A 115,666-nucleotide genomic window follows, 5' to 3' on the forward strand; every position below is an offset into this window, starting at 1 on the left:
GTGGGTCATTTGAGGTCAGGAGTTCGATACCAGCCTGGCCAACATGGTGAAACCCCATCTCTACTAAAAATACAAAAATTAACCAGGCGTGGTGGTGTGCACCTGTGGTCCCAGCTACTCAGGAGATTGAGGCAGGAGAATCACTTGAACCCGGAAGGCAGAGGCTGCACTGAGCCGAGATTGCGCCACTGCACTCCAGCCTGTGCAACAGAGCAAGACTCTGTCAAATAAATAACTAAAACCCTGGCAGAACAAGCAAAACATGTCTACTAACCAAATTCTGACCAGAGGTTAGCAGTTTATAACCTCTGGTCTAAATCCAAATAGTGATAAAGAAATGTACTCTTAGCCATCCCCTAGTCCGCAAGGTCACCGCTAGCTCCATGCAGTTAGTACATAATTATAAAGAACAGCTTGGGCCGGGCACGGGTGCTCACTCCTATAATCTCAACACTTTGGGAGGCTGAGGCAGGTGGATCACGAGGTCAGGAGTTCGAGACTAGCCTGGCCAGCATGGTGAAACTCCATCTCTACAAAAAATACAAAAAATTAGCCAGGCATGGTGGCAGGCACCTGTAATCCCAGCTACTAGGGAAGCTGAGGCAGGAGAATTGCTTGAACCCGGGAGGCGGAGGTTGCAGTGAGCCGAGATTGTGCCACTGTACTCCAGCCTGGGCAACAGAGCAAGACTCTCTTAAAAAAAAAAAAAAAAAAAAGGGCCGGGCGCGGTGGCTCAAGCCTGTAATCCCAGCACTTTGGGAGGCCGAGACGGGTGGATCACAAGGTCAGGAGATCGAGACCATCCTGGCTAACCCGGTGAAACCCCGTCTCTACTAAAAAATACAAAAAACTAGCCGGGCGAGGTGGCGGGCGCCTGTAGTCCCAGCTACTTGGGAGGCTGAGGCAGGAGAATGGCGTGAACCCGGGAGGCGGAGCTTGCAGTGAGCTGAGATCTGGCCACTGCACTCCAGCCTGGGTGACAGAGCGAGACCCCGTCTCAAAAAAAAAAAAAAAAAAAAAAAAAAGAAGAAGAAGAAGAAGAACAGCTTGGGCCAGGTACAGTGGCTCTTGTCTGTGATCCCTTTACTTTGAGAGGCCAATACCAGTGAATCTCTTGAGCCCGGGAATTCAAGAGCAGCCTGGGCAGCATGGTGAAACCCTATCACTACAAAAATTACAAGAATTAGCCAGGTGTGGTGGCCACACCTGTAGTTCCAGCGACTTGGGAGGCTGAGGCGGGAGGATCCCCTGAGCCCTCGAGCTCAAGGCTGCAGTGAGCCGTGATCGCACCACTGCACTCCAGCCTGGGCAACAGAGGAAGACCCTGTCTCCAAAAAAAATAAAATAAAATAAAAGGGAAAAGTTCAGAAATAGGTTTTATTTTTATCAAGGAGGAAATTGTTCTACCAGAAGTTTTCCTTTGCCTCTTGCTACCCCAAACAAGATGGCTTCTATGAATGAGGGAGAAGTGGGTGAAGGATGTAAGACAGACAACTTTGGTATTTGCCACAGAACTCCGTCCATCCTCCTCCCAGTCCCACTGCGCTCCCTGGAGGTACTCACCATTAACAGTTTGGGATATATCCTTCTGGATATTTTTCATTCCACTTATATACACGTTGTAGAAGATAATTGGCCACTTTTCTTTCTTCCACACAATCAGAATTGCAATTTTGCTCTGTTGTTCTCCTCTTATCTATGGAATCAAGAATAAATCCTGATTGCTATAAGCCAGAGATTAAAGGGGGACCTACAGTCCAGCTATGGCCAATGAAGTGTGATGAAAAGTTAGCTGGAGGTTTGTAGGAAAAGCTTCTTTGCTCTTAGAAAAGAGCTTAATAAATAAATAAATAAAAGAGCTGCAGCAGGAAGAGACCAGTCCCTTTCCTTTGACTGTCCCTGGAGTGTATGAATGTAATACCTGGAACTGTGGACACCATCTTGCAATTAGGATGAGATCTAGTCAGAGGATGGCAAGGCAGAAGGATGGGGAGTACCTGAACCCTTGCTGATGAAGTCAAGCCTCTGAACACCAATCTTGGTGCTTCCCCATTTCTAGACTTACTGTTTTCTTGGGGGATTTCTGGACTGGGCACGGTGACTCACGCCTGTAATCCCAGCACTTTGGGAGACTGAGGTGGGTGGATCACCTGAGGTCAGGAGTTTGAGACCAGCCTGACCAACATGGTGAAACCCCGTCTCAACTAAAAATACAAAAATTAGCCAGGCATGGTGTCGCGCCTCTGTAGTCCCAGCTATTTGGGAGGCTGAGACAAAGTGCTTGAACCCAGGAGGTGGAGATTGCAGTGAGCCAAGATCGCACCATTGCACTCCAACCTAGGCAACAGAACGAGACTCTGTCTCAAAATAAAATAAAAAAAAAATTATCGTGGGGATTTCTGTGCCGAAGTCTAAATCATCAATCTGATATGCATGTATAAGTTTGTTTCCTTTTTCACATAAGTAGGATTATAGCCATATGCATTAAGACTGAATTCCGTTGCAAATCCAAAATAGCAGTGATAGAAACAGACAGAAGGGCACTTCTCTCTCAACTAAATGAAGTCCGCAAACAGGCAGTCCAAGGCAGGCATGGCATTCCACGAGGCAGGAACTGTGCCTGCTTCTCTAGCTTGTGGTTCCCTCATCTTCAACACAATATGTTGCTCAAGCAGCAGCCATCGTATTCACATTCCAGCCAGCAGGAAGTGGTAAGGAGTCAAAAAAGGCACAGCCTTTCAGAAGACGCACACCTCTGCTTATATCACATTGGCCAGAGCATAGTCAAATGGCCTCACTTAATTACATGGGAGTTTAGGAAATGTTTTTGTGATTTGTTTGTTTGTTTTGTTTTGTTTTTGAGATGGGGGTTCAATCTGTCACCCAGGTTGGAGTGCAGTGGCATGATCTCTGCTCACTGTGACCTCTGCCTCCCAGGTTCAAGTGATTCTCCTGCCTCAGCCTCCCGAGTAACTGGGACTACAAGCAGGCACCACCACGCCCAGCTAATTTTTGTATTTTTAGTAGAGATGGGGTTTCACCGTGTTAGCCAGGCTGGTCTCAAACTCGTGGCCTCAATGATCCACCCGCCTCAGCCTCGCAAAGTGCTGGGATTATAGGCGTGAGCCACTGTGCCCGGCCAGGAAATGTATTGTATTCTAAATAGCCACATACCAGCTTGAAATCAGGGATTCTGTGTTTATGGAAGGAGGAAATAGACATTGAGGGACAAGGCAGAAAAAAAAAAAAAGAAGGAAAGACGTTGAGAGACAACCAGCAATCAAGGGACAACCAGTAATCTCTGCTACAATGCCATACGTATTGGTTAATGTGCTTTTTTCACTCAATGTATACTGGCTTTCTATCCATGCCTTATTCTTATACATTTCCCTTGTTATTTTGGGGGTTATATTGTCCTTATTTTTCTATCTTCTTCAGATAGAAAACCCAATCATTTATTTGAGGACTTTCTTATTTTCCAATTAAGCATTGAAAGCTATAAATTGCCTTCCAAGCACTGTTCTAGATGCATCCCACAAATTTTGGTATGTTGTGCTTTTCATTATCATTCAGTTCAAATCATTTTCTAATTTCCCCTGTGATTTTTTCTTATGCCCATAGGTTATTCCGAAATATGTTAATTTCAAAATATTTGGGGGTTCTCTGTTTATTTCCGTTGCAAATTTGAGACTTGTTTACTAATTCAACATACGGTCTATCTCAATGCATGTTTCATGTGCACCTGAAAATACTATGTATTCTGCCATTGTTGGGCATAATGTTCTAAATACCAGTTAGGTCAAAGAGGTTGATAATGCTGTTCAAGTCTTCTCTATACTTAGTGATTTTATGCCTACTTGTTTTATCAATTACTGAGAAAGGAGTGTTGTATGTGTCTGTTTCTCCTTCCAGTCGGTCAATTTTTCCTTTACCTTTTTGCTTTTCATGGCTGTAACACTTTTCTACAGTATGGATGTACCATAACATATTTCACCCATTGAAGGGCATTTAAGGTTTGTGCAAATGTTTTGCCCTTCATAACAGTGTGACATTGAATATTTTTACATGTATAGAAGAGATTACCAAATTCAAATTTACTAGTCAAAGGGCACATACATTCTACATTTTGACAGACCCTGCCAAATTACCTTCCAAAGGGGCTGTTTTGTTTATATTCAGATGGATCTTGCCAAATTCCCTGCTTTGTGACCCACATGAAATATTACCAGTCTCTTCTCATTTGACCTTCTACCGGGGACAAGATGAGAGAAAGTAGGAAGGAAGGTGTCTCGTTGCTTATTTTGCATTTCCCTAATTATAACAAAGTTAAGCTGTATTGTGCTCAATGACTGTGCCCTTTAGCTGCCCAAAACCACAGTGAAGCTTTGAAATTACAGCTTTTAAGGGCTGCATTAAATTCTGAGCCTAGACTATTTCATTCTTTATTCTCTGCCGGGGGTAGAGGAGTGTGCTTTATTCCATTACCAGAGCCATTACCAGAGCCTTGGTATCCAGTTACTGATACTCTTGGTATCAGCCCAGAGTCCTGATTCCAGAACAGGAAATCTGGCATCAGCCAGGTCTGAATTTGAATCCCTCTGGCTCAGCCATTTGCCAGCTCTGTGACCTTGGGCAAGTAACTTGGCCTCTCTGAACCTTTGGACAGTCAGTTTTACAAAGGAGGATGACAAGCACTTTGCACAGGTGTTATATAGATTAGAAACTGGGTGTGTAAAGCACCTCTCACAGCACCTAGCACCTAGCAGGCATTAATAACAATTAAATTTTTTAATAGCCATTCACTGGGCACTTGACATGAGCAGAGCACTGAGTTTTAAGCCCTTTTCCCAGGTTATTTCATTAATCCTCACAACAGTAAGCGATAACACTATGCTACAGATAAAAGATAACTAAGACTCAAAGATGTTAAGTAGGTTGTCCAAAGTCACAGAGTTAGTAAAAAACAGCGCTAAGGATTAAATCAGAAATGTCCAACTTCTAACTAAGCCTGCTTCCCAGGGTAGCTGGCTTATTTGACAGATCAGGAAGCTGAGGCCCAGGGAGATGAAACGACACATGGAATGAAGTGGTGAGTGAGAAGCAGCCATTTGAAGAAATACCCCCCTTCCTTCTGCGTCTGGGTGACCAGCTGGAGAAGAGACTGGAGAGAGTGGAGGCAGGGACAGCCACCCAGCAGAGGAGGCAAGAGCATGGAAAATGTCTCTTTCAGCCAATTTTCCTGAGGAACCCTGGCCGAGGCTCAGGGCTGGGAATGGAAAGTGTGCAGGGAGGAGGCGCAGCCGCGTCCATCCGGAGAAACTGTCTGCAATGTCCTGCCGGGAGAGGCCAGGGGGAGGGGACTGCTGGGACTGTGGTGGGTGAAGGAGCAGGAAGGGCAGATCCGGGAGGATGAGGATCTGGCATCTGTCCAGGGCCAGGTCTCCTGGGAGAGGAGGGGCAGGCATTCCCCGAGCTCCCTGCTTCCTCCTTGGGCTCCCCGGCTCTGCCAACTCCTGCTGTGCCCTGCCCATGTATCTGGGCATCAGTCACTCCTGGAATGGAGATGCTGGCAAACTCAACTCTCTGGGGATGTGCACAGCTGACTCAGGGAGGGTGCGGTGGCCAGGAAGAAGGATTGATCCTATTCTCAGAGAACTTCACCAGGACTGGTCAAAATCTGAGAGCCATCAGCCACATCAAATGCATCCTGATCTCTATGACATCAGTGTGGTCCCTCTGCCTGGTAAATCTCCTCTCGCTACTCACAATGCCCATAATTCCACCATTATGGATATAACCAAGGCTCTTACTCAGTATGCAAAGGTATGGGCATACTAATTGTTAAAATATTTAAATGCTTTCCTAATAGTTGGTAATAACCCCTGCCCTGAGTGTCCTCCAAGTACCAGGTATAACACACCATCCAGGCCTTCCTCTGAACCCTCCAGGGCCCCTTCCCTTAACAGCCATTAAAGGGGTAGTACCCCTTCCACGGCAGGGCCACCCAGGGCTGTGTGGATCATCAGTAAGTGATGGTCACAATCATTATTAATACTTTTCATATCACTCCTGGAAACAACCCTTTGGATCACAACTTCGTCTCCTGTTTAAAGGCAAATGGTAGAAATTTAGAGGTGAAGAGGCCCTGTGCAGTCTCTTCATCTTTCAGATGAGGAAACTAATGCCCAAGGAAAAGCAGAGACTTGCCCAAGGTCACACAGCCTGGCAGTGTAAAACAAGGCATTAGAACACAGGTCCCTGACTCCTGACACTTCCTTTAGGTGCCAGTTTATCTGGCCCCTACACACTGACCTTGAGCAGGTAATGGAAGGAAGTGATGGGGAGGAACCTGTCTCAAGGAAGAACCAAGAGCCAATCATTTGGCTCTTTACCTGGTCACCATAGTCATGGCAACAGTCTCCTTGGTCACTGTCTCCTTAGAGATAGTTGCCATGGCAACCACCACCCCAGGGCACCAACTTTTTGACATTCAAGAGCCTTAAGATAAACCCAGAAGCAAGTCTGTTCCATAGCACCGACCCAGATCAGAGCTCCGAGTAGGAAAGAGACTTGCCCAACATCACACAGCAAGCTGGCAGTGAAACCAAGCTTCCTGAGTCCCTCACCCAAGGCTCTCACAGCAGCCCCACCCTCTCTACAGCTGACACTGCCCCCTCCCCCATCCATCCCCATTTTTCTGCCTGCTTTGGTGCTTCCCACATTCCTACAGCCCTCAGTCAGGATCTCCTTCCCACGGCATCTCACCCTTGGCTGCCTGTCAGCCAGTCAATCCTCCTGGGAACAGGCTGACATGAGCTTTGTGTAGGATTCATCACAGGGGTTTGCAACATTGGCTGAGGCTCCCTGAAGACCAAAGAGCCTTCAACATCCTTTGCCCTCCAAAGGAAATAATCTCCAATGGTGGAATTTCAAGCTCTATGCTCAGAACTGAGTATCTCTTTTTGAGTGGTCGGGCCCATCCACTGTGTAAGGCAGAAGTTGCTGCCCTGCTCTGAGTCTGATCCCCTGGTTTGTTTTTATCAAGTCCCTTTTCCTCTCTTGGACTCAGTATCCCCACAGAAGACAAGGGGATGAGGATACTGTTCTACAATCACCATCACCACCACAATCAGAAGACTGCCAGAGACCAGACGCAATCTAGTGTTTCAGTATAACCAAACAAGGAATGGCCATGGTTTAAAGAACTGGCCTACCTTCCTGCTATCTCCTTTGGGAAAAATGGAATCTCAGGATTGGAAGGATGTCCCAGGCACAGGGAAGATCTTGAGCAAAAACAGGGAGGCTGAAAAGAATCTAGGGAACCTGTGAGTACTTAGTGTGTTGAAGTGTAAGGATAAAGAGAAAGTAGGGCCTATAATCCCAGCACTTTGGGAGGCCAAGGCAGAAGGATCACTTGAGCTCAGGAGTTCGAGACCAGCCTGGGCAACATAGTGAGACCCCCCCCATATCTAAAAGAATATAAATAAATAAACAAACACAGAGAAAGTAGCCTAGCAGGACAAGCCAGAGAAGATTAAAAGGGATCAGTCACGAGTCCCAGGGCTAAGGACATTGCCCTGTGGGCCTCAGGGACTCACCAAAGGTGCTGAGGCACTCCCCTGCCTGGGTCTAACCTGTGCAATTCTGATACCGTGGGATGGAGGGTTTGGAGCTGCATAGGTTGACGGGCAAAAGAGAGCAAGGAGCACTGCAGGAAATCATCCACTCATCCATTCATTTGATGAATATTTATTAAATGCAACCCAAGCTGTGTGACCTTGGGCAAGTTATTTAGCCTGTCTGTACCTCAGAGTCCTCACGTGTATAATGAGAATGATGGAGATGTCTGCCCCATATGATGGTGTGAGGATCAAGTGAGTTTGTAAATGTTTAGTGCAGTGCATGGGAGGCAAATCAGTACCCCATGGATGTGTGTTATAATTATAATGATTACTGAAAATCTACTATGTGCTGGGCACTCTCTAGACAGTAGAAGTACTGGGTGAAGCTCAGTGTGAAGACAGCATGCATAATTTCTGCCCTCAAGTTCACAGTCTAATAGAAGAGACAAACCAAAAAAGACAACGTTATTAAAATAATAAAAAGAGGCTGGGTGCAGTGGCTCACACCTGTAATCCCAGCACTTTGGGAGGCCGAGGTGGGTGGATCACCTGAGGTCAGGAGGTCGAGACCAGCCTGGCCAACATGGTGAAACCCCATCTCTACTAAAAATACAAAAATTAGCTGACTGTGGTGGCACACACCTGTAATCCCAGCAACTCAGGGGGCTGAGGCAGGAGAATCGCTTGAACCTGGGAGGCAGAGGTTGCAGTGAGCCAAGATCACACCACTGCACTCCAGCCTGGGCAACAGAGCAAGACTCCATCTCAAAATAGTAACAATAATAATAATAATAAAAAGAATTACAGATTATTGTATCAGATCTAAATCTTAACCTCCAAATTCAAGTGTGCAATAAATATTCATTTTTTATTTTCTTAAAAAGCAAATTCTACTCCTATCCTCTACTCCCATCCTTCTGAACTGCAGAGAAATTCGATCTCCATCCTTACTGAAGCCACTCCATGACAAGAAACAAGGAGGGAAGACAGGGACTTCCCCTGGAAGTCACTGGACCACGTGAGGCCTCTGACCACAGTGCCCAAGCCCTCAATAGCCCCTGAAGTCCAGCAGTCCCTGCAAGCCAAGCCAAGCGAGGGGCCTAGAAGTCTTGCTAGAGGCTGGAATCACCAGGCCTGAATCCAGCCTCTCCAAGCACACCACCTGGCCATCCCCACGGTCTAGCCACCTCTTGGGGTAGGAGAGCTCCCTGATCCTGGACTCCACCAACTTTCATGGCCTCTGACACCTCCTTTCTGTCCTTCTGTTCCTGCCCTCAAAAGCAATGAGCACCAAGCATTTGCACACTCCAAGTCTCCAGGGGCCAAGCAGGTAGCAACAGAAAAAAGTATGAGACTTAGTGACCTAGAGCACATGCCTTGCCTAAAAAGGCCAGCATAGGCCAGGTATAATAGCTCACATCTATAATCACAGGGCTTTGGAGCAGGAAGATGACATTATCTCTACACCCAGAAAGGTTTTTTTTTTTTCCCAATAAAAAAAGGTCAGCACAACTTAGCTTACCAAACTTATCAGGTAACGTAGCCTAGTGGTTAGGGGGCTGCATTCTAGAGCTATGCTGCCCAGGTTCAAATTCTGGTGCGACTCTTTGCTGTCTGTGAGTCCTTAGGCAAGTCACTTAACCTCTCTGTACCTGTTTCCTAAACTATGAAAAAGAATACTTGTGGCCGGGCACAATGGCTCATGCCTGTAATCCCAGCACTTTGGGAGGCCAAGGCAGGCAGATCACCTCAGGTCAGGGGTTCGAGACCAGACTGGCCAACGTGGTGAAACCCTATCTCTACTGAAAATACAAAAATTACGCTGGGCGTAGTGGCTCACGCCTGCAATCCCAGCACTTTGGGAGGCCGAGGCGGGCAGATCACAAGGTCAGGAGATCAAGACCATCCTGGCTAACACAGTGAAACCCCATCTCTACTGAAAATACAAAAATACTAACCGGGTGTGGTGGCGTGTGCCTGTAGTCCCAGCTGCTGGGGAGGCTGAGGCAGGAGAATGACGTGAACCCAGGAGGCGGAGCTTGCAGTGAGCCAAGATCGTGCCACTGCACTCCAGCCTGGATGACAAAGCAAGACTCCGTCTCAAAAAAAAAAAAAAAAAAAAAATTAGCCAGGCGTGGTGGCACATGCCTGTAATCCCAGCTACTCTGGAGGCTGAAGCAGGAGAATCGCTTGAACCCAGGAGGCAGAAGTTCCAGTGACCCGAAATCATGCCACTGCACTCCAGCCTGGGTGACAGAGTGAGACTCCATACCCCCAAAAAAAAAACAAAACTTGTACCGGTAGTTACGGCAGCTTCACATGAGAAAGCACTTAGGACAGTGACTGACATTAGTAGTTACTCAGTAAACATTAGCACCCATCACAGGAAAACACAGGGCCAAGACTGCCAGACCTACTAAATGTTCAAAAGAAGGCAACTATCCACATTTTTATTCTGAAACTGCTCCATTTTTTAACCGTAGTAACTAAGTAAACCCAGATTTTTGTTTTTATTTTGCTTTGTTTTGTTTTTTAGAGACGATATCTCATTCTGTTGCACAGGCTGGAATTTAGTGGCATGATCATAGTTCACCACAGCCTCAAACTCCCAGGCTCAAGCGATGCTCCTTCCTCAGTCTCCTGAGTAGCTGGTAATACAGGTACATGCCGCCAAGCCTGGGTTTTTGGGGGTTTTTTTGTTTTTTTTTTTGGTTTTTTTAATGTTTTGTAGAGAAACAAGGTCTTGCTACGTTGCCCAGGCTGGTCTCAAACTCCTGGGTTCAAGCGATTCTCTCACTTCAGCCTCCCAAGTAGCTGGAACTATAGGCACACACCACCATGCCCAACTAAAGCCAGTTTTTAAACCTTGGCAAAAGTCATACAAAACACATCCGTGAGCAGGACTGGGCCCATAAAACTGACGATTTATGGTATCTGCTCCACAATGTTTAAGCTTATAGAAAGCGGAGTCCAGAAAGAAAAGAGTCTTGGAAGCAGCTTTTGCTTTGGGCCCTAGAACCAAAGCTCCCCTAGGCAAGAGAGCACAGAAAGGGGAGACACCAACAGAGAGAGAAAGATGCAAAGTATTAATAATACATCCAGTCACCCTGTCACGTAAATGCTATGTGCTGCGAGGGTTTGTTTGTCTTTTAAGTAACTCAGATAAAGACAGAAAAGTGGTCAGGGGCTGGGTATGGCGGCTCATGCCTATAATCCCAGCACGTTGGGAGGCTGAGGCGGGAGGATCGCTTGAGCCTAGAAGTTTGAGACCAGCCCGTGCAACATAGTGAGACCCCATCTCTACCAAGAATACAAAAATTAGGTGAATGTGATGGTGGGTGCCTGTAGTCCCCGCTACTCGAGAGGCTGGAGCAGGAGAATCGCTTGAACCTGGTAGGTGGAGGTTACAATGAGCGAGATCGTGCCACCGCACTCCAGCCTGGGTGGAAGATGAGTTTGAAGCTAGGACCCATAAGAAAGAGCTATCTTAATAATAATAATAATTTTAAAAATAAATAAATAAAAGCAGGGAGAGAGAAGACCAGGCAGGCGACACCTATACAAAGGGTCTAAGGCAGAAAAGAGCTTGGATTGCAAAAGGAGATGTGCAATGAATGAGCGGACGACAAGGCCATGGTGAGGAGCATGAAGTTATCTTGAGGGCAGGGGCACCGGGGAGTCATTGAAGGGTTTCAAGCAAAGAGATGCGATGTGCAGGGGACTCCAGGAGACAAATCAAGAAGCTGATGAGCCCAGGAGAGATGGGCTGGCTTGGATTGACCAGCTGCCTTAGATATGAACAGCCCCAAATTTCTGTGACTGGAATTGGCCTTAAAGTCAAAGACTGCATTTGAGCCTCAGAGCAGGCCTGCTGCCTCCCCATAAGCCAGGTGGTGGCCGTCCATCCCAGTGTCCTCCCTCCAGAACCCAGCCACTTTGCGGGGGCTCTGTGTTAACTGGCTTATGCTGCCCTCTGCTGGCAGGAGAGGGCACTTGAGCAAGGGGAGCTGCAGCCTCCCAAAGAACTCCGCGGTGGCTTAACAGCGTGGTGGCTCACATCTGTAATCCCAGCACTTTGGGAGGCTGAGATGGGTGGATCATTTGAGGTCAGGAGTTCGAGACCAGCCTGGTGAACATGGTGAAACCCTGTCTCTGCCAAAAACAAACAAAAAAAATTAGCCGGGCATGGTGGCACGCGTTTATAGTCCCAGCTAGGGAGGCTGAGGCAGGAGAATCGCTTGAGCCCAGGAGGCAGAGGTTGCAATGAGCCGAGATTGCGCCACTGCAGTCCAGCCTGGGTGACAGAGCAAGACACCATCTCAAAAAAAAAGAAAGAAAGAAAGAAAAAAAGAAAAAAAGAAACAACTCCAGGTGGAAACAGGGACGGGTGCCTCCACCCCACCCATCTTCGCCATTTCAGGTCCTGGCACGTCCATCATGCAGTAGGTCAGCTCAGAAACCCAGGACACAGTCTTCACACTTCCTCCTCCCTCACGTCCCATCAGGGAGTCCTTTTCATCCTATTTCCTAAACACAGTCCTAAATGGAAATATCCTAGATCTATCTTAATCCTGTCCACCTCTCTTTGTCTCCATTGCCCCCCACCCCCAGTCAAAGCCACCAGCATCACTTCTTTAGTCTATTTATTCACTTTTACTCTTATCCTGGCCAATCCATTTCCCACTCAGCAGCCGGAGTTCCCGTGGTGTCTTCTGATTCCAAGATCCTTTCTCCTCAGTGTTTGAGCAGGATGGGGAAATCCCTGAGAAATACATAGCACCACCCACCAGAGCACCCTGTCCATATAGAAAACTGTCCTGAAGATGCAGAACAACAGAGGTGCTCACATCAGAGCCCCACAAACAAGGTGCTTGGCCACCCTCCTACTGGGAATGTTTCCCCCTGTCTCTACCAGTGTCCCAGCCTCATGCCATCCATCTCACTGGCTCCTCTCCTTCCACATCCTCCCCTCCATTTCTTTTCTTTTCTTTATGTTATTTTATTTAATTTTTTCTTTTTTGAGACAGGGTCTCCCTCTGTCCGACTGGGAGTGCAGTGATACAATCACATCTCACTGCAGCCTCAACCTCCTGGGCTCAATGATCCTCCCACCTCAGCCTCTTGAGTAGCTACAGACATGTGCCACCACACTCGGTTAATTTTTGTTTTTTTTTTTTTTTGAGGTTTTGTTTTTTTTGGTAGAGACAGAGTCTGTGTTGCCCAGGCTGGTCTTGAAGTCCTGGCCTCAAGTGATCCTCCCTCCTCAGCTTCCCAAAGTGCTGAGATTACAGGTATGGGCCACTGCACCCAGCTGCTGCTCCCTTATATTTCTGCCTGCCACTTCTCTGCCTCCCACAGATTCCTGCTCACTTCTAATGCAAAGCAGATTTGCCATTTCAGCCCTGCCAGCCAGGGTGCTTAGGGCTCACATTTTCCTCAAGCAGGTTGCCGTGGTATCTTCCTGTAATGTACATATATATATATATATTCTATGACCCTGAGGTTGGTTCATCTCATGACATTCGACGTCTTTTTTTTTTTTCAGACAGAGTTTCACTCTTGTTGCCCAGGCTGGAGTGCAGTGGTGCAATCTCAGCTCACTGCAACCTCTGCCTCCTGGGTTCAAATGATTCTCCTGCCTCAGCCTCCTGAGTAGCTGGGATTATAGGCATGTACCACCACACCCGGCTAATTTTTTGTATTTTTAGTCGCCAGGTTGGCCAGGCTGGTCTTGAACTCCTGACCTCAGGTGATCCATCCGCCTTGGCCTCCCAGAGTGCTGGGATTACAGGTGTGAGCCACCGCACCCGGCCTGACATTCAACATCTTATGGTTTGGTCTGAGATTATGGAAATCCTCACTGACCTCAGATTCAGCCTGTGTAACAGAAGCCTCACCACCCACCCCAGAGGACTTTGAGAGTAGAATTAGACACCCTTCAAGACTCCCCTGACCAACTTGAGCCAAGGAAGTTCACAGATCTGGGAGCTTCTAGGTTCCTGCAGCAGGCCATAACATGTTAACCCAGTTCCTGAGGACCGCTGTTTGTAGAAAGCCTGGTTTTCTGTGAAAGAGAATGAAGACTAAGCAAATAAAAGCAGAAAGGAGATGCAGAGAGAGGATCCTGGCAGCATGGACATCCTGGCTTCCAGGGGTTAGTGAGGCCCAATTCCATCCCTACCTGTCCTTGCAGGGGTTTGGTTATTCCCCTCTTCCTTGGAGTTCAAGAGGCCAATGCATTCCAGCCTTTGCCTAAAGAGCTTCAAACTGTGCTTCCAGCCCTTGCAAACCACAGAACCCTGATTCTGTCAGAGGTTCTCCCTCTGACACTTCCCATTCCCTTTGGAAATCCAGCCTCCATCCCCAACTCAACAAAGAACAAAGGGAACTCTGAAATGACAATTTTCGCTTAAAGTCTTCTATTTTCCCTTTTGTTTTCTATTTTGAAAGCAGCAGAGTGACGAGTTCATTATACTCCTTCCTTCCTCGTAGCCTATCATCACCATTTTCCACAAGGCCCCTGTTTTATTTTACTTCTCTACCTATTTTTTGTTGTTGTTTTAATCTCAGTTGCCACTCTCATTCCCATCCCTCTATAGGCAACCATTCCAATGTGCTTGACATGCATTCTTTAATATGTAAACGACCTTGTTAGATTTGCTATGTGGCCTTCTGATATATACATTTGTCAGAGGTGCTTGAACTTTGTCAGAGGTGCTTGAACCAGAGCAACTCCATCCTTAATAGGGGCTGGGTAAAGTAAGGCTGAGACCTACTGGGCTGCATTCCCAGGCCATTAGGCATTCTTAGTCACAGGATGAGATAGGAGGTCAGCACAAGATACAGGTCACAAAAACCTTACTGATAAAACAGGATGCAGTAAAAAAAAGCTGGTCAAAACCCACCAAAACCAAGATGGCGACAAAAGTGACCGCTGGTCGTCCTCACTGTTCGTTAAATGCTAATTGTAATGCATTAGCATGCTAAAAGACACTCCCACTCACACCATGATAGTTTACAAACGCCATGGCAATGTCCAGAAGTTACCCTTTATGGTCTAAAAAGGGGAGGAACCCTCAGCTCCAAGAATTGCCCACCTCTTTCCCAGAACACTCATGGATAATGCACTCCTTGTTTAATATATAATCCAGAAATAACTATACTCAGTCAACCAGCCCATGCCACTATTCTGCCTATGGAGTAACCATTCTTTCATTCCTTTGCTTTTTTTTTTTTGTTTTTTTTGGATACAGTCTTACTCCGTCGCCCAGGCTGGAGTGCAGTGGCACGATCTCGGCTCACTGCAACCTCTGCGTCCCAGGTTCAACTGATTCTCATGTCTCAGCCTCCTGAGTAGCTGGAATTACAGGCGTGTGCCACCACGCCTGGCTAATTTTTATTACAGATGGGGTTTCGCCATGTTGGCCAGGCTGGTCTCAAACTCCTGACTTCGTGATCTGCCCGCCTCAGCCTCCCAAAGTACTGGGATTACAGGCGTGAGCCACCGCGCCTGGCCATACATTAGCTATTTAAAAAAATAAAACATAGAAAATAGAATCTCCTTTACCCTTCCAGACTTGGTTCAAATGTCCACTCCACTGGGAGCCCTTCAATGGCAGAGATTGCTGTTGCCTCCTAACTTCCATTCTCCTCCTCTTTCATTGTAAGAATACTCCTGCACTCTGCAGCTTGGCATATTTAAAAAAAAAAAAAAAAAAAAGAGGCCAGGCGCGGTGGCTCAAGCCTGTAATCCCAGCACTTTGGGAGGCCGAGACGGGCGGATCACGAGGCCAGGAGATCGAGACCATCCTGGCTAACGTGGTGAAACCCCGTCTCTACTAAAAAATACAAAAAACTAGCCGGGCGCGGTGGCAGGCGCCTGTAGTCCCAACTACTCGGGAGGCTGAGGCAGGAGAATGGCGTAAACCCGGGAGGCGGAGCTTGCAGTGAGCTGAGATCCGGCCACTGCACTCCAGCCTGGGCGGCAGAGCGAGACTCCGTCTCAAAAAAAAAAAAAGAAAAAAAAAGAAAAAAAAGAATACTCCATTTTTATCTAGGCAATTGCAAGATTTCCAATAACTAGCTTAATGCTGTCCCACTAATAGAGTGCACACAGCCTCCCTTGTGGCTAAACATGGCCAGGTAATTATGGTCTGGCCAATTAAATGTAAGTAGAAGCATTATATAGAACTCCTGGAGTGATTGTCAAAGGGGAGAGGATGAAAGCTCTTTTGCCCTTTCCTCCTCTTTCCAGACTACAATTTGAAAAAGGTGTCCAGAGCTATAGCATCCTTCTTAGAGTGCTAGGTGAGCACCCTTCTTAGATCATGAGGTGACCTTGAGGATGGAAGTTCTATGCTAGGATGATGAATACAATAGACGGAAGGAGCTGGATCCCCAATGGCTGTGGAGCTGCTGTACTGGCCTTGATCTGCCTGACTCCACATTTCTTTCAGTTCATCTGTTTTAATTTCTTTTCTTTTTTTTTTTTTTTTTTTTTTTTTGAGACAGAGTCTCACTCTGTCACCCAGGCTAGAGTGCAATGGCATGATCTCGGTTCACTACAGCCTCCTCCTCCTGGGTTCAAACAATTCTCATGGCTCAGCTTCCAGAGTAGCTGAGACTACAGGTACACACCATCACGCCTGGCTAGCTTTTGTATTTTTAGTAGAGACAGGGTTTCACCATTTTGGCCAGGCTGCTCTTGAACTCCTGACCTCAGGTGATCCGCCCACTTGGCCTCCCAAAGCGTTGGGATTACAGGCGTGAGCCACTGCGCCCGGCCTCTTTAAGTTCATCTGTTTTAAATCGCTGTTACTTGGGGGTTTTCTGTTGCATGCAACCAGCCAAACCCAATCATAACTGACATGTTGTTCTGGTTATCTATTGCTGCATAAAGAGGAACTCACAAAACAACTATTTTGTCATACTGCCTAATTCTGGGGATCAGGAGTTTTGACAGGACTTTGTGGGCATGGCTTGACTCTGCTCCATGTTCTCCGGAGCCCCAGCTGGGAAGACTTGATGGCTTAGTGTGACTCGAGCAGCTGGGGACTGGGATCATCTGGAGGACTCTTCACTCACATGTCTGGCACCTGGGCTGAGATAACAAAAAGACTGGCTGGACTCAGCTGGCATTGCCAACTGAAGCATCTACACACGGCTTCTCCACGTGACTTGGGCTTCCTTACAACATGGCAGTCTCTGGGCAGTCAGACTTGTTAAAAGTGGCTCAGAGGTCCTTGAGCAAGTATTCCACTGAACAAGGTGGAAGATGTTTGGCTTCTTCCTTATTTCCTTTTTCTTTAATTTCCTCTACAGTATTTTACCTTCATGTTTGGCCTCTTCTGACCTCACCTCCGAAGTCATGCAGCATCAACCTTGCCTGCACCTGCCCTGAGCCAGCAGTTCTCTACGCACCCAGCATCAGCATCAAGCAAGATGCACCCAGCAGGGTTGGAGCAGGCATGGGCAGAGCCATGGTGGCCAGGTTTCAGCAGGGGTTGCTGCTTCTGGCACTGCTCCTACCAATGCAGACTTATACAGCTCAAACAACTGTTGTAACTTTTAAGTAACTTCTTCCAGAATAACGGCTGCCCCCAAGTCTAGCTAATGCTACCAATAAGGCATTGATAGTGTCCTGCAGTAAACAGCCAGTCTCCTCCCTCACTCCTCAGGGTCTCACTCTCTTCCTCTTCTCTGCTGTTAAAAACTCAGGCCAGGCCAGGCAAGATGGCTCATGCCTGTAATTCCAGCACTCTGGGAGGGCGGGGCAGGTGGATCCCCTGAGGTCAGAGTTTAAGACCAACCTCACCAACATGGAGAAACCCCGTCTCTACTAAAAATACAAAACTAGCCAGACCTGGTGGTGCATGCCTGTAATCCCAGCTACTGGGGAGGCTGAGGCAGGAGAATCACTTGAACCAGGGATCTGGAGGTTGCAGTGGGCCAAGATCATGCCACTGCACTCCAGCCTGGTGACAGAGCTAGACTCTGTCTCAAAAAAAAAAAAAAAAAAAAGTGAAACTCCATCCCAAAAAAAAAAAAAAAAAAAGGCCGGGCACGGTGGCTCACACCTGTAATCCCAGCACTTTGGGAGACCGAGGTGGGCGGATCACAAGGTCAGGAGTTCAAGACCAGCCTGACCAACATGGTGAAACCCCGTCTCTACTAAAGATACAAAAATTAGCCGGGTGTGGTGAGCGCCTGTAATCCCAGCTACTGGGGAGGCTGAGGCAGGAGAATCATTTAAAACCTGGAGGCGGGCTTTGCAGACGCTGCCGCCGAGGCTTTGCAGACGCTGCCGCCGAGGAAAGTCCTGTACTACTAGCCATGGTCAACCCTACCGTGTTCTTCGACATTGCCGTCGACGGCGAGCCTTTGGGCCGCGTCTCCTTCGAGCTGTTTGCAGACAAGTTTCCAAAGACAGCAGAAAATTTTCGTGCTCTGAGCACTGGAGAGAAAGGATTTGGTTATAAGGGTTCCTGCTTTCACAGAATTATTCCAGGGTTTATGTGTCAGGGTGGTGACTTCACACGCCATAATGGCACTGGTGGCAAGTCCATCTATGGGGAGAAATTTGAAGATGAGAACTTCATCCTAAAGCATACAGGTCCTGGCATCTTGTCCATGGCAAATGCTGGACCCGACACAAATGGTTCCCAGTTTTTCATCTGCACTGCCAAGACTGAGTGGTTGGATGGCAAGCATGTGGTCTTTGGCAAAGTGAAAGAAGGCATGAATATTGTGGAGGTCATGGAGCGCTTTGGGTCCAGGAATGGCAAGACCAGCAAGAAGATCACCATTGCTGACTGTGGACAACTCGAATAAGTTTGACTTGTGTTTTTTTTTTTTTTTTTTTTTTTTTTGAGACAGAGTCTCACTCTGTCGCCCGGGCTGGAGTGCAGTGGCCGGATCTCAGCTCACTGCAAGCTCCGCCTCCCAGGTTCACGCCATTCTCCTGCCTCAGCCTCCCGAGTAGCTGGGACTACAGTCGCCAACCACCGCGCCCGGCTAATTTTTTGTATTTTTTAGTAGAGACGGGGTTTCACCGTGTTAACCAGGATGGTCTCGATCTCCTGACCTCGTGATCCGCCCGTCTCGGCCTCCCAAAGTGCTGGGATTACAGGCTTGAGCCACCGCGCCCGGCCGACTTGTGTTTTATCTTAACCACCAGACCATTCCTTCTGTAGCTCAGGAGAGCACCCCTCCACCCCATTTGCTCGCAGTATCCTAGAATCTTTGTGCTCTCGCTGCAGTTCCCTTTGGGTTCCATGTTTTCCTTGTTCTCTCCCATGCCTAGCTGGATTGCAGAGTTAAGTTTATGATTATGAAATAAAAACTAAGTAACAAAAAAAAAAAAAAAAAAAACCTGGAGGCGGAGATTTCGGTGAGCCGAGATCGTGCCACTGCATTCCAGCCTGGGTAACAGGGCAAGACTCCGTCTCAAAAAATAAAAATAAAAATAAAAAAAAAACTTAGGCCAAGACAGGTCTACACTTCCCCATCTTCTAAATTCAATTCAAAGGTCATTTAGAAGGCCAGTATGGCAAGGAAAAAACAAGTCTTCATCAAATCTAGTAGATCTACATAAAATAAGATCCAGGCCAGGCGCGGTGACTCACACCTGTAATCCCAGCACTTTGGGGGACAAGGCGGGTGAATCACGAGGTCAGGAGATGGAGACCATCCTGGCTAATACGGTGAAACCTCATCTCTACTAAAAATACAAAAAAAAAATTAGCCGGGCATGGTGGCGGGCACCTGTAGTCCCAGCTACTCAAGAGGCTGAGGCAGGAGAATGGCGTGAACCTGGGAGGTGGAGCTTGCAGTGAGCCGAGATAGCGCCACTGCACTCCAGCCTGGGCGACAGAGCAAGACTCTGTCTCAAAAAATAAATAATTAAATAAGATCCGCATCTTGGCTGTGCATGGGGCTCACGCCTGTAATCCCAGCACTTTGGGAAGCCGAGACGGGCAGATAATGAGGTCAGGAGTTTGAGACCAGCCTGACCAACATGGTGAAACCCCGCCTCTACTAAAACCACAAAAATTAGCTGGGCATGATGGCGGGTGCCTGCAGTCCCAACTACTCAGGAGGCTGAGGCAGGAGAATGACTTGAGCCCGGGACATGGAGGTTGCAGTGAGCCAAGATCACGCCACTGCATTCCAGCCTGGGTAACAAAGCGAAACACCATCTCAAAAAAAAAAGATAAGATCCACATCTTATTTTATTGACACAGAAAATGTCAAGAACCCCAAATTTGGTTGGCTTGAAGAACATGCGAAGGGTTTGACTAGATGATGAATGTCAATATTAAATCAGCTGAAGTTTCATATACAAAACGAAGAGGAACAACATTCAAACTTAGTTAAGGCATAATTTCTCTGATGGCCAGGCATGGTGGCTCACGCCTGTAATCCCAGCACTTTGGGAGGCCAAGGTGAGCAGATCGCTTTGAGCCTAGGAATTCAAGACCAGCCTGGGCAACATGGTAAAACCCCATCTCTACAAAAAATGGAAAAATTAGCTGGGCATGGTGGTGTACGTCTGTAGTTCCAGCTACTTGAGAGGCTGAAGTGGGAGGGTTGCTTGAGCCTGAGAGGTCAAGGCTGCAGTGAGCTGTGATCATGCCACTGCATTCCAGCCTGGGTAACGGAGTGAAAGTGTCTTGAAATAAAACTTTCCCTTAAATGTGGCTTAAGAAATATGGTCACTTAAAACTCTACTTTGAAAATAAATATAGATTTTATCTTATGTAGAGGTAGAGTGGGAAGTTTTCATTTGGTATATTAAATCTATAAGGCCATAAAACAGGTAATATAAAAAGCTTTCATAATTCAATGTATACATGACATTAGAAGGAACTTCCAGGTGTTACTATGAATGTTCTATGTATAGTTACAGTCAATATACTTTATGTAAGAGATAAATTTAATGCCAATATAATCTAGATAACATTTTACTTTGTTATGTTATCATTGTTCTCTTGGGAAATAATTTTTTTCCTCTGGGGCTCTAGATTTGACATTGAATTTTGTATGTACTAATTGACATGTACCAGGGCAATGATGGACTGGAATACACCCCCAAATCAAAGCATCATGGTAAATCTTGCTTCTCCTTATAAAGTCAAATGATAGGCATTTTCCATCACCTATTTCTATTCAATAAGAGCACCAGATTCAGTTAGCTAATCTGCTTCCAAAGAGTAGAACTGCATTGAGCTCAACTAATTTCAAAATGCTGACTTTTATTTCCGGATATGATCCTTTTTTTTTTTTTTTTTTTTTTTTTAAAGATGCGATCTTGCTATGTTGCCCAGGCTGGTCTCACACGATCTGCCCACCTCGGCCTCCCAACGTGCTGGGATCACAGGCGTGAACCACCACACCCGGCCTATTTCTGCATATGTTAAACATGTTTTACAATTTTAAAAATGAACTGTTTTGAAGGTAAAATTATAAATCTTGAAATTAAAAAAGCAAATGTATAAAGAAGCAAAAACTATAAATCAAGCATTTGAGAAGAGAAAACTGGAGGCTAACTTGTATTAAATTCACAAAAACTTCTATACTTTCTGTAAATATTTTTTTAAAAAACTATAGATCAGAGGCCGGGCGCAGTGGCTTATGCCTGTAACCCTAGCACTTTGGGAGGCCGAAGCAGGTGGATCACCTGAGGTCGGGGGTTTGAGACCACCTGACCACATGGAGAAACCCCATCTCTACTAAAAATACAAAATTAGCTGGGTGTGGTGGCACATGCCTGTAATCCCAACTATTCGGGAGGTTGAGACAGGAGAATCGCTTGAACCAGGGAGGCAGAGGTTGCGGTGAGCCGAGATTGCACCATTACACTCCTGCCTGGGCAACAAGAGCGAAACTCCATCTCAAAACAAACAGATAAACAAACAAAACTATAGATCAGAATAACCACCTTTAGAACACTTTCGGTTATCGGTCAATATTTTTATTTATTTATTTATTTTTTTTTTTTTTTTTTTTTTTTTTTTTTTGAGATGGAGTCTCGCTCTGTCACCCAGGCTGGAGTGCAGTGGCCCGATCTCAGCTCACTGCAAGCTCTGCCTCCCGGGTTTACGCCATTCTCCGGCCTCAGCCTCCCGAGTAGCTGGGACTACAGGCGCCCGCCACCTCGCCCGGCTAGTTTTTTGTATTTCTTAATAGAGATGGGGTTTCACCGTGTTAGCCAGGATGGTCTCGATCTCCTGACCTCGTGATCCGCCCGTCTCGGCCTCCCAAAGTGCTGGGATTACAGGCTTGAGCCACCGCGCCCAGCCCCGATCAATATTTTTAGATAGAAGCTGGTAGTAAGCCTAAAGTGGGCTTGATTCTGCAGTAAAGAACTGCCTCAATACATAGAAACCTTTTTTAAAATAGGCACTCTTGTGGGACATGGCAGTTCATGCCTATAATCCCAGTACTTTGGGAGGCTGAAGTGGGCAGATTGCTTGAGCCCAGGAATTTGAGACCAGCCAGGGCAACATGCCGAAACCCCATCTCTACTAAAAACATGAAAAGTTAGCCAGGCATTGTGGCACAGACCTATAGCCCCAGCTACTCAGGAGGCTGAGGTGGGAGAATCACCCAAGCCCAGGAGGTAGAGGCTGCAGTGAGCTGTGATTGCACCACTGCACTCTAGCCTGGGCGACAGAGTGAGACCCTGTCTCAAAATAATAATAATAATAATAGGCACTCTTTGAAGTTTTTTGTTTGCACAGTCACACACTGATGCTTAGATGTTCCAGTATATAACATAGCCATGGTAGGCTGTGAGCAGTGGCTCATACCGGCAATCCCAACACTTTAGGACGCTGAGGCAGGAGGATCACTTGAGCCCAGGAGTTTGAGACCAGCCTGGCCAACATGGCAAAACGCCATGTCTAAGAAAATATATTTTTTAACTTTTTAAACAATATAAAAAATAAGAATCACATAAATAAACAGAGTCTTCCAATTCTGAAAAGAGCCACAAAGCTTTATAAATTGTACAGGGGCATGAACTGGTGAGGTATTATAATTGCCTGGCACATAGTAGGCACTCAATACATTTGCAAACTCCACACACACCCTACTTTCTTTTGCTTTTTCTCTATCTGCATTAACATGCTATGTAACACATAACTATACATTAACATTTTACAAACTTTTCCTTTTTTTTCTGTTTTTCTTTTTCTTTCTTTTTTCTTTTTTTTTTTTTTTTTTTTTTTGAGATGGAGTTTCACTCTTGTTGCCCAAGCTGGAGTGCAATGGTTCGATCTTGGCTCACTGCAACCTCCGCCTCCCGGGTTCAAGCGATTCTTCTGCCTCAGCCTCCCGAGTAACTGGGATTATAGGTGCGCGCCACCACGCCCGGCTAATTGTTTGTATTTTCAGTAGAGACGGGGTTTTACCATATTGGCCAGGCTAGTCTCGAACTCCTGACGTCAGGTGATCCACCCGCCTCAGCCTCCTAGAGTGCTGGGATTACAGGCGTGAGTCACTGTTCCTGGCCCATTTTACAGCCTTTTATTTTGTTCAGTTTCTTTATTGTCTTCCCAACGTCCCCCCACACACACTGCACTAAAATGCAAGCTTCACGAAGGCAAGGACGAACTTTTGCCTGTATTGTTCACCTCAGTGTCCCCAGAGCCTAGGACAGGCGTTGGCATATTGAGGGACACTCAATAAATATTTAAGGAGTGAATAAACAACTGAATACCCGATAAATGCATGTATGAATAAACACATTATTAGTTATTCGGAATATGAAGATTTGCGGAGAGTGGACAGCCTGGGATTGAGGAGACCGGCTGGGACTGGGAAATGGGCATTCCGGCCCACCGCAGTGGTCCAGAGCCCCTGTCTGGGCCACTAACAAGTTGCTTAGCAACTCGCCGCCCGGCCCTCGGCCACCACTAGAGGGCGAGCGGGCGGGGAGACGTGCACGCGCGCGCGCGTGCAAGCGTGTGTGCACGCGTGCGCGGCGCGGGCTTGGGAGGGAGCACGTCACTTCCTGTTGCCTTAGGGGAACGTGGCTTTCCCTGCAGAGCCGGTGTCTCCGTCAGCGTCCCTGCTGCATCAACCGGAGCTGGAGTCGGATCCCGAACGCACCCTCGCCATGGACTCGGCCCTCAGCGACCCGCATAACGGCAGCGCCGAGGCAGGCGGCCCCACCAACAGCACGACGCGGCCGCCTTCCACTCCCGAGGGCATCGCGCTGGCCTACGGCAGCCTCCTGCTCATGGCGCTGCTGCCCATCTTCTTCGGCGCCCTGCGCTCCGTACGCTGCGCCCGCGGCAAGGTAGGGTCAGCGGGAAAACCGGGCACTTTCCACCCCCATACCGAACACGGCCGACATGGGCCCTTCCTAGGCGGGACAGACACCTCCTCTCCCCGGACACTGAATCTTCCCAGCCCTAATCATCGCCGTTCCCTCTATCTCGGGCCCACATTCCGGGGCTGGCATTTCCTGCCCCGGGATCTGGGCACCGACCCCCGACCAGAGTATGACACCTTCCCCAATAGGAACTTGCTTCTGCTCCTGACTCGGACCCTGACCTTTCCCTCCCTGTGCATCATGCCGCGGCTGGGAACGCTGTCAGCCGGTCCCCCACTGCGACTCGGGCACTGATTGTTCTGAGCCTGTTGGGCCCAGGCAGACCAGCCCCATCTATACCTGATGGATACTGGTCCTCACAACTTACTGAATGGTAGAATTTCCTGTCATCTCCGGTTAGGAACTCTGCCTCGGCCCACCCCAGGGCCCTTTCTACCATTCAGACCCATCCCTAGAGTCTGACTCCTGTCTCACTGGAATCTATGGCACCTTATGTGCTCTTAGTGCCCCCACACCTGGCCCTTGCCCCTGCCTCTAAAACAATGCTCTCTCAGTCCCCAGTTTTTCACATCACTTTCTGGAACCATCCCAGTCAGCTAGCTCCTCAGAACCTGGCATCTTGATGCCTCTACTTTCCAAGTAGGCATGGACGTCTTATTTTCCTGGTTTCCTCTCTCTAAACTACCATCCAACCTTGGACATGGCCTAGTCAAAACCCAGACCTTGTTCCTAACCTGTAACCCTTTTCCTACCCAGCCTTTGACCCTACCTTAAAATAGCTTTTCTCCCCATACCTCCAAGACAATCCCCCCACCAAACTGGGCCTGCCTGCTGGGCCACTGTTGGCCCCTCTTGTGAGACTGGGCCAGACTCCATCCCTGGCCTTCCTCAACATCTGTCCCATTGGATACCTAGGAGGACTCCAGCACATTTCACCTTCTGCTTCCCCCTCCCCCTTCCCTGCCCCACGTCTTCCCTATATTAAGCCCTCTGTAGCCTGTTGTACCAATGGCTTCTCACTTCCTGGCATCCTCTCCCTTCCTCCACAACCTCTTAATCTGCACCTCCCAGATGCTCCTCCCCCACCCAGACCTGAAGATGGACCTAAGTGGAAACTGTCTTGCCCAAAGAGGGCAGGCCCACAAAGCAGCTGCCACTTTTGAAACTGCTGAAGCTGAGGTTCTCAAAACACTACCCAACTTGAGCAGTAGCTGAGGCCTGCCACCTTCCTTCCCCAAAAGCAGAGAACTCACTACTGGCTCTGTATGTGATCAGATGCAAAGGAAAGTAGTTAGGTAGGGCTTAGGCTGAGAGACTCAAACATGACTCCATTTTCCTTTTTATTTGGCTTTTTCTAAGCAGAGTTCAGGTGATATTAAGCCTCTCTACTATGCCTGTCGGGTAGACACTTAGTGTAGAGAGAAGTTCTGAGATAAACCAGGACAGAGGAGGCGAAGGACAGCTGGCATAAGGCTAGGCAGCTTGATCTGAGCTGCTCTCCAAACTGAGTAATTTTCCCTGGCACCTCCTGTAGGTGGATCACTAATCTCTGCAGAAAACACCTTCCAGGCATCAGTATTTCCTGAACTTCCACCACTGTCAGGGGTAAGGGAGGATTGCTGCAAAGACGAGTAGGTCAGAGCCCTGTCACCAAGGAATTCGGGAGCCTGGGTGAAAGAATAATAACTAGATCTGTGATTGTAATACAAACAATGCTACAAGGTTTAGGGAGAAAGATTGAGCACATCTGGGACAGTGCAGGGAGGCTTTGTGCTAGAGGTAGGCCTGAGCCTTGACATAGAGATAGAATTTCAGCCAGGAGAAGGCATCCTAAGCAGAAGAAACCAGGTAAGCAGAGAGGCATGGAGGCAGGAGGCTACGAGGCAGTTCAGGAAATAGTGGAAGGTATGGTGTGGCTGGAACAGAGGGTATGGAGAGGAGAAAGCCTTAGCCTCTGAATACCTCTCCCAAGCATCTCCTGCAGGGCAGCAGGGTGTGGAGGACTGTATGAATTTACAAACAGGACCTGACCATTAAGAGCCTGCCACCACCAATGACCCAGATGCTGTAAAACTTGCAAAACCTTTATTCCCTTTGATGCTCACAGCAACTGAGGTGGCAGGCAGAGCCAGTTTCATTATCCTCGTTGTACAGAAAAAGAAACTGAGAGTCAAAGAAATGACTTCTGAAGATCACTCTGCCATTTAGGGGCAGAACCAGATATGCCTAGTCCTAGTCCAGGGCTCTCTCCTAATACAGGCACCTTTAAAGACAAGCAGCATTGACCTAAGGAAAGGACAGGCCAAATGACTTCCTTTCCACCCTGAGTCGTTTCCCTGGTCATGTGAAAAGGAGAGAGAAGAGTTAGTGTGGGGACCCAGTTTTGATTTCCCACCAGTGTTAGACCCCAAAACCAGTTGGGAGAGAGGGAATGTGAGGACAGAATTCTCCCCAGGGGTCAAGGTGTCCATAACAGGCAGGGAAAATTGTGAAATCATGGAGAGAAGAAGGTAGAGCCTCCAGGAGTATGTTGTCAAGAAGTAGCCTTGGGAGGAGCAGTCTCAGAGCAGCACGCATCACTGTCAGAGGCCTACATCCCAGACAGAAGCGAATCTGGCCCAGGCAGTAGCTGCACATTGGTTTAGTAGCTGCACAGTAAACATTGGTTTAAAGGGCCCTCAGTGAACAGGACTGGGTGCCCGCTCTGGGCCAGGCTCTGGGCTGGGTACCAGGAGTTCCGGGGCAAAGAAGGCCAAGCCCTCCCCTCACTGAGCCCAGTCACCCAGGAGAAACAAGACATGTGACTAGCCAAGTAAATAGAGTTCTCATAGGCCTCCTGGAGGGGGCAGCAGTTGTCTTTGCATGGATGGGAAGAGTCCAACAGGCAGAACAGGTGAAGGTGGGGTGGGGGACCACAAGATGTATTCAGGGAGGCAGTGAGGAGTATGGTGTGAGCCCAGGAGAGGGACTTGGATGTAGTGACAAGATGTTCAGGAAGCCTGTGGCCTTTCTGGGGAAGAGAATCCTGAAAGCAACGCAGCGGTTAATCGTTATTGTTACAAAAATACTATACACTTGTTAAAAAAAAAATCAAGCAGTGCAGAAGTATAAAGGAAAAGCCTCCTGGGCACTATTCCTTGGAAGCAACCCAATTGGCTGTTGGGTATATAACCTTCAAGAATTTTTTCTGTGTATACACAAACATTGTATATGTGTTTGTGTATATAGACATATGTAAATTTATTTTTATAAAAATTGGATTGTATAATACATATTTCCCTGCAACTTGATTTTTTTTTTTTTTTTTTTTTTGGACGGAGTTTCACTCTTGTTGCCCAGGCTGGAGTGCAATGGCGTGATCTTGGCTCATTGCAACCTCCCCCTCCCAGGTTCAAACGATTCTCCTGCCCCAGCCTCCCGAGTAGCTGGGATTACAGGTATGCACCACCACGCCTGGCTAATTTTGTATTTTTGGTAGAGACAGGATTTCTCCATATTGGTCAGGCTGGTCTCGAACTCCCAACCTCGGGTGATCTACCCTCCTTGGCCTCCCAAAGTGCTGGGATTACAGGCATGAGCCACTGCACCCAGCAATTTTGTTTCTTTGACAATATGTTGGCCAGGCACGGTGGCTCATGCCTGTAATCCCAGCACTTTGGGAGGCAGAGGCAGGTGGATCACTTGAAGTCAGAAGTTCAAGACCAGCCTGACCAACATGGTGAAGCCCTGTCTCCACTAAAAATACAAAAATTAGCTTTGCATGGTGGGGCACGCCTGTAATCCCAGCTACTCAGGAGGCTGAGGCACGAGGGGGTCTCGCTCTGTCACCCAGGCTGGAGTGCAATGGCACAATCTCAGCTCACTGCACCCTTCACCTCCTGGGTTCAAGCAGTTCGTCCGTCCGCCTCAGCCTCCTGAGTATCTGGGATTAAAGGCACCTGCCATCATGCCCGGCTAATTTTTGTATTTTTGCAGAGATGGGGTTTCACCAGGTTGGCCAGGCTGGTCCTGAACTCCTGGCCTCAGGTGATCCACCCGCCTCGGCCTCCAAAGTGCTGGGATTACAGGCGTGAGCCACCACACCCAGCCAGTACACTCTTCTTTGCACTTTGCTTTTTTCACCTAATATGTGTTACAGATCCAATCATGCCAGTACATAGGGTGTGGGTGTGTTCTTTAACAGATGTATGGTGTCCCACCTGTACCCCAGTTTGCTTAGAATGCTGGTTCTCTAGTATCTGGTCCCTGGGCCAGCAGTGTCAGCATCACCCCAGAACTTGTTAGAAATGCACATTCTGAATCAGAAGCTCAAGGTGGGCCCAGCAATGTGTGTTTTAGCAAGCCCACCTGGTGATTCTGATGCATGCTCAAATTTGAGAATTTGAGTCCTGTCCCCTACTGGTCATTTAGGTGGTTTCAGTCTTTTGCTATTACAAACCATGCTGAAATTAATATCTTTACACATTTTTATTTCACACTTGTCTGTGTATTTGTAGGATAAATTTCTCAAAATTGGTGGGTCGAAGGCTATGCACACTTTTTTTTTTTTTTTTTTTGAGACAGTCTCACTCTGTCGCCCAGGCTGGAGTGTGAGTGCGGTGGCACCATCTCAGCTCACTGCAACCTCTGCCTCCTGGGTTCAAGCAATTCTCCCACCTCAGCTTCTCGAGTAGCTGGGATTACAGGCGCGCACCCACCACACCCAGCTAATTTTCATATTTTTAGTACAGATGGGGTTTTACCATGTTGGCCAGGCTGGTCTCAAACTCCTGACCTCAGGTGATCTGCCAGCCTCGGCCTCCCGAAGTGCTGGGATTACAGGTGTGAGCCACTGTGCCCAGCCCACACTTTTTATTTAGATAGATTTTACCATATGGTCCACTACAGAGGTTGTATCAGTTTACTTTCCCACAGCAATGACCTCAATTCTTGTTTAATGACTGTGGAGTAGTCTGTTCTCTAGAGGTTTTTGTTTTTGTTTTTGTTTTTTTTTGGTTTTTTGAGACAGAGTCTCACTCTTTGGCCAGGCTGGGGTGCAGTGGTGTGATCTTGGCTCATTGCAACCTCCGCCTTCCGGGTACAAACAATTCTCGTGCCTCAGCCTCCCAAGTAGCTGGAATTACAGGCGCGTGCCACTACACCCAGCTAATTTTTATATTTTTAGTAGTGACAGGGTTTCACCATGTTGGCCAGGCTGGTCTCAAACCCTTGACCTCAAGTGATCTGCCCGCCTTGGCCTCCCATAGTGCTGGGATTGCAGGCATGAGCCACTGTGCCTGGCCTCTCCAGAGGTTTGTAAGCAGGTACATTATACAATCAGGTATGGGCTTTAGAAAGAGCTCATGGCAGGGTGGGTGATAGGCAGGAGGGAAAAGTGTAATGTTGGTGCAGGGGTTGTGAAGACAGCAGTGGGGGTCAAAGGATTGGGGTAGGAAGTTAGGTCAAGAAAGGTAACCTTGGAGAGCTGAGTGACTGGATGTTGTGGTAAGGAGTGGAGACCCTGGAGTTTCCAGCTGGGGCAACAGTAACAGAATGGCCCATGAATTCCGGATCATTTCCAGGGCATGGCATAGACGCAGTGCTCCGAGAGCTTGAGCCGTGCCACTGGCTTGAAGCAGGCATCTGTCCTCTCTTACAGCTTTTGTTTCCGCTCTGATAACAACATGCAGAATGTCACTGGAAGCTACATTTACTTCTGCTGTTTGTGTCAGGTTTTTCCCCCACTCTCTAATTGTGTTTCGTGTTGCAGGAGCTATTGTATTTACATATACACATCTGGTTAAAAAATCCCAATTGGATTGGTAAAGAATCCTAACAACTTTTTAGTATTTTTGTAACTACAAAGATTAACTGTTCAGTTACCTTCAGGATTCTGTTCCTCAGAAAGGTTGCAGGCTTCCCAAGTATCTTCCTGTTACAACTTTCCAACAGAAATTTCCGGATAAGAAAGATAGAGGTCTTCTAGAAAACAGCTGCCAAGAGTTTAGGGTCTGGAACTGGACTGCCTCAGTTTGAATCCTAGCTCTGGCACTCACCAGCTGTGTGACACTAAGCAAGTTACTTCACCTCTCTAGGCCTCTGCTTCCTCATCTGTAAAAGAACTATTAAAAGTACCTTTCCGGCTGGCTGCAGTAGCTCACACCTGTAATCCCAGCACTTTAGGAGTCCGAGGCAAGCGGATCACGAGGTCAGGAGATCAAGACCATCCTGGCTAACACGGTGAAACCCCGTCTCTACTAAAAATACAAAAAATTAACTGGGCGTGGAGGCACATGCCTGTAGTCCCAGCTACTCGGGAGGCTGAGACAGGAGAATTGCTTGAACCCAGGAGGCAGAAGTTGCAGTGAGCCGAGATTGCGCCACTGCATTCCAGCCTGGGCAACAGAGCGAGACTGTCTCAAAAAAAAAAACAAAAAAAAACACACACACACACACAAAAAGTACCTGCTTTGTGGGGTTTTTGTGAGGATGAAAACATGTAAAGTACCTAGAACAGTGAAGTAATGTTATTGTTATTACTATTATCGTCAGATTTCAGGTCTTCCCTTCTTTTTGTTTGTTTGTTTGTTTAATAGAGGCAGAGTTTCTTCATGTTGCCCATGCAGGTCTCAAACTCCTGGGCTCAACCGATCTTCCCACCTTGACCTCCCAAAGTGCTGGGATTCCTGTCCGGTCTCCCATTCTGACTCAACATTGCAGCATGGGATATTTATAAGTCACCCACAAAGGAGACCAGAGTCCTCTGTGTGATGGACAGGATCTGTCCAACCTTGGTTTGTCACTGAATAAGATTAGGCCTTTTCCCACCCAGAGTGCTGAGCTGAATTCAAAGGAATATGTGGAAATGAGCCATAATACTGGTTTGTAGGTGAAGCCACAGAGTCCTGTGTATCCTTTGACAGCCCTGAGCCTCTGCATGTGCACATCTTTCCGCTTGATAAGTACTTCCTTTCCTTGTACACAAAGCAGACTCCTCCACCTGGGAGTGGTGGCTCACGCCTGTAATCCCAGCACTTTGGGAGGCCAAGGCGGGCAGATCATCTGAGGTCAGGAGTTTGAGACCAGCCTGGCCAACATGGTGAAACCCTGTCTCTACTAAAAATACAAAATTAGCCGTGTGTGGTGGTGCGTACCTGTAATCCCAGCTATTTGGGAGGCTGAGGCAGGAGAATCACTTGATTTGTAGTGAACTGAGATTGTGCCATTGCACTCCAGCCTGGGCAAAAGGAGCAAAACTGGGCAAAAGGAGTAAAACTCCACTAAAAAAAAAAAAAAAAAAAAGCAGACTCCTCAACCCAGTCAGCATTTATCTGGCTCCAAACTACCAGACCCTGTGCTTGACCATCAGGGCCTTGCTTAAGTGGTACCTGCTCTTGCCACCTCTGACTCCTTTACTTCTCTGCAGAAATAGTGTCTTGTTGGCCTTCTCGTGATTCCCTTGTGCTTAATAATGATACAAATGGTGTATACAGTTTACATGATGACTCAAGGCACAATGCTGAGTACTTCCAAAGCAGAAATCAGAATCCTCACAACTTATTTTACAGCTGAGGAAACCAAGGCTTAGGGGGAAAAAAAAAATCACTTTCCCAAGGTCCCACAGCTGGGAAGAAGTAGAGCTGGGAGTCCAAATGGGCTTCCTGACCTCAGAGTCCCTTCATAACTGCTGATGTTCATACTGTGTGTCACATTGATAAACGTGTCTGTTGCATCATGTGTCACACTGCGTTATAATAGCCTGTTTGGGGTTTTGTTTTGGGGGAGGCTTTGTGTGTGTGTGTGTGAGCCAGAGTCTCACTCTGTTGCTGAGGCTGGAGTTCAGTCACACGATCCCCACTCACTACAGCCTCCACCTCCCGGGTTCAAGCAATTCTCCTGCCTCAGCCTCCTGAGTAGCTGGGACCACAGGCGCACAACATCACACCTGGCTAATTTTTGTATTTTTAGTAGAGACGGGGTTTCACCATGTTGGCCAGGCTGGTTTTTTTTTTTTTTTTTTTTTTTTTGAGACAGAGTCTCGCTCTGTCACCTAGGCTGGAGTGCAGTGGCTCAGTCTCGGCTCACTGTAACCTCTGCCTCCCAGGTTCAAGCTATTCTCCCGCCTCGCCTCCCGAGTAGTTGGGATTACAGGTGCGCACCACCATGCCCAGCTAATTTTTGTATTTTCAGTAGAGACGAGGTTTCACCATGTTGGCCAGGCTGGTCTCAAACTCCTGACCTCAGGTGATCTGCCCGCCTCCGTCTCCCAAAGTGCTGAGATTACAGGCATGAGTCACCATGCCCAGCCAGTTTTGCTTTGCATTCCATAAAATAGAATATATGTTCTCTGTGATACGTATCATGTCACAGTATTAACCTACCTGCCTGTGAGTGCGTCAAGATCAGGAACTCATTTTTGTATCCATACTACTGCTACACAGGAAATGTATTGAATGTGTGGAGGTGCTCAGAGGGGATGAGGAACTTGCTCAAGTCCAACAGCACACTACTGGCAAAAGCAGAAGCCAAGGGTTGGGAGAGAATAGGGAAGGAAGGAAACCGGGCCTCTCATGTGGGTATTGCTCACCCACCCCGCTCCCACCTCCTGGCAAAGCCATCCAAGTGACTCACATGTAGCTGCCTCCAGTGGCTCCAGAGGGGATAGTCTACCTTCCAGCCCAGTGCCTGGGCTGCCTCAGCCATGCATAGGCAAGGGTGTGGTTAGGGGCCTCCTCACTCACCTCTCCCTGATAGTCACAACCCCCAATACAAGCACAGTACTTTACAGTTTGCCAGGCTGTTTCGCATCCCATATCTCATTTGGTTTAAGACTCTTATGGGACTGGGTGTGGTAGGTCACACCTATAATCTCAGCATTTTGGGAGGCCAAGGCAGGAGGATCACTTGATGCCAGGAGTTCAAGGCTGCAGTGAGCTGTGCACTCCAGCTTGGGCAATAGAGCAAGACCCTGTCGCTTTTTTTCTTTTTTTTTTTTTTTTAAAAGCCTTTTTTTAAAAGAAGGCTTTTAGACCTTTTTTGAAGTGAGGCTAGAGATTATCCTCCTGTTTGACAGAGAAGTAAACACAGTCACTCAGCATGCCATTAACAGAGCAAGGAATACCTTGGATACAGTTTATGTGTAGCATTTTACTTATGTATGAACTATATCTGTAGGGAGAATTCCCACAGGTGGAATTGCTTGGTCAAAGGGTATGTGCATTTGTGATTTTTTATGTATTGCCTAGTTGCTTTCTACAGGAAGACAGATTGACTCCCATAGGCAGTGTGGGAGACTACCTCTTTCCCCCATAGCCCCACCGACTCAGTATGTTACCCAGTGTGTGGATTCTTACCTTTCTGATAGACAAAAAACAGAATCTCGGTGTGCTTTAGTTTGAGCTCATTAAGAGTGAGAATAAACACTCTTTTTTTACTATTAAGAGCCATTTGTAGTTCTTGTTCTGTGGCTCTTCTTTTTGTATCTTTGGGCATGTGGAAATTTCAATTTAATGCATCCTGCCAAATTGCCCTCCCCAAAAGGCTGGACAGGTTTATACTCTAGGCCAGTGCCGTCTATGTACTTCCTTTAGCCGGGCACAGTGGCAAATGCCTGTAATCCCAGCTACTTGGGAGGCTGAGGCATGAGGATTACTTAAGCCCAGGATTTCGAATCTAGCCCACACCTCCCTCTCCTAGTAGTCATTTTGTGGCCTTACTGCCCTCTGCCCCATCTCCTTCCCTCTTTGCAACCTTCCACCTGGGACACTAGGGCCTCTCTGAGCCAGCCTTACCTTCTCCAGACACCCTCTCTCTTAGCAGGTTTTTTATTGTTGGTTTTTGTGAGCCAAAATATTTGTGAGTCTCCGTAACTGAATGTGATCCCGTCTTCTAGGGATGCTGGTGTTTTACTCGCAGGATGGACATGGTGATGGTAGAATCTCAGGCACTGTAATGAGTCTGTGGCTACTATGGAAAGGACTTCAGCATGAGCAGAAGTCTAATCTGGCATTGTTAGGACTTTCGGTAGCCATGATACAAAACAGTTGCAGAGTAGGCTTGTCCCAGTGGGAAAATCTGGAAGGGCTTCATGGCAGTGACATTTACTAGGCCCTTGAGGACTGTGAGGATTTTGCCTAGCAGAGAGAGGGCAGGTAGAGAACACTGTGATCCTGAAAGCTTTTGACCCTGTTTGGAATACAAATTTATACCAAAAAAAAAAAGAAAAGAAAGAAAATAAATTTATACCAGTACTATATTATCATTGATAAATTTTCATTAGAAACTTCTGGCTGGGTACAATGGCTCACGCCTGTAGTCCAGCACTTTGTGAGGCTAAGGCCAAGAGTTTGAGACCAGCCTGGCCAGCATGGTGAAACCCCCTCTCTACAAAAAATAACAAAAATTAGCCAGGTATGGTGGCATGTACCTGTGTCCCAACTACTCAAGAGGCTGAGGCAGGAGAATTGATTAAATCAGGAGGCAGAGGTTGCAGTGAGCCAAGATTGTGCCACTGCACTCTAGCCTAGGTGACAGAGTGAAACTCTATCTCAAAAAAAAAGGAAAGTTCTTCACCATAAATTCTCTTTCCCCTCCTCCCCCCAGACAGAGTCTCACTCTGTCGCCCAGGCTGGAATGCAGTGGTATGATCTTGGCTCACTGCAACCTCTGCCTCCTGGGTTCAAGTGATTCTCCTGCCTCAGCCTCCCATAGCTGGGATTACAGGCGTGTGCCAGCACACCCGGCTAATTTTTGTATTTTTAGTAGAGACGGGGTTTCACCATGTTGGCCAAAGCTGGTCTTGAACTCCTGACCTCGTGATCCACCCACCTCGGCCTCCCAAAGTGCTGGGACTACAGGCTTGAGCCACTGTGCCCAGCCTTCTTTGGCATAAATTCTGTGAAGCTAATTTATTCCTATGTTGGTCTGTTACTCCATTTTTAATTCTTTTCATTTTTATAACACTGAAATTGTTTTTATTGCATTTAGTTCTTTTTCATGTAAATATTTATCCTTCATCAGTTCTTTACCCACATCACATTCTTGCCAACTGTAGCATCTGCCATTATAAATTTAATTGTGGCTTTTATTTTTACCATTTTCAAGTCTGCCAGTCAAATTTCTTAAATTTAAGTTTTGTCAAGATTTGCTTCTCCTCACAGTTGGTGTCTCCCTATGTGCAGTTTCAGCCATTGTCTGTCTTGTTTGTTGTTAATTTCAACTCATAATATTAATTACCTACTGGATGACAGAATAGTCATTTTTCCCTCTTAGCTGATCCATTAGAAAATTGAAAACAATTGTCTTCGAGAGGTCTGAAACTGCTGTGGCATCACTCGTGTCCAAGTTTTCTTCTTTCAGTTATTCCATACTGGAATGGCCTCTGCCATAGCCCCTCTCCCCAGATGTGTCACACATGCCCTGGGTTCTCCTTGGTCTCTTGATCAGGGTCCAGATCTCCTTATGGCAGAATGGCAGGATCGGCCAGTCGTGGTGGCTCACACCTGTAATCCCAGCACTTTGGGAGGCCAAGGCAGGTGGATCACTTGAGGTCAGTTCAAGACTGCCTAGCCAACATGGTGAAACTCCATCTCTACTAAAAATACAAAAATTAGCTGTGCATGGTGGCACATGCCTATAGTCCCAGCTACTCGGGAGGCTGAGGCAGAAGAATCACTTGAACCCAGGAGGTGGAGGCTGCAGTGAGCCAAGATTGTACCACTTCATTCCAGCCTGGGTGATAGAGCAAGACTCGGTCTCAAAAAAAAAAAAAAAAGTGGCAGGATCAGAGCATCCTGCCCCAGAATGAGGCAGGCAGCATCCCTAGCCCAGGAAACAGCATTTGCAGAGCCTTGCAGGAACACATGGGAACCAGCCGTGCTGAGCTATTGCCATTCTTCTCTCCCCTAGAATGCTTCGGACATGCCTGAAACGATCACCAGCCGGGATGCCGCCCGCTTCCCCATCATCGCCAGCTGCACACTCTTGGGGCTCTACCTCTTTTTCAAAGTAAGTCTTTTGCCACCTGTTGTGTCATTTGATCTAAATGATTTTATCTTATTTTATTTTATTTTTCCCATCACAAGAGCCATGCATGTTCATTTATAGAAAATAAAGAAGAGAGAAAAATTAATAATTCACCCTTAGACCTACCCAAAGACAACAACTGTTAGTGTTTGGGGCCCTTTCTCACTAGTCTGTATTTCTTTTCTCCATGTAGCTTTTTGTTTTGTTTGTGTGATATCAGTTTGGTTTCATTGTGCTGTTTATGTTGGGATGGGGTATAGCTTGTGCCCAGACATACCTCTACCATACTAATGGCCTTTTTTTTTTTTTTTTTTTTAATTTATCGAGGTTTATTTTCCCAATAAAAGTTATACAGGCTCAGTGTTGAAAACCTGGAAAACACAGAAAAGTAAAAAGGGAAAAACAGCAGTCATCCAAAACCCCACTACCAGAGACAGTCACAGTTGCCCTTCGGAGGTGTGTCCTTCCACTGTTTCTCCCTGTGCATGGTTTCTCCGTAGCTGTGACCACATGGTGTATTCAGTTTGTGGCTGCTTTTTTCACTTCACATTAATAACATCATAAACATTTTCTCATGTTACTGCAAACTCTCTTTAGTTGTACTATTTTCTGGATTATAAAAGTAATATATTCAGAAAAACTAAAGAAAGTATATCAATAGAGGAAAAAATAAATTCCACAACACAGAAGTAGTCATTAACAATTTGGCGTATCTCCTTTTGGGCTTTTTATTTATTTATTTTAGGACAGGGTCTCACTCTGTCCCCCAGGCTGGAGTGTAATGGCGCCATCACAGTTTACTGCAGCCTCAACCTCTTATGCTCAAGAGATCCTCCTGCCTCAGCCTCCCAAGTAGCTGGGACTACAGGCACGCGCCACCACACCCGGCTAATTTTTTCTTTTTTGAGACAGAGTCTTGCTCTGTCGCCCAGGCTAGAGTGCAGTGGCGCAATCTCGGCTCACTACCACATCCACCTCCTGGGTTCAAGTGATTCTCCTGCCTCAGCCGGCTGAGTAGCTGGGAGTAGATACACACCACCACACCCAGCTAATTTTTGTATTTTTAGTAGAGACAGGGTTTCACCGTGTTGGTCAGGCTGGTCTTGAACTCCTGACCTCATGATCTGCCCGCCTCGGCCTTCCAAAGTGCTGGGATTATAGGTGTGAGCCACTGCACCCAGCCAATTTTTTCTTTTACTAGAAATAAGATTTCGCTTTGTTGCCCAGTCTGGTTTCAAACTCCTGGGCTCAAGTAATCCTCCCACTTCTGCCTCCCAAAGTGCTGGGATTACAGGCGTAAGCCACTGCATCCATCCACTGGATCTAACCCCCATCCCCCACGGATGGATGGGGGACTCCAGCCTGGGGGACAGTACGCCTTTTAAAAAGTGTATGTTTAGCTTTTTTTTTTTTTTTTTGAGATGGAGTCTCACTCTGTTGCCAGGCTGGGGTGCAGTGGCACAATCTCGGCTCACTGCAACCTCCGCCTCCCAGGTTCAAGTGATTCTCCTGCCTCAGCCTACCGAGTAGCTGGGACTACAGGCACGTGCCACCATGCCCAGCTAATTTTTGTATTTTTTAGTAGAGATGGGGTTTCACCATGTTGGCCAGGATGGTCTCGATCTCTTGACCTTGTGATCCACCCACCTTGGCCTCCCAAAGTGCTGGGATTACAGGCGTGAGCCACCGTGCCCGGCCTGTTTAGCATTATTATAATCATAACTGTAGTGTTAGATCTTCTTTTTTTTGTTTATGTTAGTTTTTTCTTTGTTGATTGGTTTTTTTAGAGACAGGGTCTCACTGTTGCGCAGCCTGGAGTTCTCTGGCACAATCATGGCTCACTGCAACCTCAACTCCTGGACTCAAGCGGAAAAAACTGGCTGATTTTATTTATTTATTTATTTTTAGAGACAGGGTTTCACTGTGTTGCCCAGGCTGGTTACCAATTCCTTGGCCTGCTAAAGCACTGAGATTACAGATGTAAGCCACCATGCCAGGCCCTTGTTTTGTTTATTTTGTTTTGTTTTTGAGAAAGGGTCTTGCTCTGTCACCCAGGCTGGAGTGCAGTGGTGCAATCATGGCTCACTACATCCTCGACCTCGTGGGCTCAAGCGATCCTCCCACCTCTGCCTCCAGAGTAGCTGGGACTACAAGGCGTGCACCACCACGCCTAGCTAATTTTCGTGTTTTTAGTGGAGATGGGGTTTTGCATGTTGCTCAGGCTGGTCTCGAACTCTTGGGCTCAAGCTATCCACCTGCCTTGGCCTTGTAAAGTGCTGGTATTACAGGCATGAGCCACCACACCTGGCCCCTTCTTGTTCTTTTAATAGTACATCAACTTTTTTCCTGGTCATTGAAAATTCCTCAAGGATGACTTTAATTTACATCTTAAAATGTAGGCTGGGCGCAGTGGCCCATACCTGTAATCCCAGCACTTTGGGAAGCCGAAGTGGGTGGTCAGGAATTCATCTGAGGTCAGGAATTCGAGACCAGCCTAGCTAACACGGTGAAACCCCATCTCTACAAAAACTACAAAAAAATCCATCCTGGCCAACATGGTGAAACCCAGTCTCTACTAAAAATAACAAAAATTAGCTGGGCATGGTGGCGTGTGCCTATAGTCCCAGCTACTTGGGAGGCTGAGGCAGGAGAATCACTTGAACCCAGGAGGCAGAGGTTGCAGTGAGCTGAGATCACACCACTGCACTCCAGCCTGGCGACAGAGCAAGACTCTGTCTCAATTAAAAACAAAAAAAGGCTCAATTAAAAAAAAAAATACATGTAGGCCTGGTGCAGTGGCTCACCTGTTAACCCAGCACTTTGGGAGGCTAAGGTGGGAGGATCACTTGAGCTCAGGAGTTACAGACCAGTGTGGGCAACACAGTGAGCCCCCATCTCATTCATAAGTAAATAAATAAATCAATTCATCAATAATGTATATCATTTAAAAAATTTGTTGCCAGCCTAGGCAACAGAGCAAGACTTCGTCTCAAAATTTAAAAAAATTTTTTTCAACCTAAAGTACAAATGAACCATAATCCTCTCCCCAGTAGTTTCCTGTGATTCTGTCATGCATAAAATCTATACTTATGTTAAATTATATATATTTATATATGTATCAAATACATGATTCTTACCACAGAGGTATTTTTATATCAACAAAGTCAAATTACCCCATTCTTTCATTCTTTTTTTTTTTTTTTTTTTTTGAGATAGAGTCTCGCTCTGTCACCAGGCTGGAGTGCAATGGAGCGATCTCAGCTCAGTGCAACCTCCGCCTCCGTGGTTCAAGCGATTCTTCTGCCTCAGCCTCCCGAGTAGCTGGGACTACAGGTGCGTGCCACCATGCCCAGCTGATTTTTGTATTTTTAGTAGAGATGGGGTTTCACCATGTTGGCCAGGATGGTCAAGAGACCTTGTGATCCGCCCGCCTCCCAAAGTGCTGGAATTACAGGCATGAGCCACCATGCCCAGCCTCTCTCATTCTTTTTAACAGCTGTTCATGGTTCTGTTTTACAGTGTACCCTGAGGGTGTTTAAAATCTGTCCCATGTTGGGGGTATCATAGCAGTATTGTCGTGAACACTTCATACACCTAATTTGTGCACTTATTTTCTTCAAGTTTATCTGCAGTAGGTCTACCAAGTCCAATGCATCTCCATTTGTAATTAGATAGTGCCAAATCACCCTCCAAAAAGATTGTATCATTTTACATTCCCACTGACAGTTACAAGCGTGCTGGCCTACCCAGGCGCTCACCTGCATTGGATAGCACCAAAATTTTTAGTTTTTTCCAGTCTGTGAGTGAATAAAAAAACTTTTTTTTTTTTTTTTTGAGATGGAGTCTCACTCTTGCCCAGGCTGGGGTGCAGTGGCACGTTCTCGGCTCACTGCAACCTCCACCTCCCAGGTTCAAACAATTCTCCTGCCTCAGCCTCCCAAGGAGCTAGGATTACAGGTGCCTGCCACCATGCCCGGCTAATTTTTGTATTTTTAGTAGAGACAGGGTTTCACCTTGCTATAATCCTGGCCTCAGGTAATCCACCTGCCTTGGCCTCCCAAAGTGCTGGGATTACAGGTGTGAGCCACTGCGCCTGGCCAAAAACATAATTTTTTAACACCTATTTCCTATTTCATAGCTCCCTCATTTTTTTTTTTTTTTTTTTTTAGAGATGAGTTCTTGCTCTGTTGCCCAGGCTGGAGTGCAGTCACATAATCATAGCTTACTGAAGCCTTGTTCTCCCAGGCTCAGGTGATCCTCCCGTCTCAGCCTCCTGAGTATTTGGGACTCTAGACGTATGTCATTACACCCAGCTATAAATCCTCTTTTTTTGTTGTTTTTTGTTGTTGTTGTTTTGTTTTCTTTTGTTTTTTGAGACAGAGTCTCTCTCTATCACCCAGGCTGGAGTGCAGTGGCATGATCTCGGTTCACTGCAATGTCTGCCTCCCAGGTTCAAGTGATTCTCCTGCCTCAGCCTCCTGAGAAATGCTCTTTTTAATGGTTACAGGGTATCCCCACGAGCAACCAGCCTGGGCAACATAGCAAGACCGCATCTCTACAAAACATTTAAAAATTAGCCAGACATGGTGGTGCAGGGTTATATTCCCAGCTACTCAGGAGGTTGAGGCTGAAGGATGACTTGAGCCCAGGAGTTCAAGGCTGTGGTGAGCTATGATCATGCCGCTGCACTCCAGCCTGGACACGAATGTTACCCTGACAATAAAAGAAAAATATCCCAGGCCGGGCGCGGTGGCTCAAGCCTGTAATCCCAGCACTTTGGGAGGCCGAGACGGGCGGATCACAAGGTCAGGAGATCGAGACCATCCTGGTTAATACGATGAAACCCTGTCTCTACTAAAAAGTACAAAAAAACTAGCCGGGCGAGGTGGCGGGCGCCTGTAGTCCCAGCTACTTGGGAGGCTGAGGCAGGAGAATGGCGTGAACCCGGGAGGCGGAGCTTGCAGTGAGCTAAGATCTGGCCACTGCACTCCAGCCTGGGCGACAGAGCGAGACTCCGTCTCCAAAAAAAAAAAAAAAAAAAAGAAAAATATCCCTATAAGCAGATACAGCACAGTTGACTTAAAGCATCCCCCTCACTTTAAACAGAAAATGTCATTCTGATTTTTACTCTAAGAAATAAGAGTGCACTAAATAACATTGACTGTTCACAGATTTATTTTTCTTTTTTCCTGGACCTCAGGTAAAGAGCTGAATTTAGGCCAGGCACAGTGGCTCACTCCTGTAATCCCAGCACTTTGGGAGGCCAAGGCAGGTGTATCATGAGGTCAGGAGATCGAGATCATCCTGGCCAACATGGTGAAATCCCATCTCTACTAAAAATACAAAAACTAGCGGGGCATGGTGGCGCACTCCTGCAATCCCAGCTACTTGGGGGGCTGGGGCAGGAGAATAGCTTGAACCAGCGAGTTGGAGGTTGCAGTGAGCCGAGATTGCGGCACTGCACTCCAGCCTGGTGACAGAGACTCCATCTCAGAACAAAACAAACAAAAAAACAGCTGAATTTATCAAGTGCCTTGGTTCATAGCATACCATCCTTGATCTATGCCAGGCCCCCGTACTTTGTTTTTTTTTCTCCCACTTCACTCCAATATCCACCTCCATTTCCCACCTTCATTTCTCTCTCTGCCAGAGGCAGCTGCTTTAATGCATTTGACTTCTGTCCTTAGATGTATATGTTTGTTATAAAATATATAGTGTTGGTGTATCTGTGTGTATGAGTAGGAATTGCATTTCCATAAATAGAACTGTGCATTGCATCTCCCTCTGTTTCCTTTTCCACTCTCTGTACCTTAAAATCTCTCTGTGGATCTGTGTACATCCAGCCCATTGCTTCTGCCTTTGCTTTTGGCAGATATTTCTGAAGTCTTGAGAGACCTTCTAACATTTTTAGTATTTAGGATTCTTTCCTTAGACCAGATGCTCCCAAAAGGAATTTCTGGCAGCAGTGGGTGTGAGCATTTTTATTTAAGGCACTGGCTTCCTAATGCTCAGCCTTTCCTCCTCTCTAGGCAGGTAAGCCTCAGTCTGCCTCGTGCCAGAAGCACAGAGTATACCTCTTCCCCATGCCTTTAAAGTGTCCCCAGTAAGATTTCTGAAAGGCAGCTGCCTGGACAGCACAGCCACTGGGCTCCTCCTGGACTCCCCCCTGACGTCTGGCTGGTTGGTTTGCTTAACAGAAAAACAGCCCACCACAGCGGCTCTGCCTCAGCCCTTTTCCTCCCCTCCTCCTGGTTGGGGCACTGGAGGTTGTAACTGCATTGTACCTTTTTAAAACTTCAGGGCCGGGTGCAGTGGCTCACGCCTGTAATCCCAACACTGGGAGGCCGAGGCGGGCAGATCACCTGAGGTCAGGAGTTCGAGACCAGCCTGGCCAACATGGTAAAACCCCATCTCTACTAAAAATACAAAAAAGTTGATTAATCAAGCGCGGTGGCCCATGCCTGTAATCCCAGCTACTGGGAAGCTGAGGCAGGAGAATCGCTTGAACCCAGGAGGCAGAGGTTGTGGTGAGCCGAGAACATGCCACTGCACTGCAGCCTGGGTGACAGAGTGAGACTTCGTCTCAAAAAAAGCAACAAAAAAACTTCGTATTTTCCTGTTGCCTCAACATCCCACCAACAGGCCATGAACACTTTGCCCAGGTGAACAGGTACCTGTGATAAGGCTGGTCCCTGCCACAATTTCCCTTCTCGCCCTCCTCTACTGTGACCTAGTGACATTCAGACATATCAGTGAGATCCCCTTTTGCTTGTGTGTTTCACCCTGAGCCCCAAGAAAGGCACTTGGCCATGGGTCTCCTTCTGTAGGACCTATGAGTATAATAAATCCTTTCATTTCATATACCTCTCTCTCAAGGACTTTCACCTTGAGTTTAGAATGATCCCATCCTCATCACCAATTGTGTTGTAAAAAGGAAGTTCCCCTTGTGAGGTTTTTTTTTTCTTGTTTTTAGAGACAGAGTCTTACTCTTTCACCCAGGCTGGAGTGTAGTGGTGCGATCATAGTTCACAATAACTTTAAACTCCCAGGCTCAGGTAATCCTCCCATCTCAGCCCCCTGAGTGGCTGGAACTACAGGCATGCACCACCATGCCCGCCTAATTTTTTTTTTTTTATTTTTTGTAGAGTTGGGGTCTTGCCACGTTGCCCATGCTGATCTTGAATTCCTGGCGTCATGCAATCCTCCCGCCTTGGCCTCCTAAAGTGCTGGGATTACAGGCACAAGCCACTGCACTCAGCCCCCTTTATGAAGTCGTTAAGGATCACTCGCACACAGCCACAGAAACTATGCTCAGAGAGGCTTATGAAATTACAGGATTTACTATACTCACATGTTCTAGAGAAGGAGGCATGCATGCCACACAGGGGGCCATATGGGAGGAGCTCCGAGGAAGCCACTTAACCAAGCAGGTGAAGAGAAAGGGGAGAGGACAGAGAGAAGGAAGGAGAGGGGAGGACCCCTGGGCAAGTGCCTTTGTTGGGGCTCAGGGTGGTACAAGCAAAGAGCATGAGGGGATTTACCAGTATGTTTGTATGGTATTAGGTCATAGAAGAGGAGGACCAGAGGCTAGGTGCCATGGCTCACGCCTGTAATCCCAGCACTTTGGGAGGCCAAGGCGGCAGATCATTTGAGCCCAGGAGTTCAAGATCAGCCTGGTCAACATGGTGAAACCCTGTCTCTACAAAAAATACAAAAATTAACCAGTGTGGTGGCACACACCTGTGTCCCCAACTACTTAGGGGCTGAGGCAGGAGGATCACTTGAACCCTGGAGGTCGAGGCTGCAATGAGCCAAGATGGGGCCACTGCACTCCAGCCTGGGCAACAAAGTGAGACCCTGTTTCGAAAGAAAAAAAAGAAGAAGAAGAAATGGGCCGGGTGCAGTGGCTCACGCCTGTAATCCCAGCACTTTGGGAGGCCGAGGCAGGCGGATCACGAGGTCAGGAGATCGAGACCATCTTGGTTAACACGGTGAAACCCTATCTCTACTAAACAAAATACAAAAATTAGCTGGGCATGGTGGCAGACGCCTATAGTCCCAGCTACTCGGGAGGCTGAGACAGGAGAATGGCATGAACCCAGGAGGCAGAGCTTGCAGGAAGCCAAGATCGCACCACTGTACTCCAGCCTGGGCGACAGAGCAAGACTCCGTCTCAAAAAAAAAAGAGGAGAGCCAGAAGGAGAACCTGGGCAGAATGTTCATAGTCTATTTGTGGGGATGTTGAGGCATCATCTGTAAAATAGGTTTTTAAAGTAAGTTTTAAATTTTTACAATACGGTAACATTTCACAAAATCATAGCATTTACTTTATCCCACCTTATTTAAAATTGATTCCCTTGAGGCAACTCAAAAAATTAAACCCAACAGCATAAGAAAAACAAAAGAAATAGAGTTAAAGGAGAAAATTAAAATAAGATAAAACAACCCTTGGTTGAGGACTACACCCATACCCCATGCTCTAAAGCCTGTCCTCTTGCTAGAAATGGGCTTAGTTGTGGCTCTGGCTTTTTAGCAGCCAAAGCACAAAGGAAAGTGAGACCTGGTGCCCAATCCGCATGGGTCACAGTGAAACCACCCAGAAGCTCAGAGGTGTGGCCTGAGAGCAGTTTGCCCCAAGGGCTCAGATTGAAAGAATGCAATGTGAGAGGTATGCCACATCTTCATAAATAAAGCACAATTCATATGCCTACAAAGTCTGCTCATAGGTCTTTTTCTTGTAGCACTAACATTATGGACCACCGATTTGCCCTTCCATTCAGTCATTCTGCATTTATTGAGAGCCTGCTACATCAGGCCCTGGCTGGGTACTGGGGATACTGAAGTGAAAAACACAGCTGACCATCCCTGCCCTCAAGAAGCATCTTGTTAAGCGCTAGAGACAGACACCAATCACATAGATAGATGTGAAGTTACACCTGTACAAAGTGCTGTCAAGGCGAGGTCCATAGCACTAGGAAAGCATGGAAGAACCAGCTTCAGGGTGAAGCTTCTGCCCAAGCCCCTTATCCACAACAGCACCTGCATTGACCTAGCTCAGCCGAAACCCCAGGAGTCATCCTCCCTGCCCCACCAAGCCCTCATATCCAGCCCCTTCACACATCTTGCAGCTCCAATTCCAGAACAGATCTGGAGGTTGGGTGCAGTGGGTCACACCTGTAATCCCAGCACCTTTGGGAGGCCAAGGCAGGTGGATCACCTGAGGTCAGGAGTTCAAGACCAGCCTGACCAACATGGTGAAACCCCATCTCTACTGAAAATACAAAATTAGGCGGGCGTGGTTGTGCATGCTTGTAATCCCAGCCACTTGGGAGGCTAAGGCAGGAGAATCACTTGGACCCAGGAGGTGGAGGTTGCAGTGAGCCAAGATTGCACCATTTCACTCCAGCCTGGGCAACAAGAGTGAAACTCCATCTCGGGGAGGGCAGGAGTAGGGGGAGCAGAACAGATCTGGAATCCTTACACTGCTTATCACTTCCCCTCCATCCCCCTAAGCCAGGGCGCCATCCCCCTCCTGCTCCCGCTTCCTCTCTTGCCCTGCAGGGTCTTCTATACAGCAGCAGAGGGGTCCTCTCATGCTGTCTGATCATGTCAAACCCTGCCCTCAGCACTCCAGTACCAGCCTGTCTCATGCAGGTGAATCTAAAGACTTTCCCATGGCACTGCAGGGTCTGGCTCCCTCTTCCCACCCAGCCTCCTTTCCTGACACTGTGCCCATGCTCCCTTAGCTCTAGGCTCACAGGCCCTCTGTAGTCCCTGCACACATGAACATGCACCCACCTCAGGACCTTTGCACCTGCTCCCTTCATTTATGACTCTCGTCCTATGTCCTCTCTTCCAGAGCGTTCCCTGACCACCTGTCTAAAATAGCAGCTCTGCCCTTTCATTTTCTATCTCCCTGCCCTGGTTTGTTTTTCTTAGTGCCCATTACCACCTAACAATATATGTAACTGTTTCTTTCGAGATTCTTTCTCCCTCACTGGCCCATGAACTCTAGGAGAGCAGCAGCTTTGCCTGATTCCTTGCTGAATCACTGATGTCTAGCACAATGCCCTGCACATAGTAGGCAATCAATCAATATGGGCTGAATTACTGAGGGGTTGATTGTGTCATGGAAACTATGTGAGCAAAGCTTCTCTGATCTGGGAGCTAAAGAAGGTTGAGTAGGGGTGGCCTCGGTGAAGACAGACGAGAGGAGAACATCTCAGGCAGCAGGAGAGCTTGTCCACGGCTGCCTGTGGGTGGGCATGTAGCACACACATCACACTGCAAAAAGGCCAGTGTGGCTGCAGTGTGTAGAGCAAGAGCATGTGTGAGCCAAGGCTCAGGAGACCTGTGGTGGCCACCACGAGGGCAAGAGGCCAACAGGTGGATGTGAGCTTTCAGCTTATGAGAGCAGAAGTTAGCTGCAGAAAGGCTTCCAGCAAAGGAGTGATATGATCTGACAGGTGTTCAGCAGATTCCAAAACAGCCCTGCTTGAGAGTGGCCAGGTTCCCTACACCCCACACAACAGCACATTATTCCCTCCAGCTTAGAGACCATCATAGTAATAAATTCAGCAGTGATGCAGCAAACATGGTGCACCATGGCATAGCCTTTCCAAAGTCCAGAATTAACACGTGACCATTGACTGGAACATCGTGACAGAATATTTCTCAAGTTTCACCTAACGACAAAAAGACCAAGAAGCAGCTGTCAGGGATGCCGTCATAGCTTCAGCCATCACTGCAGGAGGAGTCATCAGAAAGTAGAATGTGGAAAATGGAGTGGGAAAGATGTCTTGTAACTAGCATGCTTGGAGCCTGGGTGGCCACTCTGTAGGGGCTCCCTGGATGATTAAACAGGGAGAAGGAAGTGTGGAAGAGTGAGTTCTGAGGTTCCAGCAGCTCTCTTGGGCTCTATACTGAAGACTCCCTTATCCCTTCAGAACCCCTGTGCAGCACTCTGAGCACAAACATAGTTGCTTCTCTCCAGATAATAGAGCCACTAAACGTAAACCTGCAGACCCCTTTGCAAGGTACATCTGGGGGCTTGAGGTTTCTCCCTTTCCCCACAGCTGCAGAAACTAGAATGCCACTAGTATTGTCTGAAACTCTTCCTGACAGTCCCCCAACTCAAGAAGGGTAAAACCAACCTCCAGAAGAGAAGCAGGGACTCTGGTTTCCTCACAGCCACTGGCAACCCTAACTTCCTGTTTCTCTTTGTATTTCTGCCTCAGATATTCTCCCAGGAGTACATCAACCTCTTGCTGTCCATGTATTTCTTCGTGCTGGGAATCCTGGCCCTATCCCACACCATCAGGTCAGAAGGCATCTCTCTGCAACATTTGAAGCAGCTTTCTCGGGAACCAGTACAGGGTCTTGGATGAGAACATGACTTTTGGCATCACTCAGAGCCAGGTTTGAATCCTGGCTATAAAACTCAAGGGACTCTTTCCCCTGCACACTGTAGATGACTAGGACAAGAACAATGACCTCTCTGGGCCACAGTTTCCTTATAGAAATGATGAGGATCTGGTGGGTGTTTCCACCACCACAGCTGTTGGGAAAGTGATTTGTGAGCAGTAATGTCATGTTAGTTGTGACAGTACTCAGGTGAGTAACACCAGTACCACCTGCCGGGTGTTGTGGCCTAGCTGTGTGCTAAGCGTCATGCTGGGCCTCTCACACATGATCTTGTTTCATAAGGAGCCAGAGGCAGCACAGTAAAAAGTTAGGAGCGTGGGCTCTGGAATTTGACTACCTTTGAGTCCAGACCCTGCCACTTAATAGCTCTGTGATCTTGGGCAAGTTACTTAATCTCTCTGGCCTCAATTTCCTAGTGAATGTGGAGAAAATAATAGTACCCTTCCCATGGGGTCATGTGGAAAGCTTTAGCACAGTATCTGGCGATATAAAGTGTTCAGTAACTATTAGCTGTCACTGTCATTATCTGTGTTAACCTGCCAGACAACCTTATATGGGTTGCTTTTGCTTTCACACCTGTATGATAGTCATGGAAACTGAAGCCCAGAGAGGTTAAGAAATTTGCTAAGATCACACCGCTAACAAGCAACAGAGCCAGGATTCAAACCCAGGTGTGGTCCAGAGCCCATCCTCTTCCCACTGCTACCTTAACTCAAACTGCCACACACTCATGTCCTTTCAGTGGGGAGAGTGGTTCATTAGGGGGGTTGCTACTTGTGTTTTGGACAGGCCAGTTCTCCACTCTACAGGACTATCCCACACATTACAAACAGTTGGCATCCTTGCCCTGCTCACCAAATGGGAGTTGCATACCCGTCTTCCCCAGCTTGTGACTACAAAGATGTCCCAGTATGTTTCTGTCTACCCCGTTGAAGAGGTGCAGCCTCAGGCTGAGAAACACTGATAGACCAAGAGGTGGCCAGGGTTCCCAGAAGGAAGGAACTCAACTTGAACTTAGCTTTCTTTGAAGGGTAGGAAACCTGGAAGACATACAAAGGAGGGAGAGGTCAGGTGCTGGAAAGTTTGTGCACATTGAGGGCATAGGCAGAATCTGCTCCCAAAAGCACTGAAAGCCAATATGAGGCCAGGTGGTGGCTCACCCTGTAATCCCAGCTCTTTGGGAGGCCAAGGCGGACAGATCACGAGGTCAGGAGATCGAGACCATCCTGGCCAACATGATGAAACCCTGTCTCTACTAAAAATACAAAAAAATTAGCTGGGCTTGGTGGCACATGCCTGTAGTCCCAGCTACTCAGGAGGCTGAGGCAGGAGAATCGCTTGAATCCGGGAGGCAGAGATTGCAGTGAGCCGAGATCGTGCCACTGCACTCCAGCCTGGTGACAGTGTGAGACTCCATCTCAAAAAAAAAAAAAAGGCCAATATGAATGTGACTTCATTCTTCCAGGCACACTGGCAGGACAGTGTGGTAGTCAGGAGCATGGGGTCAAGAGGCAGGCAGCCTTGGGACCAACACCTGGTGCTGCCAGCTCTAATTTGTGTAAGTTACTCAAGCTCTGAGCATCAGTTCTTCTACCTATAAAATGGAGAGACTGCAGATACCTCTTCAGAGGTGTGGGGAGGGTCTAGTGAGCCCCAGGCTGTAACATTCCTAGAGCACAGTGCCAAGCACACAGTGAGCCTAGTGGCTGGCCCAGGGTTACATAGCTGGGACTTCACCTCTTGTCTTCCAACTGAGGTCATTGTTGTCCTCACCTGCACTGATTCTTCACCCACAAAATTTTATTCTAGCTAGCTTGGGAGAATTCTAGTCCAGCCCTGCATCCTGAAAAATGGAGGCCCAGGCAACCTGAGTGACTTGGACCCAACCAAGATAATGGCAGGCCCAGTCACCCTTGCTCATAGGACATACCTGTCCTTTCGTGGTAGACCTGGGGTGGGGTGGGGGCAGTCACTTCCAGACATTGGGTGTCCTTTCCCATGCTGATTAGGATCCTCCCCAACTCTAGCCCATCCTACCCTAGCATCTGTGAGAGGCTTGAGACCCCCAGGTCTCGCCACAGCCCAGCCTCCACCTCAGAGAGAGCCCAGTGTGTTTTGAAAGCCACTGTTAGGCTGTTTGCTGAGGAACTGATTATTTAACATTATCGCAACAACCCTACAATGAAGATCTTACCTCTACCCAGCTGTCTAGGCGCGGTATTATGAACCTTTATCATCTCGACACCAAAGACTTTTTTTCCCTTTTAGAACAATAACTAAGGGACATTGTCCCAATTTCTCATAGATGATTAATCTATGTCAAGAAATAATTGAGGCTGGGCATGGTGGCTCACACCTGTAATCCCAGCACTTTGGGAGGCCAAGGCAGGTGGATCACCTGAGGTTAGGAGCTCAAGACCAGCCCAGGCAACATGGTGAAACCTCATCTCTACTAAAAATACAAAAAAGTAGCCGGGTGTGATGGCATGCCCCTGTAATCCCAGCTACTCGGGAGGCTGAGGCAGGAGAATCCCTTGAACCCAGGAGGTAGAGGTGGCAGTGAGTCAATATCGTACCACTGCACTCCAGCCTGGGTGACAGAGGGAGACTCCATCTCAAAGAAAAAAAAAAAGAGGGGGGGGGGAGAGAGAGAGAGAATTGATTATCTTTTAGCCACTTCATAATTTTTATAGATAGATATTATCAACAGAAAATTAAAAGCCAACAGCAGCTAAAAGTGCACATGGTAAAATGTATGAGTGACTAGAAACTAACAGAAGAATCATTTTCTTAATGAAATTTAGAGCAACAAAATTTGACCTGGGAAAACCATACCTTTTAAAAATAATGGATCGGCTGGGCATGGTGGTTCACACCTGTCATCCCAGCACTTTGGGAGCCCGAGGCCGGTGGATCACCTGAGCTCAGGAGTTCGAGACCAGCCTGGGCAACATGTTGAGACGCTGTCTCCACAAAAAATACAAAAATTAGCCAGGTATGGTGGTGTGTGCCTGTGGTCCCAACTACTCGGGAGGCTGAGGTGGGATGATCGCATGAGCCTGGGAGGCAGAGAGGTTGCAGTGAGCTCTGATTGTGCCACTGCACTCCAGCGTGGGTAACAGAGTGAGACCGTGTCTCAAAAATATAAAAATAAGAATAATGGATGGCTGTAGGCAGAAGGGATGCTCACCATATGGGGCTAAAAAATTTGATGGGGACCAAAAACTGTCAGATGAAGGAAATCATTATTGTAAAGTTAACACGGAAAAGAACTGAATCCAGTGAAAATAATTTTAGTAAGTAAGGGATTATTTGATCATGCTTTTTAGAAAGTTGGTCCACTAATTAAATTGATGTTTCAATTAAATTGAGTTTTCTTAAATAATTTCTCAAGGAAAGGCTACAGTGTTGTTAGAATTTTGATCAGCTGCCTGTATCCATAAACTTAGACCTTCCTCAGGATCCGAACAACAGATCCAAAGGTTTAAGACAGGGAAATTGGGCTCAGAGGGGTTATGTGACCACCAGGATTCACAGCTGGTAAGGGCAGAGTGAGGTTTTGAGCTCAGGTCTGTCTGACTCCAAAACCCCTATTCTTTACAGTTTTGGCAAAAGTGAAGTTGGGGGAGCTTAAAAGAGGGTGGGCTGGCCACCTCCTGTCATTGAGCCTGTGGTCTCCTGGGGACTGGCAGAGGAGAGGCCTGCTGAAAGGCTGTAGAGAGCTGCACCTGAGCTGTGTCAGCACAGGCTGAGGTTCTTAGGATCCCCTCCACCTCCACTACCACTTCCAAGCCCACATTAAGCCTCTTTGGGAACAAACCCCAGCTGGGGTATTGGAGGAAGGCAGGGGCCACAGCCTGCCTTACCTTGTATAGTCACCAAGATTCAAACCCAAGACATCCTTCCTGCAAAGGGAACCTTGGCTTACTTCATCATCTGTGTCTGAGCTCGTGCCCCACCCAGCTGACCTTAGAGGGAGGAAAAGCCCAGAAGGTCCAGATCTGCCACCCCAGAGGAGGAAGCCACGTCACCAGTTTCACTGACCCTGCCTTCCACCCCCAGGGGAGAAGCGCACCAGGATGTGGCTTGTCAGTGGGAAGGAATGACCTTTACGTTTGACATGAGCCATCAAGGGCCAGGAAGAATCTCTGCCTGCTACAAAAGTCTGCATTCAGAGTCATTCAGTAAGCATTTAGCAGATGTCTAGCAGGCACCAGGCATCTTCACCCCAGGGTAGGGTGAAGATGATGAGACAGGGCCTCGTTCTCAAGTCCACAGACTCAATGCTAGCCTAGTCGCTTGACTCTTCCCCTGTGTAGTGCTGAGCAGCCTCTCTTTTCTCAGAATAACAGACACCAATCTGGAGACTTGCTACTTGAAGTTGAAGCTGCAGTTAAGTTTATAGGGTACCAAGTGCTCATTCAATCCTCTCAGTAGCCCTACAAGAAAGGTGTTATAGCATTCCAGATGAGGAACAGTTGCACAGAGCAGTTAAATAACTTTCCCAAGATCAGACCACTAATAAGTGGCAGAGTTAGGATTTGAGCCCAGGAAGTCTGGCTCCAGAGTCCGTGTCTTTAACTGTCACACTCTGCTGGTTGAGAAACTGAGCACCAAGCTCCTAAGGAAGAGGCCGGCTAAGATGGGCAAAGGGCTTAGCTCTTCAGCCTGCTTTTCTGCCTCTGTCCATACCTGCACTCACACCCTGACTTCAGACTCCCCCAAAACTGATTCAGCAAACTAATCTGAAAGTAGCTTCCAGTCACCCACCCAGCTTCTGCCTCCCACCGCCTCAAAACCCTGTTGTGGGAGCCCATTTCCAATTCTGCCCTTACACCTGCTGCGCTTCTGTTCACAAAGCCCTACCATCATTCACACCACAGCTCTACAGGCTGGGAGGGATCAGCTCTTTGAAAAGTGGAGAAATGGAGGGCCAGAGATGGTTTTTTGTTTTTGTTTTTGGAGACGGAGTCTCGCTGTGTCGCCCAGACTGGAGTGCAATGGCACAATCTCGGCTCACTGCAACCTTTGCCCCTGCCCGGTTCAAGCGATTCTCCTGCCTCAGGCTCGTGAGTAGCTAGGATTACAGGCTCCTGCCACTACGCTGGGCTAATTTTTGTATTTTTTTAGTAGAGATGAGGTTTTGCCATGTTAGCCAGGCTGGTCTTGAACTCCTGACCTCAAGTGATCCACCCACCTCAGCCTCCCAAATGTTGGGATTACAGGCGTGAGCCACTGCACCTGGCCAGAGAGGGTTCTTGAATCTACATCTTACTCCATGCCACCAGGGTCTTTAGAAGAGAGTTCCCATCGAGCCTTCCGGGCACGGTAGCTTATGCCTGTAATCCGAGCACTTTGGGGCGCCGAGAAGGGTGGATCACAAGGTCAGGAGATGGATATCATCCTGGCTAACATGGTGAAACCTCATCTCTACTAAAAATACAAAAACAATTAGTCGGGCATGGTGGCAGGTGCCTGTAGTCTCAGCTACTCGGGAGGCTGAGGCAGGAAAATGGCATGAACCCGAGAGGCAGAGCTTGCACCACTGCATTCCAGCCTGGGCGACAGAGCAAGACTCCATCTCAAAAAAAAAAAAAGGGAGTTCCCTTTTCCCTCCCTTTTTCACTGTGATGTGGGTACTTCCTGGCCTGCCTCATTCCTGCTAAAGACTCCATGCCAAGCGAAGCATTCGTCCTGCCTTTCATATCTTCATAGCAATGCTCTGAGACAGGTGGTATTGTTAGCCCTGTATACAGGTGAGAAAATTGAGGTCCAGGGAGACAGAGCCATTGAAATGGTATCCCACAGCTGCATGGCAGAGCAGGCCTCAGGGCTGGGCCACCCAGGCTTGTAGCCACTCCACAGTACGGCCACGAGGCTGGGTCAAGAGGCCGTGGTTTGCTTATCTTGCTCTGAAAAAGGTCCAGAAAAGGTCTCTGCTTCCTGCCTGGCTGGGAGGTGGGGCATGCTGGGTAATCAGAGAGAATGCTTCTGGAGACAAGGCCAAGCTGGTCTTAAACAACTGAGGCCTTGTGGAAGGAGTGAATGTGATGGTGATCCTGCCCAGGGGCTATGATTCATCTGGCTGATTGATTCCTGCTGAGTCTGTAAAAATCTCAGGCCTGCTGTTGGAGAGCAGAATGTCAAGTCATGGAGTGGGGTGGGGGTGACTGTCAGGTCATCAACTTGATAGGCCTGGAAGGGAGTCCACAAATATGCTTCTTGACAAGGGACTCATATAGGTGGCATGTGGGCCAGACTTTGGGATCCTGTGCTCTCCCAAAAATGGTATTTTGCCTGAAAGTCTATCTGCTTCTGCTTTGCATTTCTTTGATGTTAACAAAAAGGCAGTACAGAAATCACTATGAGGGCAAAGACCTAGGTTTGAGTCTCAGCCAAGATATAGGACCCCTGTGTGACTCTGGGCAAATCACTTACCTTTTGAGGGCCTTTGTTTTCACATCTGTAAAGTGGGAACAATAACACCTACTTATCAGGACAGCTGTAAGGGTGCCAGCTGTAAATGGGGCAGGGGAGTGTTAAGGCTGACTGCCCACGGGGGCTCTGTTTGCCGACTTGCTTTGTCTTTCCTTCCAGCCCCTTCATGAATAAGTTTTTTCCGGCCACCTTTCCAAATCGACAGTACCAGCTGCTCTTCACACAGGGTTCTGGGGAAAACAAGGAAGGTCAGTGCTAACCACTTTCCCTGTAGTGTGCCTTGGGTATCTTCCTCTGCCATTCCCTTTGTCTCTCCAATATTGGGGTTCTCCAGTAGAGCGAATGATGGAAGAAGTGGGCTCTGGAATCTCATGGCCTGGATTCACATGCCAACTCTGCTACTACCTAGACATGGGACCCTGGGTGAATGCCTTACCTCTCTGAGCATTGGGCGTTTTGTTTTGTTTTGTTTTTCCCCATCTGTAAAATGAAAGTGTTAATCTAGGACCTCCTTCACAGTCATGTTGTTAAGATGGCGAGTCAGTAAGTGGAAGCATTCAGCATGCTGCCTGGCTCATAGTAAGCACTCAGTCAAAGTTGGCCTTCGTGATTATTTTATTCGTATATATTTTTAGTGTGATCAGTGCCTCACCTAAGGTTTGAAAAGGGGGTTCCACAGCTCTTTTTCAAAAATAAAAACTGACCAGAAACAGTGTCTCATGCCTGTAATCCCAGCACTTTGGGAGTCCAAGACAGGATGATCACTTGAGGCCAGGAATTTGAAACCAGCCTAAGCAACATAGTGAGACCTCATCTCTATAAAAAAATTAATTAAAAAAAAAATGCAAACTATGGGGAAGTGTGGAGATCCTGGAATTTGCAGGTTAGGGAATGGATTCAAATACTGTAACAAGATTATCAATGGCTTGACCAAATAGCAGGTATTTCTTTTTTGTTGTTGTTTTTTGTTTTTTGAGACAGAGCCTTGTTCTGTCACCCAGGGTGGAGTGCAGTGGCGCCATCTCAGCTCACTGAAACCTCAGCCAACTGAGTAGTTGGGATTACAGGCCTGTGCCACCACGCCCAGCTAATTTTTTTTGTATTTTTAGTAGAGATGGAGTTTTGCCATGCTGGCCAGGCTGGTCACAAACTCCTGACCTCAAGTGATCTGCCCACCTCAGCCTCCCAAAGCACTAGAATTATAGGCGTGAGTGAGCCACCACGCCCAGCAGGTATTTCTCTCCTGTAAAATACTGAGCATGTGAAATCTAGCTCTTTTTTTTTTTTTTTTTTTTTTTTTTTGAGACAGGGTCTCACTGTGTTGCCCAGGCTGGAGTGCAGTGGCACAATCTTGGCTCACTGCAAGCTCGACCTCCTGGGTTCACACCCTTCTCCTGCCTCAGCCTCCCGCGTAGCTGGGACTACAGGTGCACGCCACCACACCCGGCTAATTTTTTTGTACTTTTAGTAGAGATGGGGTTTCACTGTGTTAGCCAGGATGGTCTCCATCTCCTGACCTCTTGATTCGCCCACCTTAGCCTCCCAAAGTGCTGGGATTACAGGCGTGAGCCACCGTGCCCGGCCATAGCATTCTCTCTTACTGGTGCCTAGCACATGCTGTCTTGTCCCTAATCGGCAGCAATTTTATGTGATTGCTTTGTGCATCTCTAAGGAACCTCTATCAAAGAAACAATTGTTGATTTTTTTTTTTTTTTAAGGTTAAGCTTGGGCCAGGTGAGATGGTTCATGCCTCCCAGCACTTTGGGAGGCTGAGGTAGGTAGATGACTTGAGATCGGGAGTTCCAGACCAGCCTGGCCATCATGGCGAAACCCCGTCTGTACTAAAAATACAAAAAAAATTAGCCAGGCATGGTGGCGTGTACCTGAAATCCCAGCTACTTGGGAGGCTGAGGCAGGAGAATTGCTTGAACCTGGGAAGGCGGAGGTTGCAGTGAGCCTAAATCGCGCCACTGCACTCAAGCCCGGGCGACAGAGTGAGACACTGTCTAAAAAAAAAAAAAAAAAAAAAAAAAAGACTAAGCTTGGCCAGGCGCGGTGACCCATGCCTGTAATCCCAACACTGAGAAGCTGATGCAGGAGGGTCGCTTGAGCCGTGGAGTTGGAGGCTGCCGTAAGCCACGGTCACACCACTGCACTCCAGCCTGGGCGACAGAGCAAGACCCTGTCTAAAAAAATTAATAAATAAAATAGTAAAAAGGCTAAGCTTGTACCACAGAGTCTTCAAGGTCCCACACCCTATCTATCTCATGCTCCGCCATATACAGCGCTGGCCCTCGGGTCAGGGTGGTGTCATCACTCCACTGTCCAGCCAGAGGAAAGGAGAGGCATCCATATCCCGGGTCCATTTAGCTATAAGAGAAGCTTGAAAATGACCGTGAGTCGGCCTCATGTCCAGTTGGAACTAACTCATCAGGGTGCGGAGCTCCTGTCTTCTCTTTCGGCAAGGAGAAAGCATTCGTATCACTTCTTGCTTCTCAAGCCCTACTGTTTCAGCGATCCTCATTGGAGAGGAATCAGCAGTCGAAAAAACAGTGGGCCAAGCGCAGTCGTGACGTGGCGTTAAGAGAGCGGAAGTTGTCAGATTTCACCGGGCCGTAAAGCGCGCTGGCTGTGTCATCTTCCGGTTAGCGACAACGGCTCTGACCGTCCGGCAGTCCGCGTGGCGCCCGCACTGGCCTTCCTGCAGGGGACTCTACCGGAGCTTTGCCAATTCCGTTTGTTTGCCTGTTGTCGCCCGCTTCACCCTGGATCATGTTCAAGAAGTTTGATGAAAAGGAAAGTGTGTCCAACTGCATCCAGTTGAAAACGTCAGTTATTAAGGGCATTAAGAGCCAACTGGTAGAGCAGTTTCCAGGTATTGAACCATGGCTTAATCAAATCATGCCTAAGAAAGATCCTGTCAAAATAGTACGATGCCACGAACATACAGAAATCCTTACCGTAAGTGGAGAATTACTGTTTTTTAGACAAAGAAAGGGGCCTTTTTGTCCAACTCTAAGATTGCTTCACAAATACCCTTTTATCCTGCCACACCAGCAGGTTGATAAAGGAGCTATCAAATTTGTACTCAGCGGCGCAAATATTATGTGTCCAGGTTTAACTTCTCCTGGAGCTAAGCTGTACCCTGCTGCGGTAGATACCATTGTAGCAGTCACAGCAGAAGGAAAACAGCATGCTCTGTGTGTTGGGGTCATGAAGATGTCTGCAGAAGACATTGAGAAAGTCAACAAAGGAATTGGCATTGAAAACATCCATTATTTAAATGATGGGCTGTGGCACATGAAGACATATAAATGAGCCTCAGAAGGAATGCATTTGGGGGGCTAAATGTAGATATTGATTGTGTCGTACGTGTGTTTGTGTCTGTGTGTGACAGCGTGAAGACAATGCCTCTGTGGTTATGCTAAATAAGTTTAACAGATACTTTATAGAAAACAAATCAGGGTGCTCTTACCACAGAGGAAAAAACAAATTAGGGGACAAGCAGTAAGCAGTCGGCTACACTCTGGAATGTGAAAGGAATGGCTGGACTCCGTGACTCCCGACAAACTCCACAGCCTCTAGTTGTCTTCTTAGGAAGCTTGGAAGCAATCAAGAATGGTCTAACATCAAGATGTCTTACCACAGGGCCCTCTACAAAAGCAGCCTCGGGGACTCTGGCCTTTCCTTGAGACCTGCATCTCTTCCCTTCTTCATCGCCTGCTAGTGAACTAAGGCTGCCACTAACCTTCTTCATCTTTTGGTGGCAAAGTAGAAAGATTCCAGAATTAACTTAGACCTTTCTAAAGACCTGGGTTCAGTGGCAGCTGGCATTGACTGAGTACCCGCTATGTGCCAGGCACTGTGCTGCAGGCATTGTAAGGACTATCTTACTTATTCCCCACAGCAGCCCTCAGAGGGGATGCTGTTGTCCCCTTTTTACACATAAGAAAACTGAAGCTCAGAGAGGGAACTGCCTTCCCCAAGGTCACCCAGCTACAAGTAACAAAGCCTGTGCTTGTAACACCAAAGACCACTTCCCGCTGACCCTGTGCCAGGCTTGTAAGTTTCTCTGGGCCTCCATTCCCTCCTGTAGGAAATTGGAGGGGTTGGAGTGGCTCCAGTGAGCGCTCCCCTTCCTGAAACTCATACTAATCTAGGGCAGCCAAGACTTAGCCCCCCCCAGCCTGTGAACCTCTCGCAGTGCCCATAGCCATGCCCTCCTCCATCCAGGGGCTGACAGGTGGGAGGGGTAGCCCCGCCCCGGGGAGTGGACTTACCTGGCCTCTCTGCTCAGAGATCATCAATTATGAATTTGACACCAAGGACCTGGTATGCCTAGGCCTGAGCAGCATCGTTGGCGTCTGGTACCTGCTGAGGAAGGTGAGTAGCCGGGACCTGGGCAGAAGGGGAGGATGGGGTTGACAGGGCAGGGTGGGGCACAGCAAGCTGGTCTCACTCCCCGCTTTCCTCAGCACTGGATTGCCAACAACCTTTTTGGCCTGGCCTTCTCCCTTAATGGAGTAGAGCTCCTGCACCTCAACAATGTCAGCACTGGCTGCATCCTGCTGGGCGGACTCTTCATCTACGATGTCTTCTGGGTGAGTCAGGCAGGGATACCAAGGATGTCTGGCTCCAGGACCATCTCATCTTCCTACTGCCCTGCCTGTCTGGCCCAAGTGGCAGTCATCTGATAGAGAAGAGCTGTTTTGGGCTGAAGTTCCAGACCCCAGAGCAAGTCCTCTCTGGGCCCATATGTGAGATGGAGCCAGAGAGAGCAGATTCTACCTCTTTCTGAGAGCACACTCGTGCCCAGTGCCTTCCAACCACCTGCATATCTTCCTTGCCAGTAGGGGTGTTACCTAATCCCATGTCTCCTCGGCAAGGGAGTTGAGACTCAGAGAAGTTCAGGTAGGGGTGGAAGAATGTTGATGAATGGGCCCAGCAAGGGCATTGACCTGGGAGGACAGGCCATCTGTGCTCAGCTGCACACCAGCCCTGGCCTGTGATGCCTCTCACATTGACTCTGAGAGGCATCGCAGAGGGACTGAGGTCAGCTTGACTCGGGCACCCTTTTCCTGGCCCCAGGCAGCCTCTTCTCTTGAGTGGGTGGTGCTGGGGGATTTTATCACTTGGGAGGAACAGAACTGTGAACAAACATAGGCTGCCTGGCTTGGGCCATCAGAGGTCCTTTCTATACTCCCTCGAATTTCCCCTCTTTGTTGCCCAGAACCAGTATCAGTGGCCACTTCACCTCAACTTCAGATCTGCACCGGAGCCCCTCCCAGCTCCCCTCAGATTCCAGGCAACAGCACTTCTAGAAACCCAGGGACAGCCATTCTTCCCCCACAGCCCCTTACTTCCTTCATACTGCTCTTTTCTCCTTCTAGGTATTTGGCACCAATGTGATGGTGACAGTGGCCAAGTCCTTTGAGGCACCAATAAAACGTAAGTGACCACCCCGCCATAGGGAACCCCTCCCCTACCCCTGCCAGGCCATACCCCCACAGCCCGTTTCAGTCAGTACATCCCCCTATCTCTTCCCCATGTACCTCTTCCTCCTGTGGCTCTCCAGCCTGGTTTCCTTATCCTCATTGATTCATCTGACTGTGTTCATCATGCCCAGGCCCCGGCCTCTGGCCACTTGGTCATGGTGCAGCATGGTGTGAAATGAGGCAAAATGGGAGCAAGCATAGAGGGAACTGTTTAACCCAACCCGGGGGGCACATGCAGGGGCTTTCCAGGAGAGAAAACCTCTAAGCCGAGACCTGTAGCACCCCTCACTGGGGTCCCCTTGGCACCTGAGTGTCAGGTGCTATCTATCCCGTGCCGCTCAAACTGCCTTGGTTTTGTTCTTCAGTGTATCCACTCTTTATAAGTAATAGAAAATCCACCTACAGGTTAAGCGTCTCTAATCCGAAAATCTGAAATCCAGAATGCTCCAAGACCCAAAACTTTTTGAGCACTGACATGACACCACAAGTGGAAAATTCCACACATAAGGACTTAACAAACTGTTTCATGCAGAAAATAGCATTTTAAGTATTGTATAAAACTCTTTTTAGGAGGCTGAGGCGGGAGGATCACTTGAGGCTAGCAGTTCAAGACCAGCTTGGGTAACAACAAGACCCTATCTCTACAAAAAATTAAAATATTAGCTAGGTGTGGTGACACACACCTGTAGTCCTAGCTACTTGGGAGGATCTGAGGCAGGAGGATCACTTGAGCCTGGGAGACCCAGGCTGAAGTAAGCTATGATCATGTCCCTGCATTCCAGCCTGGATGACAGAATGAGACCCTGTCTCTCCAATTTATATGTATATAAATATATGTATGTATATGTGTACATATATAAAACTACCTTCAAACTATATGTATAATATGAATTTCATGTTTAAACTTAGGTTGTATCCCCAAAATATTTCATTATGTATATGCAAATATTCCAGAATTCAAAAAAAGTCTGAAACATTTCTGGTCAAACCATTTCAGATACGGCATACTCAACCTATATAACTGTCTTTAAACAGGGGGAAATTTTGTCATCTCACACTACAGCAAGCCCAGGGGTAGAAGGCTCAGAGTGGGTTAATAACCCTCTCTTCACCAAGAGCCAAGGTTACTTTAGGAGCATTCTCAGCATGTCCACCTGCCCCTTAGGTCATCCCTTCGTGGTCCCAAGATAGCTGCCGCAGCTCCCAGCATTGACTCTTCACATAGCCATGTCCAGAAAAAGAAAGGGGAAATGATGTCTCAGGGAGGGATGGTTTTCCCCAAATCTCCCGTGCAGCCTCTCTCATACTTTATTGGCCAAAACTGGGTCACAGGCCCAAGTCTAAACCATTCACCAGTGAGGGGGTTAGGAAACATGATTGGCTTAGAGTTTAAGCTTTAGACTAGTGGAGAATCACCTCCTGGGATTATAAGGCTCAAAGAGGGGAACAGAATCCGTCAGGCATGCTAGCAAGGAAGAGAGGAAGATGCTGCCGGGAGGGCAGGCAACAGTGAGCATGTGCCATGAAAGCACTGGCTCGTGGCGACAGGCAGTCGTCGGGGGAGATTGGGGGAGATTCCACTCAGGGAATCAAGAAACAGTTGTCTTTCTCATGACTCACTCTCCACCACTGTGGACAGCCTTTCTCCCTGCGTTGGGGAGAGCTTCATGGCCACAAACAGCTCCTGAATTCTGTGGTTCCAGCTTAGTGACCCCAGAGGAAAACAGGTTTCTCCCAGCTTTGGCCTCAATAAACCTATAAGGCCTGGCCTGGCCCGTAAGCCAGACACTCCCACTGGAGAAATGGAGGATCGCGATGGACAGGCCAGGGTCACTGCCCTCTCCAGTGCCTGGAGGCAGAGTATTAGAATTGGCAGCCCCCCAGAACCAAGTGTACAAGGGGAGGGCAGTTCTCCAGAGCAAGGGAACAGATGCTGGGCCAGCCGGAGCAACAGCTTTTCCCCACATGCCTTGATGGATGAGTCCAGAAGTGTCGAAGCCCAGAGAACCCAGCCAGAGTGTCAGGAAAATCTTTTCTGGGTCATGAAGGATGAATACACATTTCCCAACCATGCAGGGGCAGTATGGGCATTTGAAAGATAATGTACAGCTTCAGCAAAGGGCTGGAGGCAGGAAGGTGCATGGAGGGACCTGGGAGCAGAGAATCAGGGAGTGGGCGTAGCTGAGTTCAGGGAAAAGAGGCTGGAAAGAGGTAGGCAGAGGCCAGATTTGGGAAGCCAAGAATGCCTGTCCAAGGAGCTTGGACACTGCCCGTAGGCCACCGGAAGGCTCCGAGCAGCAAAGTGGTGCTGTCATATTTGGTTTCTGATACTTAGGGTCTGGTTTTCCGGGCTAGGGGGAAGACCCACTGCCTTCTACTGCTAGGACTAGAGCTCAGTGGCAGAAAGGCAGAACAGTGAAGTGCACATATGTTGAAGTCAGGCTGCCTGGACTTGAATCTCAGCTCTGCCATTTGTGGCCTTGGGGAGACTTGTCCTCTCTGAGCCCTGGTTTCTAGAACTGTAAAATGGAGACTATAGTCTCTGCCACTCAGAATTGAATGGTACCAGGATTGAGAGAGAGAATCTGCAAATCACCGTGCGTTGTACATACAAGGCAGGAAGAGGCAGGCAGGGCAAGGGTACCTATCCATGTATTAGGGAAGCACAAGCTTACCCAGAAACCCTGTGTACCTCTGTGTACATATTGTTGGCCAGATGAAGGTTGCAGTGAGCCAAGATCGCACCACTGCACTCCAGCTTGGGTGACAGAGTAAGACTCTGTCTCAAATATATATACGTATATATATATATATATGTATGTATGTATGTATAAAAAATAAAATTTTTTTAAAATGGCCAGGTATGGTGGTTCACACCTATAATCCCAGCACTTTGGGAGGCTAAGGCAGGCAGATCACAAGGTCAGGAATTCGAGACCAGCCTGACCAACATGGTGAAACCCCATCTCTACTAAAAATACAAAAATTAGCCGGGCGTGGTGGCGCACGCCTGTAATTCCAGCTACTCAGGGGGCTGAGGCAGGAGAATCACTTGAACCCAGGAAGCGGAAGTTGCAGTGAGCCGAGATTGTGCCACTGCACTCCAGCCTGGGTGACAGAGCAAGACTCCATCTCAAAAAGAAAAAACATATTGTTGGTCAGAGCTGACCCCCTACCTGCAAGTAAGGAATTCAAGGAACAGGATTTTCCTAAGTGGCTTAGTCTTGCACCACACTTGACCTGTCACCTGGAAAGGCTGCCTCACACAAAACCAGGACTGGATTAGTAAAGAAGGCATGGGGTAGCAGTTAACAGTGTGTACAAATCATCTAATCTTCACTACTACCCTGAGGGGTCCGTTCTGTTGTCTACCCATTTCACAGGTGAGAAAACTAAGGCAGGTAAGTAAACTGTGCAGAGCACAGAGCTAGGGCTCAGACCCACAGACCCACAAGTCAGACTTTAAAACCCACTTGTAACTGCTCTGCTTGCAAGGCCCTATGGATGAAATCCAGTTACAACCTCGTTTTGCTATAACTAGACACAGGGAGACGTTTCTCCCTAATCTGTATTTATTCAAACAAGCTATCCAGCAAGATTTCTGAGTGAGGGGCCTTAAGGAATCTGCGGGTGTGTGGCATTTTCTCCCTCAGCAAATACAGAAGGAGCTTATAGCCCAGGCTCACCCTGCTTCAGAACAAGGGCCACCATCTGTCCATACCCCTGTTGTGAGATGGGAAACCTTGTAGATGTTGGCACTGTGTGGCTCTTTTCTTATATACTGGGCTTTAGTGTCAATCCCATTTAACCAAAGTGTTCTATAGCTACAAAAAGGCATTGAAATTGTATGGTTATTTGAGTTACAGCTCAGTAAAGGCATTAAACCTTCAGCCTAGATGACCCGATTCCTCCCCCCTCTAACCAGCTGTGACTCAGATGGAGACATTGCCCTGCATCCTCTCACCACCTCATCCCCCACGTCCCACCCAGAAACACAAATGTGTGAGTTTCATACAACAAGAATGCGGGTTAGGAGTCAAATTAAGCTGGGAATACAAAAATGGGGCGGGTGCCTATAATCCCAGATACTCAGGAAGCAGGAGAATCACTTGAGCCTAGGAGACAGAGGTTGCAGTGAGCCAAGATCATGCTATTGCACTCCCGATTGCAATCCTCATTGCCCTCAGCAATAGAGCAAGCCCCTGTCTCAAAAAAAAAAAAAAATACAAAGTAAACTGGGCTCCAGCTGACTCCTCACATCCCCGCCTCCCCCTTCAGTGGTGTTTCCCCAGGATCTGCTGGAGAAAGGCCTCGAAGCAAACAACTTTGCCATGCTGGGACTTGGAGATGTCGTCATTCCAGGTGAGCCTGCTAGGCTGGGGGTCATGTGAAAGGCGTGGAGAGAGTATTCTCTGGAGCAAGGGGATTACTGCTAAACAGACAGGCTTACCAGCTTAGAAAGAGAAAAAGTAAGGCTGGATCAGCCCGGGCTCTGGTGAAGGGTTCCACCTTAACATCTATTTACAGAGTGCCAATCAGGTGCCATGCTCCAGGCTGGGCCCTGGTCAGGCGTCATTGAACAAGACTGTCTTCACAGAGCCTCTGGTCTAGGTGAGCAGATGTTGCTCAAGAACTACAAAAATAAAAGTCTAATGACAGACTGAGGTACACTCTGAAAAAGCACATTTCATGACAATCTTAATGGACTGAACCCCTCTCACACACACCCACACGTACACATACCCCTTCCCAGCGTCTGCAAGCATCACAGATGTACCAGAATTGCCATAGCCCCCTTGCTGCTCCTCCCTGTGCCAAGATGTCTCCAGGGAGAACACACACGTGGGCTCCTGTGTCTGCACTCTCAGCAGAGGAGCATGTGCATGGAAACCTGCTTGTCTGCAGAAGCTGGCCTTTGAGCCCCTGGATCTGCGTGTGGGTTCTAGTCAGTGTGTCAGTGGGTATGGACACAGGGGCCCCGTCCACAGTCCAAGCAGGAGAGCACATCCTGCACACCCACAGCCTGGCCTCACCTTGGGGCAGGAGCAGCTCAAACTACCAGTCAAGAAAGAGACTAATGGCAAAGCTGAGCTGCCACTCTGAAGGCAGCTGAAGTGACTGAGGCTCAGGTGGTGTGTGTCTGCTGATCTGGGCTCAGTAGTGGGGGCAGTGAACCCAGGGGACGTACTTGTCTTCCTAGTCTCAGAGTCAGAGGGTTAGAAGCTTGCTTAAAAGAAGAAAGTTTTGCTGGGTGCGGTGGCTCAAGCCTGTAATCCCAGCACTTTGGGAGGCCGAGACAGGCGGATCACGAGGTCAGGAGATCAAGACCATCCTGGCTAACACAATGAAACCCCGTCTCTACTAAAAAATACAAAAAACTAGCCGGGCGAGCTGGTGGGCACCTGTCGTCCCAGCTACTCGGGAAGCTGAGGCAGGAGAATCACTTGAACCCGGGAGGCGGAGCTTGCAGTGAGCTGAGATCCAGCCACTGCACTCCAGCCTGGGCAACAGAGTGAGACTCCATCTCAAAAAAAAAAGAAAGTTTTAGGCCAGGCATGGTGGCTCACGCCTGTAATCCCAGCACTTTGGGAGGCCGAGGCGGGCGGATCATGAGGTCAGGAGATGGAGACCATCCTGGCTAACACAGTGAAACCCTGTCTGTATAAAAATATAAAAAATTAGCTGGGCATGGTGGCGGGCGCCTGTAGTCCCAGCTACTAGGGAGGCTGAGGCAGGAGAATGGCGTGAACCCAGGAGGCGGAACTTTCAGTGAGCCGAGATCGCGCCACTGCACTCCAGTCTAGGCAACAAGCAAGACTCTGTCTCAAAAAAAAAAAAAAAAAAATGGTTTTACCTGGGCACAGTGCCTCACACCTGTAGTTCCAACACTTTGGAAGCCTGAGTGGGGAGGATCGCTTGATGCCAGGAGTTCAAGACCAGTCTGGACAACATAGCAAGACCTCATCTCTACCAAAAAAAAAAAATTAGCCAGTTTATGGTGGCTCATGCCTGTAGTCGCAGCTACTCTGGAGGCTGAGGTAGGAGGATGGCTTGAGCCCAGGAGTTTAATTAAGGTTGCAGTGAGCTATGATTGTGCCACTACACTTCAGCCTGGGTGACAGAGTGAGGCCCTGTCTCTTAAAGAAGAAGGTCTGGGCGAATTGTGAGACTATATATATATATATATGTGTGCGTGTGTGTGTGTGTGTGTATATACTCCTGACTTCAGGTGACCTACCCACCTCGGCCTCCTAAAGTGCTGAGATTACAGGCATGAGCCACCACGCCTGGCCGACCCTGTCTATATTTTTTTAAAAGAAGAGGAATTCTTTTAAAGCAGCAGATTAAAGGCTGACTTACTTTCCAGGGCAGGATGCTATTAGCAATTCTGATCACCTAGGGTGATACAGGCACTTCTATTTGTGACAGTTGCATCTTGTGACACATGGAGGTGACACAGAGGCTTTCCCTGTTTTACCAGTGAGGAAACTGAAGCTCAGAAGTAAAGGGACTGATACAAATTCACACACTAGTAAGCAACAGGGCCAGAACTCAGACCAGCGCTGTCCAACTGCGAAAAAGGCTATGCTGTCAGAACTGCTCTTACAGCAGTACTAGCAGTAATAAGATGGTAATCGCAACAGCTACCATTTATCAAGCACCTGTTGTGTACCAAGAATGGTGCTAGGTGCTTTTTATATGTTATCTTTACTTCTCCCAACAGTCCAGTGAGATAGAGGGCATTCACATTTTACAGATAAGGAAACAGGTTTGACTTGCCTGAGACCATGGGGGTGTGGGCTTGCACCCATGTGTCTTCATAATTTGCAGTGCTGTGAGGCAGGGAGACTTGCTTCCCCAGTAGAAGGCATCTCCGTCAGAAAGAAGAAATGGAGTCCTGTAAAGCATTTGACTCACTCTCCAGGGCACGGTCTGTCAGGCACCCCCACAAACTTCTCCTGTGTCCTTGTCATAATTTCTGGGCTTGAGACAAGCACAGGGTATCTCGGCATATTTGTCCTTCCCCCACCTTCTATATATATCCCCAGTAGTCCCGAAATCACAATAAATGTAAGTTGATCACAGAGTCTCAGTGGAGCGTTGCTTGGAAGGCCAGATGCACTTTAGGAGTGAGAGCCCCGGCCGGGCGCGGTGGCTCAAGCCTGTAATCCCAGCACTTTGGGAGGCCGAGACGGGCGGATCACGAGGTCAGGAGATCAAGACCAGCCTGGCTAACACGGTGAAACCCCGTCTCTACCAAAAAAATACAAAAACTGGCCGGGCGAGGTGGCGGGCGCCTGTAGTCCCAGCTACTCAGGAGGCTGAGGCAGGAGAATGGCGTAGACCCGGGAGGCGGAGTTTGCAGTGAGCTGAGATCCGGCCACTGCACTCCAGCCTGGGCGACAGAGCGAGACTCCGTCTCAAAAAAAAAAAAAAAAGGAGTGAGAGCCCCTGGCAGAGCTCTGACTCTTGGATTAGCTGGAGAACACTTGTAGAAATCAGCCGCCAGGGGGCGCTGAGTTCCCAGTTGTTTCCAGAATAACCAGTTGTCTGCTCTCTCCCCAACCAACTCCCTACTCCTACAGAGTATTCATCGAGAACTAATTCATTTCCCTCTTTAAAATTAATCATATGTTGACAGGCAGTGCTGCTTTTTTGTTTTTTTTTTTTTGGAGATGGAATTTTATTTTGCTCTTGTTGCCCGGGCTGTCGTGCAATGGCACAATCTAAGCTCACTGCAACCTCAGCCTCCTGCATAGCTGGGATTACAGGCATGTGCCACCACACCCAGCTAATTTTGTATTTTTAGTAGAGACGGGGTTTCACCATGTTAGGCTGGTCTTGAACTCCTGGCCTCAGGTGATCCACCTGCCTCAGCCTCCCAAAGTGCTGAGATTGCAGGCGTGAGCCATCGTGCCCGGCCAGGCAGTGCTTCTTATCAATGCCTTCCTTGAAGTAAATGAGACTCAGAGCCCAGTGAGGGAGGCAGACACACAGGGTGTGTGTATAGCACAGGGGCAGGACTGCTTGGCTGTGTTTTGGGGATGCTTAGACTTCTGGGATGTCTCTCTTTTTTCTTTTTTAGCAGAACCATTGCTTATAATTGGCTTGGTTTTGAAGTTTCAGAGTGAGGTGGGTAGACTGAGGTAACCCTCTCCTGTGCTCCTGTGGAGCCTTCAAATGGCCTGCTACTTGCCCCTCCTTCCCCATCCAGCCACACAGCTGCCACAGGGACCGTTTTCAAAATCTGTTTAGGTTGTTCTGCTCAGAACTCCTCCAGGGCATCTCTTCACTGAGGATAAAGACCCAACTCCTCCCCATGGTCCTCAGGGCCCTGCAGGGCTGGTCCATCTCATCTCCTGCCGGTGGGCAAGCTGCCTTAGTGGCCCCTCAGTCCCTGCCACATCTCTGAGCCCTCTTTCTCCAGGACCTTTGCACGTGCTGTTCTCTCCTCCTGGCATGTGGCATTTCCAAGAAGCCTTCCTTCTTTCCCCTCCTTCGCCCCCGCCCAGCCTAGGTCTCATCCTGTTATACCTTCTCAAGACGTGGGAAGCACATTTCTCCTGCCTCAGCCTCCCGAGTGGCTAGAATTACAGGCGTGCATCGCCATGCCTGGCAGATTGGGGGGAGGGGGGGTTGTTTGTTGTTTGTTTTTTGTTTTGAGATGGAGTCACTCTGTCGCCCAGGCTGGAGTGCAGTGGTGTGATCTCAGCTCACTGCAACCTCAGCCTCCCAAGTAGCTGGGACTACAGGTGCCTGCCACCACACCTGGCTATTTTTCGGTTTTTGTTTTGTTTTTTGAGACAGAGTCTCGCTCTGTCACCAGGCTGGAGTGCAGCAGTGCGATCTTGGCTCACTGCAGCCTCCACTTCCTGGGTTCTAGCAATTCTTGTGCCTCAGCCTCCCGAGTAGCTGGGACTACAGTTGTGTGCCACCATGCCTGGCTAATTTTTGTATTTTTAGTAGAGACGAGGTTTTGCCATGTTGGCCAGAATGGTCTTGAACTCCTGACCTCGTGATCCACCCACCTCGGCCTTCCAAAGTGGAAGCACTCTTTAACAGTTACAGTCTCACAGTGATGTCCATGACTATTTGAGGTATGTCATAGTGTGGCTACCCTGTCCCCCTGGCTGAGCTCTGCGGGAGCAGTTATTTTGCCTACTCCTGCATTGTCCATAGCGTCTGGTACGTAGGCACTTGATAAGCATTTGGGCAGTCACAGTGTGACCGTATGGTGCGGTGAGGGACCGGGTCATTGTCCCAGGCCAAAGTAAAATCCCGGGCCACTCTCATTGTTCTAGGCAGAGAAATGGGACTTTCTGCTGGCACTTGAGAGTAGTGGCCACACCCTTGGTCTCCAATGATTGCTCCAAGATGGAACACCAGGTCAGGGACCAGGACCCAGTCTCTTGTTAGGTCACTGCCCGGCTGCTTCCCTTTCACTCTCTAACCCCGGCTTTCTCCCACAGGGATCTTCATTGCCTTGCTGCTGCGCTTTGACATCAGGTGAGTGAGTGAGGGCCTGCCCCAGCATGGGGTTCTCCAGGGATTCTCCAGTGGCCTTCAGGAACCCAGAGAAGGTACCTCAGGGGACCAGACCCTCCACCCCATAGCAGCCAGAGCAATTCTGATTTCATCTGCATTTTGCATCTTGAAGTTCTAAGTGTTTGAAGAGCTTGTGGTCAAAAAAATGTTTTAAGAATCACAGGCCAAGAGTTTTAAACCCACAAGGACCTGGTGGTACTCACAGTGCTTTCTCACTGTGTGACCTTGACAAGTGGCCTGACCTCCCTGAGCCTCTGGTTTCTCATCTTGAGTTAATAACAAGAGTTCCTACCATGAATATCTGGAGAGAGTGCTAAGCACATACTGACCTCAGCTCTTGGTTGAATCCTGGTTGCAGTCATCATCATCATCTTTTATCAGCCTAGGGTCAGGTCACCATGTCTCAGCTCCTCTAGCTGTTCCCTGCCCTCTCTTTACTCAGACATTTTTCAGTCTGTTGTAGACAGCACGAGGAAGAGAAGGTGGGCCAACTTAGGTCAGCATTTAAAACACAGGAAAGGTCTTATCCGAGTTAATGCACCTGTGTGCAACAGGACTTGCCGTCAGCAGGGGGCGCCAGCAACAGCTCCATTCATTTTATGCTCCGTCATCTGTGAGGGCTGGCAGTGTGTGCACTTAACTTTGAGGTGGTTTGTGAACTCTTGGTTTCCTCATGCCTGATAGTTGCAAAAGCAGTAATAACAGTGACAGTGATAATGAGAGACTTACTACCAGCATCATTGAAATCCAGTTTCCATGTGAAACTTAGGTTTTTCCCCACTCACATACACCTGGGTTATTAGTGTAGTGCCACTTCGAACCTTAGGAGCATATGGGCTCATAGTCACCTTTGGAAGAGACCTGGCCAGTCTGTAAGTAGAGGGATGTCTGTGCCAGCCATGTCTACTCCTGGCTGTTCAGAGGTAATACAAAGTGAAACCCATCAGAAACCCCCAGGCTATTTGCTGGAAACAGATTCGACTGCCAGCACCCTCAGAGACAGAGTCTCATTTCTAGCCTGGGCTCACAGCATAAGCAGCTCCTCAGCTGATTCCAGAATCAGTGCAACATTCCCAAAGGGAGTCACTTGTACCCAAATTCTCACGATAGGCGAGTTTTCAATGTACTTGCAGCTGAAGGCTTAGAAGCACCCAGGACAAGGAGAGAAGGGTGTCAGAAGCACTTATTCATTCCACAAATGTTAACTGAGTCCATAGTACTGGCTGGGCACATCCCAGGCACTGGGGACATGCAGAGGTTATGGAGCTGGCATTGGAGAGGGAAGTCACGTAATGGCAATGTCGGGCTGCATATGATTCATCTGTTCTGAAGCCGATCTTGGATGAATCACCTCCAGGAAGCCGCTGGCATTTATTTACGCAGCCAGCATCTGTTAGTGCCACCAATCGGCCACTGAACTATTACGCCCACTGCACTTAAAAGTAGTAACTTACCTTTGCAGTTTTTGTATCTGTTTCTCAAAGCATGATCCAACAGTATGAGATTCACCGCAGATGTTTTTTCAAAATACAGATTCCTGGACCTTGCTCTAGGGCTATTAGATCAGACTCCCTGGGGATGGAACCTTGAATTCTGCATTTTTCCACAAACTTTCCAGATGATTTTTATGCTGACTAAAGTCTTACAGCCACTGTTCTAGGTTGTAGCATTTGACATTCATAACTACCAAGGAGATGAGCTCCTCATTTTCCCATTTGCAGATGAGTAAACTGAGGCTAAGAGAAGGAAAGCAACTTGTCCAGAGACACATAGCTGGGGGCAGTATCAGCGTGCACACCCACCTCCAGACTCCCACCCCAGAGCTCAGTCACCCCCACAACCTCTAGGGTCTTCCCCAGCTCCCTCAGAAGGGGTGTTATATCTAACCTATATCTAACCTTCCTCTTTCTTCACACCTTCCCTGAAGCTTGAAGAAAAATACCCACACCTACTTCTACACCAGCTTTGCGGCCTACATCTTTGGCCTGGGCCTTACCATCTTCATCATGCACATCTTCAAGCATGCTCAGGTGAGCAGGATGGTATCAGAGTGTCAAGAACACCTCACTGCAAATAGAGGAACTTACAGAGGATTTATTTGTAAATGCAAGCAGTCCAGAGATAGGCACTCTCCACTGGTGTTGAAGCAGTCATGTCTGTGATTCTCTTGGCCTTTCATTTGTGGTTGCAAGATGGCTGCCACTGCTCCAAGCAGCATGGGCACGTTAGAGGCAAGAAGGAGGGAAAAGCATAACAGCCATGACTGCTTCCTTCATCAGGAAGGCAGGAACTTTCCCAGAACCCTCTCAGCATCTCGTGGGCCAAATTGGGGTCCTAAAGCAACCCTGGCTACAGGAGAGTCCAGGAAAGAGGGTTTGGCTTCTCAGCCTTGGTAGTGGGAAGCAGACAGAGAAGAACAGGATTGGAGTAGGTGTTGGGTACTGGGGCCTCCCTCCCCCTACTCCCAAGTAGCCCAGGCTCTGCCTCCTTCTCCCACCAAGATGAGGATGGAGTACTGAGCTGCCACAGAATGAGGCAACGTAGCACAAGGACTGGGAGCCTTCAGTGTGGCCTTGAGAGGGGAAGATTCAGGGGAAAGTGAGCAGACAGGATTGCCCTACTCTCTGCTGGAAATAATAAGAACTCCTGTTTGTTAAGCACTTCCACATGCCAGGCTCTGCACCCGTGAGGGTCCTTGTGAACAGGCGGGGAAACGAGTTGAGGTGCCACACTGCACGTATGTGATAAAGCCGGGATTCAAACCTGGGTCAGCATGGAAGCCACACCCAGGCTGTCAAGCCCTGGCCATGGGAAAGCCAGCATGGAACAGGGGCTAAGGGAGCCCTGTTGTGAATGCCAGCACTACCCAGTAACCATGGAACTCTGGGCTTGCTGCTTCTGTCCCCTTTCCCCTTCCCCAGGGCCCAAATACAGACGAGTCATCTTTGAATTAATCACCAAAGCTGGGGTTTTTTTAAATCACTCTGTGCCAGGCACTGTGCTAAACTCTTTTGCTAATAACTCATTTAGTCCTAGTATTACTTTATAGAAGGTCAAAAGGCCCCTAGCCCATAAGTAGAAAAACCAAGAACCATTGTGGAACTGCCTCTCACTTCTGCTCAAGGGCTTCAAGCGTGTGTAAGCTGAGAGTAACATGCATATGGCAAGGGGTGGCAGAGAGTGACTGGACCTGGCTGGACTGGAGAACTAGTTAAGGGGCCTTTTGGAGGTCTCTGCAGCTCTCAGCCCCTTCCTGGAGTCCAAGCCCAGAGCTAGTTCTCCCAGTGGCCACAAGGGGGCAACCTCGCCTTCTGCCTGGCTGGACTGGGAAAAGGCACCCATTCAGAGCTCTGGCACACAGGAGTCTTCCTTTATGGGGCAACTGCAGCGCTGAAAGAATGCGGACACTACGTCAGGCTGGGCCCTGGATGGCTATCTGGACTCCGGACTAACGAACTCCTGAACCCTGGCCCAAGTCCTGTGTTACTCAACAGCAGCAGCCTAGCCGTTCTCCCTAGTCATCCAAGTGGGCACCTCTAAAAATTCTTCTTGGAAAGGGGATCCAGGACGTGAGGGGACTGTGTTCCATGGGGTCCCCTACTCTCCAACACACAGGTAGTCCCAGTGCTCTAGGTAAGGGACACTTCTGCCTTTGTGCAGTGGTGTGATCTCAGCTCATTGGAACCTCTGCCTCCTGGGCTCAAGCAATTCTCCTGCCTCAGCCTCCCAAGTAGCTGGGGTTACAGGCATGCACCATCACGCCCAACTGATTTTGTATTTTTAGTAGAAACAGGGTTTCCCCATGTTGGCCAGGCTGGTTTCAAACTCCTGACTGCAGCTGATCTACCCACCTCAGCCTCCCAAAGTGCTGGGATTACAAGCGTGAGCCACCACTCCCAGCCTACTTAGGGATTGTTAGATTCAATAATTTAATATACGTAATACAGTATTGATCACAGCCCACCTATGGCAGATGGCAAGAAATAAATCTGAATATTAGGATCAAGGGCATGTGGGAAAGATTTATTTGTTCTCTGGCCAAGGGCTGGCTTTACATTAAGAATGAAGTCTCCAGCCAGGTGTGGTGGCTCACACCTGTAATCCCAGCACTTTGGGAGGCCAAGGCGGGTGGATCACCTGAGGTCAGGAGTTCAAGACCAGCCTGACCAGCATGGGGAAACCCCATCTCTACTAAAAACACAAAATTAGCCGGGCACGGTGGCTCACACCTGTAATCCTAGCACTTTGGGAGACCGAGGTGGGTGGATCACGAGGTCAGGAGATCAAGACTATCCTGGCCAACATGGTGAAACCCTGTCTCTACTAAAAATTTTTTTTTTTTTTTTTTTTTTTTTTTTTTTTTTTTTGAGACGGAGTCTTGCTCTGTAGCCCGGGCTGGAGTGCAGTGGCGGGATCTCAGCTCACTGCAAGCTCCGCCTCCCGGGTTTAGGCCATTCTCCTGCCTCAGCCTCCGGAGTAGCTGGGACTACAGGCGCCCGCCACCTCGCCCGGCTAGTTTTTTGTATTTTTAGTAGAGACGGGGTTTCACGGTGTTAGCCAGGATGGTCTCGATCTCCTGACCTCGTGATCCGCCCGTCTCGGCCTCCCAAAGTGCTGGGATTACAGGCTTGAGCCACCGCGCCCGGCCACTAAAAATTTAAAAAAATTAGCTGGGCGTTGTGGTGGGCACCTGTAGTCCCAGCTACTGGGGAGGCTGAGGCAGAGAATCACTTGAACTCAGAAGGTGGAGGTTGCAGTGAGCCAAGATTGCACCACTGTACTCCAGCCTGGCAGCAGAGTGAGACTCCATCTCAAAAAAAAAAAAAAAAAATTGGCTTGGTGGTGCATGCCTGTAATCCCAGCTACTCAGAAGGCTGAGTGAGGCAGGAGAATCTCTTGAACTGGGAGGCGGAGGTTACAGTGAGCTGAGATCACACCATTGCACTCCAGCCTGGGCAACAAGAGTGAAACTGTCTCAGAAAAAAAAAGGAATGAAGTCTCCTCACCCTCTTCAGGACAATCTCTTCACTTCATGAGCACCCATGAAGAAGCGCCATGAAGGAGCCATTCATTGAGTATTTACCAGGCCCTAAAGATTAGCCAGGCATGGAGGCTCACACCTGTAGGCCCAGCAACTTGTGGGACTGAGGTGAAAGGATCACTTGAGCCCAGGAGGTCAAGGCTACAGTGAGTGAGCCATGTTCATATCACTGCATTTCAGTCTGGGAGACAAAGTGAGAATGCTGTGAGGGAAATTAGAGGGACTTACAGAGCATGTAGCAAGGGACTTGACTCCATGTGAAGGAACGCAGTGCACCAGCCTGGCCAACATGGTGAAACCCTATCTCTACTGAAAAATACAAATATTAGCTGGGCATGGTGGTGCACACCTGTAATCCCAGATACTTGGGAGGCAGAGGTTGCAGTGCGCCAAGATCACACCATCGCACTCCAGTCTGGGAGATAGAGCAAGACTCTGTCTCAAAAAACAAAAAAAGAAACTTGGCCGGGCACGGTGGCTCACACCTGTAATCCCAGCACTTTGGGAGGCCGAGGCAGGCAGATCATGAGGTCAGGAGATCGAGACCATCCTGGCTAACACAGTGAAACCCCGTCTCTACTAAAACTATAAAAAATTAGCTGGGCGTGGTGGTGGGCGCCTGTAGTCCCAGCTACTTGGGAGGCTGAGGCAGGAGAATGGCATGAACCCGGGAGGCAGAGCTTGCAGTGAGCCGAGATCGCGCCACTGCACTCCAGCCTGGGTGACAGAGCAAGACTCCATCTCAAAAAAAAAAAAAAAAAAAAAAGATTTGGGTCTCTGAGCCCTCTCCTTGTGAAGCATTGATCTTCCTCCTCTGCAAAAGGATAACCATCATGGGATGTGCCAGTGAGCTGACTATTCCTGGGAAGGCTAAGCTCAGTGCCTGTACAGTAGATGTTCATGATTGGGGTCTTAGTATAACTATCTTTTTCTCCAAACCCAGCTTTATCAGGAGTCTCGGCACAGACATGCCAAATTGCTTGGATGTGAATCCTGGGGGAGCCAGTGGCCAGCTAGGTCATCTTAATACAGGCTGCAACAAGTACTCATTAGCGCAGCCGTGACGTCATCATCACTATAATAGCATCTGGAGCATTTGCTAAAATGCAGGTGTGAGCCCCAGACCTCAGGAAGCAGAGTCTCTGGGAGTAGGACCAAACCAGGAAGTTGCATTTTAAACCTAGTGACCCAGGTGATTCAGATGCTGCCAGCCAAACCCTTGGGAACCCTTGAAGCCCTGCCTGCTTGAGTTTCTTAGTTTTCTTGCATTCCCTCTCAGGAGGAGCAGCCCTTGTCTGGGAGTTAGCCCTGGGTTCAGGTCCAGCCACTAATTTGCTGTGGTCCTGGACCAGTCACTGTCCTTCAGTTCAGCCCAGGAGGGGTTTGGGGTGCTGGGTATGGCCCTGAAGCAGTGCGGTGCCCAGCATGGCCTCACCAGCCTGTGTCCTCTCATAGCCTGCACTCCTATACCTGGTCCCTGCCTGCATCGGTTTTCCTGTCCTGGTGGCGCTGGCCAAGGGAGAAGTGACAGAGATGTTCAGGTAAGGCAGAGTGGGGGGCAGATGTCCTCATGGGCACCAGTGCACCTGCTGGCAGTCAGTGGAACCTGCTGGTGGTGTCTGTACACCTCTCTGGGGGAACATTGTTCCTGCCACCAGCCCCACCCCTCGCCCTTTCCACCAGTAGTACATGGGTACCTGGCCTGTGGGTACCAGTGGGAACCTTCCCCTGAGCCAGGAGCCAGGGGAGCACAAGGCATCAGGGCCCTCTAGGCATCCCCCCATCCAAATGCTAGCCAGTCTTAAGAATAGCTGTTGTGGATTTTTCTCTGCCTACTGTCAGAAGCCCTGGTGACTCTGCCCCCAGGTGATTTCAGACATGTCTTCCCCTCTCATGGGCTCAGTTTTCACATGTGAGTAATAGAACAGGGGGCGTGTAGGATGCCCTAGTGTGGTAGAAAGTGCCCTGAGTAGAAGGCAGGTGTCAGTCCCTGTTCATTCACCTCTGTGGCTGTAACCCACAGCTCACTGCTTTCTCTCCATCTGTTTGTATCTCACATAGATACCCCTTTCCCAGGGCCACATCCACACCTGCCACATCCTGCACACAGCCCCACCCATACCCTAAGGCCTGCGTGACTCCAACAGGTGTCTGCCCACAGCACTGCCGACCCTGCCTGCCAGGGACCTAGAAATAGCTGCCAGTTGCGATTAAAGCTGCCTACTCGGGTGCCTTCCACCCAGTTCCACCTGCCTGGCCTCCAAGCTGTCCCTAGAGTGCCTGCCAGGGCCTCCTGTGCACCTGGCTCCCCGCAGGGGAGCCTGTGACTCACCCTTCCCCCGGACCTGCCTCTGCCCTCCCTGTCCTGCCTAGAATCCCCAGCCCCCAGCCTGCCTGCCCACATTGCCTCACCCAGCAAAGCTCTGTGGTCTTAGGCAAGTGGGAGCTAGGGGTGAACTTGGGGACAGGTCTCGGGGAGCTTTGGGAGTGGGCATGGCACCCGATCCCTGAGCTTAGCACCCACCTCTCACCCTCCCTCTGCCTCCCATCTAGCCCAGGTTTCCCTGCCCTTCCCCTTGGGGTAACCTCCCAATGCTATTGTGCCCTCATCAGGCAAAGCTCTGAATACACAAGGCAGAGAGTGCCCATGGCCTTTACCTGCTTGGTGCTAAATGTTCTGCCATACAGGTACCCTGCCCCCACTTTTTGTCCTCCACTCCTGCCCTGGATGTTCTTTGATTGGGGTAAAAAGCAAGTGATCTCTCTCTCTGTCTCTCTCTCCCTCCTTCCTCCCCATTTCTCTCCCCTAATTCTCCACCTTTTGTTTTACTTTTCCCTTTTATTCCCCCCCTTTTTTATTGATTTACTTATGTTTATATTGGTACCACATTCACATAGTAAAAATTCCAGAGCTGTAACAGAGAGAGCACCCTCAGGCTCCAGCTACCCCACAGAGGCCAGCAGTGTTACACAGACATTCAGACACCTGTGCACTGAAACCCGGACGTGTGTATACATCTTCTTGCACAGACGGTAGCATTCTTCGAGCATTCTGCACCTTGCCTTTCCACGGTATTTCTTAGAGGTGTTTCCACAGCAGCACATACACTTCTAGAGCATGCTTGTTCTTTTGCACAGCGGCCTGATGTGCCTTTGTCTAGGTACATCTTTTTTCATTTTCCAAATATTCTTTCCATAAAATCTGGAAGTGCAGAAATAGGTAAAAACAAGACGGTTCTGCTCTCTGCTCCTTGGAAAGGAAGTCTGTCTTCCCTTAGTCTTTCCCTATCCATCTCTTTTTTCTGTCTCTTCTCTGTCTCTCACACAGCTACGAGTCCTCGGCGGAAATCCTGCCTCATACCCCGAGGCTCACCCACTTCCCCACAGTCTCGGGCTCCCCAGCCAGCCTGGCCGACTCCATGCAACAGAAGCTAGCTGGCCCTCGCCGCCGGCGCCCGCAGAATCCCAGCGCCATGTAATGCCCAGCGGGTGCCCACCTGCCCGCTTCCCCCTACTGCCCCGGGGCCCAAGGTAGGGCAGACACTGCAGCTCCAGGGTACAGGGCAGGGAACATTACCAGGAGTAGGCCGCAAGAGGCAGCTCCTCTACAACCACTGGGCAGTGGCTGCACCCAGCCATGGGGCTGGGAAGCAGGACAACCCCTAAGCTTCCTGCCCTCAACAGTAATGCGGGGCCCACATCATAGTGGATGGAAATGGCCCTTCTCATGCAGTAGTAGATACTGTTACCATTCAAGGAATATGTATAACCTTAGGCAAGTCACTTACTTTCTTCATCTGTAAGTGGGCACATTCCTGCCTCACGGGGTTGATCTGGTGAGGAAATATGTGTATTGTCCTTGGCATGAACTCAGTTGCTTGAAAAGTGGAGCCCATAGAAGGAGCTAAGCCAGGGTGTCTGTCTTCAAAGCAGCACCTTGCCACTTGCCAGTACAGCAGTGCCCTCACCTCTGGTGCTGAGCTGTTTGATTGATGCTGTGTGCCCTGGGAGGCAGCCTATCTCCATCTCTTGTAGCCTTGTCATGGCCGCCCCTTTTTCCACGCTATAGCAGAAGGTTCAGGAAGCTTGATGTCAGCCCACACAAGCCCAGGCCCAACCTCTCTTCCATTGGGTGCTGCCCTCGCTGCCTCCTGGCACGCCCGGGCTCAGAGAAAGCAGAGCAGCCTGTCTGAGGAGGGCATGCGGTAGGGCTGGGGCCAGGTGCTGTTAGGTGCTGGGCAGTGGACACAGGGCTGACGCTCCGCATGTGACCAGGCGCTTTCCTAGGATGGGGGTGGGGGAAGGGGACAACCAAGGTTCTGCTCACCCTCTCCTCTAAATGAATTATTATTGTTTTGTTTTTTGGTCAGTTATGAGGAGTCAAATCCTAAGGATCCAGCGGCAGTGACAGAATCCAAAGGAACAGAGGCATCAGCATCGAAGGGGCTGGAGAAGAAAGAGAAATGATGCAGCTGGTGCCGGAGCCTTTCAGGACCAGACCAGACAGATGGGGGCTGGGCCCACACAGGCATGCACGGGCAGAGGGCACAGGAGGCTGAGGGCAGCTCCAGGACAGGGCAGGGGGCAGCAGGATACCTCCAGCCAGGCCTCTGTGGCCTCTGTTTCCCTCTCCCTCTCCTGGCCCTCCTCTGCTCCTCCCCACACCCTGCAGGCAAAAGAAACCCCCAGCTTCCCCCTCCCCCGGAGCCAAGTGGGAAAAGTGGGTGTGATTTTTAGATTTTGTATTGTGGACTGATTTTGCCTCACATTAAAAACTCATCCCATGGCCAGGGCGGGCCACTGTGCTCCCGGAAGGGTTCTCTGCGTAAGCACCCAGTGTCTTGCCCTCGGTTTTCTAGGTCTCACCTGCCCACCCAGAATCTTTTCTGCAAGCCCCTTGAGGGTGCCCACCCCAGTGCCTGGCCAGCCCTGCACCCCAAAAACACCTTTTAGCCAGTAGAGGGGGCCCACGAGCCTTCTCTCTCACCAGCTGTCACTTTTCTCACCACCTTCCTAGAAACACTTGGGGGCAGCAAGGGTGCTGGCAGATGAGAGTCCCCCACTCACCGTGGTGAGAGCGGTGCGGAGTACCCAGGGCTGACCTGACTCACAAGGGAAGCAGTAACTGTAGAACCTGCCAACCTCCCTGGTCCCTGTGGCCATATGGCTTCGGCTGGTGAGGGCTTGGAGTCTAGGTTACCCTGAAGATCAAGACTTTCTCTCTCCCATTCTGCCCATTCCTGGGTTTCTTCCCAAAATTGCTGTGGGGCCAGTCACAGCACAAGGGCCAGGACCGCTAGAGAGGCTGGAGTGAGGAAGGATTGAGCCTAGTGATTGTCAGAGGCTTTCTGGGGCCTAAGAGCTGAAATCTTAGGGCCCGGGTTTCCCTAAAGTTTGCTGAAGACAGCAGCCCTGGCCAGCAGGAGACCGACCCCACACCACCCCAAACCAGGCAAACAGTGGCCACAACCCTCATCCACCCACCTGGTATGAGGTCACTGAGTGGGGAAACAGAAGAGGGTGGCCACTGGACTGACGGACCCAGGGCTCTTCTTTGCCCAAAGCTTCAGGTTCAAAGGCTGAAAATAATAGTGGCTTCCAGTTTGGAAGTGACCAAAGGACAATCATGACCAGAGACTCAGGAGTGTGATTGTAGTACCTTCACTAGGTATTAACATGTACTAAGTACCTTGATAGAGGATTTCACTTCCTTCTGAGTCTTGGGCTGTAGGTGCTATTATTAGCTCCACTGTGCAGATGAGGGAATTGAGGCAGCTTGCCTATGGACATCAATTTGACCTTAGCCAAGCCAAACTGAATTCCAAGTTCCTAAGGACCGCAGATCCTCCCCAGACCCCTGTGACCAAGTCACTGTGGCTGGTGTGCTGGGCATCCCTGAGGCCCAGCCACTCAACTTTACTGGCTCCAGGATTCTATAGGAAGGAAAAGGGGTAGAAAATCTCAAAAGGCTTCTTCCAGGGCCGGGCGCGGTGGCTCAAGCCTGTAATCCCAGCACTTTGGGAGGCCGAGACGGGCGGATCACGAGGTCAGGAGATCGAGATCATCCTGGCTAACACAGTGAAACCCCGTCTCTACTAAAAAATACAAAAAACTAGCCGGGCGAGGTGGCAGGCGCCTGTAGTCCCAGCTACTCGGGAGGCTGAGGCAGGAGAATGGCGTAAACCCGGGAGGCGGAGCTTGCAGTGAGCTGAGATCTGGCCACTGCACTCCAGCCTGGGCGACAGAGCCTGACTCCCTCTCAAAAAAAAAAAAAAAAAAAAGGCTTCTTCCTTTCAGGGAGGGGGTTCCCTCTCAGAGGCTTCTGGAATCTCTACCCACTCCAGCCGACTTTTGAGGCCATGTGGTCCTGGAACAAAGCCCCTCTGAGGGCGGCAGATGGGGCAGGCGGCCCAGGCACACAGCATGGTTGGCTCTGCGGCCCAGGGCCCACAAAAGCCTTATTGAGTCACCACCAGCCCCCGGCAGAGGCTGAGGTGGCAGTGGCGCCGAGCGCCTGCCACCTAATGACTGTCCTGGCCCAGCCAGATGTTCCGCAGACCTCCGGAGCAGCGGACCAGGGCCCGCCCGGCCAGCCGGCACCGCAGAGGCCACTCTAATTCCAATTAACCAGCTTCAGCTGAGCAAACAGCGGGCAGTGGTGGCCTAGCCCGGGCGGTAGGCCCGGCCCGCAGAGCCTGCGAGTCTAGACTCCAGATGTGAACCGCCACCGCCAGAGTCCCATGGAAAAATGGCACCAGGCAGGGCAAGGATTAGGCCTGCATGCTGGGGAGGGGGTGTGGGTGGTTGCGCAGGGCCCCGAGTGGGCTTGATGCCAGTCTCACCTGGTTTGGGGTGGATCCTTAGGAAACTGCTCTAGAACCCAAGTTCTACCCTGCTTCATCCGGTTCTGTTTCTGTGCCTCAGTATCCCATGACGGCTCCAAGGGGAAAACCAGCCCTGCTGAGACCCCAGTGTGCGCTTTGTGTTTCACATGTCACTAGCATTATGGTAGTGCAACTGACCCTTGAACAACACAGGGATTAGGGGCACCAACCCGCATGGTCGAAAATCTGTATAACTTTTGAGTCCCCCAAAACAAATAATAGCCACCTGTTGACCAGAAGCCTTACCTGATAACATAAAACAGTCAAAACATTTTGTATGTTATATGTACTACAGTGTATTTGTATCATAGAGTAAGCTAGAGAAAATGTTATTAAGAAAAAAAAGCCAGGCGCGGTGGTTTACGCCTGTAATCCCACCACTTTGGGAGGCCGAAATGGGCGGATCACGAGGTCAGGAGATCGAGACTATCCTGGCTAACACAGTGAAACCCTGTCTCTACTAAAAATACAAAAAATTAGCCGGGCGTGGTGGTGGGCGCCTGTAGTCCCCAGCTACTCGGGAGGCTGAGCCAGGAGAATGGCGTGAACCCGGGAGGCAGAGCTTGCAATAAGCCGAGATGGCACCACTGCACTCCAGCCTGGGCAACACAGCAAGACTCTGTCAAAAAAAAAAAAGAAAAAAGAAAGAGAAACATATTTAGTAGTAGAGGAAATGCAAAAATAAATTTTAAAAATATATTATTCATTAAGTGGGCTGGGCACTGTGGCTCACACCTGTAATTCCAGCACTTTGGGAGACTAAGGCAGGCGGATCACAACGTCAGGAGTTCAAGACCAGCCTGGCCAATATGGTGAAACCCCCGTCTCTACTAAAAATACAAAAATTAGCCGGGTGTAGTGGCAGGCGACTAGTCCCAGCTACTTGGGAGGCTGCGGCAGGAGAATCACTTGAACCCAGGAGGTGGAGGTTGCAGTGAGCCGAGATTGCACCACTGCACTCCAACCTGGGGGACAGAGCGCGACTCCGTCTCAAAAAAAAAAAAAAGTATTCAATGAAAGTGGATCATCATACATAAAGATCTTAATCCTGGTCTTTGTGTTGAGGAAGAGGAGGGGGTTGGTCTTGCTGTCTCAGGGGTGGCAGAGGTAGAAAAAAAGTCCATGTATAAGTGCACCCGCACAGTTCAAACCCGTGTTCAAGTTTCAAATGCATCTTAGATTTACTTAATCGCTGTAACCACCCTTTGAGGTACCTACATCATTCTTACGATGGGGAAACTGAGGCAGAGACCGTAAGTAAGGGCCTAGGGGGCATGTGAACCCAGAGTGTCTGGCTTCCAAGATTCGTATTCACCGTGGTGCTGTTTGACATGATCAGGATACTGGATCCCTGGTTCCCTTTTTGGGGGGTCAGCGTTGGAGAAGGTTCGGCAACCTCGGAGTCTGTCTGACAGCAGGGCTGGCTCCTGCAGTGTGAATGGAGTGGTCTAGCCCACGCTGCCCTGTGCTCGACTGTGAAGGGGGAAGGACCTGCTTCCCAAGGCGGGTCCAGCTTTCTGAGAGAAAGCCTTCAGAACCTCCATCAGGCCGGCACCAGGTACCAGTTAAGCACTGGGCAGGGAACAGAAGTGGTCAAACGCCGCTTGCCGCGACTTGAAACCGCTGAATAAATGGATAATGTCAAGCGCTATGGCTTACAGCAGTAGTGACTCCGGTTCCTACGATCGTGTTTGGGGTCCCTGAGGAGCAAGGTAAAAGTCGGCCATCCAGGAGGTCAGAGTTCAGCTGTTCTTGCACAAGCAGGGAAGCTGGGTCACCCCAAAACACGGTCAAGACTTGCGGTGGTATCAAATGGCTATCAGGGGCGGGGCCTCAGGGGCCTGCCCCGGCCTCCCCGCCCCGCGTTTGGATTCCCTCCAGGATTCCGGGCCAGGGCGCGGGAGGCGGAGGCCGAGGAGAGGACGGGAGGAGGCTGCATCCTGCCCTCGTGCGTCAGGAAGAGCCGAGCGAGCGGGAAGGAAAGCACCAGCCCCCACCCCCGCCGCGGCCACACCTGGGTTCTCCAGGCGGGCAGGGGGGCCCCCGGGCAGGCGCCTGGCTCCAGCAAGTCTGGGCCGCCTCCCCGCGCCGCCCCGCGGGGGCCGCCAGATGGACTGCCCGCCCGCCCAGCGACGCAGGCAGGAAACGGCCGGCCGGGCTGCCAGGAACGCGCTCAGGGGAGGGGACTGGCCTGGCCTGGCCACGCCCGCCGGGGGAAAGGAGGGGCCAAGCGCCGCCCGGCGGGGACTGGTGAGTTCCGAGAGCCTGCGATCCGTGTCCCTGCCTTTACTAGCTGAATTTCCTTGGATAGGTCGTTTTACTGCTCTGTGCCTCAGTTTCCCTACCTGTAAAGCGGGGCTGCTTGTCTCCGCTCTTTTCCCTTTTTCCTTTTTTATTTATGCAGCAGGGTCGCGCTCTGTCGCCCGGGCTGAAGTGCAGTGGCGTGATGACGTCCCACTGCAACCTCGACCTCCTGGGCTCAAGCGATCCTCACGCCTCAGGTGGGACTACAGATGTGTCCCGCCACGCCTGGCTGTTTTGTTTGTTTGTTTGTTTGTTTTACTGGTTGAGACGGCGGTTCTCACGCTTGCTCAGGCTGGTCTCGAACTGGGGCTCCAGCAATCTTCTCACCTTGGCCTCCCAAAGTGCTGGGATTAGAGGCGTGAGCCACCGCGCCTAGCCTCAGCTATTTTCGTGTGACCTCAGGACAATTTCTTTCCCTTCCCTTCCTTGGTTTTCTTACCTGAAAAATGGGGTGAACAATTGAACCTCCCTCAACCATGGGCTAAGCCTTTATTTTCCTCCCCACTGTAGCCCCAACACTTGGCCCATTGACTGAAACATGAAGGCACTCAGTATTTGTTGTATGAGTGAATATAAAGGTTTGGGACAATCCTCAGGGCCTGGCTATGGCAGGCACTTCATAAATGGACACAAATTATCAAATTACCTTGAGTCTAATGTTTACTAACCTGCGACTTCAGGCAAGTGACTTCCCATCTCTGAGCTTCACTTTCCTCGTCTACTTCATGGCTGTGAGGATTAAGTAAAATAAATAATACATGGAAATCACACATAGTGTGTCCTCAATAGATATTTATGGAAGAGTCTCCAAGATGTGAGAAAAAAAAAGGGAAATACTATTTGAGTAAATTTGAAGGCAAGGAATATACAAAGGAGTTAAGTGGCTTGGAAGATTTTTGCTATATATGTAAACTAAGCTGTGTGTGGATGCATGCGTATTTTGCTTGTTGGTTGGTTTTTGAGACAGGTTGTCACTGTAGTCCAGGCTGGAGTGCAGTGGAGCAGTCATAGCTCACTGTAACCTTAAACTCCTGGACTCAAGCCATCCTCCCACTTCAGCCTCCTGAGTAGTTAGGACTACAGGTGCGTGCTACCACACCCTGCTCTTTTTTTTTTTTTTTTTTTTTTTTTGAGCAGTCTCGCTCTGTCACCTAGTGGCGCGATCTCAGCTCACTGCAAGCTCCGCCTCCCGGGTTCATGCCATTCTCCTGCCTCACCCTCCCAAGTAGCTGGGACTACAGGCGCCCGCCACCAGGCCTGGCTAATTTTTTTTTGTAGTTTTAGTAGAGATGGGTTTCACCGTGTTAACCAGGATGGTCTTGATCTCCTGACCTCGTGATCCACCCATCTCAGCCTCCCAAAGTGCTAGGATTACAGGCGTGAGCCACCGCACCCGGCCTCATTTTGTATTGTTAAGCCTTTGGCCCAGGCACGGTGGCTCACCCCTGTAATCTCAGCACTTTGGGAGGCCGCAGCAGGCAGATCATGAGGTCAGGAGTTCGAGACCAGCCTGACCAACATAGTGAAACCCCGTCTGTATTAAAAAGAAATACGGCCAGGTGCAGTAGCTCACACCTGTAATCCCAACACTTTGGGAGGCCAAGGTGGACAGATCATTTGAGGTCAGGAGTTTGAGATCAACATGGCTAACATGGTGAAATCCTGTTTCTACTAAAAATTAAAAAAAAAAAAAAATTAGCTGAGTGTGGTGGTACACGCCCGTAGAACCAGCTACTCGGGAGGCTCAGGCAGAAGAATTGTTTGAACCCAGGAGGTGGAGGTTGCACTGAGCTGAGATTGTGCCGTTGCACTCCAGCCTGGGCACCAAGAGTGAAACTCCATCTCAAAAAAAAAAAGTTTTTTAATTAGTCTGGACACGGCTCACACCTGTAATCCCAGCACTTTGGGATGCAGAAGCATGTGGAATGCTTGAAGCCAGGAGTTCAAGACCAGCCTGAGCAACATAGCAAGACTCCTCCCAATCTCTAAAAAAAATTTTCTTGGCCAGGCGCAGTAGCTCATGCCTGTATCCCAGCACTTTGGGAGGCCAAGACAGGTGGATCACCTGAGGTCAGGAGTTTGAGACCAGCCTGACCAACATGGTGAAACCCCGTCTCTACTAAAAATACAAAAATTAGCCAGGAATGGTGGCAGGTTGTAATCCCAGCTACTCAGGAGCCTGAGGCAGGAGAATCGCTTGAACCCGGGAGGTGGAGGTTGCAGTGAGCCGAGATTGTGCCATTGCACTTCAGCCTGGGCAACAGAGCAAGACTCCTTCTCAAAAAAAGAAAAAAAAGGCCGGGCGCGGTGGCTCAAGCCTGTAATCCCAGCACTTTGGGAGGCCGAGGCGAGCGGATCACGAGGTCAGGAGATCGAGACCATCCTAGCTGACACAGTGAAACCCCGTCTCTACTAAAAAATACAAAAAAAACTAGCCGGGCGAGGTGGCGGGCGCCTGTAGTCCCAGCTACTGGGGAGGCTGAGGCAGGAGAATTGCGTGAACCCGGGAGGCGGAGCCTGCAGTGAGCTGAGATCCGGCCACTGCACTCCAGCCTGGGCGACAGAGCGAGACTCCGTCTCAAAAAAAAAAAAAAAAAAAAAAGGCTGGGGACGGTGGCTTACACCTGTAATCCCAGTACTTTGGGAGGCCGAGGCGGGTGGATCATGAGGTCAGGAGTTTGAGATCAGCCTGGCCAACATGGTGAAACCCCATCTCTACTAAAAAAATAACAAAAATTAGCCAGGTGCGGTGGTGGCCAGCTATAATCCCAGCTACTCAGGAGGCTGAGGCAGGAGATTGCTTGAACCTGGGCGGCAGAGGTTGCAGTGAGCCGAGATTGTACCACTGCACTCTAGCCTGGGCAACAGAGGGAGACTGTGTCTCAAAAAAAAAAATTAGGCTGGACATGGTAGCTCACATCTGTAATCCCAGCATTTTGGGATGCCGAGGCGTGTGGATTGCTTGAGGCCGGGTGTTTGAAACCATCCTCAGCAACATAGCAAGACTCCATCTTTACAGAATTAAAATTAAAATATTAGCCAGAAATGATGGCACACATCTGTAGTCTCAGCTACTCATGAGGCAGAGGCAGGAGGATTGTTTGAGCCAAGGAGAAAGCTTGGGAGGTCAAGGCTGCTGTGAGCCATGATAGTGCCACCGCACTTCAGCCTGCGCAACACAGCAAGATTCGGTCTCAAAAAGACCGGGCACCACGGTTTAAGCCTGTAATCCCAGCACTTTGGTAGGCCATGGCAGGTGGATCGCTTGAACCCAGAAGTTACAGACTGGCATGGACAACATGGTGAAACTATCTCTACAAAAAAATACGAAAATTAGCTGGTCTGGTGGCTAACACCTGAGGTCCCAGCTACTCAGGAGTCTGAGATGGGAGGATCACCTGAACCGCAGGTGAGCCATGATCGCACCACTGCACTCCAGCCTGGGTGACAGAGACCCTGTCTCAGAAAAAGAAGAAAAGAAAATTAGAATAGATGTAAAAAACATTGAAAATAAAACAGCACATTCGGCCACCCATAGATTACTTTCATGTTTTTTTCTGTGCTTATCATTTTTTTAACCCAAATCAGATCTAAATGAGATATTTTTTCCATAGTTAACAACCGTCTTCCCATTCCAGTCGTCATCCCATCTCACACCCAGACAGCATCCAACCTTTGTCATTTTAAGGCAGACAGGTGTGATAAACAAGGCTATCTTCATGTGAAGGCAGACCCCTGCAGAGGATGCCTGGTGGAGTCTTCAGTGGGCCCTCCCTACTGCCTTCCCAAAGCCATCAGTCCCAGCTCTGTGCCCCCTGGGATCAGCCCAGAGTTAGGGGTACCCAGAGAAGGTGCTGCTTCAAGACCCCCATGGGCCCGTCCACCTCAGACAGGTGCTTTCCTTTGCTGCCAGAAGCTGGGCACCCACCCCCTCTCAGGCTACCCCAGGGCCCAGCTGGGCTCTGAAGTGGGGGAGGGGAGGTGGAGGCACTGGTAACACTCAGATGGAGAGAAGGTGAGGGAAAACCCAGGGCACTGAGTCTGGAAAGCAGGATTCTTAGGTATGGAGTTTGGGGGAGAAGCTGAGCCTCTTTCTGCCTGACCGGGGTCCTTTCTGCTTGACAGGTTCTCTGTGCAATTATGTGTGCATGCTGGGGTGGGGGGTAGGTGTTTGACTGAGAGTGCCTGCTCTTGTGAGAATCTATTCTAATGGACTGGGTATGGTGGCTCATGCCAGTTATCCCAGCAATTTGGGAGGCCAAGGCGGGCGGATCACCTGTAGTCAGGAGTTCAAGACCAGCCTGGTCAACATGGTGAAACCTGTCTGCACTAAAAATACAAAAATTACTCTGGTGTGGTGGCACGCACCTATAGTCCCATCTACTTAGGAGGCTGAGACAGGAGAAGCACTTGAACCTGGGAGGCAGAGGTTGCAGTGAACCAAGATCATACCACTGCATTCTAGCCTGGGTGACAAAATGAGACTCTCAAACGAAAAAAAAAAAAAAAAGGAGAATCTATGCTAATGTTTGGGTTTCTACACGTTGTGGGTAAGGGTGAAGTTGAAATCTTATGTGGACCAGTGCTGCAGATGGGTTTCTATATGGTTGTGTTTCTGAATGCATGATTGTGTGTTTGTGTCTGAGTATGTTTAGGAGTATGTGTTTCTGAAAACATTTGTGAGCAAGTGCCTGCATTGGTGTGTGGGTGTGTGTAAGAGAGACAGAGATCATGTGGAAGTGTTTGGGTTGATAAAAGGGCTTTTGCAAAGGCATTGCCTGTGCGAGTTTTGTGAATGTGCGCTGTTCCATCTGCTTTCTTTTTTTTTTTTTTCTTTTTTTTTTGAGACAGAGTTTCGCTCTTGTTTCCCAGGCTGGAGTGGAATGGCGGGATCTCGGCTCACCGAAACCTCTGCATCCCGGGTTCAAGCGATTCTCCTGCCTCAGCCTCCCGAGTAGCTGGGATTACAGGCATGCACCACCACACCTGGCTAATTTTGTATTTTTAGTGGAGACAGGGTTTCTCCATGTTGGACAGGCTGGTCTCAAACTCCCAACCTCAGGTGACCCGCCCGCCTTCACCTCCCAAAGTGCTAGGATTACAGGCATGAGCCACCGCACCCAGCCCTGCTTTCTGTGTGTGTGTGTGTGTGTGTGTGTGTGTGTGTGTGTGTGTGTGTGTTTCAGGTCTTGTTTTTTTGGTTCATGCTTCCCTTTGCCTGGATCATCCCACAGTGGTGCAGTCACAGTTCACTGCAGTCACAGTTCATTGCAGCCTCAAGCTCTCAAGCTCCTGGTCTCAAGCAATCCTCCCACCTCAGCCTCCCAAGTAGTTAGAACTATATGTGAGCCACTGACCCGGCTAATATTTTTTTTTTTTTTTTTTTTTTTTTTTTTTTGAGACGGAGTCTCGCTCTGTAGCCCAGGCTGGAGTGCAGTGGCCGGATCTCAGCTCACTGCAAGCTCCGCCTCCCGGGTTTACGCCATTCTCGTGCCTCAGCCTCCCGAGTAGCTGGGACTACAGGCGCCCGCCACTCGCCCGGCTAGTTTTTTGTATTTTTTAGTAGAGACGGGGTTTCACCGTGTTCGCCAGGATGGTCTAGATCTCCTGACCTCGTGATCCGCCCGTCTCGGCCTCCCAAAGTGCTGGGATTACAGGCTTGAGCCACCGCGCCCGGCAATATTTTTTAATTCTTTTTTTTTTTTTTTTTTTTTTTTTTTTTTTGAGACGGAGTCTAGCTCTGTTGCCCAGGCTGGAGTGCAATGGCCGGATCTCAGCTCACTGCAAGCCCCGCCTCCCGGGTTCACGCCATTCTCCTGCCTCAGCCTCCCGAGTAGCTGGGAGTACAGGCGCCCGCCACCTCGCCCGGCTAATTTTTTTTGTATTTTAGTAGAGACGGAGTTTCACCGTGTTAGCCAGGATGGTCTCGATCTCCTGAACTTGTGATCCGCCCGTCTCGGCCTCCCAAAGTGCTGGGATTACAGGCTTGAGCCACCGCGCCCGGCCTTTTAATTCTTTTTTTTTTTTTTTTTTTTTTTTTTTTTTTCTGAGACCGAGTCTCGCTCTGTCGCCCAGGCTGGAGTGCAGTGGCGAGATCTCGGCTCACTGCAAGCTCTGCCTTCCAGGTTCAGGCCATTCTCCTGCCTCAGCCTCCCAAGTAGCTAGGACTACAGGCGCCCGTCAGGACGCCCAGCTAATTTTTTGTATTTTTCATACAGATGGGGTTTCACCGTGTTAGCCAGGAAGGTCTCGATCTCCTGACCTCGTGATCCACCCGCCTCGGCCTCCCAAAGTGCTGGGCTTACAGGTGTGAGCTACCGCGTCCGGCCAGGCTAATTTTTTAATTTTTTTTTTTTTGAGACGGAGTCTCGCGCTGTCACTCAGGTTGGAGTGCAGTGGCCGGATCTCAGCTCACTGCAAGCTCCGCCTCCCGGGTTCACGCCATTCTCCTGCCTCAGCCTCCCGAGTAGCTGGGACTACAGGCGCCCGCCACCTCACCCAGCTAATTTTTTGTATTTTTTTAGTAGAGAGGGGTTTCACCGTGTTAACCAGCATGGTCTCGATCTCCTGACCTCGTGATCCGCCCGTCTCGGCCTCCCAAAGTGCTGGGATTACAGGCTTGAGCCACCGCGCCCAGCCAATTTTTTAATATTTTTGTAGAGACAGGGTCTCATTATATTGCCCAGGCTGATCTCAAACTCCTAACCTAAGCAATCCTCCTTCCTCGGCCTCCCAGAGTGCTGGGATTACAGGCATGAGACCCCGCACAGTCTGTTTCTGCAGCGGCCTCTCTGTGGCTTCCTCTCTTCTGGCCTCATGGAGAAACCCCAGAAAGAGCACAGACTCTGCAATTAGAGAAACAGGGTTTGGAATTCTGTGCCATTCTCTCCCTGTGTGATTTGGCCAACTGATTCAAAGGCTGTTTCCGCATCTGTAAAATGGGGATAAATTAGTCAGTGGTCCTTGTTATTATTCTGATTATTCTTCTCTCTGCTACCTGCCCCCTTCCAAAACACCAGCCGGTCTTCTCTGCTCTGGCCAAATTGACGACAGCTTTGTTTTCAAGCCTAAAACCTGCTTCTTCCAATTTGCTCAGCAGCTATTTGCTAATCATCCAGAGTGAAGCCACTGGGGGAAAGTGCTCCTGGGAATGCCTCCACAGAGCTGCTGATTGTGCGCATGCTGTCAAAGGCTCAGATTTTTCTGTTCAGGCCCAAACGGGCAGCACGATCTGGGGAAGTTGCAACAGGGAAAGCCAAAAGAAAAAGAAAAACCACGAGAGTTTTTACTTCCTTAATAAAATTTGTTTCGGTGCTCTCTTTGGCAGCACATATACTAAAATTGGAACTAGACAGAGATTGGCATTGCCCCAGAGCAAGAATGACACACAAATTCGTGACGCTTTCAATAAAAAATAAAATAAATTTTTTTTCCCAGTCTGTGTCTCTCTTAAGCCCCACAGGATAGAAATGTCCTAAAATAAGACATTAAAGAAGAGGAGAAGTCCATGATCTGTTCTGGTTTTTGGGTGTTGTCGTTGTTGTTTTTTAATGGGTCTCTCGGGATTCCACCAGACCGCCCCCCCTTCCCAGCCGCTGTGTGGTCTGGGCCTGAGAACACCAAGCCCCCCGACCCGCGGCCCACGCCCACCCACCACCCAGCCTAGGCAGCGGTTTCCCAGGATTCACATGGTAATGAAGGCATCCATCTTCTCCCAGACACACACTGGGCCCTCCGACCCTCCCAGGGCCCGCACAATGGCCCACAGCGTCGCGGCCCCACCACCTGTTGGATTTTCCCAGGGAAGGGAGAGAGGCGGATGGAGGGGAAGACCAGCTCGCCTCCTCCCAGCCCCCAGCCCCATTTGCGCCCTGGTCGCAAGAGTAAGTCAGAGAGGGCACCCATGTCCTCGGACTCCTAATCCATCCTCAGCACCCTGTTTCCTCATCCTCAAACAGGGTGATTGGGAGGATTATAATGGGAATGGTAGTAAGGACACGCTGGGGAACTGGATTGCCAGAATAAAGAGGGAAAGGCCAGGCAGAGTGGCTCACGCCTGTAATCCCAGCACCCTGGGAGGCTCATGCCTTTACTAACCCAGCACTTTGGGAGGCCAAGGCGGGCGGATCTCTTGAGGTCGGGAGTTCGAGACCAGCCTGGGCAACATGATGTAACTCCATCTCTACTGAAAATACAAAAATTAGCTAGGTGTGATGGTAGGTACCTGTAATCCCAGTTACTCAGGAGGCTGAGGCAGGAGAATTGCTTGAACCCAGGAGGCTGAGGTTTACAGGTGTAAACCAGCATGCCTAGCTGGAATTATAATTTCTATTTGATTTGTACCCACCAGGAACTCAAATATTGGTGAAATAAATGACTCTCCCAATAGATACACCATTCCACCTTGTGAGAAGTGACAGAGACTGGGGTGGCTGGGAGCAATCACAGCAGGCCTCTGGGAGGTAAGGATAATTATAGCAAGGAACAGAAAATCAGTATTATCACTTTTTTTTTTTTTTTTTTTTGAGACAGGGTCTCGCTCTGTCTCCCAGGCTGGAGTGCAGTGGTGCAATCTCGGCTCACTGCAACTTCTGCCTCCCAGGTTCAAGTGATTCTCCTGCCTCAGCCTCCTGAGTAGCTGGGATTATAGGCATACACCACCACTCCTGGCTAATTTTTGTATTTTTAGTAGCGACAGGGTTTTGCCAAGTAAGTCAGGCTGGTCTCAAACTCTTAGCCGTAAGTGATCTGCCCACCTTGGCCTCCCAAAGTGCTGGGATTACAGGTGTGAGCCACCACACCCATCCAAGTTGTACAATTTAAATGGGTGAATTTTATGGTATGTGAATCATCTCTCAATAAAGCTGTTAAAGAAAGAAAGGGGGGCCGGGCGCGGTGGCTTAAACCTGTAATCCCAGCACTTTGGGAGGCCGAGATGGGTGGATCATGAGGTCAGGAGATCGAGACCATCCTGGCTAACACGGTGAAACCCTGTCTACTAAAAAATACAAAAAACTAGCCGGGCGAGGTGGCGGGCGCCTGTAGTCCCAGCTACTCGGGAGGCTGAGGCAGGAGAATGGTGTAAACCTGGGAGGCGGAGCTTGCAGTGCCTGCACTCCAGCCTGGGCGACAGAATGAGACTCCGTCTCCAAAAAAAAAAAAAGAAAAGAAAAAAGGGGGCCAGGCGCAGTGGTTCATGCCTGTAATCCCAGCACTTTGGGAGGCCAAGGTGGGCAGATCACCTGAGGTCAGGAGTTCGAGACCAGACTGACCAAAATGGAGAAACCTCATCTCTACTAAAAATACAAAAAATTATCCAGGCACGGTGGCGGGCATCTGTAGTCCGAGCTACTCAGGAAGCTGAGGCAGGAGAATGGCATGAACCTGGGAGGTGGAGCTTGCAGTGAGCCAAGATCGCGCCACTGCACTCCAGCCTAGGCAACAGAGTGAGGCTCTGTCTCAAAAAAAAAGAAAAGAAAAGAAAAGAAATGCTCCTGTTTCTGAGCACCCAGCACAATGATAAGGCATTCACTACCTCCAAGGTCCCCACTTCCCACACCCCTCCCCCACTGCACTCCCATCCCACTTCCAGGTGGCTATGACTGAGCAACTATTAGACCTAATCAATCATGGGTCCAGGTGAGTTTAACCCACTTGTTCACAGATGTCTCCAAACCACACAATCTCAGAGTGGGTAAAAACCCCAGGGCTATAGAGCTTTTTCTTTTTATATATATATATATTTTTTTTTTTTTTTGAGTTGGAGTCTTGCTCTGCCACCCAGGCTGGAGTGCGGTGGCCGGATCTCAGCTCACTGCAAGCTCCGTCTCCCGGGTTCACACCATTCTCCTGCCTCAGCCTCCCGAGTAGCTGGGACTACAGGCGCCCGCCACCACACCCGGCTAATTTTTTTTTGTATTTTTAGTAGAGACGGGGTTTCACCGTGTTAGCCAGGATGGTCTCCATCTCCTGACCTCGTGATCCGCCCGTCTTGGCCTCCCAAAGTGCTGGGATTACAGGCTTGAGCCACCGCGCCCAGCCCAGAGCTTTTTCTTAATCTTTTCTGAATCCACACCTCTCCCCTTTATATTTTAATTTCATTTCATTTTTGAATAGGTAATATATGTTCCTGTTACAACATTCAGAAAGGACAGATGTCTCCCTTCTTCCCCATTGGAGGCAGCCACAGTCATCAGTTACCTAGTGAGATACAAGCAAATACATATATAATCTTTTTTTTTTTTTTTTTTTTAAAGACACTGGGTCTAGGCTGGCCTAGAACTCCTAGGCTCAAGTGATCCTTGGCCTCAGCCTCCAAAGTAGCTGGAACTACAGGAGCATGCCACCATGCCCAGCTTCAGACACAAGTGGTCCATACAGGGTCAGTTAAAAAGAACAAAAAGCACTGGTGGTGATGAGACATGAACAGTAATAGGTGGTCACAGGAGAAGGGAAAACTCCAGGCTAGGTGTGGTGGCTCACACCTATAATCCCAATGCTTTGGGAGGCCAAGGAAGGAGGCCAGTAGTCCAAGACCAGCCTGGGCAACATAGTGAAACCCCATCTCTACAAAAAAATACAAAAATTGGCCAGGCACAGTGGTTCACACCTATAATCCTAGCACTTTGCGAGGCTGAGGTGGGTGGATCACTTGAGGTCAGGAGTTTGAGACTAGCCTGGCTAAAATGGTGAAACCCCATCTCTACTAAAAATACAAAATTAGCTGGATGTTGTGGGGCACGCCTATAATCCCAGCTACTTGGGAGGCTGAAGCAAGAGAATTGGTTGAACCCAGAAGGCGGAGGTTGCAGTGAGCTGAGATTGTGTTACTGTACTCCAGCCTGGGCACAGAGCAAGACATCATCTCAAAGAAAAAAAAAAAAATTAGCCAAGTGTGATAGTGCACGTCTGTAGTCCCAGTTCCTCAAGAGGCTGAGGCGGGAGGATAAATTGAGCCTGGGAAGTCAGAAGCCTCGACTCCCATTTCTGGATGGGAGAGGTAGCTAATTTTTTTTTTTTTTTTTTTTTTTGCGACGGAGTCTGGCTCTGATGCCCAGGCTGGAGTGCAGTGGTATGATCTCGGCTCACTTCCACCTCTGCCTCCTAGGTTCAAGCGATTCTCCTGCCTCAGCCCTTGAGTAGCTGGGATTACAGGCGCCTGCCACCACGCCCGGCTAATTTTTGTATTTTAGTAGAGACAGGGTTTCACCATGTTGGCCAGGCTGGTCTTGATCTCCCGACCTCAGGGGATCCGCCCGCCTCAGCCTCCCAAAGTGCTGGGATTACACGTGTGAGCCACCGCTCCCAGCGCCTAAGTTTTTATCACCAGATGAGATCATAGATATTGCACTTACTGTGTTGTGTCCCCCAGAATAAAAACCGCACAAGACAGACTTCTGTCGATTCTGTTCACTATATACAAGAGTAAAACCAAAAATAAAATTCTAAGGGTCCCCAGCCATCTGAATGGACCCCTCCTCTCTGCCAAGAGCATTCCAAAATGAAGCTGAAAAATGAGTTCAGGCCATGATGGAAGCAGGTGTTGGGGGAGCGTCGAACTTGTCTCATGACACCCTCCTTCCTTTTGGAATTCAGGAAAAGCTGACTAGCATTAACATCAACACAGACCTTAAGTCTGATAAGAAACATTTACAATCTATTCTCACTTAAACCTGCCACCTGGAGGTTTCATCTGCATGATAAAACATTGGTCGCCACAACCACTTATTGTAACCCAGACATTCCCTTCTACAACCTTGGGCACACTCCTGAGGCTGCGTCATGGGCATGTCCTTAACCTTGGCAAAATAAAAGTTCTTTTTTCTTTCTTTCTTTCTTTTTTTTTTTTTTTCCTTGAGACGGAGTCTTGATGTGTCGCCCAGGCTGGAGTGCAGTCGTGCAATCTTGGCTTACTGCAACCTCCGCTTCCCGGGTTCAAATGATTCTCCTGCCCCAGATTCCCGAGTTGGTGGGATGACAGGCGCGAACCACCATGCCCAGCTGTTTGTATTTGTAGTACAGATGGGGTTTCACCATGTTGGCCAGGCTGGTGTCAAACTCCTGATGCCAGGTGATCTGCCCGCCTCGGTCTCCCAAAGTGCTGGGATTACAGGCCTGAGCCACTGAGCCTAGGCGTTTGTTTGTTTTTTTTAATGTAGAGATAGGGTCTTGCTGTGTTGCCCAGGCTGGTCTCGAATTCCTGGGCCCAAGCAATCCATCCACCTTGGCCTCGTAACGTGCTACTATTACAGATGTGCCACTGTGCTGGGCCAAAATAAACTTTCTAAATTGATAGAGACCTGTTTCAGCTGCTTTTGGGTTCATACCAGTCAGATTAGTGCAACAATATTCTGCTTACTGTAATATGCCAGCGCTAGCCCACAGCCTGGCAAGCAAGAGATGCTCCACAGCTTCCAGAATCCTGGACTCCAACCCCAGTTCTGCCTGGTACTCGCTGCCACCGTGAACAAGTTCCTTATCACTCAAGAGCTCAGTCCGTCACCTGAAAGGGATTTTTCTTTTTGAGACGGAGTCTCGCTCGGTCGCCCAGGCTGGAGTGCAGTGGCGCGATCTCGGCCCACTGCAACCTCCGCCTCCCGGGTTCACGCCATTCTCCTTCCTCAGCCTCCCGAGTAGCTCGGACTACAGGCGCCCACCACCAAAACGCCCGGCTAATTTTTTGTATTTTTAGTAGAGGCGGGGTTTTACCGTGTTAGCCAGGATGGTGTCGATCTCCTGACCTCGTGATCTGCCCGCCTTGGCCTCCCAAAGTGCTGGGATTACAGGCGTGAGTCACTGCGCCGGCCTACGCCCAGCTATTTTTTTGTATTTTTACTAGTGACGGAGTTTTACCATGTTGGCCAGGCTGGTGTCGAACTGCTGAGCTCGTGATCCCCCCGCCTCGGCCTTCCAAAGTGCTGGGACTACAGGCAATGAGCCACCGCGCCCGGGGGATTTTTATTTTTTTTATTATTATTATTTTAACGTTTTCATTCTGTCTCGGCTGCTTGAATCAGAATAGAGGCGACCTTCAGCACAGAGTGGGTGTAAGAATTAAATAAGATAATGCTTTAAAGCCCGGTAAGAGCTTTATAAATATCAGCGAGCACTGCTGCCACTATGCTGATGGTGTTGTGGCAGACAGCGGGGTGCAGAAGAAGAGGGGTGGGGGGAAGGCGGTCACATGGGGGAGGGGCGTTCAGACCAGATTCCTGAGATGTCATTTTTAGTACTCTCCAGCAAGAAGGTGGGACAGCTGGTGTGGTGGAGGAGGCTAGAGGTACAAGCTTCACCTGAGAAGTCCTTAGACCCTGACCTCAGCTCCCATCTTCCTAGTGGCCCCGGGGGGCGGCCAAGCCAGCCGCACTTTCCACCCGCCCGCCCAGAGCTGCCGCTGGGGAAGGGCGGAGGGAAGGCAAGCTGGTTTTTCCCAGGCTCCCCCCGCTCCTGGAACATCTGGCCGAGAACATCTGCCCTTCGGCTTTGTCGCGCGGCCGCAGGCCGGCCTCGCACCCATCTGCCGCCTCCTCGGCTCCCGCCCCATCTGCGCGCGGCTCCCCTGGGGCGGTTCCCGGCGCCCTGGCCCCCGCCCGCCGGGCCCAGTTCCCACGGGCCGAGTGCGGGAAGCCAGGGCGGCCCATCTGCCGCGAGCGGCTGCCAGGCGCGGCGGGTCCAGCCCCCAGGCGTCCCAAAGGGCGGGGCACGGCGCCCAGGAACGCCTTTCAGGCGGGTGCGCCACCGAACAAAGTCGGGGTGAATGGCCTTTCCCCGCGCGGCTGTACCCAAAGTCGCCGCCCGGGGCTGCTGGGTCCAAGGGCGGCCGCCGCCCCTCCTGCCTCTCCCCAGAAGGGCCCGCGTGTCCCCCTGGCCGCAGCCCCACACCGGCTCTTCCCCCGCACCGAATACTTCGGGCTCACTGAGGCGTCCTCTCCATCCTGAACCCCAAACCTCCAAAGTGCAGGAGACAACTGTCATCTCACCCTGCAAAAAACGCTAAAGTCTGATAAAATAAAATGCTAGGAGGACGTGTGAAAATAAAAACTCCCAACTGCGGTGGCCCTTCACCCTGGAACACCCCTTTTCCTCATTGCCTGCTTAACTCTTGATTTTGTGAAATATAAAAATTACCGAGAAATATAGCGATTTATGTTCCTAGTATCACATTCCCACCACTCAAGACTGACAACTGTCAGCTGTATTTGTGCCTATTTATCTTTCTCCAAAGAACAAACCTTTACAGAGAGTGCTCCTGTCTTTTTGTGTTTTTTGTTTTGTTTTGTTTTGTTTTGTTTTGAGACAGAGTCTCGCTCTGTCCCCAGGCTGGAGTGCAATGGTGCAGTCTCGGCTCACTGCAACCTCCGTCTCCCAGGTTCAGAGGATTCTCCTGCCCTGTAGTCCTCCCCAGTAGCTGGGACTACCGGCGCATGCCACCACACCCAGCTAATTTTTGTATTTTTAGTAGAGACGGGGTTTCACCATGTTGTCCAGGATGGTTTCCATCTCCTGACCTCATGATCTGCCCACCTCGGCCTCCCAAAATGCCGGGATTACAGGCGAGTGGTGCGGTGGCGTGGTCACAGCTCACTGAAGCCTTGAACTCCAGGGCTCAAGGGATCTGCTCACTGCAGCCTCCACAGTAGCTGGGACTAGAGGTGCCCATCACCAGGAGCGGCTAAGTTTTGTTTTGGAGAGGCAGGTCTCACTATTTTGCCCAGGCTGGCCTGGAGCTCCTGGGCTCAAGCAATCCTCCCGCCTTGGCCTCCCAAAGTGCTGGGATTACAGGTATGAGCCAGCAAACCAAGCTACTAGCCTTCTTTTAACCAGAGCCCTCTTCCCTTTTCTCTAAGACTATTTGCCACCCCACCCACCATGCAATTCCCCAATTAATATTAACATAATGACTTGGGTATGTTTTCTTCCAGGTTATGTTTTTTGATACTTTTACTACATGTAAATATATTACCATTGTGTGTTTTTTAAAATTTATACTTCTAAAAATAATTCTGCATTTTCCCTAAGCAACATTTTGTTATGCAGGTATCTAGCAGAATACACACAGATGTAGCTCATTCCTGTTCAATACTGGGTACGATTCCATCGCCATTTCATTTCCCTGTTTTCTTGTCATTGGACAAGTAAGTAGTTTTCAATTTTTTATTATTATTATTATTATTAAAATAGACATGGGGTATCGCTATGTTGACCTGGCTGGTCTTGAACTCCTGGCCTTAACTGATCCTCTTATCTCGGCCTCCCAAAATGCTGCAGTTACAGGCATGAGCCGCTTGCGACTGGCCTAGTTTTCAATTTGTTGTTCTTGGAGAAATGGCTGTCACATTCTTGCCCACATCTGCTTTCTCGTGTGCAGGACTCCCAGGGTATGTCCGTGGGAGTGAATCACTGGCTCATAGGGTGTTTTCAAATATTCACTTTTGGTGGATATTGCCAAATTGAGTTCCCAAGTAGTCATACCAGTTTACACACCCACCAGCACTGGATGAGCGTTATTTTCCCACATGCTCAGCAACATTTTCTATATTATCAGACTTTAAACTTTTATTAATTTTTTTCTTTTTGAAGACAAGCCTTTATTTTATTTTTTTGAGACAGCTTTGTCACTTAGGCTGAAGTGCAGTGGCAGCGTCTCTGCTCACTGCAGCCTCAACCTCCCAGGCTCAAGTGATTCTCCTGCCTCAGCCTCCCCAGTAGCCAGTAGCTGGGACTACACACGTGCCATCATGCCTAATTATTTCCTTAAAATATGTATATATATATATATATATATATATATTTTTTTTTTTTTTTTTTTTTTTTTTTTTTGAGGCGGAGTCTCGCTCTGTCGCCCAGGCTGGAGTGCTGTGGCCGGATCTCACCTCACTGCAAGCTCCGCCTCCCGGGCTCCCGCCATTCTCCTGCCTCAGCCTCCCGAGTAGCTGGGACTACAGGCGCCCGCCACCTCGCCCGGCTAGTTTTTTGTATTTTTTAGTAGAGACGGGGTTTCACCGTGTTAGCCAGGATGGTCTCGATCTCCTGACCTCGTGATCCGCCCGTCTCGGCCTCCCAAAGTGCTGGGATTACAGGCTTGAGCCACCGCGCCCGGCCCATATATATTTTTTTTTGAGACGGAGTTTCGCTCTTATCACCCAAGCTGGAGTGCAATGGCGCGATCTCGGCCACCATGCCCGTCTAATTTTTGTATTTTTAGTAGAGACAGGGTTTCACTACGTTGGCCAGGCTGGTCTTGAACTCCTGATCTCAGTTGATCTGGTGATCCACCTGCCTCGGCCTCCCAAAGTGCTGGGATTACAGGTGTGAGCCATCATGCCCGGCCCTTTAAAATATTTTCTAGAGATGGGATCTCGCTATATTGCCCAGTCTGGTCTCAAAATCCTGAGTTCAAGTCATCCTTCCACCTTGGCCTCCCAAAGTGCTGGAATTATTGATGTGAGCCACGTGCTAGGCCAGACTTTAATGTTTTTTGCAGGGTGACATTGCAGTTGTCTCCTGCTGACATCCCAGATATGCAAATGCTGGGGCTCAGGAGCATCTGCATAACGCTTCCTCACTTTGTCTATCAGCTGGACTATCACCTCCTCATGCAGGAAGGCCTCTCGGATCTCCCTTAGCTGACTGGCAGCTTCCCATAACCTCATGTGCTTTCCCATCACAACACTGGGGACTTGAGGGGTGACTGTCTCATTATGGTCTGTCTTCCCCAGCGGACTATGAGCTCCCCAGGAAGAGGTCACATTTGCAGGGCCACTGAGCAGGCTGAAAGGAACACAAAGGTGCTACAAATAGTGCTTTTGTGGAAGGCTCCATCTGCTTGAAGTAAGGGGTTCCTTTTTCTAATTCCTACAAAGCACACCCTTGGGATGGCAGTAGCTCACCTACCCACCGCACCTCTGTGTCCTTGGCATGTGGATATAGCAGCAAGGAAGCAAGCACGTGACTGGCGGTGTTTATTCCCATTTGGGTACCCTCAACTAAATGTAGCTCTGAAGAGCCTGAGCCTAGGTCATGTTCTTTCCATGCTTTGCCTAGCACAAAGCAAGTGCACACTAATCGTTTATTATTTAATGATTCTAAAGCTCTGTATTTCAGTGGTGGAGGATATGCCCAATTAGAGGTATAGTCACTGTAATAATAACTACTGCCTACTGAATGCTGACTGCCAGGAACCTGCGTGGCTTTTTTGTTTTTTTTTTTCTTTTCCTTCTTCTTTTTTTTTTTTGAGACAGAGTCTTGCCCAGCCGCCCAGGTAGGAGTGCAGTGGTGCAATCTCAGCTCACTGCAACCTCCGCCTTCCAGGTTCAAACGATTCTCCTGCCTCAGCCTCCTGAGTAGCTGGACTACAGGTGCACGCCACCACGCCCAGCTACTTTTTGTATTTTTAGTAGAGACAGGGTTTCACCATATTGGCCAGGTTGGTCTTGAACTCCTGACCTCGTGATCCACCCACCTTGGCCTCCCAAAGTGCTAGGATTACAGGTGTGAGCCACTGCGCCCAGCCTTCTTTTCCTTCTAATTATTTGAGACAGGGTCTGACTGTCACCCTAGAGTGCAGTGGCGTCATCATGCAACCTTGACCTCCCAGGCTCAAGCAATCCTCCCACCTCAACCTCCCCAGTAGCTGGGACTACAGGCACATGCCACCCACACCAGCTTTTTTTTTTTTTTTTGAGAAAGAATTTCACCCAGGCTGGAGTGCAGTGGCACAATCTCAGTTCACTGCAACCTACACCTCCTGGGTTCAAGCAATTCTCCTGCCTCAGTCTCTTGAGTAGCTGGGATTACAGGCACCCTCCACCACACCTGGCTAATTTTTGTATTTTTAACAGAGATGATTTCACCATGTTGGCCAGAGTGGTCTCAAACTCCTGACCTCAGGTGATCCGTCCTCCTCAGCCTCCCAAAGTGTTGAGATTACAGGCGTGAGCCACTGCCCCAGCCCCGGCTTTTTAAAAAAAATTTTGTAGAGATAGGGTCTCGCCGTGTTGTCCAGGCTGGTCTTGAACTTCTGACCTCAAGTGATCCTCCTGCCTTGGCTTGCCCAAAGTGCTGGGATTACAGGTGTGAGCCACCTCACCCAGCCCGTCTTTTTTTTTATAGGGTTTTTTTTTTTATAGGGTTTCCCTCTGTTGCCTAGGCAGGAGTGAATGGCAAGATGGGGTTCACTGTGGCATCAAACTCCTGGACTTAAAGAATCCTCCCATCTCAACCTCCCCAGTAGCTAGCACTACAGGCATGTGCCACCAGGCCCAGCTGATATTTTTTTTTAATTTTTAATTTTTATTATTAATTTATTTATAGAGAGTTCTTGCTATGTTGCCCAGGCTGGTCTTGAATTCCCGGCCTCGAGTCATCCTCCCACCTCCGCCTCTTCAAGTGTTGATATTACAGGCATTAGCCGCTGCGCCCAGGCTTAAATCACATAAACTCTTTTTTTTTAGACCAAGTCTTGCTCTGTCGCCCAGGCTGGAGTGCAGTGATGCAATCTCAGTTCACTGCAACCTCCACCTTCCTGGTTCAAGCGATTCTCTTGCCTCAGCCTCCTGAGTAACTGGGACTACAGGTGCGCACCACCACACCCAGCTCTTTTTTTTTGAGACGGAGTCTTGCTCTGTTGCCTAGGCTGGAGTGCAGTGACACGATCTCGGTTCACTGCAAGCTCCGCCTCCCGGGTTCATTCCATTCTCCTGCCTCAGCCTCCCGAGTAGCTGGGACTACAGGCGCCCGCCACCACGCCAGGCTAATCTTTTTGTGTTTTTAGTAGAGACGGGATTTCACCATGTTAGCCAGGATGGTCTTGATCTCCTGACCTCATGATCCGCCTGCCTTAGCCTCCCAAAGTGCTGGAATTACAGGCGTGAGCCACCGCGCCTGGCCTTTTTTTGTATTTTTAGTAGAGACGGAGTTTCACCATGTTGGCCAGGCTGGTCTCAAACTCCTGACCTCAAGATCTGCCTTGGCCTCCCAAAACGCTGAGATTACAGGTGTAAGTCACCGCACCCAGCCTTTAGCTTCCTTTTAAACAGCACATCATTTCTTTTGCATCAGCCAGAAAAAAAATATACTTTTTAAAAGAAAACATACATTATCATGAGTCATAGTATTTGAGGAGTACAGCTCTGAATCGGCCCGAGGTGAGGGTGCAGCTGGAGGCACCGCCCCCTGGTGACTGGGTACTCAGGGTTGGGTTGAGCCAGGAGGGTGGTGGTTGCCCCAGGCTCTGTGAGGTGGGCAGGGAGCTAGGCGGGGTCCTGAGACATTCAACCTCAGCTGGTTCCTGGGTTCCAGGCCCTGGAGCAGTGAGGGAAGCCAGTTATATGGGAGGCAGGTGAGTCAAAGGAGGGTCAGGCTGGGCGCCAGAGAGGAGGGCCACTGCTTCTGGGAGCGGACCTCTGGGGCCTTCCGTCCCTCACCCAGTAGGCATATGGGGACACCACAGAGGCCCGGAGGCCTCTTGCCCAGTCTCTCCACTCTCACCTCAGAGGTCCTTGCAGCTAGGGGCAGTGGTCTCTGCTTAGCTTTGCCCAGGGTGTAGCCAGTTGGCCTCGGGGCACTCCTGACTGGTGGCTGATGCCTCCCAGGCTGCCAGGGTCAGGTCAGCTCCCACGCCTCCACGCTGGGCAGGGCCAAGGCCTGCATTCATGGGTGCGAGAGGAGAGAGACGCCTGGGCCCTGGATGGGTGTGGTTGTGTGTCCTTGGGGCTTATGCAGGATTTTTTTTTTTTTTTTTTTTTTTTTTGAGAGGGAGTCTCGCGCTGTCTCCCAGGCTGGAGAGCAGTGGCCGGATCTCAGCTCACTGCAAGCTCCGCCTGCCGGGTTTGCGCCATTCTCCTGCCTCAGCCTCCCGAGTAGCTGGGACTATAGACGCCCGCCACCTCGCCCGGCTAGTTTTTTGTATTTTTTAGTAGAGACGGGGTTTCACTGTGTTAGCCAGGATGGTCTCGATCTCCTGACCTCGTGATCCGCCCGTCTCGGCCTCCCAAAGTGCTGGGATTACAGGCTTGAGCCACCACGCCCGGCTGTTATGCAGGATTTTTATTTTATTTTATTTTATTTTATTTATTTTATTTTATTTTGAGACGAAGTCTTGCTCTGTCGCCCAGGCTGGAGTGCAGTGGCACGATCTCATCTCACTGCAACCTCCATCTCCTGGGTTCAAGCAATTCTACTGCCTCAGCCTCCCAAGTAGATGGAGTTACAGGTGCGCACCACCACGCCTGGCTAATTTCGGTCTTTTTAGTAGAGAGGGAGTTTCACCATGTGAGCCAGGCTGGTCTCGAACTTCCAGTCTCATGTAATCTGCCTGCCTTGGCCTCCCAAAGTGCTGGGATTACAGGCGTGAGCCACCGCACCCGGCCTTTATTCAGGATTCTGAATTGTGTATGTGTGGAGAGTAAGGGGACTGTGTACTCTAGAAAGGCTGTGGTGGGAGGTCTCTGACGTGGTGCGGGTGGGTGTTGGTTGGGTCTGCACACGGTGGGGATGGGTGCCTGCAGGAAGCCAGTTTATCCTTTTTCAGATGGTGGATTTCTCTAAGGCTTGCGGGCATGTGTGTTGGCATCTTGGAGTCCCAGGTGTTTTGGCGTGAGCAGGACTGTATAGGTGTGTGTGTTGTGTTTGCAATGTTGTAGTGTGGGTGCACGTGTCTGTGTGTCCTGTTTGTTGAGGGGATTGATTGCATGTGTTTCTGTTAGGAGTGATAATGGGGTGTTTTTTTTTTTGTTTTTTTTTTGTTTTTTTTGAGACAGAGTCTTGCTCTGTCACCCAGGCTGGAGTGCAGTGGCCGGATCTCAGCTCACTGCAAGCTCCGCCTCCCAGGTTTTAGGCCATTCTCCTGCCTCAGCCTCCCGAGTAGCTGGGACTACAGGCGCCCGCCACCTCGCCCGGCTAGTTTTTTGTATTTTTTAGTAGAGATGGGGTTTCACCGTGTTAGCCAGGATGGTCTCGATCTCCTGACCTCGTGATCCGCCCGTCTCGGCCTCCCAAAGTGCTGGGATTACAGGCTTGAGCCACCGCGCCCGGCCTGATAATGGGGTGTTTTAAGACATTGCTTCCTTGTTCTCTATTTTTTGGTGTGTTGGTTGTGCAGATTTGGTGTTTCAGTAGTGTGCGCTGAGGTCAGTGTGTTGGTTGCATATTATGGTGTACTGTTGTGCGTTGTGCATTTGGCAGGTTGTGTCTATTGATGTGTGACTGTTGGGTTTGTCTGTTTTGTGAATCGTACATATAAGTGCCACGTTGGGCGTGTAGGTGTGTGCATTTGTATACTGCTCTGTGGGTGTGCGAAGCAGTGTGTTTGTGTAACCCTGCAGGTTTGGCCTGTGCTGAGTAACCTAAGATGGGAGCTCCCTGAGCCTTGGCTCTGCCCCTGCCTTTGGCTGCTGGAGAACCTGGGCAGCAGTGGCCCTTTGTCCAGCCACAGGAAGGCCCCACCCCCCTCCATCGGCAGGGGACCTGGGAGGGGCCCAGACTGGCAGGCTCCAGCCTCCCGTCCATTGTTCTGGGGCCTCTCTGGAAAACAGGATGGGAGGTGAAAGGTGGACACAGGCCTGGACCCCCACACTCCCTGAAACCACCCGGGGTCACAGCACGGAATCCTTAGGAGGGAGGGCCCTGGGGACAGTCCCCATTGTGTGGATGAGAAAACTGAGGGGTTTCATGCCTGTTAAAGGGGAGGGAGCCTGAAGCCCCACACCCTTTATGTGCCCCCTCACAGCCTCCTGCCGGGTTTGGGGGATGGAAAAATGACACCCCGGGATGGAAGCAGAACGGTCTCTTGCGGTTTCCATTTCTGAATGCTTACCATGTGCTAAGTGCTGAAGTGTCATAACTCTGCGGGTTAAGTTCATATTTTGTGCCCATTTTGCACAGGAGGACACTGAACCATAACGCAACAATTTATTCTTCAACGGACACTACTCTAAACATTACTGTATTTCAAGTAGTGTGCTGTGTGACCTTGAGCAAGTTGCTTAACTTCTCTGGGCCAGACCCTAGTTCAGCTCTGGGACACAGCAGTGACCAAAGGAGCCACGTTTCCTGCTCTCTTAGAGCGCATAGCCTGGGCAGGGAAGAGGAGGCAAGGAATGGAAAATATACAAGAAAACAAAGATCATTTCCTATGGTAATGAATTCAGTGAATAAGAGCAGGAGAATGTGAAAGAAAGTAGCCGAGGGGGGGGTCTAAGAAGGCCTCTGGGGAGGCGACATTTGACCTAAGACTTGAAGAATGAGGAGTCTGGCAAAGACCTGGGGTTGATCAGTGTTCTAGGAACAAGGAACAGCAAGGGCAAGGGCGCTGAGGCAGGACGGAGCTATTAATAGTTTCAGGAGGGAGGCCTCGGGGCTGGTGAGAGAAAGGGAAGGGGCCCAGCTGGGTAGTGGGCAGGGGAGGAGTTTGGATCTTATTCTCCGTGCGATGTGCTGGGCTCACAGACATGGTGGTAGTAGGGGGTGGGCCGTAGTCTCCTGTTACAAGGGTTGGGGGTGTTGGGACAGCCAGAGCCAAAGGTCTCTCCCCCGCAGCTCCGGCAGTCCCAGCCCAGAGGCGCCGGCCTGGCGGCTGGAAGACTGCACTGTGGGCACATCTGGGGAGCAGCTGCCGAGCCAGGGCCAGAGTGGGTCACGTGGCACAGGGCAGCACCGCCCTGGAGCCCACAAGGCCAAGACTCCTAGGAGGGGCAGTGGAGAACACTCTGGACCAGAACATGCGTCAACAAAGAGGAACTGTGCACTGTAGACGTCCAGGCACACGGCCCCCTGCAGCCCCACACAGCCCCTGCCTCAGGAGAGAGTGCCCGGGTTCAATGCCACCTCCCAGCTTTGTGATCTGAAACAAATCACGCAATCACGCAACCTCTCTAGGTCTCATGTCCTCAGCTCAGCTGTGAAGGGGACATGATATTACTACTTTTCCACAGGCTGTTCCTTTTTTTTTTTTTTTGAGACACAGTCTCACTCTGTTACCCAAGCTGGAGTGCAGTGGCACCATCTCAGCTCACTGCAACCTCTGCCTCCAGGTTTCAAGCCATTCTCCTGCCTCAGCCTCCCTAGTAGCTGGGATTACAGGCGCCCACCACCATGCCTGGCTAGTATTTTTGTATTTTTAGTGGAGACGGAGTTTCACCATGTTGGTCAGGCTGGTCTCGAACTCTTGACCTCAGGTGAGTCACCCACCTCGGCCTCCCAAAGTGCTCCCAGGCTGTTTATTTCTAATTCAACAAATATTCATTGAGTACTTCCCACATGCCAGGCGCTGCATGAGGCTCTGCCTGACAGCAGGGAACAGGACCCCCGTGGTCCCTTCCCTTCTAAGCACACAATACTTTAGAACCAGGCCTGGCATTGAGGAAACTCTTAGTAAATGTGAGCCATTTGCCTGGAGCCCTGGAAGCCAGAGGAGGCACCCTGGAAGGCAGAGAGGAGGCGTGGAAAAAATACTCCCTTTTATCACCAGGTGCTGGGGTCGGCTCCTGGTATGGCTCATTTCACTCTCACAACCACCTTACGACCAGGGATGATGAGCATTAGCTCCAATTTATGGATGAGGAAATTGTGCCCCAGTTTGTCAATGGCACAGCCAGGACAGGAAACAGTGAAGGACTGGTCCCTTTTTCTCTCTGGGGCTCAACTGTCCCATCTGTGAAATGGGGCATTACAATAATACAGCTGCACCAGCTCCAGGGAGCAGTTGTGAAATCAGATGTGCCAGGTATGTGAAAAGGGCTTCCTAAGGGACTATGACCATGAATGTTGGATTGGGAATATGGCGGTTCATTTAAGGAGCTCTCCAAACTTCCTGGCCACCAGAAGAAGTGTCTGTTTTCTTAAGGTGACTCAGAGAAGGAGGACTGGGAAGAAAACGCACACTCAATTCAAACTACCAAGACCAGAAGAATGCCCATGTGACAACAAGATAAGCAGGCAATCTTTATTTAAACTCCTTGTCAGGCCTTAAAAATGTAAAAGATAAGGCCAGGTGTGGTGGCTCATGCCTGTAAATCCCAGCACTTTGGGAGACCAAGGTGGAAGGATCACTTGAGTCCAGGAGTTCTAAACCAGCCTGGGGCAACATAGTAAGACCCCATCTCTACAAAAAAAAAAAAAATTAGCCAGGTGTGGTGGTACATGCCTGTAGTCCCAGATACTTGGGAGGCTGAATAGGGACAATCACTTGACCCAGGTCAAGGCTGCGGTGAGCCGTGATTGCACTTCTGTACTCAGCCTGGTGGACAGAGAAAGATCCTGTCTCCAAGAAAAAAAAAAAAATTGCGTAGAACTTAAAACACACAAAAACTAGTGCATATAAATCAGGCGAAAACTGAATTTCATGCCATGTGCGGTGGTTCATGCCTGTAATCCCAGCACCTTGGGAGGCCAAGGCGGGTAGATCACCTAAAGTCAGGAGTTCGAGACCAGCCTGGCCAACATGGTAAAACCCCAGTTCTACTGAAGATACAAAAAATTAACCAGGCGTGGTAGCATGTGCCTGTAATCCCAGCTACTCGGGAGGCTGAGACAGGACAATTGCTTGAATCTGGGAGGCAGAGGTGGCCGTGAGCCGAGATCGCACCACTGCACTCCAGCCTGGGTAACACAGCAAGACTCTGTCTCCAAAAAAAAAAAAAAAAGGGCCAGATGTAGTTGTAGTAGCTCTTGCCTGTAATCCAGCACTTTGGGAGGCTGAGGCGGGTGGATCATCTGAGATCAGGAGTTCAAGACCCTCCTGATCAACATGGTAAAACCCTCTCCCTACTAAATGCAAAAAATTAGCCAGGCGTGGTGACGCATGCCAGTAATCCCAGCTACTTGGGAGGCTGAGGCAGGAGAATTGTTTGAACCCGGGAGGCAGAGGTTGCAGTGAGCCGAGATGGCGCCATTGCACTCAAGCCTGGACAACAAGAACGAAACTCCATCTCAAGAAAAAAAAGAAAAGAAAACTGAATTTCACCTGAATTCTGGTTGCAATATTGTATTTTAGTTATGCAACATACCAACTGTTGGAGTGTTAGAAAGGATATGGAAGAACTGGACCTCTCAAATACTGTTGATAGGAATATAAAACGGTACAACCACCTTTGGAAAACAGTTTGGCTGGGTTTTTTTGTTTTGTTTGGAGGCAGGGTTTTACTCTGTTGCCCATGGTGGAGTGTAGTGGCACCATGATCTTGGCTTACTGTAGCCTCAACCTCCTGGGCTCAAGCAATCCTCCCACATCAGCCTCCCAAATAGCTGGGACTAGAGACATGCACCATCACATCTGGCTAATTTTTGTATTTTTTGTAGAGATGGGGTTTCACCATCTTACCCATGCTGGTCTTGAACACCTGAGCTCAGGCATTCTGCCCACCTCAGCCACACAAGTTCATAGCAGTTTTATTTTACTAACCAGAAACTACGAGCAATCCAAATGCCCCTCCCAAGTGTCTGGATAAACAAATGGTGGTATATTCATATAATGGAACACTACTTAGCAGTAAGAAGGAATGACCGCTGGCCCGGTGGCTCATGCCTGTAATCCTAGCACTTTAGGAGGCTGAGGCAGGTGGATCACCACCTGAGGTCAGGAGTTGGAGATGATCAGCCTGGCCAACGTGGCAAAACCCCATCTCTACTAAAATTACAAAAAGTAGCCAGGTGTGGTGGCGGTCCCCTGTAATCCCAGCTACTCAGAAGGCTGACACAGGAGAATCACTTGAACCTGGAAGGCAGAGATTGCAGTGAGCCGAGATCGCGCCACTGTACTCTGGCCTGACAACAGCGCGAGACTCCGTCTCAAAGAAAAAAAAAAAAAAGAAAGAAAGGAAAAAAAGAAAAAAGGCCGGGCTCAGTGGCTCACGCCTGTAATCCCAGCATTTTGGGAGGCTGAGGCAGGCGGATCACGCGGTCAGGAGATGGAGACCATCCTGGCTAACACGGTGAAACCCCATCTCTACTGAAAATACGAAAAATTAACCAGGCGTGGTAGCAGGCACCTGTAGTCCCAGCTACTCACTCGAGGCTGAGGCAGGAGAATGGCGTGAACCCAGGAGGCGGAGGTTGCAGTGAGCCAAGATCACACCACTGCACTCCAGCCTGAGGGACAGAGTGAGACTCTGTCTCAAAAACAAAAACAAGCCGGGCGCGGTGGCTCAAGCCTGTAATCCCAGCACTTTGGGAGGCCGAGACGGGCAGATCACGAGGTCAGGAGATCGAGACCAGCCTGGCTAACATGGTGAAACCCCGTCTCTACTAAAAAATACAAAAAAACTAGCCAGGCGAGGTGGCGGCGCCTGTAGCCCCAGCTACTCGGGAGGCTGAGGCAGGAGAATGGCGTGAACTCGGGAGGCGGAGCTTGCAGTGAGCTGAGATCCGGCCACTGCACTCCAGCCTGGGCGACAGAGCGAGACTCCGTCTCAAAAAAAAACAAAAACAAAAACAAAACACAAAAACAAAAACAAAGGCCAGGCGTGGTGGCTCATGCCTGCAAGCCTAGCACTTTGGAAAGCGGAGAAGGGCGGATCACCTGAGGTCAGGAGTTCGAGACCAGCCTGGCTAATGTGGCGAAATCCTGTCTCTACTAAAAACACAAAAATTAGCCGGGGGTGGTAGTGGGTGCCTGTAATGCCAGCTACTCGGGAGGCTGAGGCAGGAGAATCGCTTGAACCCGGGAGGTAGAGGTTGCAGTGAGCCGAGATCATGCCATTGCACTCCAGCCTGGGTGACAGAACAAAATTCCATCTACAAAAAAAAAAAAAAAGTGTATAGAAGGATATGCATAGGTTTCACACAAATATTATGTCATTTTATTTTATGTATTTATTTTGAGACAGGGTCTTTTTCTGTCACCCAGGCTGGAGTGCAGCAGTGGGATCTTGGCTCACTGCAATCTCCAATTCCTAGGTTCAAGAGATTCTCTTGCCTCAGCCTCCTGAGTAGCTGGGATTACAGGCGTGTACCACCAGGCCCTGCTAATTTTTATATTTTTAGTAGAGATGAGGTTTCACCATGTTGGCCAGATTGATCTCGAACTCCTGACCTCAGATTATCCACCTGGTTTAGCCTCACAAACTGCTGGGATTACAGGCATGAGCCACCGCGCCCGGCCCTGAATTAATTTCTACAGCATAATTTTTTCTCTCATTTTTATCTATTTTTATGTTTTTGAATCAGAGTCTCACTCTGTCGCCCAGGCTGGAGTGCAGTGACTTGATCTTGGCTCTCTGCAACCTCCACCTCCTGGGTTCAAATGATTCTCCTGCCTCAGCCTCCCGAGTACTTGGGACTACAGGTACCCACCACCACGCCCAGCTAATTTTTGTATTTTTAGTAGAGACTGGGTTTCCCTATGTTGGCCAGGCTGTTTTCTCTAGAATTCATTGCAGTAAACAGGATTGCTGGTCAATTAATTTACAGTTGAAGGCCAGGCACCGTGGCTCACGCCTGTAATCCCAGCATTTTGGGAGGCTGAAGAGGACAGATCACAAGGTCAGGAGTTTGAGACCAGCCTGGCCAACATAGTGAAACCCTGTCTCTACTAAAAAGACAAAAAAATTAGCCTGGCATGGTGGTGGGTGCCTGTAATCCCAGCTACTCGGGAGGCGGAAGCAGGAGAATCGCTTGAACCCAGGAGGCAGAGGTTGCAGTGAGCCGAGATTGCGCCATTGCACTCCAGCCCGGGCAACAATCTGAGACTCCATCTCAAAAAAAATAAATAGGCCGGGCGCGGTGGCTCACGCCTGTAATCCCAGCACTTTGGGAGACCGAGGCAGGCGGATCATGAGGTCAGGAGATCAAGACCTTCCTGGCTAACACACGGTGAAACCCCGTCTCTACTAAAAATACAAAAAAATTAGCTGGGCATGGTGGCGGGCGTCTGTAGTCCCAGCTACTCGGGAGGCTGAGGCAGGAGAATCACTTGAACCCAGGAGGCAGAGCTTGCAGTGAGCCGAGATCCCACCACTGCACTGCACTCCAGGCTGTCACTCCAGCCTGTGTGACAGAGTGAGACTCCGTATCAAAATAAATAAATAAATAAAAATAAAATAAAAATAAATAAAATAAACAGTTGGTGATGGCCGGGCACAGTGGCTCATGCCTGTAATCCCAGCAGTTTGGGAGGCCAAGCCAAGGCGGGTGGATCATCTGAGGTCAGGAGTTTGAGACCACCCTAGCCAACATGGCGAAACCTCGTCTCTACTAAAAATACAAAAATTAGCTGGGCGTGGTGGTGGGTGCCTGTAATCCCAGCTACTGGGGAGCCTGAGGCAGGAGAATTGCTTGAACTCAGGAGGTGGTGATTGCAGTGAACTGAGATCGCGCCACTGCACTCCAGTCTAGGCAACAGAGCGAGACTCTGTCTCAAAAATAAATAAATGTAAACACTTAGTGATGAATTAATACTCTAATTTCCTCTGGTTGACCATTGTTCTTCCAATTATTTGGCAGTTCTTTTGAGCAGCAAACTATTCCCTGCCATCATTAATTTAGGATTGCTAAACAAGGCATAGGGAGTTTAGAGAGTTTTGGTGTGTGTGGTAAGGGGATGAGGAGTCTAGCTAATTAACTGATGATGTCTCTCTCTTTTGAAGCTGGTCTCACTGATGGGTTTGGTTTTCCTGGTTTCCTGATGTGGAGACAGAAGGCTCCTTTACTTTTCCCTCCTCCCCCAAACTTCTGTGGGAAAACGGAACCTGCTGATAACTCAGTGAATTCATTGCTGCGGGATAGTGGGGCGGAGGGGAGCAGGGAGGGACCATAATATCATCTTTCACTGGTGGGCACAGATTTTTACCCCTGCTAATGTTGTATGGCTTTAGGTGACTAACCTGAGCTTCAGTTTCCCCACCTGTGGCATGTCCAGAACTTTGCAATCAGACTGCCTGCTCTCAACAGGAAGCGATTGCATTGCAATACTGTACCCTCCTTATAATAACGCAACTATGATTATAACTCTCAGATGTCTTCTGGAGCCTCAGTTTCCTCCTTTGTATAAAGACACCAAATAGCTCCTCTCCTTAGAGTTGTGAAAAAGACTACAGAACTTGATCAAGCTGGGTGACAGAGTGAGACCCTGTATCATTATTTTATTTTGAGACAGTGTCTCGCTCTGTTGCCCAGGCTGTTGTGCAGTAGTGTGATCTCGGCTCACTGCAACCTCCACCTCCTGGGCTCAAGCGAGTCTCCTGCCTCAGCCTCCTGAGTAGCTGGGGGATTACAGGCGCGCGCCACCACGCCCGGCTAATTTTTTATTTTCAGGCACATGCCACCATGCCCGGCTAATTTTTTATTTTCAGTAGAGACGAGGTTTCACCATGTTGGTCAGGCTGGTCTCGAACTCGTGACCTAGTGATCCGCCCGCCTCGGCCTCTCCAAGTGCTGGGAGCCACTGCGTGAGCCACTGCGCCCGGACCCCGGTATCTTTTTTTTTTTTTTTTTTTGAGACGAAGTCTGCTCTGTTGCCCAGGCTGGACTGCAGTGGCGCAGTCTCGGCTCACTGCAAGCTCCGCCTCCTGGGTTCACACCATTCTCGTGCCTCAGCCTCCCGAGTAGCTGGGACTACAGACGCCCGCCACCTCGCCCGACTAATTTTTTCTATTTTTAGTAGAGACGGGGTTTCACCGTGTTAGCCAGGATGGTCTAGATCTCCTGACCTCGTGATCCGCCAGCCTCGGCCTCCCAAAGTGCTGGGGTTACAAGTGTGAGCCACTGCGCCCCGTTTTTTGTTTTTGTTTTTGTTTTGAGATGGAGTCCCACCCTGTGGCCAGGCTGGAGTGCAGTGGCTCTATCTCGGCTCACTGCAACCTCCGCCTCCCAGGTTCAAGCAATTCTGTCTCTGCCTCCCGAGTAGCTGGGATTACAGGCGCACGCTACTATGCCGGGCTAATTTTTGTATTTTTAGTAGAGGTGGGGTTTCACCATATTGGTCAGGCTGGTCTCGAACTCATGACCTCAGGCAATCCACCCGCCTCAGCCTCCCAAAGTGCTGGGATTACAGGCGTGAGCCATCGCGCAGGCCTTCATTTTTTAAGATAAGAAATAAATGAAAAAAGATGATCAAGACAAACTCTTCACACAGTGCCCGGTGTACAAAGTAATGGTCACGTTTGTGATTATTAAAATACCAGGCAAATATTAAATATTAGGGCTCAGAGAGGGCATGCGACCCGCCTGAATCCACCCAGCTGCAGAGCTGGAAAGGGAACTCAGGCCTTTTTCCCCACGCTGGAGCGGGTAGCTGGGGCGGGGAGGTGGGGGGAGCAGTGAGGAAACCTCCCAAGCGGCCCAGGCTGTGCTGTGGGTCTGGGTGGGGAGATTCGCAGGTGTGGGGCGGGGAGGTAAGGTGACCCTTGCTCAGCGACCGCGCCCGCGAGGAACGCATTCCCAGGCCTCCCGCCCTTGGTCTGCAGGTGACGGGCTGTGGGGAGCGAGGGAACTAGCTAGCTCAGTTTGTCGTCTCCATGGCGACCGCCCGCGCGGCGCCAGCCTGACAGTCCGTCCGGGTTTTATGAATGGGTGACGTCACAGGCCTGGCGTCTAACGGTCTGAGCCGCTTGTTCAGACGCTGACACAGACCGGCCCGGGAAGGAGAGGGGGGAGACTAGCTCCGCAGCTGCTGCGCCGTGGGAGGGAGACCCTGCTCTGAGGTCTTTGAGAAAAAAATTTAAAAATGTAGCCAAAAATGGGAAAAAACATTTAAAAGTCACGAGTTGTTGCAGGTTTAGGAAATTTTTGCAAGGGGCTGCAAATTCAAGGTGGAATCGAATGCAGCCTCACTCCACTGCACTCTATCTAGTTCACTTCCCAGCCATCCAGCCTCAAACTTACTAGACCTTCCCGAATTAATTGCTCCGACCTGGGGGGGATCTGGGTAGGCCCTGCGGGTCTCAGGAACACGAACAGCAACATTATCTAGAAATTGAGAAACCCCAGGGGAGCAGACGTAAAGGAGCGCCGGCTTTAAGTTTCGGTCCTGATATTTGTAGATCAAGGTCCCACAGGTATCTTCCAAGAGGGTCCGGAAACCCAGGCTCTCTGGGCTATCCAGAGCCAGCCGCTTCTCCGTTTGGGCCTCAACTTCTCTCATCTGTGAAATGGAGCTGGAGAAGTGAGAAAGTGAATATGGGAAAAACTGATTCCTGAGGTCTTTTCATTATAAGGCAATGCCGGCTTAGCTTCCTTGCCTCCTTCACGAGGAGCCCAGTGCAGCCCTCGCCTCCACCCGCTGCCCTTACCACCCACCCACCCTAGCTGTTCTTGAAACTCGGGTAGTCTTTCCAGATTGAGAGGGTGCACTAGAAAAGCATAAGGCGGGACCTAGGAGCGCGGGCCACGCCCCCATACCGCCCATTGGCTGCTTTTGAACGTTCTGAGCCCGCCCCTCCGGGGGCCGTGGCATGTTTATAAAAGACCTGCGGTGGCTACGCGTTTTCATTCCACGTTCCTAACTGTTCCGTTTTCCACTTCTGCTTCGGGCTCCCGCCTTCTCCGTTCGCTTTGCCCATTCCGTTTCAGCCAGTCGCCGGAAATCATGAAAGTAGCCAGTGGCAGCACCGCCGCCGCCGCAGGCCCCAGCTGCGCGCTGAAGGCCGGCAAGACAGCGGGCGGCGCGGGCGAGGTGGTGCGCTGCCTGTCTGAGCAGAGCGTGGCCATCTCACGCTGCGCCGGGGGCGCCGGGGCGCGCCTGCCTGCCCTGCTTGACGAGCAGCAGGTGAACGTGCTGCTCTACGACATGAACGGCTGCTACTCACGCCTCAAGGAGCTGGTGCCCACCCTGCCCCAGAACCGCAAAGTGAGCAAGGTGGAGATCCTCCAGCACGTCATTGACTACATCAGGGACCTGCAGTTGGAGCTGAATTCGGAATCCGAAGTCGGGACCCCCGGGGGCCGAGGGTTGCCGGTCCGGGCTCCACTAAGCACCCTCAACGGCGAGATCAGCGCCCTGACGGCCGAGGTGAGATCCAGATCCGACCACTAGATTATCCTTATACCTACGGGGAAACTGAGGCCAGAGAGGGTGTGGGCGCTTGCACCAGTTCCGTCCCATCTTTGCGGGTAGCTGGCTATGCCGGGGGTGCCTAAGGAGCCTGGAAAAAGCGCTCTCCCGTCGTGTACTCCTGGGGAAGGGGGCGTCCGCTGCGCTCGGAGCGGCGTCCCTCCCAACGCTTCGGTCTCACCTCTTCTCTCGTTTTCACAGGCGGCATGCGTTCCTACGGACGATCGCATCTTGTGTCGCTGAAGCGCATTCCCCAGGGATCGGCGCACCCCAGCCATCCGGGGGCAAGAGGAATTAAGTGCTCTCCCCAACGCGCCTCGCCGGATCTGGGGGCGAACTAGACAGATCGGCGGCCACTGCGCCCTTACAGCATCCAGCCTAGGGCTGAGGGACTGGAGAGGAGAAGGCGACCCTCTCTCCACACCTACTAGTCACCGGAGACTTTAGGGGGTGGGATTCCACTCGTGTGTTTCTATTTTTTGAAAAGCAGACATTTTAAAAAATGGTCACGTTTGGTGCTTCTCAGATTTCTGAGGAAATTGCTTTGTATTGTATATTACAATGATCACCGACTGAGAATATTGTT

At 49.5% G+C, this 115,666-nt stretch overlaps 2 protein-coding genes, 1 non-coding gene and 1 pseudogene across 16 annotated transcripts in view; all 4 read left to right on the forward strand.

Moving 5' to 3' along the window:
- The first annotated feature begins 17,910 nt into the window (after positions 1–17,910).
- LOC102146136 (peptidyl-prolyl cis-trans isomerase A pseudogene) lies at positions 17,911–18,482 on the forward strand (annotated as a pseudogene).
- A 5,150-nt stretch (positions 18,483–23,632) lies between these two features.
- On the forward strand, positions 23,633–78,698 carry HM13 (histocompatibility minor 13). Of its 14 annotated transcripts, none has more exons than XR_010578621.2 (14): positions 23,633–23,925; positions 35,848–35,946; positions 36,292–36,420; positions 47,202–47,284; positions 53,986–54,074; positions 58,124–58,209; positions 58,302–58,427; positions 59,217–59,274; positions 63,600–63,683; positions 68,792–68,828; positions 70,795–70,897; positions 75,364–75,449; positions 77,237–77,439; positions 78,279–78,698. XR_010578621.2 is itself a non-coding variant. In XM_045362703.3 (14 exons), the coding sequence occupies exons 1-14, from the start codon at positions 23,743–23,745 to the stop codon at positions 78,373–78,375; spliced, it is 1,407 nt and encodes a 468-aa protein (XP_045218638.1). In that variant the 5' UTR covers positions 23,633–23,742; the 3' UTR covers positions 78,376–78,698. The 14 variants fall into 14 exon arrangements, 10 of the variants coding, with proteins under 10 accessions (XP_045218638.1, XP_045218640.1, XP_065379013.1 ...); XM_045362703.3 differs by having other exon boundaries at positions 77,237–77,383; XR_012419229.1 differs by lacking the exon at positions 63,600–63,683.
- Positions 78,699–90,407: 11,709 nt separating this feature from the next.
- Positions 90,408–90,511, forward strand: LOC123567324 (U6 spliceosomal RNA). Its single transcript, XR_006690244.1, has one exon. It is a non-coding gene; the product is annotated as a U6 spliceosomal RNA (small nuclear RNA).
- Positions 90,512–114,517: 24,006 nt separating this feature from the next.
- Positions 114,518–115,666, forward strand: part of ID1 (inhibitor of DNA binding 1) — a 1,203-nt gene continuing 54 nt past the window's right edge. Inside the window, exons 1-2 of the mRNA XM_005568627.5 lie at positions 114,518–115,038; positions 115,282–115,666. The exon at positions 115,282–115,666 is cut by the window's right edge and continues 54 nt beyond it. Of these exons, the coding sequence (XP_005568684.3) occupies positions 114,616–115,038; positions 115,282–115,323 (465 nt within the window). The 5' untranslated portion in view covers positions 114,518–114,615 and the 3' untranslated portion in view covers positions 115,324–115,666. The remainder of the gene's footprint in view (positions 115,039–115,281) is intronic.

The sequence above is a fragment of the Macaca fascicularis genome, chromosome 10 (genome assembly GCF_037993035.2).
Source record: "Macaca fascicularis isolate 582-1 chromosome 10, T2T-MFA8v1.1".
Lineage (NCBI taxonomy): Eukaryota > Metazoa > Chordata > Mammalia > Primates > Cercopithecidae > Macaca > Macaca fascicularis.

Bases quoted from the DNA above. Each gene is read 5' to 3' on its own strand.
- HM13 (XM_045362703.3), top strand. From the start codon at position 23,743: ATGGACTCGGCCCTCAGCGACCCGCATAACGGCAGCGCCGAGGCAGGC. The intron at 68,829-70,794 runs GTGAGTGAGTGA...CCTTCCCTGAAG, and splicing joins CTGCTGCGCTTTGACATCAG to CTTGAAGAAAAATACCCACA. The intron at 75,450-77,236 runs GTAAGGCAGAGT...TCTCTCACACAG, and splicing joins GAAGTGACAGAGATGTTCAG to CTACGAGTCCTCGGCGGAAA.